Source organism: Schistocerca serialis, chromosome 8 (assembly GCF_023864345.2).
Source record: "Schistocerca serialis cubense isolate TAMUIC-IGC-003099 chromosome 8, iqSchSeri2.2, whole genome shotgun sequence".
In the NCBI taxonomy this organism is placed as follows: domain Eukaryota; kingdom Metazoa; phylum Arthropoda; class Insecta; order Orthoptera; family Acrididae; genus Schistocerca; species Schistocerca serialis.
In genome coordinates this window covers 334,425,984-334,570,162 of record NC_064645.1, presented here as the reverse complement: position 1 = coordinate 334,570,162, position 144,179 = coordinate 334,425,984, and positions in this window count along the sequence as shown.

Sequence of the window (144,179 nt, the reverse complement as noted above, 5' to 3'; positions counted from 1 at the left end):
TTAATGCATGTTTCCGTTCAGCATGTAGGAGGTTATGGGGGCAGTCCTTGGCTGTATGCTTGCAAACTACACTGCTGTTAAACTTCTCGCGGTCGGACACCAATAACTCATCGATAGAACACATTCTGCAGGATGGGCTTCAATGGTATATACGTTGTATACGAATATGCTTACGCCGAAGCGAATTGGCGTCAACTGAACATCTCTTGCGTTTTGGAAGAGTGAATGTTTGATGGTAAATAAGCCTGCAGTTTGCGCATGCACATGAGCATATGCTGGTTACGGGATGCATCCTGGCTCCATCCCTCTGCATTGCCAAAATCTGCTGAACAGAATTCTTGTACTTATTGCTCCAACACTCCTCCATTATCATACACTTTCACACCTCATGTAGTGAACTGTGGCTACATTCCTCCTTCGAATGTCTACATGAAATGCAGTTATTGAAGGCTGCTCCATCACCCACATCCATCTCTGTGATCGAACACATGGCGACGACAGCTCAGCAAAGACTGAATGTGCAGGAGAACGGTAATGGTAGTTCAGTGGAGGTAGCACAACTGGCTTTCTTCCAGCAAAATCAACCATTTTTAATGACGTCATGGTGGCGCTCTCTGGTGGCAAGGATATGAACTAACACAGTTGGATTGCATACACACGTGCATGATATAAATAATAATAAATGATAATGAATGTTAATAAATGATAATCAATAATAATAAAGACAAGTACGGTTTTTGCATGCATTATCCTGTTGGAATTCAAACTTCGTGCCATTTTTTTCTTCTGGTGGCTTAGGTTAGTGGACATAGCACAATTGGGCTATTTTCCCGCCAAAATTCAAAATTCCTGCCATTTTTTCTTGAGGTTAGGTTAGTGGACGTAGCACAATTGGGCTATTTTCCCGCCAAAAGCCGCCATGTTGGATGACGTCATGCGCTGTTGCCAAGTCTACATGCCGCCATCTGGGATGACGTCATCGCAGCCATCTTGAATAAATTTTGCAACAGTGGAGAGTGGGGTGACACGAAGGTTGCCCTACTACTGTCGTGTGGCAAAGGCCTCCCATTGGGTAGACCATAGTGAAAGCCTCGCAGCTAAACTGTAGCGGAAGCAGGACGGTGGACGCAGAGCGTAGCAGGCTGGTGAACAAGCTATGCGCAGACATATTGTGTTACAAGAACCGTACACACAAGTTGGAAGGATTGCAGACCACCCGAGGCAGTACATGCAAATCACAGGTGCGGCCGTAAAACACTAACTTTGCAGTAACACATATGCCGCAACTATGCACAAAACATTCGGTTACTGTCGAAATAACTTAAGGCAGGGAAACACAGATCATCACGTCGATTTACTCATTTGACATAAGGCCTTTTGCTGAAGCAATAAAAGAACTTGCGTGATTTGCAAATGGTGGACAGATACTTATCTTAACAGAAATAAATGCTACGTCAACCTTCTGGTAGTCTGACAGAGCCGACATTAGAGACGAATAATAGTCGACGTTAGAAATAAATGTAGTATTTTCATTTCAAACAAACCAGGTCAACCGCCAACTTAATGTGGAAATAGTGGAGTAGGCAGCCACGTAGACATTCCTTTGGCAAGCGGCGAATTATTGATACAGGTAGGGAAATGGCAGGTGCTCCATAACAGAATAATCAGTGACCATAATGCAATAATTCTTCACACTAAAGCAGACGCAAACACATCACAACACCCAAGGCTGCTGCTACCCAAATCAAACTGGCAAAAACTAAGGCACGTGATTGAAGAGTTTCCTCTATGTGTTACCCAAGTGTTACTCAAGAAATCATAGATTACAGAGCTCACGTCCTTAGAGAGGTCCTGCAGACAGCACAATTGCAGCACGCGACCCACCCAAAGTGCACCATGGTCAGCACTATTAACGAGACTAAGAAAAGACACTAGTGATGAACGACAATATTACCAAAAATCAGTAACAGCACAGGAAAGAGAAACTAGACTTCGACATTAGCGCGCCGCTAAAACACGATACAGACGAACTACATAAAACTATTAAAGACCACTAGGACCGTATGTTAAGACAAACTTACAGATCAATGTTTGGAGGGAGTCATTAAACTGCAGACTGAACATATCAAGACTACGAAATATTATCAACATTAACGCATTCAGCTGGAGATGCACAGCTCAGTATCTCCTCAACAAACTACTTTCTGACGATGGCCTCGCTCAGGACAACCAACTTCATACCCACTTTCTCAGACTGCTTGACGACAAATACGAAAACGAAGGAATCACCATCCCCTTTGCTCACGAGAAACTTGCTGCCAATGCGCGAAATAAAGGACAAGAAGGCTCCGGGTACGGATGACATCCACCCCGAAACTATCAAGCAAGCTGCTTCATTTGTCGTACCATATCTGACACATTTATTGGAGGATGCTCTACTAGAAGGACAAATACCGAGTATATGGAAGACGGCAAATCCAGCTATAATCCCAAAAGCAAAGAAGTCTCGACTGACCCTAAGATATAGATACCGACTCTGGTGTCACCGCCAGACACCACACTTGCTAGGTGGCAGCCTTTAAATCGGCCGCGGTCCGTTAGTATACGTCGGACCCGCGTGTCGCCATTATCAGTGATTGAAGACCGAGCACCGCCACACGGCAGGTCTAGTCTAGAGAGCCTCCCTAGCACTCGGCCCAGTTGTACAGCCGACTTTGCTAGCGATGGTTCACTGACTACATACGCTCTCATTTGCCGAGACGACAGTTTGGCATAGCCTTCAGCTACGTCATTTCCTACGACCTAGCAAGGCGCCATATTCAGTTACTATTCTGAACTGATAATATTGTGACTCATGTACCGTCCAGAGCGACGTTCATCATTAATGGATTAAAGTTAAGTATCAACCTAAATTCGTCCGCTTTCTGAATTCCTTATCATGTTCCAGACCTCAGGTCAGTATACTTCTTCCCTCCTCACGCAGGGCCTGCGTGAGCTAAAACGCGTGCATTTCGGCCTCCTCTCGTAACACGGAGTTGGCTCTTCAGCCAACCCAACACCGACATGCTTCATTAACATTCTGGCGAAGTCACAAATACAAATTGCTGTGCAACGGACTTCAGTCGCACCAGCAGCTCTTCAGCCTTACGCCACACCAGTTTGGCTTTTGACCAAATAAATCCATTGACCATATAGTAAACAGAGCCATAGAAATGACACAGACAACACATCCTACTTGAGATAGCTTGTGCTTTCGAGAACTTTTGATGGCCGGCACTGTTTGGAAGACTTGAGAGATGAGTATACAACTGGTTCTATACAATGGTCGTAGAAATTATTGTAAAAACAGTATTGTGGAACGGAAGACTGGTCGCCAAAAGGTTATAAAGAGGGTAGCCAGGGACTGTCCGCAGGCTTCACATGCGAACCGATTTTCTGGAGCATAGCCATGGAACCACTACTGAATGCACTAGAAGACAACGACATGGAAGACGTTATGTTTGCGTACGTTGATGAGCGTATGGTCATGCTATCCAGAAACTCCAGGTCCCAATTAGGGAGGAAAGCCACTCGGCTCGAAAGCCTTTTATCCACTTCCAAGTATAAAGTTGATATATATATATATATAAAGGGACAGCTATGACGAGATACCTCGGCATTTGTCTTGACGAACATTTTAACTTTAACGAACATGCCAGACTAACAACTGATGATGCGACGAAACTCACGCATAAACTTGCAAGGCTGAACAGTATCCGGTACAGACTACCGCTGCAGACAGTGAGAGCATATTACATAGCACTCTTTGACTCAATAATTTGTTTTGCGGCTAGTGCTTCGAAATTGGATATTAGTGCCAAGGTTTTATGGGACGAAACTGCTGAGATCATCGGTCCCTAAGCTTACACACTACTTAATCTAACTTAAACTAACTTACGCTAAGGAAAACACACACACACCCATGCCCGAGGCAGGACTCGAACCTCCTACGGGGGCAGCCGCGCTAATCGCGACAAGGCGCCCGACCGCTCGGCTACACCGCGCGGCTTTAGTGCTTGGACACATCGATTATGCTTAGGTACGCATAAAATCATGTGAGGTGCTTCAAGAAGAGTGTTCTACTCATAATCTCGTAGGATTTTGGCACAACCTCAACTGTGTGTGGTACTGGGAGTTTTCGCTATACATATTACAATTCGCCGCAGAGCAGCGGCCTACTGGCTGAAGAGGGGAAGACAAGGGAAATAGTTGGACAAGACATAACGGACAAACGGAAATTAAAGAAGTGAAGAACTAATTCATGGCAGACAGAATGGGACACAACTGATAAGGTAAGACAGGTATCCGAAAGAGGGTGAACATGGAGTACATAAACCCAACACTCGGCATGATGCACTTCCCCACGGGCCACGGCCCGTATCTTCTACGCCTACACAGGTCTGACCTAAACCTGACTCACATCTGTGCCTGTGGTGAGAATGCCACACATAAACACATAGTAATAATGAATAATGAGCGTATGGCATTGGTGGCCGGGAGACCCCTCGCGGGACGGTTCGGCCGCCGCTCCACAAGTTCTTTGACGCCACTACGGCGACTTGCGAGTGAATGAGGATGAAATGGTGATGAAAGACACACAACACCCAGTCATCTCGAGGCAGAGAAAATCCCTGACCCCGCCGGGAATCGAACCCGGGACCCCGTGCACGGGAAGCGAGACGCCACCGCAAAATCACGAGGCGCGGATAACACATAGTGCTCATCTGCGGTGCTCTAGGACATACAAGACCCAGGTTATGGAACAAACACATAGGACAGTTAATACGCAGACAAGATGAGTGGAAGACTATAAACAACATCGCGGACAATGCATCGAGAGCACTACATGCGGCACACAAGCAGGACAGAACATACGTTAGAGTAAGACAGGCTTCTTATCTGACCGATCATCAGGACTAAGTAAACGACACAGATACAAACACTGTATTGAATAATCAGTTTGCAGTGTATTTCCGAACTTAAAGTAACAGTGGAGATTGGAAGTTGATTTAATATGCCATAGCTACATCAGGTGCGAGTGCTCGGTAAACATATGTGTTGTTGTTGTTGTGGTCTTCAGTCCTCAGACTTGTTTGATGCAGCTCTCCATGCTACTCTATCCTGTGCAAGCTTCTTCATCTCCCAATACGTACTGCAGCCTACATCCTTCTGAATCTGTTTAATGTATTCATCTCTTGGTCTCCCTCTACGATTTTTACTCTCCACGCTGCCCTCCAATACTAAATTGGTGATCCCTTGATGCCTCAGAACATGTCCTACCAACCGATCCCTTCTTCTTGTCAAGTTGTGCCACAAACTCCTCTTCTCCCCAATCCTATTCAATACTTCCTCATTAGTTGCGTAATCTACCCATCTAATCTTCAGCATTCTTCTGTAGCACCACATTTCCAAGGCTTCTATTCTCTTCTTGTCCAAACTACTTATCGTCCATGTTTCACTTCCATACAAGGCTACACTCCATACAAATACTTTCAGAAACGATTTCCTGGCATTTAAATCTACACACGATGTTAACAAATTTCTCTTCTTCAGAAACGCTTTCCTTGCTATTGCCAGTCTACATTTTATATCCTCTCTACTTCGACCATCATCAGTTACTTTGCTCCCCAAATAGCAAAACTCCTTTACTACTTTAAGTGTCTCATTTCCTAATCTAATTCCCTCAGCATCGCCCGACTTAATTCGACTACATTCCATTATCCTCGTTTTTCTTTTGTTGATGTTCATCTTATATCTTCCTTTCAAGACTATGTCCATTCCGTTCAACTGCTCTTCCAAGTCCTTTACTGTCTCTGACAGAATTACAATGTCATCGGCTAACCTCACCGTTTTTATTTCTTCTCCATGGACTTTAATACCTACTCCGAATTTTTCTTTTGTTTCCTTTACTGCTTGCTGAATATACAGATTGAATAACATCGGGGAGAGGCTACAACCCTGTCTCACTTCCTTCCCAACCACTGCTTCCCTTTCATACCCCTCGACTCTTATAACTGCCGTCTGGTTTCTGTACAAATTGTAAATAGCCTTTCGCTCCCTGTATTTTACCCCTGTCACCTTCAGAATTTGAAAGAGATTATTCCAGTCAACATTGTCAAAAGCTTTCTCCAAGTCTACAAATGCTAGAAACGTAGGTTTGCCTTTTATTAATCTAGCCTCTAAGATAAGTCGTAAGGTCAGTTTTGCCTCATGTGTTCCCATATTTCTACGGAATCCAATCTGATCTTCCCCGAGGTCGGCTTTTACCAGTTTTTCCATTCGTCTGTACAGCATTCGCGTTAGTATTTTGCAGCCGTGACTTATTAAACTGATAGTTCGGTAATTTTCACATCTGTCAACGCCTGCTTTCTTTGGGATTGGAATTATGATATTCTTCTTGAAGTCTGATGGTATTTCGCCGGTCTCATACATTTTGCTCACCAGATGGTAGAGTTTTGTCAGGACTGGCTCTCCCAAGGCTGTCAGTAGTTCTAATGGAATGTTGTCTACTCCCGGGGCTTGTTTCGACTTAGGTCTTTCAGTGCTTAAACATATGTAACAGATGTATACCAAACACACAGAAGTTATAAAGGTAAGAGCTATCACATCATATCTAAGTCAAATTTATTGTTGCCTCTTATTTCTTCTATTAAACACATCCACGGTCTATTATGTATCTTATTTATTATCATAATCTAGATTGGCAACAAATTTAAATAATTTATGAACGTTATATAAGACCGCAACGTTTCGACGAGTGACGTACTCATCATCTTCTGACGAAGTGTCGGGATTTTTCGGATGCCGTCCTAATTGTATCTGCGGTGTGCCACCCTTTACCCGACTCTGGATGTCTGGGTGCAGACAGGCCGGGGGCCGGGAGGGTAGGGAGGGGGGTAAAATCGCGGAGGGGGAGGGGGGGGGGGGTTGCGGGCACGCCGTTCGCATCTCTGTGAGAGCATTCCGGCCGTGTCTCGCGGGGAGGACGGGGGTGGGCGCGCTCTCGACGAATTGCCACTATCGCTGGACTTCATGCCGCATTCAGTTGGTATCCTTCGTCTCTGTTTACAATATTCCCGTGAATTCGAATTTCAATTGACTCTTTTATGACGCTGTCCCAATAACTGGCGGATTGGCAGAGCACTTTGGTGTTCTCGAAGTTAAATGTGTGGTCTTCCTTGATGCATTGTTTTACTACTGCCATAATCTCCGTCTGTCCCAGCCGCCCGTAACTGACATGTTCCTCGCAGCGTTTAGAAATACATCGCTGCGTTTGCCCAGTGTACTGTTGACCGCATTCGCAGGGGATGCTGTAAATTTCTGGTACGGTGTGTTTAAGTGGGTCTTTCGCAGAGCTAAGCTATTATTTCGTCTTCGGCGGTGGTCGGAAGATGGTTTTTACGTTCGGTTTTTCCAGAAGGTGATGTTCTCGTAGATGCTGTTAAGGTGGTCCAGAAATTCATCCATTATCACCTGTCATGCTCCCAAATCACGTAAGTGTCGTCATCATAGGAGCAGAAGTGCTTGAATTTTGGCGACCAGTTTGGAAGACCGTCCTGTCAAAGTGTTCCATGTCTAAATTTGCGATTCCTGGTGCAAGAGGTGTTCCCAAGGTCACTCCATCTATCTGTTCACAGAACTCTCCAATACACTTAAAGTAGGTGGTCGTTAGCGCATGTTCGGAGAATTTCATTAGTTGAGGCTCTAAACGTTGATTCAACAGAGCCAAGGAGTCTTGTAGAGGTACCTTCGTGAAGACTTAAGTAACGTCGAAAGTCACTAGACTGTCATCTCTTCGTAACTGCGTGTCATTAAGTATCCAGCGACAGCGGCAATTCGTCGATAGTGCGCCCTCCACCGTCGTCCTCGCGAGACAGGACCGGACTACTTTGACAGAGATGCAGACGGTGCTCCTGCTACCCTGACACCGCGACTTGACACCCCGGCCCTCCCACTGGCCTCTCTGTACCCAGTCTCCCGGAGCCAGGTGTATACACGTTTGTACTTTAACATTTTTTTTATTTTTTATTTCTTTTACTTTTATCCTTTTGTAAAAGTCTCAAAGATAAGTGTTAGTAATAAAACTGAATTTGTACTATATAACATGTAAAACCAAAAAATTTACGACCTGCTATATAACAACAGGCAGCAGTTCCTTGCTTGAGAAATAAATAAATAAATAAATATTCTAGGATGGGTTTAATAGAATTGTGTAACCAATCTGTTATATTTTCCCAGTACGCTACCAAGAAACCAAAGTCTGTCACCTGCTTTGTCTACGATTGAGCCTGTGTAAACATTCCATTTCACATACCTACAAATTCTTACACACAGGTAATTGTATTATCTGACCGTCCCCAATCGTGACTCACTGACTATGTAACCACTGGATACTGTTTTTCTGGAATTTGTGAAATGGAGAATTTTAGGTAACTGAGCCAACTACAAAAATACGATTGGTATTCTCTGTCAGGTCTTTAATAGATAACACGAACAGTAAGGGCTCCAACGTACGTTCTTGGGGTATGCCTGAAGTTACGTATACTTCTGTCAAAAACTATCCAACCAAGATATCCTTATTCCAGTCGCAAATTTAATTTTATACTCCGATATCGCATATTACCCTCTTTTCTCTGTAGCTTACACCAATTTTTCTGAGAATTTTGTACATCTTGTACCATTTTAAGTTCTTGGACGTTCTTCCGGCAAAATTATAAAAGTGTGTTAATTTCCTTAAGACTGGCTTCCATTATTAAGTGCGAAGTCAAAAATGCTTCACTTCATCTTATTTTTGTCAGTAAATTTTGGTGTACCGAGTGAAATGCTTTTCGGATAGCCTTGATCAATAGCTGTTGCTCCTTACCGTGAGCTCCTCACCGGTTACTCTCAGTGTCACTCACGTCTCTTCTTATTACTTCGAACAGTGCTGCCCTTGCAGCATGGTAAGCCACAGATCTCCATTTTTCTCTGGTGGTCGTTTACTGAAAAAGAGGTATCTATACTGCTAAGTACCGAGAAGAGGAAGAGAAAACGAGTTGAAATTTCACGGTTTGAGAGGGTACGTGGTTTTCTTGAGTGGTTACAAAAAATGGCTCTGAGCACTATGGGACTTAACTTCAGATTTCATCAGTCCCCTAGACCTTAGAACTACTTAAACCTATTTAACGTAAGAACATCACGTACACCCATGCCCGAAGCAGAATTCGAACCTGCGACCGTAGCGGTCGCGCGGTTCCAGACTGTAGCGGCGATAACCGCTCGGCCACCCCGGCCGGCGAGTGGTTACAAATTTGAGTGAAATTTACAGAGACCTTGGTATTATGATGTTCCACTCAGTAGGGCCTAGAAGCCTACACTGATTCTGTTGCAGGCGTGTCATAAGGCCGCTGTATCTTCTCCTGAGGTAAGCCGGCACGCAGCTGTTGGAACAGTCATTGATGTCCTATATACTGGCCCCGGGACAGAAGCCTGAGCTGGTCCCATTCATGTTCTACCGGGGAGAGATCTGAGGTCCTTGCTGACGATCAGTACCTCAATATCACGCACACAGTTCACAGAGACACTTGAGTATGTTGTGCCGGATCTGACCAATATTCAATAAACTAATAACATAAGGGAACTGATGAGACGGGTATCAGTTTATGCACTTGGGCTACTTATATTCAGGGTCACTCTCCCACTCCCCATACCCGAAGGGAACTGTTGAGAACTGATCAACGTCATCCACCAGAACATCCATCCCCTCTCACCCTCTCCTCTCTTCCCCCTGGATCAATGAGATGAAAACACTCCCTCACTATCTTCATCTTTTGTAACAGGGAGACCTGAGTGGGTGCAGTTCACTCTGGAGCTCGGTGGCAAAGACAGAGAATTATGTTGTATCTGTTTGTTAGTAACAAATTACTTGAATAAATAGTCTTAACGGGTTTGCCGCTGGATCACGTTGTGCAAATTCCACACTATTTCCTCGGAGTTAATGTCCGACATCTTCAGGTGGTTCAACCTTGCTCGTGGCTAGGTGCGACTGACGACGCCAAGCAATCCATTCCCCTCCCCCTTTCTCTCTCGACCAACAAGAAAGAAGCTGCCCCTCCTCCCACAGTCAACCCGTTCTTAATACTAGAATCTATGCATGGGTGACTGTTTTCAGCCAGACACCACTGTCAGCTGAAATGAAGACACGTAATTATAATTAAAATATCCAAACAAAATAAACCCTGCAATATTATTAGTATATGCCACATCAATATAAACCTCATATATATTAACTACAGGAAAATCCAATGTCCACTGCTGTTAATGTAATTTTGTCTAATCCATAGGACTCCAAAGACGCAAACTGAACTCCTATCACACTGCCGTATTAAAGTAATTGTTCCTACAAAAACGTATGTGGGCATTAATGATGAGTGACACCACATATGTATGTATGCTTTAATTGTAGAAAACCAACCCATTACCTCTAACCTACCACATTACGATATTTATACAAATAAATACTGCAGTATTATTAGTCTGTGGCGATGCTGTATGACCTGTAAATGCAGTCCAGCAAGCACACTGACTGTGGATGAGATCTGCCACGGCTTCCAGGCAGAATAGAAAGATATGTAACGTTAACAATACTAGTGTGTGTTTGTTTCTTTGTGTGTGTGTGTGTGTGTGTGTGTGTGTGTGTGTGTGAGAGAGAGAGTATGTGTGTGTGTGTGTGTGTGTGTGTGTTTGTGTGTGTGTGTGTGTGTGTAATGACTCTCAAAGACTCATACATACACTGCTGGCCATTAAAACTGCTACACCAAGAAGAAATGCAGATGATAAACGGGTAGTCATTGGACAAATATATTATACTAGAACTGACATGTGATTACATTTTCACGCAATGTGGGTGCATAGATCCTGAGAAATCAGTATTCAGAACAACCACCTCTGGCCGTAATAACGGCTTGATACGCCTGGGCATTGAGTCAAACAGAGCTTGGTTGGCGTGTACAGGTACAGCCGCCCATGCAGCTTCAACACGATCCAATACCACAGTTCATCAAGAGTAGTGACTGGCTTATTGTGACGAGCCAGTTGCTCGGCCACCATTGACCAGACATTTTCAATTGGTGAGAGATATGGAGAATGTGCTGCTCATTGCAGCAGTCGAACATTTTCTGTATCCAGAAAGGCCCGTACAGGACTTGCAATATGCGGTCGTGCATTATACTGCTCAAATGTAGGGTTTCGCAGGGATCGAATGAAGGGTAGAGCCGGCCGGAATGGCCGTGCGGTTCTATGCGCTACAGTCTGGAAGCGAGGGACCGCTACGGTCGCAGGTTCGAATCCTGCCTCGGGCATGGATGTGTGTGATGTCCTTAGGTTAGTTAGGTTTAATTAGTTCTAAGTTCTAGGCGACTGATGACCTCAGATATTAAGTCGCATAGTGCTCAGAGCCATTTGAACCATTTGAAGGGTAGAGCCACGGGTCTTAACACATCTGAAATGTAACGTCCACTGTTCAAAGTGCCGTCAAGAGGTGACCGAGACGTGTAACTAATGCCACCCCATACCATCACGCCGGGTGATACGCCAGTATGGCGATGACGAATACACGCTTCCAATGTGCGTTCACCGCGATGTCGCCAAACGCGGGTGCGACCATCATGATGCTATAAACAGAACCTGAATTCATCCGAAAACATGACGTTCTGCCATTCGTGCACCCAGTTTCGTCGTTGAGTACACCATTGCAGGAGATCCTGTCTGTGATGCAGCATCAAGGGTAACCGCAGCCATGGTCTCCGAACTGATCGTCTATGCTACTCCAAACGTCGTCGAACTGTTCGTGCAGATGGTTGTTGTCTTGCAAACGTCCCCATCTGTTGACTCAGGGATCCAGACGTGGCTTCACGATCCGTTACAGCCATGCGGATAAAATGTCTGTCATCTCGACTGCTAGTGATACGAGGCCGTTGGGATCCAGCACGGCGTTCCGTATTACCCTTCTGAACCCACCGATTCCATATTCTGCTAACAGTCATTGGATCTCGACCAACGCGAGCAGCAATGTCGCGATACGATAAATCGCAGCCGCGATAGACCACAATCCGACCTTTATCAAACTCGGAAACGTGATGGTACGCATTTCTCCTCCTTACACGAGGCATCACAACAACGTTTCACCAGGCAAGGCCGGTCAACTGCTGTTTCTGTATGAGAAATCGGTTGGCAACTTTCCTCATGTCAGCACGTTGTAGGTGTTGCCACCGGCGCCAACCTTGTGTGACTGCTCTGAAAAGCTAATCATTTGCATATCACAGCATCTTCTTCCTGTCGGTTAAATTTCGCGTCTGTAGGACGTCAAGTTCGTGGTGTAGCAATTTTAATGGCCAGTAGTGTATATACGGAAATAATCCGACGTGTGTTCACCCTCACTACACACAAACTGGGCCTTGGCAGCAGTATAGTAAAAATAACCTGTTTCTAGGCGCAGGTATAAACTCACAGAGGCACGATACCTGTCTCACGACATGATAAAATATGACGTTAGAGAGATTTGCAGAATAAGTGCGCTGTCTGTCAATAAACAGATTCTCTCCAGGACGAACAATTAGCCTACTATCAACGGCATTCAAATACGAACAATACGCATGCAATGATTGCTGTAAGAAAAAGACGACCTGTACATACCCGGTAACAGTAGAATCGTCGCCATTTCTTCTCGACTCTGCCGACCATCACAAGGCTCCAGGTAGGGCAGATGTGTCATTGCAACCGCCTCAAACTGCAGACGTTGATGTCAGCTGCGGAAAAACATCGTAGGTGTCAGAGGATTCCCATCCTGGTGCTCGTTACTCCAATGTCTAGAGGCCGCTCTACGACCAGTAAAGACACAGTAGCTGCAGATTGTCCACACTGCTCATGGCGTCTCTGAATTGCAAGAAGCTGGTTGATAAGATGGACACTGTGTGTCACCTGTTAAAGACGCGTATCAGCCAGTGGAAGCCGTATGAATAAAAATGTTCTTAACATCTCTGAGGACAATACTAGTAATGGAAGCAGAGTTTACTTGCACGATGAGAATTTATTAAGTCGATTGTACTAAGATAAAACGTTCTGAGTCAATATTCAGTAGCTTGTGTCACATTTACTATTGTGATGGGACCATTTAATGTGTGTTTTATGTACACAGTAGTAAATTATGATCGATGTATCACAAAGATTTGTCCATATACTGCTCACTACGATGATAAAAAAGAGTTATGAACAACAAATGTGTTTTATAAAGTCGTTGAGCATGCTTCGTAGTAGTGAATCTTTAGTTGCTTGCGGAAATGCAATAACATGACTCTCACTAAGTAGAGGAAGTCTCCCAAAACCAATAACGTAACACTGGGCTTGTAGCCGGTAGATCCAGGCAACATGCTAGTATTACATGAACTCAAGTAGGACACTATACGCTTCATGTAACATAAGAGAAATTAAGACACATATACACAGACATTTCCTCTTTAGATCCCTTTTATGTGAGTGGCACAAGGTACCATATGGGACATGTCTGCGTGTGTTCCAAAACACAATTAGGAAGAGACGTCATATTCATGTGATCCTCTTATGAACAATAATCGACCTAGAGATCGGACAAGTATTATAAAAAATTATGAACTGTTGTACAAACCTACGTCTGATAGTAAAATACGATTCTGTACAACAATTACAAAATAGTTCTTATGATACTTGTAGCCAACATTCATTCATCCAACTGGATAAGTGTCTCAGATTGATGAGTAAACCCAGTATATTTGTTGTAACACACCATGAAAATCCAAAACATGTTATACATGTAATAAATAATTACAGGTCGACAAGTAATCGTAGATATTTATTTACGACACCACACTGATATTAGCACTGCGTGATGGAAACATATCACCTCTCAGAAGGCTATGTTTCTGCCCAGCCGTAATATTTCACAGTCTTTTTCAATAGCAAATAACGTGGTAAACGAACTGCTTTCAGTCATTTGGCAGAATAACTTTGAATTACACCAACAGATAGTCGATTTCCATATTAAAATTATAGACATTCAATGGATAATTTCATAAGCCTTTGTGGGTTGCGAACGTCTTCTTTCAAAGCAGGGTAATCCATTAACAGTACAGTCCTCCACAATATGTACACAACCAGCAAAAAATGTGATACAATTACACAACTGGCCACTAAAATTGCTACATCAAGAAGAAATGCATATAATAAACGGGTATTCATTGACAAATATATTATACTAGAACTGACATGTGATTGTATTTTCACGCAATTTGGTGCATAGATCCTGAGAAATCAGTACCCAGAACAACCACCTCAGGCCGTAATAACGGCCTTGATACGCCTGGCCATTGAGTCAAACAGAGCTCTGATGGCGCGTACAGGTACAGCTACCCATGCAGCTTCAACATGATACCACAGTTCATCAAGAGTAGTGACTGACGTATTGTGACGAGCCAGTTGCTCGGCCACCATTGACCAGACGTTTTCAATTGATGAGAGATCTGGAGAATATGCTAGCCAGGACAGCAGTCGAACATTTTCTGTATCCAGGAAGGCCCGTACAGGACTTGCAACATGCGGTCGTGCATTATCCTGCTGACATGTAGGGTTTCGCACGGATCGAATGAAGGGTAGAGCCACGGGTCGTAACACGTCTGAAATGTAACGTACACTGTTCAAAGAGCCGTCAATGCGAACAAGAGGTGACCGAGACTTGTAACCAATAGCACCCCATACCATCACGCTGGGTGATACGCCAGTATGGCGATGACGAATACACGCTTCCAATGGGTGTTCACCGCGATATCGCCAAACACGGATGCGACGATCATGATGATGTAAACAGAACCTGGATTCATACGAAAACATCACGTTTTGCCATTCGTGCACCCAGGTTCGTCGTTGAGTACATCATTGCAGGCGTTCGTGTCTGTGATGCAGCGTTAAGGGTAACCGCAGCCATGGTCTCCGAGCTGATAGTCCATGCTGCTGCAATCGTCTTCGAACTGTTCGTGCAGATGGTTGTTGTCTTGCAAACGTCCCCATATGTTTACTCAAGGATCGAGACGAAGCTACACGATCCGTTACAACCATGTTGATAAGATGCCTGTAATCTCGACTGCTAGATGTACGAGGCCGTTGGGATCCAGCCGGCGTTCCGTATTAACCTCCTGAACCCACCGATTCCATATTCTGCTAACGCTCATTGGATCTCGACTAACGCGAGCAGCAAAGTAGCGATACGATAATCCGAAATCGCGATAGGCTACAATCCGACCTTTATCAAAGTCGGAACGTGATGGTACGCATTTCTCCTCCTTACACGAGGCATCGCAAGAATGTTTCACCAGACAACGCCGGTCAACTGCTGCTTATGTATGAGAAATCGGTTGGAAACTTTTCTCATGTTAGCACGTTGTAGGTGTCGCCACCGGCGCTAGCCGTGTGTGAATGCTCTGAAAACCTAATCATTTGCATATCACAGAATCTTCTTTCTGTCGATTAAATTTCGCGTCTGTAGTACGTCATCTTCGTGGTGTAGCAATTTTAATGGCCAATAGTGTAGAAGACGTAAGTGTTCCTAACAGTAAAAAGACTTTATGATTACGTGGGCAACAACGTATCGCCTAGTATTACGTTCCAGTGGACAAAGTTGCAGAACGATCTTACGACTACACATACGAAAATTTTAATAGGTAATGGTCTTCTTCTGCTCGCCACACATTGCCTCCTTTACGTATCAAGAAGGTATAACTTGGTCTATTTCTCTGCCAGCAAGATATTCAGGTGCCCCTGAGATGTTGTTGTTCTTCTCAGATTTACCTTCACTAGAATTTTCCATATTGTTAACAATAAGAAGAAACTTCTGGGTAGGTGCTGTGTCCTATACTGAATTGCTTAAGGTGAATAGACATTCATCCACCCATAGATAGCCCACAGTAGAACTTTCAATATAGCTGTTTGGTAGTTATTGTAATCTATTTCAGGTAAATAATTAAAATTATAGACGTACATAGGACCGTTTTGCAACTGGTGGCCTGGAAAATACGTACATCTACAGAAGTTGGAAGTATTTACCTTAATTCTACGGTTTCTCTTTCGGTTTGGATCCCACATCAGTCTGTCACAGTATCCTAAATTTGTGGGACAAACATTGGAAAGGGTGTTAAACCATAGCAATGTGACCACCAACAGCAAATACCTTTTGCCGAGGATGATTATTTATACCAGTAGCAAAAATCTTTCGGTAAAGATCAGGGTGACAACAGTACCAATCACGTGATCCTCTGGTCATACCTCAACTACATTGCATTGTGTGTGTGTGTGTGTGTGTGTGTGTGTGTGTGTGTGTGTGTGTGTGTGTGTGTGTGGGTGGGTGGGTGTGGGTGTGTACTGTGATGTGGATATCTCAAGGCTATGAGGATGTATGTAGATCTAGCAATTACATGCAACATTCAGAGTGACACTCTTGTTGGCTTTACCAGAATAACAGGGAGCATAAAAAGTGTCAGATTGTAGGTTGGGCTGTCCCACCAGATGGTTTCAGCCACCTATTGGGAAGGGTGTCCCTCCCTGCACACTGGCTCCTTTCTGTGTGGATGTGTGAGAGGTGCGTCTTTGGAGTATTTGTAGAGTACAGTTGGGTGTAAAAGGTCCTTGTATTATCTGGTCCCCCTGCACCAAGGGGAATTTCTGTTTTTGAGGTGCCCATTCAGTGCACGGACAAATAGCAATAGTTCAAGTGACACTGTGCAGAGGTTCTGCACAAACACTGGTGGTCAGGAACTTCAAGTCACCAACTCTCCTCCCATAGGCTGCCAAATGCTGCCAGTAAAAATTTCATGCCTTCGATTTGAGCGCCACCGCATTGGCAGGCGTTTGTGACGTCGACCACGGAAGCAAGCACGACTATGAGAGATATGGCACAATAAATTTTTCTTTGGTGTGGTCAACAGCGGCTTAAGGCCACTGTTGTTTTGTCTGCCTTGTTCAATAATATGAAAAAATCAACCACACATGTTTCAGCCACCGACGATGACTTACTTGGGCTGACTTTCATCTTTGACTGGTGTGGTTGGAATGTTTATCTAACAGTCGGCAGGAGATGGTTGAAGTGGTGACTGTAATAAATATCCACTAATATCAGTATTGCTGACTCCCGTTCTGATCACAAGCGAATTAAATTATTCTTACACGTCTCTCAGGATCCTGACGATGACGTAGTAAACCGCTGAAACTGGTTGCACAATAAAATAAGGTTGAAAATTTTTCTTTAACATCCTCTATAGAATAGCCGAATCCCGCAGCCATCATTAAAAAGATGGACATACAGAGACTTACTTACTTTTGTCGATGTCTCAATACAGATCTTGGTGGCTGGCTTGGTTCGCAGAACATCATCCCTTAATTTCGGAATAGCGGCGGCGTGTAACACAGTCTGGTAAGTTATACTTTCTATTGTATCAATTACGGGCGTTTGGGTTTGAGACATACGCCCTGTAATCTGTGGATCCTGCTAGTCAAATGGGATGTCTCTGGGCAGGAGTTGGTTCACTTATGGTCTATGCAGTGTTGACGTGATCGCAAGTAGCACCCACCGTGCAGCCGCAGGGACTAATTAAAAGTGTGCATTACGTCGTCATTCTTGCATACGATCGCGTAGGTGGGCAAATTATTTGTGCTCGTTATGGTGAGTGCTTCCATAATCAAGTTAGCAGAAGCGGTCGTTGTTTCAAGCGGCGCCATATCGAATACACTTACCGCATATAAGGAAAGCGTAAAGACATCGTCTGCTAAGTCACAACACGGCGAAAGTGTGTGTTGAGTGATTGTGGCATGCGGTCACTCAAGAGGACTGTAACGAAATATCAGAGGAGGACAGGTGCAAAAGTTACTACAGAACTGAATGTTGCATTCGTTAACCCCATCTTCACCAAAGCAACATGAAGAGAGCTCCATAAGCAGGAAATTGTAGGCTAATTGTAATTCCATAGTCACTCATTTTGATGGAAATCCTTGTAACAGGAAAACATGGTGCCGAAGTCATGAGACTTGGTCTATATAGCACTGGAAATAGTAATGTGGTTGGATTTCTTTTACCCTGTTTGCAACTTCTGGCAGAGTTTAGGTCTCAAGAGTGAAACACAGCAGGAGTTCGGTGATGATTTGAGTAGCCACATCGTGGTATTCCATGGACCCGATGGCTACTCTGCAAGGTCTAATTACTGCCAAAGATTATGCGACCATTTTGGCTGATAATGTCCATGCCATGATACATTGTTCGTTCGCCAATCATGATGCTGTGTTGCAAGACGGCAGGGCTCTTGTTCACACAACACGCATCCCCCACGACTGTTTTTCTTTATTTTTTATAGTACAAGTATGAATAGCCGCATCTTCCCTGGCCAGGGGAGTCACCACAACTCAATATTGTTGACCATTTGTGCTCTACTCCGGAGAGAAGCGTGCGTTATCGTTATTCACCTCCATTGGCAGTACGTGAACTGGCCATCATTTTTCAGGAAGAGTGATATAAGATTCCCTTGAGACCCATAGAGAATCTTTATTTATCCCTTCTGAGATGGCCGAAAGCTGTAAAATGAAATGTGCGTGTGGCATTGTTGGCTGGAAGTCCCTTCTGGCACGCACGGTTGCCTGGTGCATGTCGATTTATTTAACACCACTTCGGTGGCTTGCGTGTCGACGATGGTGAAGGTGAGGGGAACACACACACTCAGACCCAAGTGAAGAAAAATCGCCGATCCGGACTGGAATCGAACCCGGACCCCGTGATCGAGAGTCAACAACGCTAACCGCAAAGTGTAGCTACTGACACTAAAAGCTACTTTGGTTACCAATGGTTTTCCTACTCTAGTTTAGGCATGGTAATGTGTTGCGTTTTTGGTGTTTGTATATTTTTGTTCACTCCCTGTATGTAGACACTAAATATGCTCGAATGGGAAGTCGATATAATCTTTTTAATACCAATTGGAGCTGACAAGTTCACGCAAAGCGTAAAGAGAGAGGGGGAAAGTTGTTGTGACATACAACTAGGCACTGAAAATGAGCATAAACCACAAATCAGTTACGACACTACACCAGAGTTTAATAAATCTCACCTCATAGGTCCAATTTGTGCATGGACAGCTGTATATGTCGTCTGTTACCTACACTGCCTAGTGACTTGAGAACATTTATCATGTGTGGTGAATACAGTGGTTTACTATTACGTGGTCTCAGCCGCAGGTAACAACGAAGAATCGTAAAAGCGTCGATTTAAATGGAGTGTTGAAATTCACTTACAAAACCACTACAAATTACGTTTATGATACAGCACGCCTACACAAAAGTCCATGATCTCCCCATCCTAACCGATCTCACCTCAATTCATCACCTTATATTACTACATAGCTAGTACTGGATATTGTCTCATTTAGACACAGAACGACATATTCGATCTGTATCACACAAAAATTATTTGAAGTATTACACAGCTATTTCAATCAAAATGTGACTCATATGTTGCAAACTATGTAACGTCAGTTGCAAAATATTTTGCTGGTTACGGAACACCTTCTTAACAAAGTCAACTCTCTGAGTCGTTTATAACAATTTCGCTAAAAAATAGACATAGGAGGTTAAAATGGCTGTGGGAACTAAAAATGGTTAAAAATGTCTTCTGTGAAATCTAAAAATACGAAATGAAATCAGCTAATGTCTTGTCCTGCCCTCGAACGGTCCTCTATAAGAATAACACCCTGTTGTACGCATTACCGTAAGATGGCAGCACTGTAAGCAGTCTTATGCCTGTCAACGTGCGCGGTCGAACCTGTTTTTTTTTTTTTTTTTTTTTCTTTATTGAATTTCAATTCCCCCCAAAGGGGGCGGGCTGGCAGCAGCTTAGGACGCCGCTCTGCAGCCTACAGATTTTCTGACAAAGAGCAGGAGAATAAATAATAATAAAAAACAGGCGATAAAATCGGGGACTTAGTGAGTAACAAGGTGAAAAGAAAATGGGGAAATTAAAACAAGCAACAGAGGGATGATGAAGCAAATAAAAATACATACGGAGCAGACAGAGAAAACAATAGACAGTTAAAAAAAAAAAACACGGCGACAGTCTGGATTCTGTTCGCAAAGTATATAAAATTCACACCCAGCGACAGCATGGTTTCTGTTCGCAACACAACACTGAATAGGCACTAGAACACAGCACGAAAAAGTCGGCAAAGGTGACACCACAGTCGAGAGCAGGTGGGGGGAAACTGGACAGGAGATGGGAAAACAAAAGGGGGGAAAGGAGAGTAAAAGCGAAGGGGGGGGGGAACCGGGAAAGGAGCTGATGGAGGATGAGGACCCATAAGAGGGGTAGGGGGCAGACGCGACAGGGAGGGGGGTAGGTAGAGGAGGGGAGTACAAAAGGACTGGGGGGGAGAAGGGAGGTAGGGAGAGCCGTAGTGGGGAGGAAACAGGACGGAAGGGGGGGGGGAAGAGGGAGCCCAGGGAAAGGACAGAGGAAAGGAGGGGGAGGGAGGATCAGAGTTGATAGGAAGGATAAATGGAGGGAGAGAGGGCATCATCCGGGAGGGGGAGCTGACGGAAGCCACCTTGGGAAAGGAGATGGAGGGTGTAGAGATGGAGGGTAGGGGGGACACAACGGTGAAGACGTGGCAGGGGGCAAGGATGGGAGAGGAGAGGAGCAACCAGGGGGTGAGGGGGTTCAAGACGGCGGGAGGTGTAGAGGATGCGGATATGTTCGAGGAAGAGGAGCAGATGGGGGAAAGGAATGAGATCATAGAGGATCCGCGTGGGGGACGGGAGGCGGATACGGAAGGCGAGGCGGAGTGCATGACGCTCAAGGATCTGGAGGGACTGATAGAATTTGGGGGGGGGGGGGCAGATATCCAGGCAGGACTGGCATAACAGAGGATGCGACGGATTAAGGATTTGTAGGTGTGGAGGATGGTGGAGGGGTGCAACCCCCATGTCCGGCCAGAGAGGAGTTTGAGGAGGCGGAGGCGGTTGTGGGCTTTGGATTGGATGGATCGGAGATGAGGGATCCAGGTGAGGTGACGGTCAATGGTGAGGCCAAGGTAGGTGAGGGTGGGGGTGAGACGGACAGGACGTGCGCAGACAGTAAGGGAGAAATCCAGGAGCCGGAAGGAGCAAGTGATACGACCTACGATGATTGCCTGGGTCTTGGAAGGATTTAGTTTCAGGAGCCATTGGTTACACCATGCAGAAAAAAGGTCAAGGCGATTCTGGAGAAGGCGTTGGGACCGTTGGAGGGTAGGAGCGAGGGCGAGGAATGCGGTGTCATCAGCATATTGCAAGAGGTGCACTGGAGGGGGGGGGTTGGGGCATATCGGCCGTGTACAGGAGGTAGAGGAGAGGGGAGAGGACAGAGCCCTGGGGCACACCGGCAGAGGGGTAGAAGGTGCAGGAATTGGCATGATGGATGGTAACGTAGGAGGGGCGGCGGGAGAGGAAGGAGGCCACCAGACGGATGTAGTTGATAGGAAGGGCGTAGGTTTGGAGTTTAAACAGGAGACCGGGATGCCAGACACGGTCGTAGGCCTTTTCATGGTCAAGGGAGACAAAAATGGCGGAGCGACGGGAGTTAAGCTGGAGGGAGAGGAGATGAGTGAGGCGGAGGAGTTGGTCATCAGCAGAGAAGGAAGGTCGAAAGCCACATTGGGTGTTTGGGAGGAGGTGGTTTTGGTGGAGGTGGAGATGGATGCGCCAGGAAAGGATGGATTCCAAGAGCTTGCTGAACACTGACGTGAGACAGATAGGACGATAGGAAGAGGCATCAGATGGAGGCTTATTGGGTTTGGAGAACATCAGGATATGGGAGGTTTTCCACAGGTCGGGATAGAAGCCAGTGGCAAGGATGACATTGTAGAGGGCGGCAAGGAGGGAAAGGAAGGAGGGAGGGCAGTGTTTGAGGTGGCGGTAGGTAACGCAGTCGTGGCCGGGAGCAGTGTTGCGTTTAGTGCGGAGTGTGAGGCTGATGTCCTGTGTAGTGATGGGAGTGTTAAGTGCAGATGCTGGGGTGTGGCCCAAGTACTGGAAGCTAGGAGCAAGGGGAGGAACAGAGGTATCCGTACGGTCCACGACATCAGGGAAGAGGGAATAATCAAAGTGGGGATCATCTGGGATGGAAAAAACATCAGAGAGGTGGGAGGCAAAGTGGTTGGCCTTACTGAGGTTGTCAGGAAAGGGACGGTCATTAAGGAGGAGAGGGTACTGGGGGGTGGGGCGGTTCCCAGTAAGGCGGTGTAAAGCAGACCAATACTTGGAAGAGTTGATGGGGAGCGTGGTGTTGAGGTGTGTACATGTCTGGCGCCAGGCTCGGCGTTTCTTCGCAACAAGCAGGTTGCGGATGTGTCGCTGTAATTGCCGGTGGCGGGTAAGTGTATCCCGGTCACGAGTGCGGAGAAAAGAGCGGTAGAGGCGGCGGGACTCCCGAAGGAGAAGGACGGCCTGTGGAGGCAGGGCAGGGCGGTGAGGGTGGATGGCTTTGGTGGGGATATGGGTGGCGACGGCGTCAGACAAGGTCTGGTGCAGGAAGGCGGCAGTGCGAGAGATGTCATCAGGAGACTGGAGGGTAAGGTCGTGGCTGTCAACCTGGGTGTGAATGGAATCCCGGTAGGCATCCCAGTTGGCACGGGAGTAATCATGGACAAGTGTAGGAGAGACGTCAGGGCGAGGAGTGTGGCGGGGATGGCGACCGTTAGAGATAGTGAGGAGGACAGGAGCATGGTCACTGCCAAGGAGGTCAAGGACATCCGCGGTGATGCGCCCAAGAAGGTTGGGAGAGGCAAGGACTACATCAGGAGTGGTGTTGGATTCGGGCCGGGTGTGCTGGGGCAGGGGAACCAGGTCTCCCTGGAGAGTGGTGAGAAACTGATGCCACCGCCGGAGGTCGGCAGGATCACGGCTGTGGATATTGAGGTCGGCGGCAATCACGTAGGTGGAGAAGGTGCGGTCAATGTGGGCCAGGAAATCGTACGGGATGGGGGTTCGAGGGCGGACATAAATGGTGGCACAGGTGATGGTAAGGGCGGGGAAGAAGAGGCTGAGGGTGAGATGCTCGGCAGGATTGTTAAGGAGAGGTTGGGGCCGGACTGGGAGGTGCTTGAGGTGGCCTATAGCAACTCCGCCACGTGCCAGAGGGTACGGGTTATCGGTGCGATGTAGGGTGTAAGGGGCAGTGGAGACGGAGATACGGGGCTGAAGGAAGGTTTCATTGAGGACGAAGGCATCCACGCGGTGCTGACGTAGGGTGTGGAGGAAGAGGAGTTTGTGGGTGGGCAGGGAGCGAATGTTGTGGTACAGGATACGGTACGGTTGTTGTACCATGGGAGTGGAGAGTTAGACGAGGGTGGTGAGGGGTCGAACCTGTGTGTGCAGTTCTAATATACAGCGCAACATCCCACCAGTTTGGTTGGGAAGGGTCATAGTCTGTTACGGTCTCAACCCTCAACCCCCTCCACACCAACTCCGCCCATCCCAAAGTAACTTCCTTGTGATCACCCCACTTCTCATGTGTCACAGAGGTCTACGATAATAATAACCATAAAATTTAATGCAATATTCTAATAAAAACTGTTTGTATCTGTGCCCAGTACATCGCTTTAGCATAATTTGCGGTAAATTTCAGTTCAGAGAAATACTACGGCTTGAAATGTTTCATACGAAAATTTGAGAATTATAGTTGTCATGCAACTGATTTAGGAACTATAAAAGCAACAAACTCTCTAAATTTTGTCAATGTCACGATTTAGACAACATAAAATTATAGAATAAGCTCACCACCATCAGTATGTCACTACCAGTGAGGAACCGATGTGCAATGTAACCACTAATCAAATCCAACACAAGCGCAAGAAACACACTACACCAAGAGAGGACATTTAAGGATTCTAAATTGGAGGCAAGTTCAGGTGGTCAACAAAAACATGAAAACACCGAAAACATCACATAACCATGACTAATACGGTGTAAGAAAACTGCATTCAAAACAGCTTCCAGTCGTCCTGGAATGGATCGGTAGAGATCCTGTATGGTTTTCAAGGGGACCTTCTTGCGAAGTAGTACAGGTAACGATTATGGAGGTGGATAGTGATCACGCAACCTTCTCTCTGAGGCAGACAACAAATGCCCAGTAATACTGAGATCTGGTGCTCGTGGTGGCCAGAAGAGACGCGACCATTCATCCTCGTCCCACAAAAACGTTGCGTGTTGTGTAAACGAGGGACCTGACGTCTTCCAACACGGGATCGGCACTGGGCAACAACCAATGTACCATGGCATGAATCTTATCAACCAAAATGGTCACATTATCTTTGATAGTAATGTCAGTTTGCAGAGGAAGCATGGGGCTCGCGGAAAACCACGATGTAGCTACTCAATTCTTCACTGAAACCCTGCCATGTTTCACTCTTGGAACTTTAACTCAGCCAGAAGCTGGAAACACTGTAAAACAAGACTTATCTGATTACATAAATTTTCCTTTGCTCAATAGGGCAAGGTTCATGTCTTCGACACCACGTTTTCCTGTTATGAGCATTTGCATCACTTATGAGTGGAGTCCCTGCTTCTGGAGCTACCCTCGTGTCGTTTTCGTGCTAACAGTGTCCGCGAGTGCGACATTCAGCTCTGCAGTGCCTTTTTCAGCTCTCATTCCCTTATTTTTCGTCACAATCCTCTTCAATCGCCGTCTATTAAGATCACTCAACACCTTCGTTCGCATAGTGACTTAGCGTATTATATTTTTCGGCTTTCCCTGTCACAGTATAAATCTTTGATACGATACCTCAACGTCGGCTACCGTGGTTACGGAAACATCCATCAAGCGTCCACCAACAACTTGTCACGTTCGAACTAACTTAGCCCCGACACAATGCACTCGCAACTACACAGATCACTGTTCTGATCGCGATTGACGCTTGGAATGTATTGAGGATATTTCAAAGGTGTAGGTCGTGGTCACAAGCAACAGAGCTACCGGCGGGCATGGCTGAACCGCATTTACGTTGAACTGTACATTTTTCGCGGTATTTTCCTATTTTTGTCCAACCACCGTACATGTGATGAAAAGTGGTACTCCTAGGGAAATGGTGGGAGTTAAAAAATACGCTAATGCGAAATGAAAATAATTTAGAACCAGGTTATGCCTATAGTTTCATCGTGGTTACTGTGAACAAATTTCGAATGGAAGTATGTAATAGTCTCGTAATTAAAAAAGAAATAATGTCATAAAATGCTAGAAAGCATTGCTGTGACTGAGAGAAGTTGGTCTTGAATTTACACATACTTATCATAGAAGACGATTCCGATCTTCACATTTTCCATAGCAACTGAAAATGTGAGCATGGGGCAATATTCTACATGTGAATGTCGAAATGGCAGATATTGAGATAACCGATGTCGGTATAGAAAAGAAGCTACAATCGCGTAGCAGCGGAAAGACGTCAGGACCAGATGGGGTACCTATAAGATTCTACAAAGATTATGCGAAAGAACTAGCTCTCTAGATCGCTGGAGCAACGATGGGTACCTAGCGACTGGAAGAAAAGCACACATCATTTACATTTTCAAGAAGGAACTTAGGATAGATGTACATAATTAGAGGCCTGTATCGTTGACGTCAATCTGTTGTAGAATTGTGGAACATGTTTCACGCTCAAGAATTACGACGTTCTTGGACAAAGGAAATCTTCTTTGTAAAAATAAACAAAGATTCCGCAAACAGAAACTCATATCGCTCTGTTCCTCCATGAGATCCATAGCGCTGTGGCCAACGATCCTCACGTGGATGCCGTGTTACTTGACTTTAGGGAGGTCTTTGACGCCGTCTCGTACTCAAGTTTAGTAAGAAGACTAGGAGCTTACGAATATAGGACCAGATTTGCGACTGGATTCAAGACTTCTTTGCAGATATAATTCAGCACGTCGCCCTTAACGGAACAAAATCGACAGATGTAAACGTAATTTTCTGAGTACCCAAGGGAAGTGTGATAGGATCGTCGTTGTTTGCATTTTATATAAATGATTTAATAGAAAGCATCGGATCCTAAGACTGTCCGCAGACGATGCAGTTGTCTATAAGAAAGTAGCAACTACAGGAGACGGTACTGATTTGCAGAATGAACTGTAGATGCTTGATGAATTTGTGCGGACTCTGGCAACTGATCCTGAACGTAAATAAATTTGAAATATTGCCCATACATAAGAAGAGAAAGCCACTACTTTATGACTACATTGATCATGAGAAAGTGCTGGACACAGTACCTACCGTAAAATATCTAGGAGGAACTATCCAGTACGACCTTAAGGGGAATGACTACATAAAAGAAATATTAGGAAAAGCTGATTCCAGAATGAAATTCACAGGAAAAATCTAAGGAAACCATGCAAGAATGTTCGACCGATTCTTGAGTATTGTTCACTAATCTGGGACCGTTATCAGGTATGAATGGTAGAAGACATAGAGAAGATCCAGCGGACAACAGCATGTTTCGTCAAGGGCTCTGTTAGTAGTTACAAAGATGCTCAACAAACACAGTGGCAGACGTTACGACACAGGCGTTGTGCATCACGGACAGGTTTACAGTTGAAAGTTCAAATGAGTACTTTCCAGGAATAGTCGGACAACGCATTACTTCCACCCACTTACATCTCACGAATTGATCACGACGAGAAAATTCGAGATATCAAGAGTTATTACACAGGCTTACCGGCAGTCATTCTCAACACGCGCCATTCGCGACTGGAACAGGGAAGCGGGGATTAGTTAGTTGTACTTACTTCCCCCACGCAACGTTAGGTGGCTTGCGGAATATCGTTTTGATATAGGTGTGAAATCCGCACCTGAAAGACGACTCGCAGAAGATGCGATTTTACATAACATAAACGTTATCAGAGATCCCATTCATAGGAAATCAACTGCAAATCTGATGGTTTGCTGCAGAAAATGGGCTACGGAGGCCTTTCGACGAGCTTCATGAGGAAACTTATCACGAATTTCTAGCAGCAACATCTTACTCAATGGACACTTGAGGAAAGATGTTACTATTTGTTAACGCGTGAGGCAAGGGTGTCGGCTGTCGATGTGTGCCGTCGCCGTCCGACTGTTTTTGTTAAGATAGCATCACAAATAAAAGGTCTAACGCTCCAAACCGACAAAATGTCTTGCGTAACGGAAGCAGACAACATGTAAGCATCTCATCGCTTGAAGGCCTCACAAAACCGACAGGTGCCAAGCTCAATACAAAGGAAACGACTCGATTAAACGTCACTCCAGGCGTCAATATTACTGACAGCGTGTACTGGGGCAAAACTAGCACAGCACGTAAGTCATTTGCATCAAAGAATGGTTCAAATTGCTCTGAGCACTATGGGGCTTAACATCTGAGGTCATCAGCCCCTAGAACTTAGAACTACTTAAACCTAAATAACCTAAGGACATCACACACATCCATGCCCGAGGCAGGATTCGAACCTGCGACCATAGCGGTTACGGGGTTCCAGTCTGAAGCCCGTAGAACCGCTCGGCCACATCGGCCGGCAGTCATTTGGTCTCTACCTAAATGCAGTTCGAGCTCTGATGATAAGCTACAACTTCAGAGAAATACTAGACAAAATAACAGCGCTTTTCAAAATTCTCTCTGACAGGGAACTAGACATACTTCAAAAAGTGAAGCCGATATATCAACAGGTAGTAAATCCTGGTATATGCGGGAGATATTGCCTATGCTAGATCTACTGGCCGAAACATCCAACGAACCTTTTGCTGTTTCTCATCGAAAAGCGATACGTTTAAAACACAATTCGACCCGCTGACTCCGGCATTTGCAGAGGGAAGGATTAAGCTTGTGAGCATGAGGCATAAGTGCAGAACGCTTAATCACATAAAGAAAGAAGAGCGAAAGTAAAATCTGAGCCTTATCCGAGACCTAAAAAATATCAACCTGAAAGCACCACGCCAACGATAAACCTAGCTGAAATTAACGTTTTATTTTAGTCAAACTAAAACGAGGTAGTTGGAAAAAGTAAGTAAAGTGTTTATTTTTTCTAAAGTAATGACCATAAATGTGTACACGTTTGTCCCACTATGAGACAACATGGTCAAAGCCTAGATGGAAAAACGTCTACAGTTGCCTAGGGAACCATTATTGTACCCAGGCGTACACTCTCCGTCCGAAGCAAATCGATGACCATGAACATCTTCCTTCAGGGCTCCAAAATTATGGAAATCGCATGGGGAGAGATCGGGACTATGTGGAGGATATGTCAGAGATTCCCAGCGAAATTTGTGCATCGTAGTCGCATTAACCTTGACAGCATCTGGACGGGCGTTTTCTTGACAGGTTGTTTCGACTACGGTGTAGAAATTTGGCTGCGAATGTATTACACATCCTCCACATAGCCCCGATCTCCCTCCCATACGATTTAAATGTTTTGGGAGCCCTGAAGAAAGATATTTCTGCTCGCAGATTTGTTCGGAAGAAGAGGTGCACACCTGGGTACTGTAATGGTTCCGTCCGCAACCGCAGCCATTTTTCCATGTAGGCATTGACAGTCTTCTCTCACGTTGGAATTAACGTATTAACAGTTATGGCGATTACTTATGATATAATAAACAATTTACTTACTTTTTCTTCAATGTGTGTTGTTTTCATTTGTCTGCCCGTTATATATCTGCACATAAGGCAATGCCACCATGAATTACACTCCTGGAAATGGAAAAAAGAACACATTGACACCGGTGTGTCAGACCCACCATACTTGCTCCGGACACTGCGAGAGGACTGTACAAGCAATGATCACACGCACGGCACAGCGGACACACCAGGAACCGCGGTGTTGGCCGTCGAATGGCGCTAGCTGCGCAGCATTTGTGCACCGCCGCCGTCGGTGTCAGCCAGTTTGCCGTGGCATACGGAGCTCCATCGCAGTCTTTAACACTGGTAGCATGCCGCGACAGCGTGGACGTGAACCGTATGTGCAGTTGACGGACTTTGAGCGAGGGCGTATAGTGGGCATGCGGGAGGCCGGGTGGACGTACCGCCGAATTGCTCAACACGTGAGGCGTGAGGTCTCCACAGTACATCGATGTTGTCGCCAGTGGTCGGCGGAAGGTGCACGTGCCCGTCGACCTGGGACCGGACCGCAGCGACGCACGGATGCACGCCAAGACCGTAGGATCCTACGCAGTGCCGTAGGGGACCGCACCGCCACTTCCCAGCAAATTAGGGACACTGTTGCTCCTGGGGTATCGGCGAGGACCATTCGCAACCGTCTCCATGAAGCTGGGCTACGGTCCCGCACACCGTTAGGCCGTCTTCCGCTCACACCCCAACATCGTGCAGCCCGCCTCCAGTGGTGTCGCGACAGGCGTGAATGGAGGGACGAATGGAGACGTGTCGTCTTCAGCGATGAGAGTCGCTTCTGCCTTGGTGCCAATGATGGTCGTATGCGTGTTTGGCGCCGTGCAGGTGAGCGCCACAATCAGGACTGCATACGACCGAGGCACACAGGGCCAACACCCGGCATCATGGTGTGGGGAGCGATCTCCTACACTGGCCGTACACCACTGGTGATCGTCGAGGGGACACTGAATAGTGCACGGTACATCCAAACCGTCATCGAACCCATCGTTCTACCATTCCTAAACCGGCAAGGGAACTTGCTGTTCCAACAGGACAATGCACGTCCGCATGTATCCCGTGCCACCCAACGTGCTCTAGAAGGTGTAAGTCAACTACCCTGGCCAGCAAGATCTCCGGATCTGTCCCCCATTGAGCATGTTTGGGACTGGATGAAGCGTCGTCTCACGCGGTCTGCACGTCCAGGACGAACGCTGGTCCAACTGAGGCGCCAGGTGGAAATGGCATGGCAAGCCGTTCCATAGGACTACATCCAGCATCTCTACGATCGTCTCCATGGGAGAATAGCAGCCTGCATTGCTGCGAAAGGTGGATATACACTGTACTAGTGCCGACATTGTGCATGCTCTGTTGCCTGTGTCTATGTGCCTGTGGTTCTGTCAGTGTGATCATGTGATGTATCTGACCCCAGGAATGTGTCAATAAAGTTTCCCCTTCCTGGGACAATGAATTCACGGTGTTCTTATTTCAATTTCCAGGAGTGTATTTATATAACAGCAAAGTGAACAAATCAAAATTACTTACCCACAGAGATGTTTACAATATCATGATGTCAACAGTCCACTGTGACGGAATCGAAGACGAATAATCCTCGATCGAATTGGAACTTCATCTGCATAAAAGTAGACAACATTCATCTCGCGTCGACCTTGAAATATAAATCGTACATCACCGTCCATGACGAATTTGCTACCAATGAAAAACTCCAGAAAATGCATATCAGACAGACTGACGACTGCATTACATGCAGACAGTGTGATGTATTAATAGGAAGATTTACGAAGATTTACTTGTGGGTACGCAGGTGATGTGTGGGATTTCCTCAGTCAGAAATTGGCAGTGATGGACAGGATAACCTATGCAAAAGTGATTCTCACTGAACTAATACGACTGGAAAGTCTCATATACGCGGTAACAACAACAACAACAACAAAAAATGCTGCAATCAGGATACTTGCACCTTCTGCAAGCAACAGTGTACGATGACTATTTATCACACATCGAAAATGAACGCTGGAAAAATCTGGAAGCATACTAGATACACGGAAATGTTTTGCAGCATGCTAAAAATGATGACCAGTTCCTTTTCTTGTGCTTGTGACCTGCATCGATGCAGGGATGGCATCGTTATGAACGGATGTGTCATGGTTAATTTAAGAGCTGGCCGGATGACCATTCTGTCCCCAACCCATTACCCTATGGAACTGAAACGTGTATCCCAACTGTCTGCATGTAGTGTCAAAATGAGCGAAAGTTTCCTCAATATTTGCGAATCATGTAACTGAGGTGAGGTTTTGGTACCAGCCTGGTATTCGTCAAGATGGAGGGGGAAACCGCGTAAAACCACATCCAGACTGACCGGCACACGGATCCCTATCGTTAATCTGCTGAGGAGATTTGATCGGGAGTCAGCGCACCTCCTCGTCCCGGATGCGGTGCTTTAACACGCATGATTATCCGGGCTGTCGCTAAAAATGATCACCAGGCCATAAATAACGAAGAAGAAGGACAAGAAGGAGAAGGAGGTGAAGGAGAAGATGAATCTGCTGGTAGTGATGGCGCTATAGCTATAGCCTACTAAAGAAAGAAATTTTAATTACTTTGATAAAGAACATATAGCTTTTATAATGTACTAAGTTACTAAAATGATTTTTTTGTGTGCTACTTGATGTGAATATGTCCGTATTATGTTGAAAAATTAAAAAAAAATACTTTTTAAAAGGAAAAGGTCACATAAGATAAATGTCTGAAATACTGCTTGCCGCTGTGTGCTGGAGAGGGCGGAGTACAAGACCTTCAAAGGATGATGGAACCCAAGCGAATTCTGCCGCCTAGCGTTTCCACTGGCCGGATCCGATCGTAGCTTCTTTAGTGCTGGCGGTAAGATTAACCAGTGCTTCCTTATTTCTGGTGAAGGTGAGTCCCTTTAGCGACCGGAGTCAGTTCTTGACTATCTGTGGTCAACAAACGACTGACACTGAGCGTGGCGCAGTTCTGCGATGCATCAAAAGCGCTTGTTCCAAACGCCGCCTTTGAAGTGACACATATTCTTGTCGGATAGTGATGCTTAAGGCACCTCCTACATCCATCGTGTGTCAGTATGTTATGCGTTGCCACATGCCATCCACAGAAGATCAAAACTGGTAATTACACCTACCCCCCCCCCCCCCCCAGAAAAAAAAGAAAAACAAATTGCTGAATCAAAAACAAAAAAAGATATACTGATTGGCGTAAATTCCAAGAAATTTATGTTCTCATTTTGTTTTCTGTACTGTATTATAGTTTTAATGAGATTCATTGATTGGTAACACTTTATTTGAACCATTTATGGCTCTAGAATAAGATAGCAAGCCAAAAGAAATACAGTCTGAAATTCTGAAGCTGGCGTCAGTCAACATTTAGCATATGGTGCATCAATATCTCATCTATGTCCATTGGGATTTGCTACCTAAACAGCCACATATGTTTGCTTGGCACGTACAAGATGGAAAGCAACCTGATTCCATTAGTGGGGACAAGCTTTCTGCGCCATTGAATGCACAGCATGCGAAATACGAGAACCTGGGCGGTGACAGGCAGCTGTCTGTGGTGGTGACGAATTGTGCTCCTCTCTTAAAGCGACGTACTGCGCACTAGAGCATTCCGCGCAGGGGTCAGGTATCTCTCCTGTCACTGGAGTACATGCTCAGCTCGACGTGGAAGGAAGATATGGAAGCAGTTGAAAAGTAATTCAGATGCGAAATCCTTTATGGTCCTTCACAATGTTTCCAACATCTGACAGTTCAGAGATTTTATATAGCTTTTTTCCATAGATTATTGGTCTTTTACAAAAATTTGTTATCTTGTCCATGGAGTTGGTACTTGGAGATGATACAACTTGTTTAGTTAACACTTACAGGTAGCGAGAAACAGATGAAATTGTATTGAAAACATTGTTAAGTTAAATTATGAACAGCAAACAAATTACATTTTGTTCCACTAACATTTGCACCTGGTTATGGCCTAATAACCCGAAAACCGTTACGCAGTCAATAATAGCGGGAGAAAAAGCAATTTATTTTCTTTTCGCTCTTATATGTGAAATTTTTTCCACTCCAAGAAGTGACGAAAGAATTTAATAGGCCTTTTTTAGCCTTACTCTGCAAAGTAACTCTCATTGCCAATGGTATATGCTATTTTGAAAAAAAATGAATGTAAATAAAAATTAATAAGTGAAAAAACAGTCAGTCAGTGAATAGCATAGAGCGAAGACGGTGACAATTCAGAACTGCGATTGCAGCCTTCATCGTACATGTCTACATCACCGCAACAGTGATGGCAGGAGAATTAGGCGAAAGGTACATTCTGTCAAAGAGGTGAAGTGCATCGATCGCTCCAACGTCTCGCCACAGCTGATTCAGCTCAATAAGACAGACGTCGTGAACGACAGAATAGGATGTTGCCGATCTTTACACACAAACACACACATACACACACACACACACACACACACACACACACACATAAACAAACACACGCACACAAACATAGAAAAACACACACACACACGCGCACCTCACACAGGTGACCGGAGGGGGAGGGGGGGGGCATTTAAGGGTTTTGTGAACGGAAAAGGCAATAGTTTGGTGAACAACTGTACCGCCCAAAGTCGCTATTTATTGGCGAATTTCAGTATTTGTAATACCAGCAGGAACAGCGTTTAAATAGAACTGAAATCAGTCAAACTCAAAGATGTTAATGAATGGAAGGAGTTGTACGACTCAAACGAAAGTCGGTAGGTGTGTTTCTACAGCTGCGAGATTACATCTACTCAAATTTCGCGCCAGTTGCGTAAGAATGGCGCCAGTAGCACAACTATGAGGGTGCAAATCAGATTTGATTTAAATACACACTGTAACGGTCGTGACCGTTTCTTACCTTTGAGATTGGACGTGGTGAATTGCTGTCAGTCAAGAATTGTATTGACCGACCGTCCTTGTATTGTGGAACACGTATGGAGCTCCATCCCACAAACTGACATCCGGTATCTACACTACACAACAGATGCACGTTGGCGTACTTGCATTCAACATTTTGGCTATTACACTGATTATTAATGTTCCAGCATTTCACATTTTCAATGGATTGTCTTGCGCTTACGTTAACCTGAAAACCTGCAACATTGATCACCTAGGCAAACGTATTTCCGAAATCTCATTACTCCGAAATAATTATTTTTTGGTGTTGCGATTTTTTTCTGTCAGCGTATTGGGGAGGAAGACAGCAGCCACATCAGATGTACATACACCTGTTCTCATCCGATTCAAGGCCCCAATGTTAAATGTCCCAAGTGAAAAGCGAGCATTGTGCTACGGAATTAGTATTTGTATGGGATCAAAGGAAGGTAATAACTCCTGGATTAAGTATTACTCAGAAAATATCAGCACAAACAGCTGTTCTTTACTCGGATAGAAATGCAGTAGCTGGTTGTCAATGTTCCTCATCACTCCTACCATCACGACCAGTAGCTAATTTCCAGATTTCACGCAGCCGTCTACAGCAGTTTCCGGTAATGCGGTTACCACAGTCTGAATTCTATCGCGCTGTCATCGATCACTGGAGTGCGGTTTTGGGTATCCTATGGGTCTGTGTTACGAATGGACTCCAAGAGAGAAATGCAACACAGCGTGGATAATTCAGTAACAATGCAATAGTACCAGTGTTATTTCAACACTTGCACTGACCTTCGAAATTTGAATTATAATCAATTATCCAAAATCCTGTTCGACATTCCAACAGGAAACGGCCCAATCTGCTGTAGCTCGTCGGCCCAGTTCAGAGGATATTAGGGGAACCAGTAATCCCCCACCCTCCCTACGCGGCCATTCTTTACAGAATGTATTGGGCGTCTGATTCACGTCTGGGCAGTGGCGGCTCCCTGGGTATCGACCCTTGCCCGGTTGTTGGATCTTTGGTCGTCGGTTGCGACTCGAATACGGGTTGGCGCGCTCTGGAGAGAAGTGAAGGGGTCGCCTGGGAAAGGTGAGCGCAGGACAAGCCTAGGAAGTGCCTCACAAAGTGATCGTCGATTTGGCCGGCAGTACTTGCGATGTGCTGCGGACTAGCAGGGGAGCTCAGGCGCTTGGGAGACGCTGACGGCTGTTGCTATATGGACCTGGTGCACTTTTCAGCCAATTGGAGAATTTATGCTGTCAAACGTGAACTCTTGGAAATGTTTTAAGGTGATTTTCCTGTGCTTACGACATTCATCTTGGTTTTATGGAATCTACATCTGTAAGTGTGTATACCCTGGAGTTGTTGTTCGTAAAGTTTGCTGTTTGCTCCTGAACTCTGAATTCATCTTCATGATTTATTGCACTGGTCAGTGTTATGATCCATTAAGTTGTGAGCGGTGCTGAATAGTAATTCAAGTTATTTGCACCAGGATTTGAGTTCCTTCACTGATGTTTTTAGCTTGTCAATCTATGATAATTGTGGATATTTGTTGTTTTTCCTTTCTCAGTACTGTCATTTAAGTCTGTTCCAGGCAGCATTGTATATTGCTGAGCAGAGGTCGTACTCAGTAGCCTTGTTCTTCGCCAGATATTTTAGGATGTTGCCTCTGTATCGGTTAAGCAATTAATTTAAGGCAGATTCACAACTCGATATTTTCTAAACTGTTGTTATGGTAGTTTTGATGTGACTGTGACCCACGCGTCTCAGTATTTAAATATCCTGGCGTTGTTCACTTTATTTGGCAGGAAGGAAGGAAGCATTATTGGGTTTACCGTCCTTTCAGCATCGAGGTCATTAGACACGGAGCACAAGCTCGGATTGTGTCACGGAGGGGGTTTGAAATTGGCCATGTCCTTTCAAAAGAACCATCCCGGCATTTGCCTGGAGCCCTTCAGAGAAGTCACGGAAACCTAAGTCTAGATGGCCGGGCGCGAGTTTGAACCATCGTCCACCACAATGCGAGTCCAGTATGCTAACCACTGCGCCACCTAACTCGATGATTTGGCTATAGCCCCCCCCCCCCCTCCATCATCTATTTGTTCAAAATGGCTTCTCAGGTCATCAGTCCCCTAGAACTTAGAACTTCTTAAACCTAACTAACCTAAGGACATCACACACATCCATGCCCTAGGCAGGATTCGAACCTGCGACCGTAGCGGTCGCGCGGTTCCCGACTGTAGCGCTTAGAACCGCTCGGCCACTCCGGCCAACGATTATATATTGACACCAGTACATATTTTCTGTTGTATTTTTATATTTCTAAAAGAAAAAATGTTCGTATGTTAATGCTTTCACGAAAACGTTGGTGAGAATGAAGAATTTCTCCCGTGGTATTCACTAAGGGTATAGGGGTCTCTTGTCCCCGTTAATAGTGATTATGACGTATCGTTCAAAATTATTTTAGTAAGCAGGGATTGTAATCCCCTTTTCTTCCTGGCTCGAGTTCTTGCCCTTTATTAGCATCATCTTGTTCTTTCTGCGGGCGAATTATTATTGGTATGATCGCAATCCTTGGTTCTAGTTATCTGTTGTTAATACATTTTCGGTATTGTCACTATTCGTTCGACGCTCTGTTAATTGCTAAAACAGTTGTTAATTGATTCATATGAAATGAAGTGTCATTTGTTGATCCCTTGCCGTGTGGGGTTTGTTGTTAAGGACTTTCAAACAAATTTTCGATATCCTTTAAATTAAATTATCGTTATTGTATCTGAAAGCTTTACATTGTTGAAAATCTTTAAAATCCTAAACCTTGTTTAAGTTTAAAGGAGCATTACGCTGTATTGTAAAGTATATTGGTTGTGTTAATTCTGAAACCTTTTATGGTTCAAAAACTGGTTCAAATGGCTCTGAGCAGTATGGGAAACATCTTAGGTCATCAGTCCCCTAGAACTTAGAACTACTTATACGTAACTAACCTAAGGACATCACACACATCCATGCCCGAGGCAGGATTCGAACCTGCGACCGTTGCAGTCCCGCGGTTCCGGACTGCAGCGCCTAGAACCGCACGGCCACCGCGGCCGGCAAACCTTTTATAAATAAATCATTTCATGTGCAGTAAATGCTGAATGATGTTCGAAACCCTGGGGCCCAATCCTTCCACTAAAATCCTTATTGGCGATTTTGGGGCGCGTGGTTGCTATGGTAAGAGAGTGGTGGCGGGGGCGGGAGTTCCTTTTGCTGGTAGGTACCTTCATTCACCGTTTATTGCTTTCTGAATTGTACTCATTATATTCTAGACGAGACTGTTACCTTTTTTACCGTTTCGGGTATATACTTTGCATTATGAAGGTCAGAACGTATCCTGGTATATCTTTACTTCGGCGTGAACAGTTTTAGTCTAGAGTTGAAGACAGACTAGCTGCCGGGTGGAGGAAGTGTGACTGATCCGGCTGTTCGATTACGCCTCGTTTCAGACTAACTCTTGATCCTTACGTAAGGTAAGGGGGGTTAAGCAACTTCAGCCATTGTGGAGCTGTGTCAGAATGGAGGACTTCTTGAGGCTAGTCAACCAACCCGCAAACTAGTGTACCGAGTGCAGGCCCAACTGAGGCACTGGGTAATCGTTTTACAGATTTGAAACAACTGAAATTAAATGCTGAAGAGAACAGTGTAATTGACCAGTAGCTTAATCAAGTTAAGGAATAACAGGTGCCCGTGAGTATTATGGCTTTGATGAGGAGGCGGGAGCGAGCGAACGGCAGGCGGATATGATGGTAAGTAGACCAGCTGTTGAAGAATTAGTGAACTTTCTATGGCGCATCTTGCCCAACTCGAGTTTTTCTTGTAGTTAACTATTCGTTTCGAATATCAGTCTGAGCGAGAGTGAACATGAGCATTTCTGGCGTGCGCAGTCATCCCAGAAAAATTTGGCTGATTGCATTGAAGGGATCCGCGGGGTCATTTGTGGCTTAGAACATTAGGTCACCGAAGTTGGGATAGTTCAGAATATCTTGGAAGATATGAAACTGGAGGACCGTTCGTGGGTAACTTTCTCTAGAAAACCTACTCCATGGTCGAACAGGACGGCCTGGTGGCTACTATTGAAGGACTGCTATTTGCTGATGAAAGCCGTGAGAAACTTGATTGTTTCTCGCCCTTACGGCGTCCCGAGGGAGTCTGGAAACACCTTACCCGTTCAGTGTAAAGCCAGATTTGGATGCCAATGCGGTGATGGTGAGTAGTTAGTGCGTGACTGCCTGGCGAAGTGGGAGCCCCGTCCGTATAGGGGACGCCGCAACACGTGCGGTGCAGGTAGCGGTCCTAGGCCACCCGAGCATATTAGACTGGCTGTAGGTCAGACCCTACCCTATGTTTGTGCCTCTCCAGTTTTTCTTGTTCCTAAGAGGCAACGGGGAGATTATTGATCTGTTGTTGACTATAGGCCATTGAATAGGAGGGTTATTTGGAATCCGTTCCCTTGCCGAATCTCCACAATTGTTTTACGTGAAGTTTCTTTATTGCGTTGGATTTGAATCAAGCATACTATCAGATTCCTTAACCGAAGATTTCAAACATTGCCATGCCTGAACTGACTGGAACCTATATCAATACAATCAGGTTCTCTTCAGGTTCTCAATCGGAGTTGGCGTGTTATCTTGGTTAATGGATAATGTGCTGGGAGGATCTTAAATTCAAATCTGTTTATAAGTAGCTATTTGGGTGGTGTCATTATTTATAGAGCTAAACATCTGGCACATCCTGAGAAATTGTTCTAGCAGTAGTGGACACAAGAAGATCCTGAGGAAGATCCCAGCAGAGGGGTCGAAACGTCGTTCATTTTAGTAGAAATATGACGCGGCCTAATAACCCAGAAGATTTTTAACTGCACCCTGAGACAGACTTGGTTTCGTTTTGGTTAACTTAGCCCGACAGCAATTTTGTATCTTGGGGCACCTGGTGTCAGATGATGGCATTAGAATTGAGCAAGAACGTACGCGCTAGGTGGGTAAATTTTCTACTCCCGGAAAGGGATGGCCAGGTTTATTTGCAAGGCCAATTTTTTTTCGCAAATTTGCGCAATTGATGGCCCCCTTAATAACTTGAGCGGGAAGGAAGAGGCTTTCGAGTGGGGGGAAAGTCAACAAGCCTCGTTTGAAGCCATCAGAGGAGCTCCAAGTAGGAGACCAGTTTTGGTGGTCCCTAATTTTGAGCTGTACTGACCGACTCCTCCAGTTCTGGCGTTGCTGCCGTTCTTTTACAGGAGTATGAGGGCGAACGCCATCCGATAGTCTATGTAGTGTATGCCTCGAAGGGATTATCTCCTACGGACCTTAAATATTCGGTTTATGAATGGAAAGCTCTGAGGATGGGATAATCGCTCGTTGGGTAATCCGTATCTTTACTTTCCGATTTACTGTGAAACACATGAGGTGCATGGAGAATCAAACTGTCGACACTCTCAGCCTTACGTTTGAGGAGTACAGTCATGGTGAAGATGGCGCCGTATGTGGCAGTTGAAGGAACACCGAAGGCAGTGTGCACTTCGATCAGCGAGGTTACGGTGCACCGTGGTGGTGTTCTTCATTGCAACATTGTCCAGAGACAACATACGGATCACTTCACATGGACATGAATCATCGAGAAACAGGAAAGACAGAGTGAGACGAGTGTTGCACACAAGTACAGAAGTATTGCAAAAATGGCTGTGAGCACTACGAGACTTAACATCTGAGATCATCAGTCCCCTAGAACTTAGAACTACTTAAGCCTAACTAACCAAAGGACATCACACACATCCACGCCCGAGGCAGGATTCGAAGCTGCGACCGTAGTGGTCGTGCGGTTCCAGACTGACGCTCCTACAACCGCTCGGTCACAACGGCCGGCCAGAAGTATTGCACAGAGCATTGTTTCACATGTGCGCGGAGACTTCCGAATCACAGATACTGCTGCGCGAAGGAGAGGAGGTGGTTGACCACGGTCAACTGCAGCAGCAGACGACAGCTACAGTCTACAGTAGGTAAAAAAGGATCGACGTCAAGCTGCAACCACATCTAACAGGACTGCAAGCCAAGCAATCTCAGGCTCCACAGGCGAGTGCAAGGTGGTCGTCTCTTTGCACAAGAATCAGTACGCTGTGTTCAGTTCAGGGACTAGAACAACGAGGAGTGAGGTCGCGTGATCTCCTCGGATGAGAGCAGAAACAGCCTGAGCAGTGATCATGGGCGTGCCCTTATAGGGCCCGATGTGGGGAGACGTATGCAAGCAAGAACACTATCGAAAGTGATCATTTTGTTGGTCCAGGGGCTATACCGCGGGGAAGCATAATACTGCATGGTCATACTGACCTCCAAATCCTTGAAGACAGTACACGCTACTGTGACACTGTACTCCCTCCCCATATGTGTCTCTTCAGGAGTGCAATCGGATGACGATGCGCGACCGTATCGGGCAGCCCTAGCGGAGAAGCTCTTGGAAGGAGAGGATATTCAGCCAATGGATTGGCTGACCGATCCCGTGACTTGGGATTTAAGTCGAGCACGTATCGGATGCGTTGGGGGGTCGCACTGCAGCACGTCCATATGCGCCAACGACCATCCAGCAGTTGTCAATGGCACCTGTGCAGGTACCAAACACCCTACTACAAAACTCCTTACCAACCATGTGGGCAACATAGGAGCACGTTGCAGAGCATGCGTTGCTGCCTGTGGAGGTCACACACCTTACTAAGAAACATGTCCAGGGCGCCATTACACAACGGGGTGACTTCAGTGTAGTTATTGTGTTCGAATAAAAGTGTCATTTCTGTTCACCTCATGCCTATTATCGGTTGCATTCTGTACCATAACGCAGCAGGTCTCTCTATGTACAGTCCATGTCATCGAGCTTGGCAGGGACACATCATCCGAAAGATTTTCGTCCTAAAGCTTTGCACACCAGCGCAGTATGAACCATGCGGAACAGGTTGTTTTTGGATGTTAATGATCGGGGTCGTATTTAGAACTTGTTGATCCCTAGGCTGAACCTGTGGTGCAGGACCTACCGGCAATAACTAACTCGGAAATATTGTATTTTAGAACAGTTTTCGAAATAAATCGGGTAATGCCGAATTTAAAGTTTATTATTGAGCTGTATAAAATTTTACTGCACTATTCATTGATGTAATGAATTTGTGAGACTACCATAATGAGAGGAATTCAAATTCTTGAGGTATTAAACACGATACATTTACATCACTAAGACCAAACACATTTTTTGAAAGAGAGCAAAAATTAAAGTTTCACGTTGTTGTGGTTGTTGTTGTTGGTCTCCAGTCCAAAGACTAGTTTGATACAGCTCACCATGCTACTCTATCCTGTGCAAGCCTCTTCATCTTCCAATAACTACTGCAACCTACATCCTTCTGAATCTGCGCATTGTATTCATCTCTTGGTCTCCCTCTATGATTTTAAGCTCCCTCCCCACACTTACGTCCAATACTGACTTCGTGATCCCTTGATGTCTCAGAATGTGTCCTATTAACCGATCTCTTCTTCTAGTGATGTTATACCACAAATTTCTTTTCTCACCAATTCTGTTTAGTGCCTCCTCGTTAGTAACGTGATCTACCCATCTAATCTTCAGCATTCTTCTGTAGCATCACATTTCAAAAGCTTCTGTTTTCTTCTTGGTTTAAATGTTTGTCCTCCACGTTTCATTTCCATCAATGGCTACATTCCGACAAATACCTTCAGGCGGCCGCGGTGGCCGAGCGGTTCTAGGCGCTTCAAGCCAGAGCCGCGCGACTGCTACGGTCGCAGGTTCGAATCCTACCTCGGACATGGATGTCTGTGATGTCCTTAGGTTAGTTATTTTAAGTATTGCTAAGTTCTAGGGGACTGATGACCTCAGATGTTTAACTCCCATAGTGCTCAGAGCCAAAACACCTTCAGAACAGACTTCCTAACAGTTAAGTCTATATTCCATAATCACAAATTTCTCTTCTTCAGAAACGCTTTGCTTGTCATTGGCAGACTCTCTAGTTCGGCCATCACCAGTTATTTTGCTGCCCAAATAGCGAAACTCATCTATCACTTCCTAATCTAATACCCACACCGTCACCTGATTTAATTCGACTACTTTCGATTATCCTTGTTTTGCTTTTGTTGATGTTGATCTTACATCCGCCTTTCAAACACTGCCAGTTATGTTTAACTACTCTTCCAAGTCCTTTGGTGTCTCCGACAAAATTTCCATCTCATCACCAAACCTCGAGTTTTTTGTTTCTTCTTCCTAAACTTTAATTCCTACTGCAAATTTTTCTTTGGTTTTTCTTACCGCTTGTTTAGTGTACAGATTGAATAACATCGGGAATAGCCTACAAACCTGTCCTACTACCCTGTCAACCAGTGCTTCCCCTCCAAGCCCCTCAACTCTTATAAATGCCGTCTGTTTTCCGTACAAGTAGTAAATACCCTTCGCTCTCTTTATTTTCCCCTGCTACCTTCAGTATTTCAAAGAGAATATTCCAGTCAACATTATCAAAAGGTTTTTCTAAGTCTAAAAGAGTAGTAAGATCGGAATTCCCTTGCTTGTTCCTACATTTCTCCGGAATCCAAACTGATCTTCCACGAGGCTAGTTTCTACCACTTTTTTCATTCTTCTGTAAGCAATTTGAGTTATTATTTTGCATGTATGACTTATTAAACTGACAGATTGGTAATTTTAAGTTCATGTCCATACAAAAGTAAGTATTTTAAAATTACACCCGTCATGTTGTAAGTATAAGGAACTGGCAGTTACATATTACGACCAAAAAATAGTTTTGTAAAAATACATAGGTATTTTTTTAAAGAAACACGTGTTTATTTATTCGACGTCGGAAGTTCCCACCAAAACGGTCACGGCGGCTACATGATCTCGCTATGTCATCGTCATGATCATCCTCAGTTTGAAGAACTCAAGAATAAGCGTCTGGCAGTAGGAAGTATACATGAAATGAGCTGTGGAAAGAAACGGGTAATGCCAAATCGAACTCATTTGCACAATTTCAGGTCCCCTTTGTCAATTTCAAAATACGGATAGTGCTAGGAAACGAAGATTGATTTCGAAGTAACATCAGAGCAGACAAAGGAAGCGGACGTCCACATCTCTCGCTGGTATTTCCTCAGCTCTCTTATCTGGGTGACGTCAGTTGCAGCTGTTGGTCCGCACCAGCGACCCGCTCAGACGGTCGCACTCGCGACCTCGCCTGCCGAAGATATCTCCAGTTCTGTGCAGATGTTTTTGCCGCGCTTAACGTTAAATCCATGGCTCACACTTAATACATCTTGATATGTGAGTTTTCTACACTTCTAACGTGTTTCAAACATGAACATAATTCACAGGGACTGAGTATTCATGTTTAATTTATGACATCTTATGGGTTTTAGTGCCAGAGAGAATTGATAACATTAAGGGATGGAAAACCCCTTGGTTTAATAGCTGTCTCAGGAAACTGCGATATACAAAAAGAAATATTCATCACAGATTGAAGAGAAGTCAAAACCTAGCCGACAAACTAAAGCCTAACGAAGTGAAAATGAGAATAAGCAAAGCAATGAGAGAAGTGATCAGTGACTTTTAAAGTAAAATTTTGTCAACCGATCTGAGTAGAGACCCTAAGAGGTTTTCGTCTTACATAAAATCAGTAAGCGAGTTTAAATATTCTTTTCATTCACTCAGTGACCATACTGACACCGAAACAGAAGATAGCAGAGAGAAGTCCGAATTACTGTATTCTTCCGAAACCCTTTCACCACTGAAGATAATAACACGATAGCTCCTTTCAGTCATCATACGAACGTTGAAACGGCAGATATTGAGTAGATGGTTGAAATGGCTCTGAGCTCTATGGGACTTAACATCTGAGGTCATCTGTCCCCTAGGACTTAGAACTACTTAAACCTAACTAACCTAAGGAGATCACATACATCCATGCCCGAGGCAGGATTCGTACCTGAGACCGTATCGGTCGCGCGGTTCCAGACTAAAGCGCCTAGATATTGAGATAACCGATAGCGAAACAGAAAAGCAACTACAACCGCTCAGTAGTGGAAAGTCATGCGACCCAGATGAGATAGCTACAAGACTCTACAACGATTGTACGAGAGAAGTTGCTCCCCGTCTGGCAACACCTTATTGTAGGTTGCTGGAACAGCGAAGGGTACCTGGAGACAGGAAAACAGCGGAGATCACTCCCATTTTCAAGAAGGGTCATAGGACACATGCAAATAATTAATGGCCTCTATCGTTGGCGTCAATTTGTTATAGAATTATGGAGCATGTTTTGTGCTGAAGAAATATGACGTTTTTGGACAACTAAAATCGCCTCTCTAGAAATCAACAAGGATTCCGTACACAGAGATCTTGCGAAACTCAGCTCATCTGTTTCTTCATTAGACCCATAGCGCTGTAGACAATGGCTCCCGGGTTGATGCCGCGATCCGTAACTTCAGGAAGGCATCGGAAGCTGTGTAGGACTGTTCGCAGATGGTGCTATAAGAAAGGAGCAACGACAGAAGACAGTATCGATTTGCAGAATGACGTGCAGTGGACTGATAAATGGTGCAGGCTATGGCAGCTGATCCTGAACGTAAATAAATTGTTGATGACAAATTTCTGGAAACAGTAGAGTAGAGTGGGGTAAGATCGCGCGGCGGGTAAGACTGCGCAAGGCTTGTATCTCAGTTTTAGTAATGCAGCAGTTGGATGCTCTGCAGGGCACGAAATAGCCTCTGTGGCTGACCCTTTATTGCCGTAGTTTGATTGTTGTCCTGGTGTTAACGGTTGCGCGATACGGTAAGAACTGTTTTACGTTATTTTAATATAACATTTCATGTTTCGGAAATAAGCTATAACTCAGGCAATAATGCGATTATCAATTTTAACTTTATTCCATTGTGTACTTCGATGCATTGTCAGTCTTGTTGTAAATTAACACATCTATATTCCTACAAAGCGTTTCCGTGTGCAGTCAAAAGCTGCAGTGTCATAGTGCGGGGGAAGTTTACGCGTTGCAGGTGGGGCAAAAGTGCGCAGTGCGTAATCTTACCCCATGCGTTATAATTATCAGCTTTTTCATAGACTTAGAAATATTTATGAACGTTGAGGTGGATATTATACATCGACAATAGTCCTCTAATAATCCTTTTTTATATTTTAGCGTCTACAAAAGGAAAACCGAACGGAAACCATGCACTCCAGAAATGCTGGAAGCTGCAAAAGAGGGTTCAAAAAATGGCAAGTCTAAACGACAAATACCGAGGGAGGTTGGAATAAGTGAAGCTGCCCTCAGAAATAGCCTTAAAGAGGTACGAGGCCATTGCAAGTATACTCTTATCTCTATATTTTTTTTATTTTGGGAACTTTTGCCTACGTAGGGATAAGTTTAAAATTAATACTCCCACCCCTACATTTTCAGGGTTTTGGGGTAAACAAACTGGGAAGATTCGGAAGACCTATTAATGATGAACAGGAATTGGAACTCGCCGAACACTACAGATCTTTGGACAAATGCTGTTATGGTATGACTCAGAAAGATTTCAAAAGATTAGTTCTTGACTACTCTGAGAGGAATAACATAAAAACAAAATTTGACAAAAACACTAAGACGTCCGGAAATGACTGGGCTTATGATTTCCCGCAGAGACTAAATCTTAGCCTTCGGATCCCACAGAAAACTAGTCTGGGACGTTGATGGGGTTCAACAAACAGCAAACGAGCAGCTTCTTTGATAATCTTTCGTCGCTGATGGAGAGATATAAATTTGAACCTCATCGCATATATAACATGGATTAGTCAGGAATTACAACCGTTTCTAACAAAGTTCCGAAAGTGACTGCAACATGCGGCAAGAAGCACATAGGCAAAATAGCATCAGCAGAAAGAGGTCAGCTGATAACGGTTGTATGTTGTATGGGAGCTGGGGGGAATAACATCCCTCCAGGAATAATATTTCCTCGGAAAAGGATGAAGGAGAGTTTGAAGAACGGTGCCCCTCCTGGGTCACTAATGACTGGATACATCAACTCAGATTTGTATCTCACATGGCTACAACCTATTGAAAAACGTACACAGCCAACAGAAGATAATCCATTCTTGTTCATTTTGGACAATCACTCGTCACATTTGAGTCTGAACGCCGTTCTTTACAGCAGGGACCATAACATTCACGTGCTTACCATTCCTCCACACAGCAGCCACAAAATGCAGCCACTGGATCGCTGCTTTGTCAAGCCAATGAAGGACTTTTATTCACAGGAATGCGACCAGTGGCTCATTAACCACTCTGGATATGTAATTACGCAAGATTGTATCGCTGAATTGTTTGGAAACGCTTATCAAAGGACGGCCACAATGACGAAGTCAACAAAGGCGTTCAAGATATGTGGCATTTATCCAATCGATCGTCACATATTCACCGAGGAGGATTTCCTGGCTTCCTCTGTTACAGACAAAAGTGACAAATTTAATGATGCATCCACAGTTGAAACTGGATCTCTCCAGAGCCAAAGTTCAGAGACATCTACAAATGAACCACAACCAGGACCAAGTACCTACGTTTCCCCAAAAGAAATAGTTCCTTTGCCAAGAAGAAAAGACTACCAAAAAAGACAGAAGAAATGAAAGGAGTCAGAAATAATATCTGGGACCCCATTCAAGAAGCAACTGTAATCCCAATCAACAGAACAAGAAATAAAGAAACCAAAGGGGAAACTGTTTGATTCTGATCAAGCAAACAAAAGAAAGCAAAGCAAAACTTAAATACGTCTAGGGAATATTTACAAACTTTCCACTGTTCAGGCTGTACTGAAAAATACAATAATCCACCAACAGAAGACTGGACTCAAGGTCTCAAGTGCGAGGAGTTGTGGTATGAATGCTGCTGTTGTTATGAAGGTTCTGGACACTTCATTTGTGATCTCTGTTACAAAGATTTTCGTCCGACAGGAATATTTTTGCATGTTTATGATGACAGGTCCAAATTTGTTCATTAGGTCAAATATTGTATCAACAGTAACTGTTATATGCTGAGAAACAGGGTATATTACGTTTATGTACGCTATAAATTAAATAAAAGACGAAGAAGTGAATGATACATATGTTTCTCTCAATTGATGATAATGCGCAGATTTACCCCACTGGAAGCGCACTCTTACCCCACGGTCGGGTAAAACTGCGCATATGCATTACTTTCTTTACTAAGTTCGAATTACAGTTTAAATTGTTTCTATGACTTTCGGACTCTTTCATATAACAGGCAAAATTCATATGTAATGCCAGTTAAAATATAATGGTAATTTGTGACGTTTCCTTCAGTATACCACTATTTAAACCTTAAGTGCGCAATCTTGCCCCACTTTACTCTATCTATCATAAAATAATTAGGAGTAACTACTGAGAACGACCGTACGTGGAAAAACCAAATAAAAGAAATAGCAGTAAAAGCAGATGCCAGACAGATTGATAGGAATAATCTTAAGGAAATGTAACTTATCCACGAAGTGGCTTGTAGGCCATTGTTCGTTCGATTCTTGAGTGTTGTTCATCAATCTGGACCCTTACGAGGTAAGGTTGATAGAAGTGACAGAAAAGATCCAACGAAGAGCCGCACTTTTCGTCACTGGTTCAGTTAAAGAGAACGTGAGCGTTACAAAGATGCTCAACAAACTCCAGTGGCGGATGATACAAGAGAGGCGCTGTGCATCACTGAGAGGTTTACTATTGAAATTTCTAATGTTATCATCACTAATTCGACGAATTAGAGCTATCATTCTTCCCAAGCACCTTTCACAACAGGGCAGGGGGGGGGGGGGGAGGGGAGGGGAATCAATCAGTGGTGCCAGAAATGCCATCCGCCACACACCGTTAGGTGGCTTGCGAAGTATGATGTAGATGAATAGACATGCGTCTATTCAACTGAATACATCTTGTGAGTTTTGCTTGACATGTAAACAACATGTAATAGTTGTGATCTCAGTCCAATGCCACAGAAAACGGTGATGATGCAGTTGCAAAATTGCGATAGCTTTATTACCTGGCATTGTAGGAAAAATCTAATATGAAATCGTTGTGATATAAATATACAAGGCAAAAAATTTGTGATCGTCAAAAGACAACACGATAATTTCATGTAACTCCACCTCCAATGCCGGTAATGACCTCAATTTATCAAAGACAAGTATCCATATCTTCTCTCAGGTATGTCGTATCCAACTGAAACCACAACTACCAAATTGCGAGAATGTTGATTGCTGCGTTTCACCCTCCGTTCCAAGTAGCCTCGTAAGTTTTCTATGGAAATAATATATGGTGATTCAGCGGACCAGTCGATTTACGACAGGGTTACTGAGTGTTTAAGGAACGACAAACGTATTAAACGCATTTGTGAAGCCTTGTAAACACGGCTTGTGTCATACTGAAAGACTGGAGTGCCCACAGCATAGAGTTACTAATAATAACTAGAGCGCTAACTAACGCTAGTCAGCGTTCCCATACTGAAGCCACCGTTTGCGGGAAAGCGATGTCAACCACTTGGTAAAACGTTCCATACACAATGACCTAACAACGCGAATAACGTCCATGAGAAGTCTGCAACTCTGTTAGAAACATGTGTGAAAATGACATGGCTAGTTCAAGTTATATTGGAGATTACAGTCATTGAAGTCCAAGCTAGCTGAAGGAAGAATACGATAAAATTATATAAGGGAAGGTAGATAAAATTGTACCATATCAAAATAACTTAAAGCGCGAAAGACAGGCGCAGGGGATTTGTCGAGAAGTATTAAACAAGAATCTAAACTGAAAAACATAGTGAATGATAAAATAATCTTACTATATCCTACTTCGTAACTTTCACGCAGATATACTGTATCGATAACTTGCCGTATTTTCACTCCTGCTGTTAAGGGATGAACATTATATTGTTGAATAGGTATCTATAACTTCCCGTCTTTTTGTGTAGACCTAATAAAGGAAACTAGGTCCTACCTTAATTTAAGATGGAATTGATTACTCAGTACGAGTTGTGAAATAAAAGTCGTTTTATTTTCCTCTTCGATTTCCTTTCGTTGTCTCTCACACACATTAAATCACTAGCCCAGAATTTATAATCACGTTCAGAAAAAAAAGGAAACACCTTGATAGTTCATATTCACGGGATATGTACAAATGGCTCTGAGCACTATGGGACTTAACATCTGTGGTCATCAGTCCCCTAGAACTTAGAACTAATTAAACCTAACTAACCTAAGGACATCACACACATCCATGCCCGAGGCAGGATTCGAACCTGCGACCGCAGCAGTCGCGCGGTTCCTGACTGAGCGCCTAGAACCGCGAGACCACCGCGGCCGGCGGATATGTACATTAATGTGTTCTGCAGAAATGATTAGCATTTGAACTATGTCGGCCTGTGGGTTCAAGGTCAACATCGATATCGTAGGCAACACACCCTAGCGGTAAAATGTGCCTGCGGCTCTCGTTGTCGCTACAAAACGAAGGTAACGGATCAGTGTGACTTGAGCAGACGTGCAGGATGCCTCGCACACGTATGCGCGAATCGTTCCGTTAAATCAGTGAGTTTGAAAGAGGGCGCACTATTGGCAATCAGTAATGTGATGCGTCCATCCGGAAACTGCTGCTCGTTTGGGACGAAGTGTTTCGACAGTGCAACGGGTGCGTGCCGAATGGATCATGGCATGCCGTAGAACACGAGGAGATGGTTCAGGTCGAACCACACAGATCAGCCCTTCAAGAAGATCGACATCTTATCCGAATGGCATTGCAGGGCAGATCTGCATCCTCCTTGGCTCTGGCGCAGCAATGGAAAAATGTAACACATTGTACACAATGAGGGATGGTGGTCCGTCGCCGTTTATTACGGCATGGGTTAAGTGCGCGTCGTACACTTCTCCGTCTACCTCTGACGAGTATGCACGAACATATTAGACAGCAATGGTGTGTGGAACGACGTCACTGGGGGCAGGAATGGCATCAGATAGTGTTTTCGGACAAATCCAGCTTCTGCTAGTTTGAAAATTATGGCCACATTTTGGTTCGTCATAGACACAGTGACTGTGTTCACACAGGACATACAGTACCAGCTCAGACCCTTTTTGAGTGGGGTGTGGGTACAATCACAAATCACAATTGGTGCTGGTCCAGGGCACTGTGTCCAGTGTGACCTGCGTGAATGACATTCTGCCACCTGCAGCCATAACCTTTCTGCACAAAGCTCCAGACGCCATTTTTCAGCAAGGCAACGCACGACATGTTGCTGCAAGAACAAATGTCTTGTTGGCGTCACAGGATGTCAGCCTTTTGATCTGGCCGGCCAGATCACCAAACTTGTCGCCAATGGAGGATGTGTGGGATATGGTGAAACGACAGGTGCAGCGCTGTGACTCAGTGCCAACCAACACAGATGAACTTTGGAACCAGGCGATTGCAGCATGTATGGCTATGCCACAGGACGCCATCTGCGCCTGATACGCGTCGATGCCGTCACGCGTGGAACAGGTTACCACGGCTCCTGGCGGCCCTATACCTACTAGGCAATGCGACACATGCTGGGTCGAGGTGACTGAAACGCTAATCATTTCTGGAGAACATACTAATGTACATGTCCTGTGAATATGAACGTCCTACCCATAGTCGTTCAAGGTGTTCCGTTTTTTCTGAACATGAGTGTATATTCGTCTCTGTAAATGGCGGCTTCAGCTCGGGACACTTGCTGCACTTCTGTGCGGCAGCGTGGTAAGGGGTTTGATCCACAGCACACTTAACACGATGTAGAAAAAATTGCTACAGTTGGTCATCAAGAACGTTTAAATAAACATGATTTATTTCTGGACACTGGTGTATACAAGCACACACGTGTTGTAATATTTCGACGGCGAAATGCCATTTAGACTTGTTGGATACTAAAGACCTCTGTCAGGTTCGCACTTGATATTGCTATGCATACGAAACAAGGATAGTGTGAAATATATGAACAACAAAAAGTGTTTCATTTACATCTGCGTCTATATCATTATCCTGGAATTCACATTTAACTGCCTGGAGGAGGTTTCGTCGAACCACCTTCAAGGTATTTCTGTACCGTTCCTCTTTATAACAGCGCTCGGAAAAGAGGAACACTTATATTTTACTGTGCAAGCTCCAGTTACTCTTATTTTATTTTGATGATCACTCTTTCCTATGTATGTGGCCGCCAAAAATATTTTCACAGTCTGAGGAGAAAATTGGTGATTTAAATTTCGTGAGAAGACCCCGCCGCAACGAAAAACGCGTTTATTTTAATGATTACCGCCCCATTCCGCTTATCATATCCCTGGGATCCTCTCCACTGTTTGGCGATACCACAATACGAACTGCCCTTCTCTGAACGTTTTCGATGACCTCCGTGAATCCCATCTGATGCGGATCCCACATCGCACAGTAATATTGCAGAAGAAGGTGTACAAGCGATTTGTAAGCAGTCTCTTTAGATGACCCGTTGCATTTTTTAAGCGTTCTGTCAATAAAACGCAGTCTTTGGTTCCCTTTCCCTACAAGATTCTCTTTATGATCGTTCCAGTTTAAGTTATTTGCACTTGCAATTCCTAAGTATTTAGTTGAATTCAGAGCCTTTAGATTGTGTGATTTAGCTTGTAAAAGATATTTAACGGATTCCTTTTAGTGCTCATGTGGATGACTTCAAACCTTTAATTATTTAGAATCAATTGTCACTTTTCACACTATCTAGACCTCCTGTCCAAATTATTTGGCAATTCGTTTTGATCATCTGATGACTTTACAAGACGATGAAAAAGATCAACATTTGCAAAAAATGTAAGAGGTCTGCTCAGATTGTCCCTTAAATCATTGATATAGATCAAGGACAGCAGAAGGCCTACAACAATTCCTTGGAGAACACGAGGTATTGCTTCCGTTTTGCTCGATGACTTTCCGTTAGTTACTACAAACTGTGGCCTTTCTGACAGGAAATCACGAATTCACTCAAACAACTTAGACGGTACTCCGTGAGCATGCAGTTTCACTAGAAGTCTCTTGTGAGAAAGACATGTCGTCATCGAAATTTTACAAGACATACGTAGTCATATATACTAGTGGTCAAACTGTAAAATCTCATTGCAATAAAGAAGAGTTATTACAGCTTATATTACGCACAGCAGACACACATAATGCACTGAGCACTGAGCAAATTAAAGGAATGCAAAATCCCTAGATTGGCTAAGTTTTAGATAAGCCTGAAATTTTGCGCAATCTTCAATGCGAGATGCTTTTAATAGTTTCCAAAACGAAGGTCTGTCTTGAAAATTGACATAAAATTCAAAGATATTCTTGTCGTATGTAAACTAGACCAGCAGCAAGCTGCTGTCAATACCTTTGCTATGCGATAGCAATGCTAATGTAACTGAAGACAGTGCCATTAAAGCAGAGTTATGAAATAAGGTTTTTGAAATTCCTATACCGAAGTATTCCATAATTTGAATCGAGAACAACTGACAACATGACTAACTAAGAAGTAAATATCCTCAGTGGAGCCAAGCAGCTTAAATCACTTGATAAAAGCAAGGCCTCCCGTTCAGATTTTATATTAGCTAAGTTCCTCCCATAGTACGTTGAAACAATAGCTCCATACTTAGCATTAATATACAACCGATCGCTCGTTCAAAGATCCCTACCTAGAGACTGGATAGCTGAACATTGTTCAAGAGTTGCACGTCTACACGCCCCCTAGTCATCTCCGCAGCCTTCGTTCACATCTGTCATCTACGGCCCGTGGTGCACCACGGTTACTTCGGCTCAGGTACTGGATAGGGCCATTTTGTCATGAACGGTACATTTTAACCGCGTCGACACGAGAACTGTTTAAAAATTTAGCCTCTTCAGAAATCAATCCCCTACCTGAAAGCCATTCATTGGACATCAGATAAATTGCTCAGTTTCCTTATTAAGATAACGACTGTAATGCTTCCGAGCATACTCCTCCCCCCCCCCCCCCCCCGCCATCACCGCGCTTTTAGAGCTGCCACTGCCACCTGCATTTTAAGTGGTTGTCGCACGTTAACACGGAACGTAGGTGGTCACATTAATGTGACTGAACCGTGTAAAATGTGCGTCCTCGCAGGAAGTCAGTTTCTGTAATAACGTGATTACTATTTTTATTTTCTTTATTGTGACTTCATATCCCCATCCTCCAGCAGCGAGGGTCGGCTACCACCTGATCAACATGGCGCTCTTCAGTCACAAACTACGCAAACTTTTCTTTTTTGAAACAAAAAGCCGTGGTTATTTCTTTCATATGACAATGATGCGCGTTAATTCAAGACGTATGGGACTGATGATATGAAGGTTCCTGCTTACTGAGGGAATTTTGAAAGATATAGAACTCATGCATAGGTTTTTTAGGAGAATTTCGAGGTGTAAGAGGAAAGAATAGATTATTAATCATTGGTCAGAAGCTCACTCCTATGTACACTTGTTATTACACATAAAATTTGTTTTTTGTTGACTTTCCTCTGTGTGTGTGTGTGTGTGTGTGTGTGTGTGTGTGCGTGCGTGTGTGTGTGTGTGTGTGTGTGTCTGTGTGTGTGTCTGAGTATGCAGATCCCATATGTTTCCATACAGTCGTAAATTTCAATGTGAATATCTTTTATACATAAAGTTCTCTGTTGTTGCAGATGACGAACTGCAGGGAAACAACTGCAATACAAAACATAGAAAGCTACAGAAACCACAGTGTGTGGTCACAAGGCACATAAAAACTTTTGTCTGTTATCAGTTTCTTAAAACGTTAAATTTCTATATGTACAAATATTGAAGAGCAGTTTCTCTCGTTATATAATAGGAAAAAAGCTAAAATCCCTCTGATAACGCTGTACTTTCAGTGGAACATGGTTGGCTTAGAAAACAAAGTTGTGTTTTGTCAATACGGATTTCATCCAAAAATAAAATTTAAAGAAGAGAATGTGTGAGGATGGTGGTGGTGTCAGACTGTAGGTGGGATCGTAGTTGGACAAGGTGGGATAGGATGGGTGAGGAAAGAATGTGAGTGATATGACGAGTGTATTACAGAAGTGACAAGCAAAGAGTGGGAGAACTGGTCGCTGCAGGTACGTCATTGCGACTGAGAAAGTAAGATGTGAAAGTGGGTAGGTTAATAGTCTGTTCAAGAAGAAGTGTGACCATTGTTCTAATTGGTAATAACTGCCACGTTGAGGTGTATGACTGACTGGGCAGTTAGAGTGTATCTTGGAGAATGGCAGAGCGTTGAGTGAGATTAATGTTTCATAGGGCAACATTGACGAAGCAAACAGTATCTTCAGCTTTTGAGATGGGGATGGAAGAAACTGTTCGGGAGGACTTGACTGTGATTTCAGGATTCTTAGAGTGAAGACCAGGGCCGGCCAAACGCTGCACAGTGTGCAGACGTGCGGAAGTGCTGCACATGTGCGCACGTGAGCGACAGCGACATCTGTTATTAGACATGTGCCCTAAATGTACGGCCGCGGCTCCACTTCCCTGTTTATGTGGTACAAGCAAGAGCGCAACATACCCAGTCTCGTTTACCCCTGGTGACCGTAACCTTAACAGAGAAGTACTGAGAAATGGCAGGTACTGTGAAAAAGCAAAGGACAGGAGATCTATGTTCTCAGTCGTTTAAAAATGACTGAGAACTGCAATTCTTTTTTGTAGCCGTTGGTGAAAACCCACAGTGTTTGCTATGCCGCCGAATAATAGGCGGCCTGGGTAAGTTTTCAATTGAAAGACTCTACAATACAAAGACGAGTGTAGTGTACTCAAGAGTGAAGAACGACAAGCAAAATTAAATGTCCTTAAGAAAATGGATGAGACACATCAACTCGATTATCATTTCTCATGACCAGTGATAAGCGTGTCGGGATTTATTCCTTTCATAATTAAAAATTATTGTTTACTAACTGTGCATTAGTGCCTCATTCTGCTCCATGTTACATTATTATCAGGAAAGTTGGTCATTAAACCGATTGTTCCAATGTATACTTACATTTACGGTAGGCTCAGCTGAAGTCGATAAAACGTAACTTTCATCTAATTGTCGGTTATAATGCAGATTTCAGGCGGAGCTGATGAAAGATGTAGCAATAATGGTATTGAAATAACAGGTGATCATCGAGAGGTCTGTTCAGAGGTCAGTGAGACAGAAATTATGTGGGTTTAACTGAGGGCACCGAGAATTAGTTATAAGAAACTTTGCATTAGTTTAATGTTGTTTGAAATCATGAATAAGGTTCGTTGGAAGTCGCTATTTTTTTTCCTTTATTGCAATTTTAATCACCTATACAGGCGGGCTGTCAGCAGCATATTACACTGCTCTTCAGCCTTAAGTGGAACAATAACATGACATAGAGGTGATACAGACAATGCAAAAAACGGCGGGCAAAAAATGGAGATACAAAAAACAATAAACATGAAGCCGTTCACGCTGGACGATAAAAACACTAACACTTGTTGACACGGCGCACAAAACACGGAGAAGGGGACGGCACATGTGAACAGTAGAGTTGTAACTGTGAAAGAACACGAAACACAAAACGAAGCACACACACGAGACACTGACGGCGATGATCTCCGGCGCGCGAATGTTGCGAATGTTCACTATGCGTGTGCGAGTCCGGGGACCTGCCAAGAGAGGAGGAGGAGGAGGAAGGGGAGTGGGAGAGCGAGAGGGGAGAGCAGAGATGCCATGGGCAGGGTAGAAAGGGGGGGAGGGAGGTATGGGGAGGGGAAGCCTGGGGGAAGAGGGGTGGAGGGAGGGGACGGGGGAAAAGGAAAGAGAAGGGAAGGGAAGAGAAGGGAGGGAGGGTGCCTAAAGGAAGGGACACCGGAAGTGGGGGTGGGGCAGGGTCAAAGTTGATAGGAGGGGTAGATGGAGGGGAGGAGGACATCATCAGGGAGGGGGAGCTGGTGGAAGCCACCTTGGGAGAGGGTAAGGAGGGTGGTGAGATGGAGACCGGGCGGGACGTGGGAATACAGGCGCGGCAGCGGGCGGGGGTGGGAGAGGATTGGGGAGACGAGCGGGTGAGGAGGATCGAGTTTGCGGGAGGTGTACAGGATCCGTATCCTTTCAAGGAAGAGGAGGAGGTGGGGGAATGGGATGAGATCGTACAGGATCCACGTGGGGGAGGGGAGACGGATGCGATAGGCGAGGCGGAGAGCATGACGTTCAAGGATTTGGAGGGATTTATAAAAGGTAGGGGGGGGGGGGCGGAGATCCAAGCCGGATGGGCATAACAAAGGAGGAAGTTGCTAAGTGCTCTCTTTCTTAAATACTAGATCAAAAACATTACTCGTATTTACGTACCGTCAGTGAAGCTGCCTTAATAAGAACCCACGGTTGTTAAATGGATTACTTGTCTTGCTGGGTTAAACTGTTTACATAAAAGTAGACGTCTCAATGAGTAGACTGTGACAGTATTTTAAATGTTTTATACGCGAAATACCTTGCCACGTTTGGCTTGCAAGCTGTGGAAAGAACACTAGAATGTGCCAGTACAGAGTATCCCAGCAAGTGGATAAAGCGACATCTGTGGGTAGACACATGCACTACATGAACGCTGATGGCTGCGGCGTGCACGCTGTGACCCGTAAGTTGCACATGTGCAGGAGCACTGCACGCGTGCAGAATTTCTGGCTGGCCCTGGTGAAGACAAACTAGATTTTTAAAAGGAAAGATGACTACATAATACACGGAATACATAAATAATTTACAGATGAATGGATGAGAAAATTTAGGATCTATTATGTGACGGTCTGTTTGTGTTCAGAGGAGGTAAAGGAACCAGAAACGCAATACTAACGTGGCACTTGTTAATGCAAGCAATACTTAATAAAAATCGAAACACCTTCATAGGCAGTGTAAAATGATGCAAGATGCTCAACATTCTCAGGTACGTGGGTGTGAGGTACTGCGAAGGATAAATAATATACAACAAACACTGAGGTGACAAAAGTCATGGGATACCTACTAATACAGTGTCGGGCCTCCTTCCCAGCGTAGAGCAGCAACTCGTCGTGTCATAGACTCAACAAGTCGTTGGAAGTCCCCTGCACAAATATTGAGCCATGCTGCCTCTATAGCCCAGAAAAATTGTCAGTTGTGTTTCCAATGCAGGATTTTCTGCACGAATTAAGCTATCGATTACGTCCCATAAACGTTAGAGGGGATTCGTGTCTGACAATCTGGGTGGCTACATTATTCGCTCGAACTGTCCAGAGTGTTCTTCAAACCAGTTGTGGCTTGGTGACATGGCGCATTATCATCCATAAAAATTACATCGTTTTCTAGGAACGTGAAGTCCATGTAAGGCTACAAATGGTGTCCATGTAGGCGAACATAACCTGGACCCAGTCAATTTCATGTAACCACAGCCTATACCATTATGGAGCTACCACCAGCTTGCACAGTGCCTTGCTGATGAGTCTATGTCATCGTGGGGTCTGCGCAATATTCGAATCCTCTCGTCAGTTCGTACCAACTTAAATCAGGATTCATCTGACCAGGCCACGGTTTTCCACTCGTCTAAGGTCTAGCAGATGTCGTCATGATCCCAGGAGAGGCGCTGCAGGCGATGTCGTGCTATTAGCAAAAGGTACTCGAGTCGATCGTCTGCTCCATAGCTCATTAATGGCAAATTTCACTGTGTTGTGCTAATGGATACGTTCGCCGCACACCCCACATTGCTTTCTGCTATTATTTCACGCAGTGTTACTTGTCTGTAAGCACTGACAAATCTGCACAAACGCAGCTGCTCTCGATAGTTGGGTGAAGGTCGTCGGCCACTGCGTTGTCCGTGGTGTGAGATAACGCCTGAAATTTGGTACTCTCGGTACACTCTGGACACTGTGGATCTCGGAATATTGAACTTCCTAACGATTTCCCAGTGGAATGTCCCATGTGTCTACCTCCTACCACCATTCCGCGTTCAAAGTCTGTGAATTCCCGTCTTGCGGCCGTAATAAAGTCGCAAATCATTTCATATGAATCACCTGAGTGACAACGGCAACTCCGCAAATACACTGCCCCTTCATATCTTGTGTACACAATACTATTGGCATCTGTATACGTGCAAGAAGCTATCCCAGGACTTTTGCTACCTCAGTGTATACAAGAACCAAAAGGAAAAAATTAATTTCCAAAACCATTAACGAAGTTCGTTGGTTAAAAAGAGTATTAGACAGGGATGCAGTCTTTCGCCACTACTGTTCAGTCTATATGTCAAAGTAGCAGTGGCAGAATTAAAAGAAACGATCAACAGTGCAATTAAAACTCAGGAGAAGAGGATATCAATGATAAGATTCGCTGATTGGTTTAGTACCGTCAGTGAAAGTGAAAAAGAATTGCTGGACCTGTTGAATGATATGTCAACCTAATGATCACACAGTGTGGATTAAGAGTAAATACAGGCAAGATAAAAATAATTAGGGGTAACAGAAATATGACCCATAGCGACAAAATGAACATAAAAAGTGGGTTCCACGAAGTAGACAAAGTTAGGGAATTCCGCTTCTTTGAAAGCAAAATACTCGTACGTAACGGACGAAGAAACATGTAGGCCGTAAAAAGCGGACTAGCAGCGGCAAGGAGGGCATTCGTGGCCAAGAGAAGTCTACTAGTATCAAATGACGGTCATAATTTAAGGAAGAGATTTCTGAAAATGTATGTTTGGAGCACAGCGTTGTATGGAAGTGAGTCATGGGCGGTGGGAAAACCAGCGAAGAAGCGAATCGAAGCGTTTGAGTTGTGTTGTGGTGTTTCAGTGAGGAAGATATGCCGGCCTTGGTGGCCGAGTGGTCCTAGGCGCTCAGTCCAGAACCGCGCGACTGCTACGGTCGCAGGTTCGAATACTGCCTCGGGCATGGATGTGTGTGATGTCCTTAGGTTAGTTAGGTTTAAGTAGTTCTAAGTTCTAGGGTACTGATGACCACAGATGTTCAGTCCCATAGTGCTCAGAGCCATTTGAACCATTTTGAGGAAGTTATCCATCCAATCTACGAGGACACGAACATCTGAAAAATATTGACTAGAAGAAGGGACAAGCTGATATCAAGAAATAACTTTCGTGGTACTAGAGGGAGCTGTAGAGGGATAAAAACAGCAGCGGATGACAGAAAACAGAAAGTATCTAACAAACAGTTGAGGATTTTGGGTGAAATTGCTTCTTGGAATCTGGAATCCGGCTGACCGCATCAAACAAGTCAGAAAAACGCTGACCCCCCCCCCCCCCCCTTCCTCAAGGTAGGTAACTCGGTTGAGGGTGGGTGACTGTTTGTGAGAATTTGTGGTTCTTATAATAAGGTGGAAGACTTACTGAGCAGTTAGGTAAACATCTTAAGACAGTGTAAGGACGATGGAAAAGGTGTATCTTTTACAGTACTAGAGTGGTGAAGAGAGAAATGTCTTCAATTGTGGAATAGGGACGCTGTAAGTTGTTGGTAATGACTGGTGGAGTGAGTTCAAGTTTCGTAGAGGGACGTCAATTATTAGTTTACACAGACGATTTCTGTTGGGATAAACAGTACAAACTGAGTGACCTCGGTAGTTTAGTTTGTAAGCCAACTCGCGACGTGGTTGCTAGGGGATGATCTTCGATAAAGAGACAGCTTATGGTGCAACCACGGTCCAAAATGGGGTAAATTTTATCTTTAATCGTTGCGAAAGGTATGTTGCAGAAAGCAGACGTGGTTTCTAGGGGATGATCTTCGATAAAGAGACAGCTTATGGTGAAACCACGGTCCAAAATGGAGTAGATTTTATGTTTAATCGTCGCGAAAGATATGTTGGAGAAAGCACGATATGCATTACTGTGCACCATTGTGTTTTGGAACTGGCAACTGGCCACCAACAGTCGATAGTCAGTGGCGGAGAATGTAGTGGGTAACATTCACTTTACAAGAGATCATGCTCACGTGACGTCATTTTGAAGTCACACACACAGTATCGATACTGCAGAAACTGTTATCGATTTTCCCTTGCTTTCGATATGACGGTCTTGTGATTCGCCGTATTGGGTATCGTACCGTAACTTGCTTTGAAATGCCAACTTTCATAACAGGAAACACCACACAGAAGATTTATAAAACAACGTCGTTCTTGGTACGATTTGTGTAGATAAATGGTGGTCTTTAAAGATTTCATGAGACCTACATTAAAGAACAAAGTCTAATACTACGACAGGTCATTGTGGTGTAGTGGTTATGAGTGTTGAGTTGTGAAACTAATGAAGTTTAAAGTGATTTTTCCTTCCGTCTTCGCATTTTTGGGAGGTCCTGTGACTTCAGTATTAATTTAGTAGAGGTATGTTCTGTAATGTATGAAGTAATAAGCGTATAAGTGTGCTCTCTCTGGAGTGAGATATAATGTAATCATAATTTACAAATTAAACACGAAACGCGTAAATAAGAATAAATATAAAAACACATTGCCCTTCTGGTGAAACAAACTAGCACTCAGAATTAAAAGTACAGGAAAGACAGACACATCTGTAAAAGTGTTAAAAAGTTACTTAGTCTCAATCAGCTGTAAAGTATAAAACAAAATTTAGGAGCAGCTTCTTTTATAACATTTCTTTGCCAACAAGAATACGTTCAATGAAAGTACACCTCTGACAGCAAATATGACACATTTTTTATAATCTTATTTCAATACATTGTACCAATAACGACGCGTTTTCAGAGATCCTCAATGCTCTGGTATTTATTATCAGCATTAATTCATAGGGCATAAGTTAAATGAGCCGACGCATTAATCGCATGCCAACTCCTGCAAGCAATTTCCAGAGTTTCTAAATTGTTGAGACACCTCAGTGAACAATGTTCAGTATATATCGTACGTTATATTGATTCATTTCTGTGTCCTCGGAATTTTTCAGGGCGGCATGTGTGAATAAAATCTTTTAGGGTTTCAAGTCGCGTCATTTCTAATAAAATTCTCGAGCTTTAGGTGGCTATCTCCGCCATCGTCTTCAGGAGTAAAAACACTGTGGTTTTAGTCATGACGACGATGGCAGAGATGTCCATCGAAAGCCTGAGAATTTTATTCGAACTCACGAGGTTTGAAAATCGAGAAGATATTATTTGGATTCAGTTGTGGCTGGCTTCAGCTTGTTTTTTGTTTGAAAGTCGGCAAGTTGTCTCACATTCGTTGTTGATGATGATTTAGGAGGAAAAATAGTTAGTTAAGCATTTTCAGTAATTTTCGGAATCAATTCTTCCAAACACTTACATCTCTCCCTTATCCACAGCGTAGCCCATATAACGGCAGAACTTTACGTTTTTCTAACAACATAACTTAGAGATAAATGTATGTTGCAGTAAATAAAAAAAAGGATCCTCCAGTTCTCTCTAACTGAAGCTAATGTCATTGCTTTGAAAGTGATATTCGCCCCGCGCGTTTTGAAGCGTACGACCTCAAAAGTCGATAGATAGATCTTTCCGTCTTCGAGACAGCGTGTGACGTCAAATTGATTTCACATGTGCATGAAGTCTTGTGTAATGAGTTTCATCCGGATGCGGCGGGCACCAAAGAACACATAATTGTGACGCCCAATGACTGAACTTATATAAAATGTAAAAGAATATAAAGTAAAAAAGCCCTGATCAATCGTATATACTCATATACTACTCCATACAGGACAGGATTATCGCTTTTTCTTGTGCACTGTGTTGAATTGCTCAATAGTCTGAGATTTTAAGCGGCACATTAATGCAGGTCATCGTTACAAACAAATATAACGAGGTTGAATTTGAATTTGGGTGGAAGTGTTTAGTAGTTGTGGTGACTTTGGATTTGAGCTTAATTAGAAACATTCTTAAAATAAGACTGAGAGCGATTTATGGGAGTAACTCGTTATATACTCGGTGGATGTGAGATTATTCATTGATTTAGATTAATTTTTCGCGTACTGTTATAGTTACGAATTTTTTCCCGTCTTCTTGTGATTAGCCAGATTTCAGTGAGACAAGTCACAGCTTATTAACGACTAGTAGAATGGTTTTATTTATGGGGATTTCTGTAAAGTTTCGTAATGTGTGGCTTCTCCCAGAATAAGTGACTACATCGCGAAGCACTCAGGTTTCTTCGGGACAGTCGCTTGATCGAACATTTGCTCCCGAAGAACGTATAAGCCTGTAGGATTCGAGAACCGCCACGTTTTCGCGACCTCAGTAGTAGTGTCTCTGTCCGCCCTTTGTACCGTGAACTCGCACTTGCGGTACGCACAGCTTGCTAACATGACACCGCAGCATCTGTTTGTTAGTCAGCAGCACGCCTAGATGATTCAAAGCACGAGGCGACACAGCCACAGAGACGTCACTTTGTTGCGAAATAAGCAAGCAGACACGGATGTGAAGGCCACACTATAATATCCTGTACATTGTAAAAGGTGTTAAAAATCTGCACAGCCTTATGGAAGCATATTTCCGTTCTCTTTCAGGTACGATCTTTGTTTACCTCGGAAAGATACAGATTACACATTACAGCAGGGAGTATTCACAGTCATCGGGGCCATTAAGTCGAAACTCATAATGCCTTCACGGATTAGTAAGGATATATTAAAGAAGTCCAACATCAAAAACCTGTGCGACAAGTTCCTAAAGACAGGAAATGTGTTCGACTTAATATGCTAACTCGACGATAGTTCCCTGACGTGCAAGATCGACATTCCTCTGAGGTGACATAAATTATGGGATATCTCCCAACATTGTGTAGGACCTCCGTTTTCCCCGCATACTACAGCATCTCGACGTGACATGGACTCAACAAGTCGTTGGAAATCCCCTGCAAAAATTCTGAGCCATGCTTTTCCTATAGCCGTCCAAAATTACAAAAGTGTTGCCGGTGAAGGATTTTGTGCACGAATCGATCTCTCGATTGTGTTCCATAAATTTTCTGTGTAATTCATGTCGGACGATCTGGGAGGTCAAATCATTCGCTCTAATTATCTAGCACACTCTTCAAAGGAATCGCGAACAATATCGGCCCGATGACAAGGCTCATTTTCGTCCAGAGAAATTCCATTGTTATTTGGTAATATTAAGTCCATGAGTGACTGCAAATAATCTTCAAAAAGCCGAAATAACCGTTTCCAGTCAGTTATCGGTTTAGTTGGGCCAGTGGACCCAACCCATTTTATGTAAACACTGCCCACACCACTGTGGACGCAGCACCAGCTTGCACAGTGTCTTGTTGACAACATGCGATCATGGCTTCGTGTGATCTGCGCCACATTCAAACCCTATCATCAGTTCATACCAACTGAAATCGGCACTCATCTGTCCAGGTCATGGTTTTTTAGAAGTCTCTGAGTCCAACCGATATGGTCACGAGCCCAGAAGAGGCTCTGCAGGCGCTTTCGTACTGTTAGCAAAAGCACTCGCGCTGGTCGTCTGCTGCCATAGCCCATTAAGGCAAATTTCGCGGCACTGTCCTAACGGATAACTTCGTCGTTGCTGTTGGTCGTTAAGTGAAGACTATCGGCCACTGCGTTGTCTGAGGTGAGAGGAAATGCCTAAAATTTGGTATTCTCGGCACACTCTTGGCACTGTGGATATCGAAATACTACATTTCCGAACGATTTTCGAAATGGAATATCCCAAGCGTCTAGCTCCACCTACCATTCAAACTTGTTATTTATTTAATCAATCTGCCAAGATTAAGACACTCTCTTACATGTCAACATGCAGTTACGTATTTTGCATTACAATCACTATGATTGGTTGGTTGATTCTGCTGAGAGGACCAAACAGCGAAGTCATCGGTCCCATCGGGTTAGCAAAGGATGGGGAAGGAAGTCTCCATGCCCTTTTTTAAAAGAACCACCCCGCATTTGCCTGAAGTGATTTAGGAAAATCACTGTAAGACTAAATCAGGATGGCCGGACAGGGGTTTGAACCGTCGTCCTCCCTAATGCGAGTCCAGTGTGCTAACCATAGCACCACCTCATTCGGTCGTCACTGTGATCAGTATGGTATAATTTACATATTACATATCACAGTGTAAAACATTTAGCAGTCCCTATAGTACACAAAGAAGAAAACCTAGTTTACATTCGGGAATGTAGGCTTTCTCGGCGAGTATCAGCGCTGTACTGTTTTCGGGTTATCTGCCGAGTAGTGGCGTCGTGCTGTCGCAATGTTTCGACGACTTTCCTACATGTCATCTTCAAGTCAAATCTTCATTTTCGCCTGAAAATGACGAGTAGAAAACTCATTGAAACGTTGCAACAAGACGACGCCACTACACGGGTGATACCCGAAAAGATTTCCTCAACAATATACCTTGACACATGATAAGTGCAGTACTAGGGACAAGTTACAGGAACGTAGATTTAAACTAAGACTTCCAGCAGCACTGGTCGTATGAGATGAGCTGGAGGAGATTAAGAGGAATATAATAAACATAATTAATGCAGTTTTGGATGTGAGGTCCGCCAGTTATGCAAAACACAGTTTTCTCAGTACCCAAACATGTTTCGGCACCATTGTGCCATCATCAGTGGGTTTTGGTTTTTATTTATTCTGCAATGTGAACATTTTTGTTAAATGATTATAAAATTATGTGCATTTTTAGTTCAAACAACAGATCTTTTCTTTTTGTACATGTTTGAACAAGAATGCACACAACAGATCTTTTCTTTTTGTAAATGTTTGAACTAAAAATGCACATAATTTTATAATCATTTAACAAAAAGTTCACATTTCAGAATAAATGAAAACGAAAACCCACTGATGATGGCATAGTGGTGCCGAAACATGTTTGGATACTGAGAAAAACGGTGTTTTGCACAAATGGTGGACCTCACATCCAGAATTTTAACTGCAGACACGTCCAATACAAGGAGCTGCAAATCAAAAAGATGGATAATTAATGAAGAGAGGGGACAGAAAGTGGCGTGACCGATTGAGGAATGAACAGAGAAAGAAATGTAAATGGGAGAAGATAGGAGAATTTGTCAGAGCAAAATTAGCTATATACAAGGGGCGATCAAGAAAAGGTTCCGTTCGAAGGCCGTACAGCCAAGAATCGGTACACCAATCAGGTTTTAATCGCCGTGAGCGTTGAGACAATTATACCATAGACGCACCCAGTTAGGTGCTACCCGCGTATTAAAATACTGTGTCCTGCTGTATGGAGGAGTGCGTAACTCCCTGCCACACACCATCATCCCATAGGACTCAAGCATCGTCAAGCGCCCGCTTGTTTTGTCCTTATCGACCGGCGTCTTGTGTCGAATCGCGCCCAGCATGGAACTTGGTGCACCATTCCACAATCGCAAGTTTCGACAGACATGCTGCCTCACACACATTCGTCATTTACCACATACACGTAGGAAAGACAGGAATGTCACACTTATCTCTTGCCTCCTTGTCGGTGCTTATACGTTCGCATCAGAGCCATGCCACTTCAGATATAAGCTGCAGCAATGCTCTCAAATGGAATCTTTTTTTTTTAGAAAACGTGAGGAGGGAGACAGAACGAAGGGCTTCAGTTTTTGCATAAAAGCGACAGGGAATTGAATGGTATATAAAGAGAAGCGTAGCTTAATCTAGAGGTGGATGGCAGAAGCACATAGTTCATATATGGTTTTCTTTTTTTTAAGGGAGGCGAATCTAGATACTAGATTAGTGAGGCCTTATGCTCCGATTATGCTGAGATGACAGATACCTCTAATATGAGCAACTAGGATGCATGTTAATTAGTAAGTAAACACGCTTACAGAATTCGCATTGTTCTTGATTCATTAACTGAAGACAACGGAAAATACATAGATTTAAGTCAGTGGTTGCTGCCTGCTCTAAAGCCAGGCAATGAAGAACTTTATGGTTCTATTATAACTTACAGAGTACAGCAATCAGTCGTCCTTTTTTAGATTTTATTACGCAAATCCAGATTTCGGCTAGTGGCTAGCCATTCTCAATGCACTATTTTCTATTCTTGTTCGGACGTCAATCACATTTCCTTGAATATTCCAAGAAATGTGACTGACTTATTAATAAAGTCAAAATTAGGCCTGTCTCGCTTGCTTGAAGTTTTCTGCCCACATTCCATTCTTGTTCGGTTACATAGCGAAACATTTCTTTATGTCTTTCTTGTACCCACAGTGCAAGATTTGCACATGGTGGGAAAAATTGGAACTAACGTTTTTCCATCGTAAATCAGTTCTGCATTAGGACATTTACTAAATTTCGCCGACATACTATAATTACAGACCGCACTGGAGCTCCGTAAATAGCTACACTTTAATTAAATCACACAGTACAAGGTACCCTGCGCCAGGCACCGTATGGTGGCTCTCAGAACATGTATGTAACTGTAGAAGGCATAAATTTATTCCGCTAATTGGAGGTGGGTAAAACCCTGAAACTCATCTTGGCATAATTATAGATACGCAATAGTTGGCATGACGCTGTATATTTCAGGTAATTCGTTCCACAGCAGTAGAGCTCAACGATTATTCAAAGTGGTCTCATACTTAGGAAGTGAATGGAGGAAAGTGTGTGCAGGAATAGCCATTTTAGAAATATAAGGAGACTGTTTATATAATGGTAAGACAGAGATTTAGGAACCAGGTTTTTAATTGTAAGACATTTCTAGGGGCAGATGTAGACTCTGACAACAATTTATTGGTTACGAACTGTTGATTAAAACTGAAAAAATTGCAAAAAGGTAGGAAATTAAGGAGATGGAACCAGGATAAACTGAAAGAACCAGAGGTTGTAGAGAGTTTCAGAGTGAGCATTCGGGATCGATTGACAAGAACAGGGGAAAAGAGTACAGTAGAAAAAGAATGGTAAGCTTTGAGATATGAAATAGTGAAGGCATCAGAAGGTCAGGTACGTAGAAAGACGAGGGCTAGTAGAAATCCATGGGTAACACAAGAGACATTGAATTTAATTGATGAAATGAGAAAATATAAAAATTCAGTAAATGACGCAAGCAAAAAGGAATACAGACGTCTAAAAAATGAGATCGACAGCAAGTGCAAAACGGTTAAGTCTGAATGGCTAGAGGACAAATGTAAGGATGTAGAAGCACATATCACTAGGGGTAAGATAGATGGCGCCTACAGGAAAATTAAAGAGATCTGCGGAGAAAAGAGAACCATCTGTAAGAATATCAACAACTCAGGTGGAAGACCATTCCTAACCGAAGAAGGGGAAGCACAAACGTGGAAGGAGCATATACAGGGTCTCTAAGAGGGAGATGCACTTGCGGGCCATGTTATGGAAACGGTAGAGGACTTAGAGGAAGATGAAACGTGAGGTATGTTATTGTGGGAAGAAGTTGACTCAGCACTGAAAGTTCTAAGTTGAAACAAGACCCTGGTAGTAGACAACACTTCATTAGTGTTACTGATAGCCTTGGGAGAGCCAACCATGACAAAACTTTTCCATCTGGCGACAAAGGTGTACGAGACAGGCGAAATATCCTCAAACTTAAAGAAGCATATAATACCCCAATTTCAAAGAAAGATGTGCTGACAGGTGTCTAAATTGCTGAACTATCAGTTTAAGAAGACGCGATTGCAAAACATTAACACGAATTCTTTACAGACGAGCGTAAGAACTGGTAGATTCCGTAGAAATGAAGGAACACGCGAGGCAATACGGACCCTAAGACCTCTCTAACAGATACATTAAGGACAGGATAACCTACGTTTATAGCATTTGTAGACTTAGAGAAAGCTTTGGCAGTGTTGACTGGAACACTCTCTTTCAAATTCTACGGGCAGCAGGGACAAAACACAGGGAGAAAGGCTTTTTAGAATCTGTACATAAATCAGACGGCAAGTGTAAGAGCCGAGGGGCGCGAACGGGAAGCAGTGGTTGAGAAAGGAGTGAGACAGTGTTGTAGCCTATCCTCGATGTTATTCAACTGATATATTGAGCAAGCAGTAAAGGAAGCAAAATAATAATTTGGAGTAGGGATTAAAATCGACGGAGAAGAAATAGAAAGTTTGAGGTTTGCCGATGACATTGTGATTCTGCCAGAGCAGCAAAGGACTTGGAAGAGCAGTTGAACGAAATGGAGAGTGTTTTGAAAGTACGATATAAGATGAACGTCAACAAAAGCAAAACGAGGATAATGGAATGCAGTCCAATTAAATCAGATGACGCTGAAGGAATTAGATTAGGAAATGGAACACTTAAATTAGTAGATGAATTTTGGTATTTGTGCAGCAAAGTAACTGATAGTGGTCGAAGTAGAGAGGATATAAAATGTAGGCGGGCAATGAGAAGGAAAGGGTTTCCGAAGAAGAGAAATTTGTTAACATTGAGTATAGATTTAAGTGCCAAGAAGTTTTTTCTGAAAGTATTTGCATGGAATGTAGCCTTGTATGAAAGTAAAACATGGACTATAAACAGTTTAGACAAGAAGAGAATGGAAGCTGTTGAAATGTGGTGATACAGAAGAATGCTGAAGATTATTTGGGTAGATGACGAATCTAATGAGGAGGTACTGGACAGAATTGGGAAGAACATGAATTTGTGGCACAACTTGACCAGAAGAAGGGATCGGTTGGTACAACACACTCTGAGGCATCAATGGCCCACCAGTTTAGTACTGGAGGGAAGCGCGGAGGATAATAATCCTAAGGAAGACTAAGAGATGAATACAGTAACCAGATTCAGAAGGATGTAGGTTTCAGTAGTAATTCGGAGATGAAGGGGCTTGCACGGGATAGAGTAGCACTGAGAGCTGCATCAAACCAGTCTTTGGACTGAAGACCAAAACAACAAGGAGACGCACGATGCAACATAAGGCCAGTGTAAAGTGGAACGGGTTATAACAGCGAAAAAAAAGAAACAGAGGCGATAATCGTGCAGTCACGCAGTCATGGTCATTGCCGAGCAATAACGTGCCTGTGTCCAGCAGCAGTAACGGCATCCAGATGACCGAGGCAAATGCGGAAATGGTAGCAAGGTCGCCCGCGTTTGAGATTAATTTCAGCAGAGTTCGGGCGTTTGGAGAAAATAAGAAAGCAGTCAGGTGTAAACAACGCAACAAGAAAATCTCCCCCAGAGCTCTGAAAAATCACTGTATAAGCAGTCCGTGCAGCGAGCCAAGGCAGTTTAAGAGTGAACAGTACCACAGCCAAGTCGTCAGGGAAAGTACCACACCCGAGTCGTGAAGTCACTGTGGAGTGATACTTTGATGTCACCACAGCAAGACGCGAAGCAACTGAGTTTCCGACAGGTATCGATCAACAGTTATCATCCTGAGTTGTCTGCCTGTTTTAGAAGATCGAGCACTATTGAGTTTGTCTTTAGTAACAGAGAGTGGTACTATTTTGCTATTTTCTGTCTGCGAGAATATAAAGTGTGAGAAACAAGTCTTGCCCTTGTCTCCTACTGTAAATAAGGTATCCGAGCGTGTATAGTTGCAACGAGTAATAGCTACCCTCTTCTGTCTGTCAGAATACTGGGTGTAATGGGCATAAGTGCAGATATTTCTGTTGGTGACTGAGGATGGAGTACTGAACAGCATTACGTCAGTATTTACGTCATATCCAAACTAATAATTATGGTCATTAAAAATTGTATATTTTTAGGTTGGGTAGGACCTCCAAGTACATGTGGCAAGAGCAAACAATTACTGTTTATTTTCCCTTGTGCAGCAGATCTGGTGTTGAAGAGTGAACACAAAACGGTTAGTCTATACTCATACGCATAGTCCAATTAGTGGTGCAGTACGACTATGCAGAAAACATCAGGTCATAGTGTTTGTGACGTTTTTGTGTTCGGTGTACCACATAAGAATATCGGCACTTATACCCATTACAGCCTGTATAAAAAGGAGAGCATGGTGTCTCACACTTGTCTCCAATTTTGGTTAAGTCATGGAGCTCTCGTCTCTGATACAACAAGGTAGAAATCAGAAAGTGGGAGTAGCTAGAAAAGCCCAACACGCGGAGCAGAAGAAAGGTTTACTCTCGTTGTTTTGCAGAGATATAGAGTCGTTGTAAGACACCTCTCAAAATAATATTACACTATTGGAAAAATAAGTTGGTGTTGAATTGAATACTTAACAGTTTGCACCTTTATTCGCTTCCTAAAAATCGCAAAGTATCCCCCATTATCTAATCGCCTGTGCCAAACATGTTAGGAGACTTTCACCCTTCCACTCTGTTAAAGGTGACTTACTAAATTTCATCATGCAATAAATATATTTTCGTCAGTGTTGTGATTGCGCTAGACAGGCCACATCTGCAACTGAGCTGGTGATAGGACCTGTGCTGTGATGTGACACAATCCAGCATCGCCACTTTTGGAAATAGGTTGCCATCCTCCAGCATGTCATGGGATGTTAAGAGCGCGTTTGTGTGATGTGAATTATTGTGATGACTGCTGGGTATGAGTTGTTATGGATGTAGGGAAGGGAACAGCACCTAGGGGGCCATCGAACTTAAAGCCCCCATGCAACAGACGCATCTGTTTCAAGTGTCACACACCTTCACTTCATGAGAAATTGCGAAGCGATGTGGACTTTAATCCAGGATGTTCGCGCAAAGATTGGTGACTAGGAACTTTGCCCCGCACACTTTTCCCGACACGTATGCCAAATACTGACAGTGAAGATTTTCCACCAACAGGATTACGACCGGTGTACACCCGAAGCGGGCGACATGATTCGGGCTTGCTTTAGCGATTTCAGCTACGGAGGCAGGTCCATACACGGTTAACATGCATTAATTTGTGACGATATAGAGATTCGGGGAAACTGACAAACAACTCCATCTGCAGCGCGAATCTATTTGCGCCACGCTATCGGCTTTCGTCAGTCCAGTTCTGCGGGCGTTTCGTGTCAGTGGGTTATCTTCTCGCACTGCAGCCGCACAACCACTAGCCAGCTGCCGACCGCTCCGCCGCGCCGCGGCCCGCGGTGGAATCAATACCAGGGGGACGACGCCACACAACTAGCTGGGCGCGCGGCCGGTACAGGCGACCTCGCGGCTTCCCAGTGCGTGTGCACCCGCCGGTACAGCCGCACTGGCGGCCGGCCAGCTGGCCGCGGTGTGACGTCACAGCGGAGCCGTAGTACTAGCGAGGCGCTGCCAGAGCCACGCCAGGCCGGCACGCCGCCGCTCTGCGCGTGCGCCGCGCGCCGACTTCGAATAGCCCCGCTCCGGAGGACTCTCCGACTCTCTCCGCACAATGGGCTGGCTTCGTCAGTGGTTCATCAATGGCGCGGGCCGTGGAAGCGCCGGGAATCCAGACATGTCACAAAGATGGATGTACATATGTATGCATTAAGTTTCTTACGTCTATAGCCACAAACTTTTTGTTAGGACTTTGATGAAACAGATCTGATGATTGTCATTAAAGACCGAAACCGGTAATCCGTTAACAAAAAGTTTGTGAACATAGGTCCTTTGACTGTTCAGAGTTATCAGTAAACACGCTCAAAGATCTAAACAACTACGCATGCGCAGCGTCTATTAGACGGAGGGGGTCCGACAGCCAATGTTATAGTCATTCCAACAGGAAGGAGCTACACGTCTTGTGTTGTCTGTAGTTCAGCCATTCCTAGACGGTGAATGCCGCAGTTCGAATGCGTCCGCATTGTTACTATGTGCCAAGAAGGGCTCTCAACAAGAGAAGCGTCAAGGCGTCACGGAGTGAAACCAAAGCGATGTTGTTCGGACATGGAGGAGACAGACAGGAACTGTCGATTATGGCTCGGAGGAGCCCTCACAGCAACGCCACAGTGTTGATTAGTGCTTATCGTGCAGCCACAGGACGTCGTGTTAAGACTCAAACTGAGCGCAATAGGTTGCACAAAAATGGTTCAAATGGCACTGAGCACTACGAGACTTAACTGCTGTGGTCATCAGTCCCGTAGAACTTAGAACTACTTAAACCTAACTAACATAAGGACATCACACACGTCTATGCCTGAGGCAGGATTCGACCCTGCGACCGTAGCGGTCGCGCGGTTCCAGACTGTAGCGCCTAGAACCACTCGGCCGCTCCGGCCGGCCTAGATGGCACAACTTCACTCCCGACATCCATGGCGAGGCCCATCGTTATAACCACGACACTATGCAGCGCGGTACAGATGGGACCAACAACATGCCGAATGGACCGCTCAGGACTGGCATCACGCTCTTTTCACCAATGAGTGTTGCATATGCCTTCAAAAATGGTTCAAATGGCTCTGAGCACTATGGGACTTAACATCTGGGGTCATCAGTCCCCTAGAACTTACAACTACTTAAACCATACTAACCTACGGACATCACATACATCCATGCCCGAGGCAGGATTCGAACTTGCGACCGTAGCGGTCGCGCGGTTCCAGACTGAAGCGCCTAGAACCGCTCGGCCACACTGGCCGGCGCATATGCCTTCAAGACAGACAATCGTCAGAGACGTGTTTGCAGGCAACACGGTCAGGCTGAACGCCTTAGACAGACTGTCCAGCGAGTGCAGCAAGGTGGAGGTTCCCTGCTGTTTTGGGGTACACCGCTGGTGGTCATGGAAGGAGTCGTAACGGCTGTACAATACGTGAATACCATCCTCTGACCGATAGTGCAACCATATCGGCAGCATACTGGCGAGGCATTCGACTTCATGGACGACAATTCGCGTCTCCATTGTGCACATCTTGTGAATGACTTCTTTCAGTATAACGACATCGCTCAGCTATAGTGGCCAGAATGTTCTCCAGACATGAAACCTATCGAACGTGCCTGGGCTAGATTGAAAAAGGCTCTTTATGGACGATGTGACCCACGAACCACACTCTGAGGCAGCTACGCCGAATCGCCGTTGAGGACAATCTGGATCAACACTGCCTTGATGAACTTTTGAAGTGATTCACAAGATGTGCACGCTGGGGACGCTAATTGTCGTCCATGAAGAATGCCTCGCCAATATGCCACAGCGGTATCCACATATGCCACTGAATTTACCTGGAGAATTATACAGGGTGATTCAAAAAGAATACCACAACTTTAGGAATTTAAAACTCTGCAACGACAAAAGGCAGAGCTAAGCACTATCTGTCGGCGAATTAAGGGAGTTATAAAGTTTCATTTAGTTGTACATTTGTTGGCTTGAGGCGCTGTTGACTAGGCGTCAGCGTCAGTTGATGCTAAGATGGCGACCGCTCAACAGAAAGCTTTTTGTGTTATTGAGTACGGCAGAAGTGAATCGACGACAGTTGTTCAGCGTGCATTTCGAACGAAGTATGGTGTTAAACCTCCTGATAGGTGGTGTATTAAACGTTGGTATAAACAGTTTACAGAGAATGGGTGTTTGTGCAAAGGGAAAAGTTCTGGACGGCCGAGAACGAGTGATGAAAATGTAGCACGCATCCAGCAAGCATTTGTTCGCAGCCCAGGAAAATCGACTCGCAGAGCTAGCAGAGAGCTGCAAATTCCACAATCAACTGTATGGAGAGTCCTACGAAAAAGGTTAGTTATGAAACCTTATCGTCTGAAATTGGTTCAAGCACTGTCTGCAGCTGATAAGATTAAAAGACTCGATTTCTGTGATTTTATCCTTGCTCAAATGGAAACAGATGAATCTTTCGTTTCAAAGATTGTGTTTAGTGATGAAGCAACTTTCCACACTAACGGGAAAGTCAACCGTCACAATGTCTGTATATGGGGCACTGAGAATCCGCGGGAAACAACTCAGTATGAACGTGACTCGCCTAAGGTGAACGTTTTCTGTGCCATTTCAGCCAATAAAGTTTTTGGTCCCTTTTTCTTCGAAGGTGCTACTGTAACTGGACTACAGTATCTGGAGATGTTAGAGAATTGGCTGTTCCCTCAGATCGAACAAGAAGCACAACAATTCATATTTCAGCAGGATGGAGCGCCACCACATTGGCACTTATCTGTCCGTAACTACCTGAACGTCAACTACCCGAGGCGATGGATCGGCCGCCAGGCAGCCCGTGACAGAGCACTTCATCAGTGGCCTCCAAGAAGCCCTGATATTACCCCCTGCGATTTTTTCTTATGGGGGTATGTTAAGGATATGGCGTTTCGGCCACCTCTCCCAGCCACCACTGATGATTTGAAACGAGAAATAACAGCAGCTATCCAAACTGTTACGCCTGATATGCTACAGAGAGTGTGGAACGAGTTGGAGTATCGGGTTGATATTGCTTGAGTGTCTGGAGGGGGCCATATTGAACATCTCTGAACTTGTTTTTGAGTGAAAAGAAAACCTTTTTAAATACTCTTTGTAATGATGTATAACAGAAGGTTATATTATGTTTCTTTCATTAAATACACATTTTTAAAGTTGTGGTATTCTTTTTGAATCACCCTGTATATTCGGTACATATAATGTCATGAACACTCAGATGCGTGGAAAACTGTTGCATCAAGCTTGATGTTTAAATTTATTACTTCTATGAAACTAACTCTATTAGTTTCATGTTGCAGACGGTATCCTCATTTTCCACTGAATGTACGTAAAAATTTTTATCATTGTACAACAAATACTTCTGGAGATGTGATCTCATAAACAAGGAGATGTGCGTGAAACGAAATTACAGGGTGAAATTAACTAGATATACAGGAGAACTATACCATCCGTTTCCAGTCATCCACTGTCCAATGACGATGCTCTTTTCCTTAGCGCTGACTACAGAAATGTCTGACTTACGCACAGCTACTCATTTATTGAATCCCGTTATGTTTTAATGCCCCAAGCACAGTCACTGTGCTATCTGGACTGCTGGTAATACTTTGTAACTGAAGAGTGATGCTTTCCACTTACTTTATGTGTTTTTTTGTATATTCATCTTCCGCAATGCTCGACGTCCCTGTCCATCAATAAATGAGGTCTGCGTGGTATTGGCTTAGCTGTGGTTGTTCCTTCGGGTGTCTACTTCACAATACATCATGGAAAGTCGACTTGAACAGTTTTAGAAGGATTCAAAGGTTCATGATAGATTTGTCCCTGTGGTGAAATCCGGAGAATAGTTCATTTTCGAAGCCACTGGAAATTCCTGACTCATCCATTCTGATGTTTCTGCTTATGAACTCACAAATACTATCGGCCTTCTTTTATACTGTCACGTCCACCTCCTGTGACCTCTAATCAATTCTGCTTAGCATAGGTGTGCTAGGATACTTCTGAGGAGATGGTGTATACCTGTTGCTCAAAAATGATTTCAGTTAATTAAGGAAAGGTAAAGAAATATCTGTTTTATGTTCTGTGATTATTACTTTGTATGGCACGAAGATCGATGCCAGTGTAGAGTAATATGCAAATGGAAACAAATAGTTATAAATTACTTATATCTTCAGTTTGTAACATGTATAAGTGCAGATAGATTTTGCAATGTGGTGCATTAAGATGTACACATATCATTGTTTTTTTATTTTTTTTTTATTTTTTTTTGCATCGACATTCTTCTCACAAACATGTCACAAATTGATGTTTTCATCATGGTCGGCAATGCACTGTTAAGTGGAATATGTCTATCAATATACAATAACCGTTTGGCATCCATATGTCCACACTTAAATGCCTTACCTGCTGGCCAGGAGAAAATATCTATTAATAACTTGCCCTTGGCACATGTAACCTAAAACCATAATACACCTGATAAGTGTAATTGGTAGTTAACAGATGACGCAAATACTTCTGTAATTCTGTTCATTAAATTGGTCTAAGTTGCCATTAGAAATATCTGCACTTATACCAATTGTAGAGTCTTGCACCAAAAGGAAGGAAGGGAGAGGATGTTGTTATGGGTGGCCAGTATCGTCTTTCTACAAAACAAATGCACCTGTGGGTTAATACACTCCTGGAAATGGAAAAAAGAACACATTGACACCGGTGTGTCAGACCCACCATACTTGCTCCGGACACTGCGAGAGGGCTGTACAAGCAATGATCACACGCACGGCACAGCGGACACACCAGGAACCGCGGTGTTGGCCGTCGAATGGCGCTAGCTGCGCAGCATTTGTGCACCGCCGCCATCAGTGTCAGCCAGTTTGCCGTGGCATACGGAGCTCCATCGCAGTCTTTAACACTGGTAGCATGCCGCGACAGCGTGGACGTGAACCGTATGTGCAGTTGACGGACTTTGAGCGAGGGCGTATAGTGGGCATGCGGGAGGCCGGGTGGACGTACCGCCGAATTGCTCAACACGTGGGGCGTGAGGTCTCCACAGTACATCGATGTTGTCGCCAGTGGTCGGCGGAAGGTGCACGTGCCCGTCGACCTGGGACCGGACCGCAGCGACGCACGGATGCACGCCAAGACCGTAGGATCCTACGCAGTGCCGTAGGGGACCGCACCGCCACTTCCCAGCAAATTAGGGACACTGTTGCTCCTGGGGTATCGGCGAGGACCATTCGCAACCGTCTCCATGAAGCTGGGCTACGGTCCCGCACACCGTTAGGCCGTCTTCCGCTCACGCCCCAACATCGTGCAGCCCGCCTCCAGTGGTGTCGCGACAGCCGTGAATGGAGGGACGAATGGAGACGTGTCGTCTTCAGCGATGAGATTCGCTTCTGCCTTGGTGCCAATGATGGTCGTATGCGTGTTTGGCGCCGTGCAGGTGAGCGCCACAATCAGGACTGCATACGACCGAGGCAAACAGGGCCAACACCCGGCATCATGGTGTGGGGAGCGATCTCCTACACTGGCCGTACACCACTGGTGATCGTCGAGGGGAGACTGAATAGTGCACGGTACATCCAAACCGTCATCGAACCCATCGTTCTACCATTCCTAGACCGGCAAGGGAACCTGCTGTTCCAACAGGACAATGCACGTCCGCATGTATCCCGTGCCACCCAAAGTGCTCTAGAAGGTGTAAGTCAACTACCCTGGCCAGCAAGATCTCCAGATCTGTCCCCCATTGAGGATGTTTGGGACTGGATGAAGCGTCGTCTCACGCGGTCTGCACATCCAGCACGAACGCTGGTCCAACTGAGGCGCCAGGTGGAAATGGCATGGCAAGCCGTTCCACAGGACTACATCCAGCATCTCTACGATCGTCTCCATGGGAGAATAGCAGCCTGCATTGCTGCGAAAGGTGGATATACACTGTAGTAGTGCCGACATTGTGCATGCTCTGTTGCCTGTGGTTCAGTCAGTGTGATCATGTGATGTATCTGACCCCAGGAATGTGTCAATAAAGTTTCCCCTTCCTGGGACAATGAATTCACGGTGTTCTTATTTCAATTTCCAGGAGTGTATGTTTCTTTATTTACATGAACTGGAAACATGTACTTAAGTTGAATAGTGTCCATGTTTTGTGCTACAAGCTCATCAGTAATAGTCCTCTTGCAGACTGATGTAATGTCAATATTGGTAACCTTCCTATTAAAAACTTTAGTTTCTCACTGCTAGGAAAGCACAATTCTGGTTGAGGTAACCTAGTCGCACTATGGTCACTAACCTGATGGTCTGTGACGAACTTCAGCCGCTCTGTGAGTAACATGACAGACTCCACACTGGATGACCAAGTGAGACCCTCCAGTCAATGGTGGCCGCCTAAATAGATGCTGTTGGGAGGGCGTTGGTGGCATGTTTGTAGATGTGTCTGAGGACTCTCTCAAGTTATGTGCATTTGATCCAGTGCCTACTAACCCATCTTCGCACTTAATATTTGCCGTCCAGTGTGCTGGTGACAGCTTATGCCAGTACACCCATTGCACCCACTACACAGATTTTGAATTTGATCAGCATGTAACTTAACCATATGGGATAATTTTGTGAGACTGACGTGAATTTTACGGACTAGGAGTTATTGTATAGATACAGTGTGCTGTCTGAAGTGGAAGCAGATTTGCAGTTGAAATGAGTAATAACACTGTGATTGAAATTGGCGAGCTAAAATTGTTTTAATATTTACATTGAAAGTGGTGCCCCAGAGAATCATTTGCTGATCATATTCTTAAGCATTAAATCTTGCTGTTATTGGACAGTCTTATTCAAGAAATTCAGTCTGAGGAACTAGGATTATATTTTGTTTTCAGCACAAAGGTTATCAGCTATCCATATACTGCTACATCAGGCAATCCTGAGACCAAATTCTAATTGTTTACAGACTAGATAGCATGGACTGTAATTTGAAAAGTTTGCCTTTTTCATGTTAAACACCACTATGCATTTTTGATAGCAATTTCATGGCAAGAGTGATTCTCTTGACTTGTATGACACAGATCTCTGGTGTCCACAAGTCTTCATGTCTGCATATCTCCAGACACCTTCCTGATAAATGATTATCAGGCGAGGTGTATGAAAAATACACGGGAGTATATAACCTGATGTAACTTTTACTTTTTGAGAGATAGTTGGACCAACCTTCGTACATGTTGTCATTTTCTTATTGGCTATAATCTAGAATTCTTTTTCAATTCTCTTTTTTCATTTTTTGTCAAATAATTTGATCAGATCATTGATGGATACTTTTGGAACACATAATACTATCACACGAGGAAGATTTTCTCAAAGGTTACTTTATGTACCAATTTCAAATCGTGTTAGATTAGTTGTAGTAATTACATAAACATATCTGTATATCAGTTTTTAAATATCAGTCTGAGAATTACTGCAAACTTTTTTTTATAACTATATGTGTATGATCCATAGCGAGTTCTATTTCACAAAAGTTCAATTAATTTGCCACTTTGAATACCTTTGTATCACTGACAATCTGTGAAAAATCTGCAGTAAAGCTCCTTTTTATGTGCAATGGTTCAGCAGAAAATGTTTTTTATATATTATAAAATGAAAGTTGTGGGAGTTGGAGGAAAAAGATTTGATCAGGATTTATGCCAGAACAAAGTAACTTAATACTAGCCCTAACCATACATTTGGTCTTTTTGGGCTTCATGTAGTTCTCTGCTTCTATTCTGATCTTTCGGTGTGAGGGAATACCCTTCGCTGGCATTTCAGAACTAGCAGTACACACATCATCAATTTTCTTCAGTACGAGTTTAGTCCTCCAGCCTGTGTCAAATCCCAGTCTCATAAAAATGCTGATTCTACTCTGTTACCATCACTGAACACAGACAAGCATCATATGAGCGAATTTTAAAGCCAGTAGATGAACAAAACGTTGCCTTTGGGCGTCGCTTTTAAGTGAGGTTATCAAAGCTCTTGTTTAGGTTTTATGTTGTTCCGCCACGTGAGCATTTCCTTAATAAATTGTAATTAGTCGGAACGTAAATGAGCGCACAGCCTTCTGTGCTCTACAGCTGTCGTCTCTGATGGCAGGAATCAATAAAGTAAAGCAAACAAGGACAGAGTCATATAGAAAAGTGGTCATGGCACTGCCCACTGATTGAAAAAAGCTGGCATTTACATCATTTGTAGCATGAATTAAACTCTGAAAACTGGAGACAATATTTCTAACATGCTACAGAACTATTTGGTAGCAAATAAAGAAAAGTTAACAGTTTTCATCAATTTTACATACATCACGCCTTAAGAAATTCTGGAGACAAGGTGAAAGAACAACTGTACAAATGTATGTGTGTCTACTGTGAAGATGGAACACTACCAAAGAAATTAAAAAAGTAAGATAATCATCATACCTAAGAAAGGAAATGTGAATCATTTTCAAATTATAGAACGATGGAATTACTAAGCCATGCCTCCTAAAATCTACTCAATATCGTTCAAAATCAAATAAAAGCAATGATTAACCTACACGTGAGAAAAGAACAATTTGGATTTAGTAAAGAAAAAGGTACCATGGAAGCTGCAATGGCATTCCTACTTATTTTACAAAGAAAAAATTAAGACGAACAGGAAGATGTTCGCCACGTTCATTGACCTAAAGAAAGTTCTGGATAGTATGTTGGACTGAATTTGGAGTAAACTGGCGGGATATAAGATTGATTCTCACTGTACACAAAAATCAGAGGAAAGATCTGAATCTGAATGGCGCTAAGAAAGGGCTCATAATAAGAAGACTGCCAACCAATCTGAAAGTCAGCACCAAACAGATCAAATTTAATTGTAATCAAACTTTTTGTATTGGATTTGCTGAGAATATACACACATCAAAAGAAGTTTCGCATCATCTCGTTTACGAGAGTTTCGGAACCTGTACAGACAATTGGAATAGAGCTCAAAATAAACATCATTTCCGGCCTTTTTATTGCTCATGAAAAACACACATTGAATGTTGCACCACCGCACAGCGAGATCTTCAGAGATGGTGGTCCAGACTGCTGTACACACTGGTATCTCTAAAACCCAGTAGCACGTCCTCTTGCATTGATGCATGCCTGTATTCGTCGTGGCATACTATTCACAAATTCATCAAGGCACTGTTAGTACAAATCGTCCCACTCTTCAGTGGCGAATCGCCATAGATCCCTCAGAGTGGATGATGGGTCACGTCGTCCATAAACAGCACTTTTCAATCTAGGCCAACCATGTTCAATAGTGTTCATATCTGGAAAACATGCTGGCCACTCTAGTCGAGTGATGTCGTTATCCCGAATGAAGTCATATTCACAAGATATGCATGATGGGGGCGCGAATTGTCGTCCATGAAGACGAACGCTTCGCCAATATGCTGCCGACACGGTTGCACTATCGGTTGGAGGATGGCATTCACGTATTGTGCAGCCGCTACGAAGTCCTGTGACTGGACGATAAGCACTAATCAACACTGTGGCGTTGCTGTAACGGTTCCTCCGAGCTGTAATCCATAGGCGCGGTCTTCCACTGCAGCAGTAGCCCTTGAGCGGCCTGGGTGAGGCATGTCACCGACAGTTCCTCTCTGTATCTCCTCCATGTCCGAACAACATCGCTTTGGTTCACTCCAAGACGCCTGGCCATTTCCCTTGTTGAGAGCCCTTCCCCCTTCCTGACACAAAGTAACAATGTGGACGCGATCGACCCACGGTATTGACCGTCTATGGCGGATATTGTATCACAGATACAGTCCCTTTGGCTGTACAGAGATGTCACTAACCCCCTCCCCCCCCCCCCCCCCCCCCAGCTCCTATTAGACGGAGGAGGTCCGACAGTCGATCAGTTCCAGCCATTCCACCAGAAAGGTGGTACACGGCTCGTCTTGTCTGTAGTTCAACCATGCCTAGACGGTCACTACCGCGGTTCGATCGCGTTCGCATTGTTACTTTGTGCCAGGAAGGGCTCTCAACAAGGGAAGTGTCCAGGCGTCTCGGAGTGAGCCAAAGCGGTGTTGTTCGGACATGGAGGAGATACAGAGAGACGGGAACTGTCGATGATACGCCTCGCACAGGTCGCCAAAAGGCTACTACTGCGGCGGATGACTGCTACGTACGGATTATGGCTCGGAGGAACCCTGACAGCAACGCTACCATGTTGAATAACTCTTTCTGTGCAGCCACAGGACGTCGTGTTACGACTCAGACTGTGCGCAGTAGGCTGCATGATGCGCAACTATACTCGCGACGTCCATGGCGACGTCCAGCTTTGCAATTACGAAACTATGCAGCTCGGTACAGGTGGGCCCAACACTATGGCGAATGGAGCGCTCAGGCGTCAGGCATGGATGTGTGTGTTGTCCTTAGGTTAGTTAGGTTTAAGTAGTTCTAAGTTCTATTGGACTGATGACCTCATAAATTAAGTCCCATAGTGCTCAGAGCCATTTTGTTGGACCGCTCAAGATTGGCATCACGTTCTCTTCACCGATGAGTGTCGCATATGCCTTCAACCACAGGATTATCGGAGACGTGTTTGGAGGCAACCCGGTCAGGCTGAACGCCTTAGACACACTGTCCAGCCAGTGCAGCAAGGTGGAGGTTCCCTGCTGTATAGGAGGGGCATTATGTGTGGCCCACGTACGCCACTGGTGGTCACGGAAGGCGCCGTAACGGCTGTACGATACGAGAATGCCATCCTCCAAACGATAGTGCAACCATTTGGGCAGCATTTGGCAAGGCATTCGTCTTCATGGACGATTATTGGCGCCCCCATTGTGCGCAACTTGTGAATGACCTCCTTCAGAATCATTACATCGCTCGACTAGAGTTGCCAGCGTGTTCTCCAGACATGAAGCCTATGGAACAAGCCTGGGATAGATTGAGAAGGGCCTTTATGGACGACGTAACCCACCATTCACTCAAAGGGATCTACGGCGAATCACCGTTGAGTAATGGGACAAACTGGACCAACAGTACCTTGATGAACTTGTGGATAGTATGTCACGACGAATACAGGCATGCATCTATGCAAGAGGACGTGCTGCTGGGTATTAGAGGTACTGGTGTATACAGCAGTCTGGACCACCACCTCTGAAGGTCTCGCTGTATGGTGTTACAACATTCAGTGTGTGGTTTTCATGAGCAATAAGAAGATTGGAAATGATGTTTATGTTGTTCTCTATTCCAATTGTCTGTACAAGTTCCGGAACTCTCGGAACGGAGGTGATGCACAACTTTTTTGATGTGTGTATATAGATGCATTAATAATGATGCAGATTCTCGAGATTCAGTTCGTATTGATCTGTACAATCACATCATTCATGTAAAAATAGGTACAATATCGACTATTATTTGAACATCGAAAGGTATAAAATAAGTCGAGGTAACCGTGCGTGAAAGTAGACACTTCAGTACGTGCGTAAGTTACGATGTCGTAACTAAGTCCATGCTGATTCTGTGTCTTGTATTTTTTGATGAGAGGATAGTAGGAAATCGTAGACTGAAAATTCACACTCTCTTGCGTAAACTGTTGTTTTTCATGATGCAGCTAACATGAAAATAATGCGTAAATTACATCACACTTCTTTAGCGTGAACAAATTGTGGAGAGTCTGACGCCCATCCTGTAAATGTGACTTCGAAATGTCTCGAACTGTATGCGCATCCTTGCGCCACCTGGGTGTGCCCAGCTGGTAAACCACAATTTGCTTCTTGCGGAGTAATGAGGTTTCAAATTCAGTGTAACATTTACACGCGTAGTTTCTAGGCCTCAGCCTAGGAGCCTGTACCACGAAAACAAAATTAAAATCTGACTTTATTTCATGTGAGAATATTTGGCGTAATTATTCTGTAGATATATTTCAACGCCTGTGCTCCCTTATGTAGAATTCTCATTGGCACCTGGCTAAACGCACCATATTTTTGTTGGCAAAATCACCTAGAGATCTAAAATAACTTTTAATGAAATTTTGGTAGCTCGAATTGAGTTCGATATCGCGGCCTCTCGTTTCTCCCATAACCTGATTCACACAAACCAGGTACTACCTCTTGAATCTGGACAAGATCATTATCAAATAATGGAATTCCTTAACGAGATAATGCTGGAAAGCATTGTTACACCGCAGAATAAATTTATTGTACATGCTTAAATATTTTAAAGTTCTACCTTGTAAGACGGCAGAACCCATTCCTTTGTTTAGCTGTAGGCCTCTGAGCGTGACAATGTGCTAACTTCACTGGCCAGACTGGTCTGATAGAGTAGCTCTGGAAAGTAATAAAGAAGTGGGACGATGCTCCAGGAGAACTGACACTTGTCACTGGATGACTGCTCGTGAGAGGGTGGGATTGGCTCTTGAAGAAGGGGTGAATGTTACGAGGGGAGACAGGATGAACTGCGATGACACTTCGTCCGCTGCTCGTGAGAGAATCACTTCGAATTCTGCTCTCAGAATTTGGTGTGAGAAGTAGTCATTTGACTTTGCAGCTCCAAATAAAGCACGATGTGAGTTTGCGTTAGGTAGCTTTTCGGGATTCACAGTCATCGTGTCCGACACAGTGGGCGCCAACAACAGCACTACCAGACAACACAACGAGGCTGCTAAAAGAAATGGCAAGCTCTGCAATCAGTTTCGGCATGTATCTATCACAATGTGTTCAGTAAATGTAAACAACTTGACCCCCCAGCCACCCCCCCTCGCCACCCCCCCCCCCCCCACACACAAAATACTGAATGGAAAAAACGTTTATCGGTTACTACATTACTGCTGTTCCTGCTGTAAGCATAAGGGATGCCCTTTTACTTTCTGACTTCTTTATTACAAATCCAATTTCCAACACATTTGGGAAACAGTCTCTACATAAGTCACTGAATGTAACAGCAGAGTTGTATTATTGTACGACGCGTTCGGGAAATACGATTTATCCATGAGAGATTGATTCTGTAAGAAATGGAAACGAGTGTACGGCATCGTTGGCCGGAGGTCCCATCCGGGGAAGTTCGGCCGCCAAGTGCAAGTCTTATTTCAGTCGACGCCACATTGGGCGACTTGCGCGCCGATGATGAGGATAAAATGATGACGAGGACAATACAAGACTCAGTCCCCGAGCGCAGAAAATCAACTCCGTCGCGAATCGAACCCGGGCCTGCTTGCATTGAAGGCGAGCACGTTACCGCCTAGCTAAGCCGGCGGACGATTCTGTAAGAAATCTGAGGTGAAGGGGAATTACGGCTCTTCATCTAGAAGGGCAAGTTGTATTTCCGTATCTAAGATTTTGAAATTTTGTTTATCAATAATTTGATTTGAGCTTTGTTTTCAATATTTTAGGAGCCTTTTTGTTTCATAATATTATTTGGACATAATGGTGATAGTTAATTCCAATACGATACAGTTGCGAGCCAGAGAGCTGTGGTCACACTGTGTGCAGGCGGTCGGCCGCCAATGTGGGTGAAAGGTCCAGTTTACATCGCCTATGGGTACTTCATGTACTGGCAGTCACTATCGGATAATTTTTATTAAAAATAAACGAATATGCTACGTGTACATAAAGTGAAAGTTCTTTGTTTTCTGACGCGATAAAAGAAGAAACAGGAATCGATGTAGAGGAAATAGGGAATCCAGTAGCAGAATCAGAATTTAAAAGAGCTTTGGAAGACTTTCGATCAAATAAAGTATAGAGGATAGATAATATTCCCTTAGAATTTCTCAAATGATTGGGGAAAGTGGCAACAAAACGACTATTCACGTTGGTGTGTAGAATGCATCCTTCCTGCGAAATACCATCTAACGTTAGGAAGAATGTCATTCATACAATTCCGAAGATAACAACAGCTACAAGCGCGAAAACTATTTCACCATCAACTTAACGGGATATGCATCCAAGTAGATGACAAGAATAATATATGGGAAGAATAGAAAAGAAGATTCAGGATGGGTTGGATGACTATCAGTTCGGCTTTAGGAAAGGTAAAGGCACCAGAGGCAGTTCTGACGTTGCGGTTGATAATCGAAGCAGAACTAAAGAAACATCAAAACTCGTTCATAGGATTAGTAGACCTGGGAAAAGCGTTCGACCGCGTCAACTGGCGCAAGATGTCAGAAATTCAGAGGAAAATTGGAGAAAGATGTAGGGAGAGGCGGATTAATAGACAACATGTACAAGATCCAAGAGGGAACAATAAGAGTGGAAGACCAAGAACGAAGTGCTCTGATTAAAAAGGATGTAGGACAGGGAATTAGTCGTTCTCCCCTACAGTTCAATTTATACATCTAAGAGGCAATGATGAAATGAAAACAACGGTTCAAGAGTGGAATTAAAATTCGAAGTGGAAGCATATAAACGATAAGATTTACTGATGACATCGCTATCCTCAGTGAAAGTGAAGAAGAATTGCAGGATTCGTTGAATGGAACGAACAGTCTAATGAATACAGAATATGGACTGAGAGTGAACTGAAGAAAGACGAAAGTAATGGGAAGTAGAAGAAATGCTAATAGCGAGAAAGTTAACATGTGCAATGATGGTTACGAAGTAGATGAAGTTAAAGCATTCTGCTACCTAGGAAGCAAAATAATCAGTGAAGGGCGGAGGAAGGAGGACATCAAAAGAAGACTAGCACCGGCAGAAAGGGCATTCCTGGTCAATAGAAATCTGCTACTATCATATATAGGCCTTAATATGAGGGAAAAATTTCTGGGTGTGTACGTTTGGAGCACAGAATTGTGTGGTAATAAAACATGGACTGTCGGAAAACCATAACAGAGGAGAATAGAAGAATTTGAGATGCAGGGCTACAGAACGAACGTTGAAAATTAGGTGGAGTGATGAGATAATGAATGAGGAGGTTCCGCGAAGGATCGGAGAGGAAAGCAATACATGGAAAACATTGACAAGAAGAATGGACAGGATGACAGGACATCTGTTAAGACATCAAGAAGTGACTTCCATGGTACTAGAGGGAGCTCTGGAGAAAGACAGAGATGCCAATATATCCAGCAAACAATTGAGGACACAGGATGAAAGTGTTACTGTAAGATGAAGAGGTCGGCACAGGAATTCATGGCGGGCCGTATCAAACCAGTCATAAGACCCATCGAAACCGGTCCTATTTAACTCATAACTTAACATCTGTTTGAAGTTTTATTCAAGTTTACTTTACAATGAATTCAAACGGCTGTGGCTGCCCATATTACAAAGCTGCATGCGACAATTTCAATGTTTTTAAATTCTGTCAGTAATTTTTTTCTTTTGGCCCCGGATCCTGGAAATGGGACCTTGCACCGTGCGCTGCTGGAGGCGTTTGTTAACATAGACATCGTGTAAGTTCTACGATAGACGTAAGCGAAGAATTTGCGTATTTTTCTAGTTTTTTGAGTTGTCCATCAATTGTTAATACGAAAATGATAGCAAGAAAACTATATAAATATCAAATAATATGCAACGTTGTCACAAAACATTGAAAACAGGACAAGAGAGACAGAAATAAAGTTCTCCAAACTAGTGGTTTTCAGATATGACATACGAATGTGAATCCGAGACATTGAAGAATATGACAGAAAGCAGAGAGCAGAGGCGAATTTTTTAATAAGATAGTAAGACGAAATTTGATATGTTATCAGAGGCAGAAACTAAAAAAAAATCCAATGAAGACGCAGAAAGGTTTAAGATAATACCTAAAATGGATAGCAATAAAAAGAACAAAGAATTAAACTGAATGGAAAGAGTGCTTCCGTAGTTTAATAGTCATGTGTCTCTTCAGGTGTCTTTGAGTCTTCCCTCGAACAACAGAGACAAATGCACGATATACAACCTTGTAGAACACGTATTGCAGAAATTATTTCTACCGATTATGCTGTTGCGTGACTCCAGATTACAAATTATCCTATGACCCAGAAGCCGCGCTGCGTCAATTATTAATTGGATTGACGTCAACTAGTCTAGATATGGATTTTCTTTGCCACTAGTCCGCAAAAGGTGCGTTCGATACCTCTATCGAGATATTTCAACCTCCAGAAGCTGTCGCACTTTTGAGTTCGTAAACCTTTCGTAACAGAGGCTTATATTGATACGAAAGCATCTTATGTGAACGAACTCAGTTCATACAACACGTCGTTAAGAAAGTGTTGCAGATGTACCCGAAAAGTTCATTTTAAGTAGCTTGCTGAGCGGATGTGAGGCGTGGAGGTTTGGAAAATCGGACAAGGTGAAATTTGGAGTATAGGGTGTCCGGGCTAGAAATACACAAAAACATTCGTTTATATTTCAGTACCTATTAAGGTTTATAACGTTATTTGTCCAACATTGCACGTGGGAGCTCAAACAATTTTATGCGTGTTGGTTCAGTGTAGGCACTGATTGCAGGTCGACGGATACTGAAACGGTTTTCCACTTCTCGCCACATATTCATAAGCATGACAGGTGTTATGGCCTCTACTGCGGGCGAAGATCCGTTGCCTCAAACCTACCAGATCTCGAACCCTTGTTCTATGTAAACAGTGTAAGTGATAAATCCCCATGCATTGAATGGTTCAAATGGCTCTGAGCACTATGGGACTTAACTTCTAAGGTCATCAGTCCCCTAGAACTTAGAACTACTTAAACGTAACTAACCTTAAAACATCACACACATCCATGCCCGAGGCAGGATTCGAACCTGCGACCGTAACGGTCGCGCGCTTCCAGACTGTAGCGCCTAGAACCGCTCTGCCACCTAGGCCGGCCCCATGCATTGAAATCCAGCGCAGTGAGATCGGAAGACCGACGTGTCCAAGCATATGTCGTAACATGCAGAAATATCATAACATCCGCCTAATAGTGGGGTGGCGTTTCATCCTACTGGAAAATTACGTCGGGAGGCATCTGTGGAACTGCATAGTTCGCCAAAAATCGAGACAGATGTGCCTTATCACAGGTGCGCATTCGTCATGCGACTCAGCGCTGTACAGGGAATGGTTGATCACACCTTGGAGACTGTCTCTGTCGACTGCGTGTTTACTCAACAACATAAAATGTCAAGCTCTTTCGTTATAACGATTTGTTTGGGTGTTCCTCTAGCGAGTACACTTTATATTTGATACGAGGTGGCTTAGAAAGATGTTACATGTTTAGTGGACGAATAAAGTAAAAACTGAAGACGTGCTCGAAAAACAGGAGTGGAAAGAACCCAACGTAAAATTCTTTTGAGATAAATGGGTACGTGAGTGACAAAAGCAGCAAGCAGTATAGGAATACTTAGCACGTGAAGGATTAACAAAAGAGAAAGGTTTTGGTGGTACATAAAGATTACAAAATGAAAAATGCCTTACGGAAGAGACTGGATGCGGCGGGTAAGGATACGTGATCAGCACACTGTTCTTTTGGAAAACTAATAACTAGTCTTTCGAGAGTGGGCCGCTTAGGACTACGCGAAAACTACATCTACATTATTACTATGCGATTTTCCGTCAGGTGACTGGCGGAGGGTTCATCTAACCACCTGGAAGCTATTTCTCTACCGTTTCACTCTCGAACAGCGCGCGGGAAGAAATGAACGCTTACATCTTTCCGTGAGAGCTCTGATTTCTCTTTTTTCGCATTAGTAGGAGAAATTTGGTGATTACGGTTTCATGAGAAGGTCCTGTCGCAAAAAAAACGCCTTTGTTTCATTGATTGCCCCCTCTCAATTCGCATATCATTTCCCCAATTTCGGGATTATACGAGTTGCCCTTCTTTCAACTTCCCCCATCCTGTAATTAAAAATTGTTGATCTTCCTTTGAGCCCGGGATTATTTCATGTGCAGTAAGTCATGTTTCTACTGCTCCGTCCATTTATGCTATAGAGTGTGTCTCTCTTCTACATCGAACCCCATGTTTATATGACTTTACTGATTGGATCTCGAACTTGTGGATTTCTCTAATTCCTTACAATCTTTCTCCGTTTATTTGTACCGGCTTGGTATAGTGATCTTGTGTTTCAAGTACATGAATATCATTGGTAGTCTGCTTTAATTTACTAATTCTGTATGTTCCAGTAGCTGAATTCTTCGCTCACTTATTATAACCGTGATTTAGTTGTAGATTTTTGCATTGGGTGTATTCTATCTGTCATTCTTGGTTGTGAGACATATTTGCACATGTGCTTCGTTTGTGGCCCATCTCGTATTCTGCTGTAAGACTTTGCACATCAGAAACTGGTCAACTGAACTCTTTTGGTCAACTTAACTCTTTATCCTTAACGAAGCCCCGCAAAGATCGAAGAAGAGTCAAGTCTGGTGGACTTGTGGTCAAGATTTTCGATCATCTTACTGATCCATCGGTCTGTGAAAGTTTCATCCAAGAACTAGCAAACAAATAAGCCCCTAGCATGACGGTGCCCAATCTTATTCAAACACTATCCATGGTTGAAATTCTTGTAACTGATGTGCAACGTTATGTTCCAAAACGTCCAAGCCAACATATTAAAGGCCATCTTCTATACACCATTAGTTGCAATAGAAATGTTTTATTTGCCCAAACTGGCTTTCAGGTCTATAACTCATCATCAGCGGCATCGGAAAAAGAACTGTTTGTACATCGATTACTGCAAAATGATAACTGTGCGTATGGCATTAACAAAACATCACCATTTTTCACAAAGTAGAAAAGAAAAATTATTAAATATTCTACAATAAATTGAATTATACACCTGGATAACAAAACAACCCGACAACATTTTTAATGAAGATGTAGAGTTATGGTGTAAGATGTACACACAAAATTTCGAGTGTTTCAAAAGAATAATTTCAGTTTGGAGTCTATTTCCTGCATGTAAAGTCGTTTAATTTGGAGTGATATGTTGGATTATTTGGAAATTTTATACCTTTTGTACGTTCTCCCTTCATAAACCAATTGCCAAAAAAATTGTAATTTACTTATATGAATGCATAACATATATATATAATGTTAGAAAAACAAACGACAGGTAAATCAGGTAAATAGACTCTTCGAGTTGTCAGTTCCATTTTTACACTGTATCACAGTTATGTCAAACATTATCAAGAATTGTCAATGCCTAAGATCTGTCAGCAGTAACATATATTCTGTGTAATAGAACAGATTTCATAATCTGTCGTATTAACTGACATGAATGGCACTACTATAGAAGTACGAAATGTAGGTAGCCTTATAGTACTGCTTCTATACAGTATCTACAGATATTTTGTGGAAATCAATGTGCTTACTGTTGTTTGTTCCTCTGTATCAGATGCCACTGAAGATGGGTTACAAACCCGAAAACCGGTTTTGGCAAATAAACATCTCTACATCTCATAGCGCTGCTCATGTTGTACAGGCTGATGTCCTTTCGTCAATATTTGAAAGCTGCAGAGGACCAAGCATTCATTATTTCTGTAGCCTTAGTGGTAGGCTCAGTGAAAATGAGCTGTCCAATAATTGTGTGGTGAATAAAACCCCAACACACAATCGCTTTCAAGCTGTCCCTTATCTACTGCATCACAATATGTGGGTTCTCCTATCCACAGACTGGACATTATGCCTGTTCCCCGGAGATGTGAAAAGTTGCTTCATCGGAAAAATAAAATTTATTAAGGTAGTCGTTGGGTGGATCGATTCGTTCCAGCACATTTCTAGAAAACTGTCATCAGGGTCTATAATTTGGCTACACATATTGAAGGCGCTATGATGTGTGCCTGTTTCTCTGTAAGCACGAGGCGTCCATATCAGCGGGCTGCGTTGAAATGCCATAGATACGCTGTCAACAGTGTCGTCACTCACTCTAGGTGTACCAAATGGCTCTGAGCACTATCCGACTTAACTTCTGAGGTTATCAGTCCCCTAGAACTTAGAACTACTTAAACCTAACTAACCTAAGGGCATCACACACATCCATGCCCGAGGCAGGGTTCGAACCTGCGACCGTAGCGGACTCTCGGCTCGAGACTGTAGCGCCTAGAACCTTACGGCCATTCCGGCCGGCCCAGGTGTACCGTTCCTTGCCTTGTTACCAGTACTGCCGGTCTCTTGAAACGTATTGCAGCGCCCTCTGGTACTCTTTACATTGGCGTATTTCGACCACACGCACTTCGGAACTGTCGCTGGACTGTAATAGGGGATTGTGTTACATGAAACCACACACCGCTCGGTAGACGGCGTTGTAATAGCAGCACTCCTAAATTACTCTACCTGTAACAACAGAGAGAGAAAAGAAATAAAATGCTGTTAGTGTTATATCCTAGCCAGTAATGCCACCCGAGCCCGCTGCCAAAAAGGTTGGCAGCATCAAAGTCCGGACGCCGTCTGCATAAGCAGCGTCAGCGAGACAGCAAATCGCCGTAAGTCTGCGCGCGCCACCGCTGGCTTCTGGTTTCTTAAGCGCTGGAGTCGCGAGCGCTAGGACAGTTCTGTATTCGCCGCTCAGTTGTGTACTCGCCACCGAATTGTGTACTTGCTAGTCAGTTGTGTGTTCATCGCAGCAGAGTTGTTGTTTGTCGTCAGCCGACGCTGACCTAGCCGCTCCGACTCGAACTAGACAGATTTCTGTAGACACGGAGTTCACTACTGTGTTCTGTATCTTCGTTAATAAAGATAAGTACCGACTTTTATTTAATCAGAGTGTTTGGGTTTTCATCTTTCTGTTCACTGTTCCAGCGGACCGGACGGCCCGCTATTAAAAGTGTGGCGGTGACTTCGTAAGCCGTTTCTACAGCGAATTGCTTGTCGCTACGAACGCCGCCACAAAAGTTAGAGCACAGGAAAAATTGTATCCATAAAAACTACTGTAACAATTAAATGAGAGTTACAAAAGCACTTGTTCAAATAACACTCTGCCACTTTAGTCATACACAGATGCACAGGAATACCGCGAGTAACAACTAAGTGAGGGTAGTTGCATCTCTTTAAAATAGCCATTGTTTAATACCAATTTTCCCAAACAAGGTATCACAAGTGTAATATTTCTGAAGGTAATGGGGAAGATGCTAAATGCAATAGTTAATACCTTCAGTGTTCGTACTGTTAGTAGTCTCGCATCTATTTTAACCCTCACATGCTGCACTGTGGGTTCATGAACGTAAGCCTTCTCCCCTCCCCCCTCCCGCCCCCAAAAGATGTGCCAGGAACAACAAACACGATGGAGTCCAGTCAAGAGTGTCCGCCCTCACTTGCTTATCTCTTCTCTTGCAAAAATGTCCCGTAGCCGTCTTCCAGATTAGTTTCTTCTCAAAAAATGGTTCAAGTTGCTCTGAGCACTGTGGGACTTAACTGCTGAGGTCATCAGTCCCCTAGAACTTAGAGCTACTTAAATCTAAGTAACCTAAGGACATCAAACACATCCATGCACGAGGCAGGATTCGAACCTGCTACCGTAGCGGTCGCGCGGTTCCAGACCGTAGCGCCTAGAACCGCTCGGCCACCCCGGCCGGCAATTTCTTCTCCGCTGCTCGCAGCTTCTGACGTGAGTGCAGTGAACGGTCTGTAACGAAGTGGCAAATAAGGAAGTTCAAAATGGTTCAAATGGCTCTGAGCACTATGGGACTCAACTGCTAAGGTCATTAGTCCCCTAGAACTTAGAACTAGTTAAACCTAACTAACCGAAGGACATCACAAACATCCATGCCCGAGGCAGGATTCGAACCTACGACCGTAGCGGTCCTGCGGTTCCAGACTGCAGCGTCTTTAACCGCACGGCCACTTCGGCCGGCCAAATAAGGAAGAATTCGATGATATTGAAAAGGAAATTTTTAATATTGGTGTGGCACTTGATTTTATTTCTATATGTAGAACTAAAAAATGAAGAAAAATATTCTGATAACCAGTGTACTGTCATTACTCATGACAAAGATTCCGGTGCTAGTTATTTGTAGATCAGTGCAAAAGCCACAAAAAAGCTCCTCCCGATATAGGAATTCACAAGAGATTCACATAACCTCGCAGATGAACTTCATTCGAGGCACTTTTAATAAATTACTCCGTCTAAAAGCGAGATCAAATTTTACGCAAGGATTTATGTATTGCCTCCTCCGAAAACGACCACAGAGTCGTCATGACACGTGAGCTATCTTAAGAGTTTGGCCCCTGCCCGCTCAGAGCTCCCTGTGACCAGTCCGTAGTTTTCACCAATGATTGTCAACAGTAACTGAATTTGGTATTTACATTCTTTAGTTGAATCAAAAGTTATTCACATTTTGGTGAATAAGCTGTATGTGCGTCAGAAGCACGATTGCAGGTTTATACTACTATTTAAACAGGAAATATATATGGTGAAAGTTATGCCCGTTCGCACCAAGACTCGCAGATGGACCCCTTGTTGTCTGTGTTCGAGAACGTGCTGAATAGGAATGCCTCCGAATTTTTTTGAAAGCTCTTGAAGTTTTTTTAAATAAAACAAACTTTATTAAAATCCTGCATCTTTATTTTAATGTCTTCATGTTTGTTTCTAAACATAGTCACCCTGGCGACGAACACATTTCTCCCATGGAGAGATCAATTTGTTGATAGCGTCACTGAAGAATCATAGTCTATGTTGACGGAGCCACAACCTCACCTCTGCTTACACCGCTTCATCACATCAAAGTGAAGTCCTCGATGACGTTCTTTAAGTTTTGGAAATTGACGAAAATCGGGTAGAGCCAAGTCGGGACTGTATAGAGGATGATCGGTGACAGTGAACTCCAGGCGTCCGATATACTGGAGATGTCGCAGCGCAAGTGTGTGGTCTGGCATTGTCGTGCTGAAGGAAAGAGTGTTCCATGTTTGGAAAACTCTTCGAGTTCGTGCTTTCAGTTTTCTGAGGGTCTTGCAATACTTTTCAGCGTGTATGGTGGAGCCTTTAGACATGAATTCAAAATGCACCACACCTGGAAGAACTCAGAACCTGGTGATAGTATGCTCTTGAACTTTTTTTGTGTCGGAGATCGATTGATTCTCTTTTGTTTTCTGGGTCAAAATGATGCACCCAGCTTTCACTACCTGTCACAATATTGTTAAGAAATCTGTCAGCCTCACGCTCGGAACGAGAAAGAATGGGTTGAGGAACGTCCAGTCTCCTCTGTTTCATGTCAGGATTCAGCATTCGAGGTACAGACTGTGCACGCACTTTTCTGTACTGCGGTTCTGCAAAGAGCTGACGTGATATACCACACTTACCTGAGAGCTGTGTCTGTGTTTTCCGACGATTTCCTTTGACGAGTTCATCGATTCTGTTCCGGTCTATCTCTCAATCTGAGCTCTGTCTCACACGTTGCAGTTAGCGCTACCGTTTCCTTCATTACGAGCACGAACAACCCAATCTCGAACGTTACTGATGTCGATACAATCATCAGCGTACACAGCTTTCATTGTTCTATGGATTTTAATTTAAGGTACTTTCCTGAGGCTATAAATGCGATTACAGCACACTGTTTCACACTCACCGACATAGTTACGATACACACAGCTATTTTACAAGCTACAATTCGGAGCCGTGGCAGAGGGGTGCAGCTTGCGTCAGAAAATCGGTCGACCGACTAATATACATGACATGTAATACTTCAAATTAAGAACAGAATAAAAATTCGCAGGCACTGCTTTTCAACGCCCCCGTAGGGTTGCAGAACAACATGGATCAAAGGCTGAGGTCGCAGTAGCACGGATATCGGCGTATTTCAATGACGACAATGACCTATCTTTCCAAATCTGCACGCCGGTACGTGCCCCATCACACTGTAGTCGATCGCATCGTCGAAACGTACAGACTTCGATCGACCATCCGTGAAATTCAGGTCAGCTTGTTTTGTTCGGGCAAATCGACCGACGTTCTCGCACTAAATATTGCATGTGAGAAACTGGTAAGCTAGTGTAAGACAAGCTAGTTTGTGGTGCAGTGAGAATGAAAAATGTCATAATCCGGATATGGTTTGAAATCTATAGACTGAAATCTCAGCTTTATTGGCTATCTAAAAGTTATCATTATTTACTGACGTTTCTGTGCCAGTAGGATTGCTATTCTGTTACATGAAGTGTTCCATATGTTTCCACTTTTCAGTGCTTTAGGTGTTCAGAGTATCTTATTCTAAACTTAATGCTAGTCTTTCACACGTATGCTGAATTACAGTCATTGATGGTTAATTGACGTCTGCTTGCACAACTCCAAATAAATACAGCACAACAGTGTGTTTGTAATCTTTCTTTTCAAGGTCACCACGAATAGTCTCGAGTACGTAACAGAATGTTTCTTCTTTCATCTCGTGTGTTCGCAAAACTTGTCTGGTTATTCTGATAACCGAGAATAGGCTATACACTACTCGACACTTCCTTTTTCAGACAGATATAGCTCATTCAGATGCATTCGGCTTCGACTCCAAGCACAGAGACTTCGTGATATAATCCCATGCAAGGTGCTTAAAATCTAACCTGTTTCATACATACAGCTGATTCTAACTCTGGCAAAAACTGGGGAAGGTCTCGGACGCAATGTAGCCAACCTAACGGCCGATGTTATCAAGTGACCTCTGGAGATGACGTCTGGCGACTGTTGTTGGTACCACTGTGAACGCAGCCTTACTCATCCCACCGTTCTAACACTCTGAGATCACCTGTCACGTGATGTGATGCGTACGCTTCTCATTGCCTTGCAGCGACACGAATCTTCCTATACTGAACGTTAAAACACAGCAATAAACTGTATTGAAATATTGGCAGAGATGTAATGTAACCCCACTCTACCATTACAAAGAAGACATGTGGAAGTGTATGCATAAGAAACTTTATCAGTTAAGCCACCATTTGCAACAAGTCACATAGCTGTATCTAGTGTAGTACCCTAGATATGAACATTTGTACTTACGCGCTACTTTTTGTCAACCACAAGGGGACCATCAGACCTGTTAATCAATGATTATGATAACTGGATATACCGCAGAGGGACTCGTCCTCAGTACCGAGGTTGTGCTATGTGACGGTCTCCATCTAACAAGAACATCGATGTTGAAGTTTCATGCCTCTCCGTTACATGTGTAACGTTAGCCCAGTTTCAAGATAGGGGGCGCAGCGCAGGAGCTCAGGTTCACGGCTACCATGCTGGTGGTATGCGTTCATAACCGGCTCGAGCTATTATTTTCCTTTCAGATTCATTTTACAGAGTATCATTAAACAGTATATGTCACGCAAAACTGTTAAAAAGTAGTAATTTTTGCCATAGTAATGTCATTAATAAATTACATTACTGTAAACTTCCTTCAAATGTGTATTCCGTTCCTTAGAGAACAGAACACAGACTCGTCTTACTCGCTATCGCTTAGTGTACTAATACAGAATTTCAGTTGCTGTTTATCGTGGAAGCAACAGAAATACAAATTCGTAGAGCATCACAAACATTTGATAATAGCTGCTATGTAAGCAAGTACGCTGCACTGATGCAGAAGTTAAGAATGTACACTCCTGGAAATTGAAATAAGAACACCGTGAATTCATTGTCCCAGGAAGGGGAAACTTTATTGACACATTCCTGGGGTCAGATACATCACATGATCACACTGACAGAACCACAGGCACATAGACACAGGCAACAGAGCATGCACAATGTCGGCACTAGTACAGTGTATATCCACCTTTCGCAGCAATGCAGGCTACTATTCTCCCATGGAGACGATCGTAGAGATGCTGGATGTAGTCCTGTGGAACGGCTTGCCATGCCATTTCCACCTGGCGCCTCAGTTGGACCAGCGTTCGTGCTGGACGTGCAGACCGCGTGAGACAACGCTTCATCCAGTCCCAAACATGCTCAATGGGGGACAGATCCGGAGATCTTGCTGGCCAGGGTAGTTGACTTACACCTTCTAGAGCACGTTGGGTGGCACGGGATACATGCGGACGTGGATTGTCCTGTTGGAACAGCAAGTTCCCTTGCCGGTCTAGGAATCGTAGAACGATGGGTTCGATGACGGTTTGGATGTACCGTGCACTATTCAGTGTCCCCTCGACGATCACCAGTGGTGTACGGCCAGTGTAGGAGATCGCTCCCCACACCATGATGCCGGGTGTTGGCCCTGTGTGCCTCGGTCGTATGCAGTCCTGATTGTGGCGCTCACCTGCACGGCGCCAAACACGCATACGACCATCATTGGCACCAAGGCAGAAGCGACTCTCATCGCTGAAGACGACACGTCTCCATTCGTCCCTCCATTCACACCTGTCGCGACGCCACTGGAGGCGGGCTGCATGATGCTGGGGCGTGAGCGGAAGACGGCCTAACGGTGTGCGGGACCGTAGCCCAGCTTCATGGAGACGGTTGCGAATGGTCCTCGCCGATACCCCAGGAGCAACAGTGTCCCTAATTTGCTGGGAAGTGGCGGTGCGGTCCCCTACGGCACTGCGTAGGATCCTACGGTCTTGGCGTGCATCCGTGCGTCGCTGCGGTCCGGTCCCAGGTCGACGGGCACGTGCACCTTCCGCTGACCACTGGCGACAACATCGATGTACTGTGGAGACCTCACGCCCCACGTGTTGAGCAATTCGGCGGTACGTCCACCCGGCCTCCCGCATGCCCATTATACGCCCTCGCTCAAAGTCCGTCAACTGCACATACGGTTCACCTCCACGCTGTCGCGGCATGCTACCAGTGTTAAAGACTGCGATGGAGCTCCGTATGCCACGGCAAACTGGCTGACACTGACGGCGGCGGTGCACAAATGCTGCGCAGCTAGCGCCATTCGACGGCCAACACCGCGGTTCCTGGTGTGTCCGCTGTGCCGTGCGTGTGATCATTGGTTGTACAGCCCTATCGCAGTGTCCGGAGCAAGTATGGTGGGTCTGACACACCGGTGTCAATGTGTTCTTTTTTCCATTTCCAGGAGTGTATTTTTATGAAGTCTTCTCTCGAAACGCTATACCACCAAGATTGAAGCCTCGAACCTTAGCCACTGTGGTACGCTCGCTAGAGCTACGTCAGAAGAGGATTAACGTTACACGTATAGGTGATGCGCATAGAACTTCAACACTGATTTTCTCAGAAATCGGGGATAAACGACCAATGCCCATCAAACAAGAAAAAGCAAAAATACGTTTTGAGACAGAAAATTGTGTTGGATAAGAGGGTATAGTTAAATGATCTATGTGCAGAGCACTGTTACTTCCGATTTTGGATGGGTCTTAAGGGACCTGTTCCTAGTGACTCGCTAGCGGCTTTTCATGCAATAGCCCCTATTTGCGAGAAATATCGCTAACTGGCAATGGGTCGTGGACAATGGTAATACTGGATCAACGATTGAAACTTTTTTTTCTGTGCGTGATTTCGCTGACAGAGCATTGTCGGTAGCAAGAGTTTTGAAAGTTCAGAAATAAGGCAAATAATTTGTGTGAGAAAGATAACGAATGTTGTAGTACTCTGCGAGAAGATTGACGGTAAAGTACTGGAGTCTGTACATCATTGGAACATATAGATAGAATACTATGAGTCAATGTGAAATAGAAGGAAGTACAGCGAATGAAATACTTTAGATTACTGAAAGGATTCTGGAATAATGTGATGCCTCTATTACGGAAAGCGCAAGCATAAAATCACATCTGTATGATATCAGTAAAGTTTCTGACACTGTGTCATTCCATTGCAATTCTATGTTGTACTTGTTCTACAATGTAATAATCAAGTACGCAGAACAGACGACATCGAAAATATTGGGAGATGTTTTTCCAGAATTGTAAAATACTGGTACACCCCTTCGAAAATGTAACGGGGATGCTCTGGTTGCACCGCGTAATACTGTTGGATAAATTTAGACAAAGCTGTTGTAAAATGACTATGCAGAGTCTTGTTGCAAGGATAGCTCCTGGCGAAAGGGGAATGAGAATAAGATAAGAATTCTAGGTACTTAATGATGCATGCAGACAGTCATTTTTTTCATTGTCCATACACGAATAAGACAGAGCAAAATATCGGCAATATGGGTACGAAATATCGTCTGTACCCCCCTGAAATGTGGCTTCCTGATTATGTCCGTCGAAATGTAGTAGCTCCATGTGATCTGCTCACACACTGGCGATTAAATTATGAGATGAGCCACAATACTCCTAGTCGATGAATTTTATAGTGATAAATTTGTTTACCTCAAGTTGGAAGTTACGTAATTAACTTTGCTGGGTGCACTCTGGGAAGCTATTCTGTTCAATGATGAATCTATTTACATTAAATAGAGTTTAGAAGGTATATAGAGTTATGCATACAGCAAAGTCAGTACTCATTTAAATAGCCCACTTACACAAACATTCCGCAGCTAGAACATCCCGAGCTCAGCCAGTTATGTACAACGTGTTGCATCCCCTCCGACAACTTGGAACATTTCCAGATGCCTACATAAAATGGGTAGAAATTTGATTTAAACTGAATTATAAACAGTTAGTTCAAATACATAGGCTACATAAAAAATTATAAGTAAAAGTAAAGAACTAGATAAACTGTGTTCATAACTGAGAAGAAACAGTAAGGTTTCTTACATTTACTTGCCTAAATTGAAGTGGCTGTCAAAAAGTTTTCGTTTTAAGGCCACACTAACCCTTTGCCTACACGTCGGTGCTTATAAACGGACATCGGGTGGCGCTGTGTTCAGTATAAGCTACAGTAAGACCCTCACATGGATTTTTTTTTTCGGTGCGTGCCCATTTAGCCTATCGCAATATTAATGTTAGTTATGCCTATGCGAAAGTAACGACAACACAACGCCCAGTTCCCGAGCGGAAAAAATCTGCGAGCTGGCCGAGAATCTCATCCGTGCCCTTCGGCTTAGCAATCCGCCGCGATAATCGCGCAGCTACCGATGCGGCCAATGGAAAGCGTTTTGATTGCCCTTCATAAAACTTAGTAACTTGCAGAGTAAAACTCCTTATCTCTAACATTCTATTCATCTATTGTTACATAAGTGTCATCTATGCAGCCACACAAATTTGAATCTTTATTTTTATCTATTGTTGTCCGAAGTTCATTGATCAATAACGTAACATTTTCTCTGAATTTTGTCTTACATTCAGTCATATACGTCTTTAGGTTCTCTACTGGAGGAAAAAGTGGAAATGAGGGTATGGGATCGTTGGCCGGAAGGCTCTGTCCGGAGAAGTTCGGCCGACGAGTGCAAGTCTCATTTCGGTCGACGTCACATTGGGTGACTTACGCGCCGGTGATGAGGATGAAATGATGATGAGGACAACACAACACCCAGTCCCCGAGCGGATAAAATCTACAACCTGGTCGGGAATCGAACCTGGGGCTTCTTCCACGGCAAGCGAGCACGTTACCACACAGCTAAGCTGCTTCTTCTGGATACGGTCAACTGAGTGTCATAACGACTTAGTGCACAATATAGAGCGTGTTCCACACGGTGAATTTACTTTCTCATTGAGTGGTACAGCAGTGGACGGAAGCCCAACACGAGTAGTCAAGCCAGCAATGCTCGTCCAGTCTTCGTGGCCTCCGGGATCTTCACCAGTGTCGAACACAGCGTTTTTGTGGGAGGTTTTCTTTATTCACAGCGCCATTCCTATCGTCGTTAATTCTGTATAGTACTGTATTCACCCACACAGCCAAAGCCTGCACTAATTTTAAATTCTATCCACAATGTTTATTGCCTTCTGATTCCTGGTACTGCATTTTAACTAACCAACAAGCCGAAACTACACTGTCCACTCACATCAATGTGACCACTTGTCAAACGACTGAATATAGTCCCCAAGGATAGATGCCTACTTGTGCTGAAACATTATGTTTTGTTTTCCAGAATATCGAGATCACCTACTGAATGCCACGAAAACATTCCTCAGACCATAACGCTTAACCGCAAAAGTCTCTTAGTACAGATAATTGCACTGAGCAGTTAATGCTTGCGAGCGATTTCAAGGCAACGATGTATGCGCTATTCCAGCCAAGTAGCGAGTACTATGAAAATTAGTTAGGGAATAACCAGGAGTCTCGGCTTCACCGAAGATGTAGGAAATGTATCAGATTGGTGTTTAACAGTCGAGAGAGATTTAGAACAGATTCTCAGGTTCAAAGCTCACGCCGACAGCAGTCACTGCAGCCGCAAACGAAAGGTCAACATGTGCGTCCACGTTATGCCAGCAAGTGATATTCAATTGACACTCATAACTGCAGTCCTCTCCGCCTCTCCTATTCTTTCGTACATTCAACTATGACCTGTAGCTTAACATATTCATGATTGTCAGACTTAATTAAAGCAGAAACGCGAGATATCCTTTCTAACGAAAAGGACTGATCAGCCACTGCGGAGTGCTTTATTCTCTGAAGTTATTGATCGGTTTTAATTGTGCAATTATATCTGCAGTGATATTTACAGACCCCATTCACTCTTGAGTATTTTCAGAGTGCATTTTTAGCTTAATTGATATCTCTGGCCCCAGTTGTATTTAATTTGTTTGTATTTTATCGAACCCTAGAGATGATCGTGAATCATCTTACTATTAAAGAACCTTAGAATAGTTAGGAATTTCGCTTTACAGTTGTGAACACCCAAAATCAATATTTTACCATCCTGCACGAATTACCATTATGATTAATATCTCATAAAGTCATGCTTAGAGTAAAAAAATAAATCATAATAACGAAATTCTAAGATTTTCATTTTTTGATAACATATAGTTACGACTGAACCTGTATACTAATTTCTGTTAGGGATAACTTTTCTTTTACAGGGAATGTAGTGCAACCGACATCTAGATGATTGTCTGATTACGTCACTGTCTGTACAGCTGCACTCTTCTGAACTCTGCATGGTGAGCTGGTATCTTCTTACCTTGCTTGCCGTAGGTTCAGCACAAATTCCTGAAACACTCTCAGAAGGACCTTGCACGACTGTGGTAGGCAGATAGATCAGACCCAGTCACACGCATGTTACATGATGGCGACCCTAACAGGGTGGTAAAGTACCATGGTAAGGTGGTCGACCATATGTAACAAGTAGGCCAGGAAAACATGCTCTTAAATACTTTCGTAATAAAATTTGTGTTGTATGAACCAATGGTAAAAATCAGTGGCTGCTGATAAGTCATTAGGGAGACAGAGATATGCAACGCACTGAGAGACGTATGCTGTATCCCCACAGCACAGTTGTAACACCACTGTTACCTTTACGTTTTTCTTGCAAGTGCACAGGTAGCTGACACAGCGTTGTTAAGTTGGTTCTGTCGTTACTGGTAAGTGACGGTCGTACAGTCCTGTTATTGTGTCGAGGGAACTAGGAACAATAGAGAAAGGGTGAAGGTAATAAGTTTATGAAGTGTGTAAGGTCATATGAACGCAGGATTATGTGAAGTAGGGCAAGTCAGTTAAATCTGCAAACATGGGAATCAGAGAGATTAACAATGGCAGATCGAGACCTTGACTGAATAGAGGTAGACACCCAGCCCGATGATGTACGGGAACCACAGGACAAAACAACAGACAATGGGGGAGAAATAGATCAGGGGGCGCATCAGGACGATAACGTACAACAAGGCGCCGAAAGTGGCGATCAACATATTACAGAGGTTCAGGAAGATGGGGAACGGCTTGAATATGAAGAACCCATAGTACATGCAATAAGACCTTCCTAACAAGCGATTACAGTCAGCACAGGTCGAAATATTTCACCGCATGGTTCACTGTAGTCCAGTCAGTTGTGGACAGACACGAGAATGTAAATGCAGAATGAAGCAGGTTGGAAGAAGAGGTAGTAGGACCCGTTAATTTGTCGTAAATTCTTCAGCAATTAACGTGTACCATAACGATAGAAAACAGAGAGATAAAACATGAGCAGAGGGCGGGAACAGTGAAACAACTGCAACAACAGGTATGTGAGCAGGGTATGGGAACACCGAAACAACTGCGTGAGACCAAACAACAGTTAGGTCACGTAGAGGAAGAGGCAAAAGAGTCCCGAAATTTGATCAAAAACTTAATAATAGGTCACACGCAATTAAGAACAAATTTTGACTATGTCCAACTAGACGTGCAAACATTGCGTGACGACAAGCACACAAAATCGAAACATTACGTGATGATACTCACGGTGACACTTCAAAGATAACCAAACAGGTTAATGCAATTACACGGTAAGGAGTGGGCACAGCACGACAAATAGTTGAAGACAGTGTACTGGAAAAATGCATCATGAAAGCAGTTCTCAAGGGGTAAATACTTGCATCGTGAGAATAGAAGCGAAAACGAAGAATGAATTCGGAAATCTTAGGGAAGAACTTTTACGAACTATACAAGAGCGAAGTGATCAGGAACATACAAGAGCTGGATCCTTAACAACTTCTGAGTCAACAACGCTACCAGAAAGGAGAGACGTTTCACAAGGAACGAAAAAGGATTTCATGCAAATACAATTCCAGTCGCTGGCGGAGAAGAAGGTGCGCGGCAGTCGACCACCTGCGATGCCACAGGCACGTTTCGAAACTTACGAAGAGAAGGCGGCACCACGAAGACGTCGGGTACCTCAGGCATACTTTTAGAAAGAATTCGGACCACATGATGAAGCGGCAAGATTAGCCTGGCAAGACACCGAGCCAAGAAGTGACAAAGAAATTCAAGGGCGCGAAGGTTATAACATAATGCATACCGCCACTCGTGCAGAGTTTATGGAAGAAAGTCATTGGTTTCCATTGCAACGACTGAAAGGTAGGTCTGGTGGGACTATTTAAATTATTGAGAATGTAGCAAAAGTTAGTGTACTAACAACATTTATTTTCCAAAAACAAATCATAAATTATACTAAAGAAATTATCGATTGAATACTTTAAACAATTAACAGGTTATTTACTAATCCACTTGGTGGATCCTGGGTGGCAGAGACAGTTTAACTAGGTGAATAGTCACTCAAGTACTCTGGCCCTAAAAATGTGGATAACGCAAGCGGAATGGATCTGACGCTGAGCAGCCTCTGATTGATCAAATTTACTGAATTTTCTCAACATAGGTACAGCTGAGAGCAAGTAGCTGCTGAGATCTGTACGCCCTGACAATGCCGGAGCGGCAGTATGTTACCCTGTTTACTTCATGCTTCGATGTAACTCGCAGCTGGCGAGATGTGTGCGGCTTAGGTGAGAGTCTCGTTCTAGAGTCTCTTTCAAGGTTCCTCAGGTTGTAACAAAATCTTTAACAATCTTCTGTACGCGAGAAAATAAGTGTAAGAGAGTAACTTGTCTTCTCTCACGATATCATGCAAGACTAGGTGAAAGTTACAGTGGGCAATATCCAGTGGATTTACCATAACCTGAAAGAATGACACGAGGAATGATCGGAATCAGATGCAGTGAAGATTCTCGATTTTCATACGGTACCATGACGAGGTACGGCAATGATCATTTTCTCACTGTAAGGAAGTTTCAGCATTTCCATGAAGGAAACTCAGTGTATCCACGAACCTTCAGTGATCAATTAAAAGTAGGACTACCAGAACATTGGACATTAGCACACAAACTAGACTATATGAACCAATATGTCTGGAACAGTAGCAGAAGCGACGCAAAACGTAGCTACATGATCATATGAAGAGTTCAGGGATAAGTTTGTCTCACGCTATTGCTCGAATGAAGCGCAAAGCAGAGTGAACTATTACAAAATCCATACTTCGAGAAGTCAGGAGAGAAGAGCTCAGTGAAGCTTTTCGAAGCAATGGCAAAAAAACCAATGTGTGGATATGGCATACAACGATGGAGAACTATGTACCATGAAGCCGCCACTAAAATACCAACAGCCATTGGCAGGGCGCGGAGGCAATAACATGGAAGCCTTCAAAGGAATTTTGAGAGAACTAGAATTCATATTCTCGGGTGATAAGGCAAGAAAAAAGCGAAATTCGCTTGAAAACGTGAATGAAAGGCCGCGAAATGCACCGGCACATCACGCAGAAATGTCAGCTTTTACGAACCGCATGAGAAGAGATAATAGATTCCATCAAAGAAACCGTTATGGGTAGGGAAGTGGCAACGGTTGGCTATCCACCCAGAAACGGCAATAACTATTACAGGGGGAATAACGATAATCGCAGTGGGTACTGGAGGGCAAACAGGCCGACAAATTACCTGTAACGAAATCCGTGTCACCAAGTCTAACAAAGACAGTAAGGACCGAAGAGGAAGTGGAGCTAAGGTCACCAAACCCCCATAAATGTTCGAATTGCGAGCACCCAAGCCAAGGAGAACAGAGCACCTGCACAATCAAGAAGCAGCAATGTAAAGAGATAAATTTATGTCTTAGCTCGAGAGGTGAAAGATGAAGGAACAGAACCGCAGGAACCGAAAGAAATTGAGATACCGCAAACATCAGGTTGGACAATAATTAGTTGGGGGGGATTTTGCAAAAAACGGACTACCGGAACAAAATGAAGCAGGAATAACGGAAGTTGAGTCAAAAGGCAAACTAGTTAGCATTGTAGAGTTAGTTAACACTGGAACCAGGGAGATCCGATTCTGAGAGGACAAAACACTACCGAGAAAAATAATTATTTTATCACGGCAGGTAGTAAATAAGGAAACAGGACATCAGGGCTCAGGTAAAGGCAGTGAAACAACATCTTGCTGGGAAGAAATTAATTGGGAGGATACTGACAAAGAGAATGAACTACCAGGGGCAGGCACAACAGACGTTAAGAATGGGGACGAAAGAATGGTAGAGTTATCTGAGGCTGAGACCAGGGAAGGCGAACTTCAGGGGGATAATGCGCAGTCAACGGAAGCTGAAAATAAAATTACAATTTGGCACAGGTCACAATGTGTACAATGATGGGAGTTACAGAGATATAACAAGGAGAATCTAGATATGACTATCTGAGAGTTTCTATGAAGAAGGAATAGGCAGATGTAGCTGAGCTGAGGGAAGACGAAGTTATATGTGGAGAAGAGGTTGTAGAAGAGAGAGAAAGAGATAGTGGTCTAGGCATATCTGACAAAAGGTTCGAATTCACAGGTAAAGATCTTGAAATGACTCACATATGATTCAGTAGAGGATGCGTTAAACAGGGAGACGTGGATGAACACAACAAACTACTAGAACTTCAACCAGTTGTGAAGGCCATGGTAGTAATGTAGCCATAGACAGCAGAAGCGAGCTAACCGCGATTTCAGAGAACTTATTTAACCAATGCAATACTAATGATGCAATACCCATGTTAAAAATGGAGAAGATTAAAGTGGAGGGACCCATCAAAAATTATACTGCAGATGTGAAGTAGTTAATAAGGTTAACTCTTTCGTGCCAAGCTCAAAAGATCGAAGCCAATTTTGTTATCAACCGAAATTAACGGTAGACATGACAATAGGTGTGGATTTTATGAAGCAAAGACAAGCTTTCACAAATATGCGAAAGGGTAGCGTCACTTTCCATAGCACTACACTACTCTTTGAGCCAGGACTGTGCCAGTGTCAAACATAGGTAGAAGAGCAAGAGTCTTCCAGACCTTAGGAACGATGCTCCACCACTCAAACAAAATGGTATAGACGCAAAGAACCGAGCATAGACTAAGATAGGTAAAATTTTAGGACTTCATCACGTAAACCATATTAAAAGGTATGATGAATAATCACTTATAGGCATCAGTAAATAATATCAAAGAAACCCCTCAAGTACGTTACAGACAGGACGTGGCCAGGAGTCTGAAGAAAAGAAGAGACAGAGAAATGAGGAGTACCGTAAATTTTTATATGCAATAATTAATTTGAAATGTAGAGTTTGCAAAGCTAAACCGGATAAATCACGACCTAACATGCCACACCACACATAACGAACGTATGGAGCCTCATTAGCTTAAGATATCAGGAGCAAATTAGAACCTGATAGAGAAACTAGAACTCTAATGGAGACATAGGACTGTCAACCACGTAAATAAATTCTTAAGAGGTATAAATTAGGCGTTAGGCGTAAAGTAGATTATAAGAAAACATATTTGTACTCAAGCGTCCTGCAAGGAACAATCGTCAACTGCCCACGACGATGAGACGGACGACAACTGAAAATGTATATGGGACGTGAATGGACATGATCAACGATCTTCTATGATGCGGAGGCACCGACAAAGGCACAAGAAGGATGGCGATTTGTAACCAAGGCAACCCTTGTATCTAAGTGGGGTAGCAACCTTGCCGTGAAAAGAAAAAAAAAGAAAAGAAAAGTACAAGGAGAGTAGATGAACAGCAGAAGATCGATGTTGGGTTCAAGCCTCGCAAACCCCGGCTTAGCTGAGCCACAATTTAGCAAAAAAAGTGTAAAATCGCACTGTCGCCACCAGACAGTGATACTATATTGAAGGAAAATCAGTCAGTGCTGAACTACATGTCCTAATCAACAATTGAAACACTAACCAATGTAAAACTTCAAAGCAACTAGTAGGCAATAATTTCCACATTATTATGAGGGTAAGGCAACATTCTGTTGCAAAATTTCGATGAAGAACGACACTGCCCACCCAAATGTTTGCTGACAAACATTTTGCACAAGTACTTCAGTTTCGTGCAAAGACATTCGTCGCCAATCTCATACAAGAAAATTCGTAGACATCGTGTGAAAATAGTGGTCCGAAATTAGGCAAAGATCAGTGTCAGACAGTCAAAAACTGCAAAAAGCACAACAATTAACATATGACTTCGATGTATTAATACCGATTTGATGTAATTTACATCTCTCTGTACAATATGTGAAGCTGTCTGAATAAGAACTGTATAACAATCTTTCCATAATGTGTGTTTAATGAGTCATGCAGGGGAAAACTTTTTATAAAAGAATGTTTTATGTACTTATAGTGTAAGAATAATATGTTAAAAAGATAACCTGTATATGTATGTTGTTAAAGCAACATTTTTGTAATTTCAATTTACTGTCCGTGAGTGAAATAATTTTAAAATCTTTTTGATGCATACTTATTAATGCAACATTTCTTAAAACCAATATGGTCTACTAGGACAATACTTTTAAGAATAATATATGTGAATAACATTGTATGTTACTAAAATATCTTTAAAATTTGTATTGTTTATTAACATAAAATTTTAAAGATTTAATATCAGTAAGATTTACTAAAAGAATATTTTAATGCTTCTACTATTTGTAGTAACTGAATGTAGACATTGCACTGTTTGTATTATGTGTAAAGTCATTTAACTTTTTGAGCTGATTTAAATTGTAAGTGGTTGAGAAAATAGCATTAGAAGATCAATGTGAGAGGTTCTTCGTCTTAGACATAAAATCTAAAATACACACAACATATTTAAATAAATTAAAAAAAGAAATTGATGTCACTATCAATAAAAAATTATAGTCTTCACTTAAGGGACAAAATTAAATTATTAGTAAAGTTAACCATGTTAAAAAGTTAAAGTACACACAAATCAACAGAATTGTGTAGAATAAGGACTAGACCAAGTGGCTGATCAATACTCAATGCTTGAGAAAAAGTATGATTTTTGACTGACTTAGACAACACCTCAACCATTGTCTAAATCAGTTTAAAAAATTGTCATGGAAGGGTGGTGATATGTGAGGTGGGAGACAAATAACACGCCTTACATTGAATTCCTGAAACAATTCCAGTTAAATCAATGGTCACATGATGTAGGTAACTGAAAATGTATAAAAGTTGTTGATTTGCAAATCAAATAAACAAGCCAACATTTCGTGAATATAAACCACCAACACTCATACTAGTAATTGCACAAGAGTAATTTCCCAAAACCGAGCTCCGAGATGCAGTTCTGAGGGATTGAGATTTTTACAATGGCGACGCCTGTCATATGCTCGGCTGAAACCTTCACAACGGGATATCCAGGAGACACTATGTGGCACTGGAGCCACCGTCAAGGGCAGTGCAAAAACCATCCTTGTTCCTGCTTTTAATGATGGACCTTTAGAAAGCCTTTCTGCAGGAACACGGCTGGAGATGGCAGATAAACGTTTGGAAAATGGTTCAAATGGCTCTGAGCACTATGGGACTTAACTTCTGAGGTCATCAGTCCCCTAGAACTTAGAACTACTTTAACCTAACTAACCTAAGGACATCACGCACATCCATGCCCGAGGCAGGATTCGAACCTGCGACAGTAGCGGTCGCGCGGTTCCAAACTGTAGCGCCTAGGACCGCTTGGCCGCACCGGCCGGCTAAACGTTTGGAGAAACCCAACTCAAAACAATGGTTACTCACTGTAACCATGTGTATTAAAACCCATGTGGAAAAAAGCTGTTTTCCTCAGTATTACACAGCAAAAATAAACTCTGCCTTACAAAGAAACAACGCCTGTGATAGGTTACAGAAAGTTTAGTGGGTGGAGTTACAACAATTACGAACTCTCTGATCGCCCAGAAAGAAAATGCGTGGCCACCAGCTTTGATATAGGTACAGACAGAAAAATTAGATCTATGCAGCCCACTAACCAACACATGGTTCAAAATGGTTCAAATGGCTCTGAGCACTATGGGACTTAGCATCTGAGGTCATCAGTCCCCTAGAACTTAGAACTACTTAAACCTAACTAACCCAAGGACATCACACACATCCATGCCCGAGGCAGGATTCGAATCTGCGACCGTAGCAGTCACACGGTTCAGGACTGAAGCGCCTAGAACCGCTCGGCCACAACGGCCGGAAAACACATGGTCTCAGAGCGTGAGAACGATGATGGGGTGAGTAGAAGCGGTATCGCATGGGAACCTGTAGAAACAGCTGCGATTCTCCTACGAGACCTGACGCCACCATTTGAATACTGATATAAGTTCCACCTGTGCTGCTGACTCTACATTCACATTCAGAAAACAACTGAAAATTTCACTTAATGTTAGTGTCATATGTGGATAGAATCAACCAATCACCACCAGTAAAGTTAGCTCATGAGGAGTCTATAGTCAGTTTCCGAAGAGGCGACACTTCAATATGTGTGTGAAATGTGACTTCATGTGAAAAGGGCACAGTCTGTTAGAAACTGAAATGTACATTTGTAATATTGTGTTAATCTTACGATGGTGTGAAGTAGTTTCTTTGACTTTTTACGGTTCTCGAGAAATGACGATTAGTATCCGGGAACCTTGCGTGGAACATTAATGTTAAACAGACTCTTGGAAATCGTTTTCCTGATTTGTGATATCATGGATAAAAGAAAATGAGGTAGAGTTCTGTTATTTCGGGATTCTCTTTTTAGTAACGTTGAGACTTCACCATTTGCCATTCCATTATGCACGGTTTATTGCGTGCATATTAGTGTTTGCGGCTGGCAGAGAACAAACCAGTCGCAAAAAAGAAAACCGATCATCTTTACGACAGAAGAGGTAAGCAAACTGCCTCCAGTTGTGGTGGCAGAAGTGGGCGCGGATGCTATATCCATAATCCACTGTGTATCTTGTACCTAATATCTGCTTTTGGTGGAAATTGCTACAGGCAGAAACCTTCCACGTGGTATCCTTTAGGTATAAATATTGCGCAAGCAGGTAAATGCTTTAAATGAAATATGACAGAAATTCAAAGTGCTCCTAGCCACGAACTTGTCACGGCTTGTGAAGTGTATGCCTAAAAGTGCGCTGTTGGCCATTGAAACCCAAACAAGAGACAAATTGGCACGATTGTACATCATGCCTGGATTCGGAAATTGTTAGCATTTCAGGGTATCTACACAGCATAGCGGCGATAGGTTATGCGGACGGTCTTCCATTCAGTAATATGTTTTTTTTTTTTTTTTGGGGGGGGGGGGGAATGAAGGTAATGTTATAGATATGGAAGAGGATGAAGACGAAGATGAGATGGGAGATATGATACTGAGAGTAATATTGGACAAAGCACTTAAGACCTGTGTCGAAACAAGACCCCGAGAGTAGACGACATACCGCCAGAACTACTGACAGCCTGTTCATTATGTGCGCAAGATTTATGAGAATAATATAATAATTCCAGTTCCAAGGAAAGCAGTTGCTGAAAACTACCGAACTATCAGTTAAAAAAGTAGTGGTTGCAAAGTATTAAATGAAATCTTTACAAAAGAATGGAAAAACTATTAGATGCCGACCTCGGGGAAGAGCAATCCGTATTTCGCAGCAATGTAGGAACTCCCTTGGCAATAGTGCCCCTCTGATTTATCTTACAAGATAAGGAAAGGCAAACCTACGTTTATAGCATTTGTAGACTCAGAAAAAGCTTTTGACTATGTTGAGTGGAATACATTCTTTCAAAATTTTGAAGGTAGCAGGGGTAAAATACATGGAGTGAAAGGCTATTTAAAACTTGCGTGGAAACCAGGCGGCAGTTATAAGAGCCGACGGTCAAGAAAGGGAAACAGTGGTAGAGAAGGCGGTGAGACAGGATTCTGGTCTATCCCCGCTGCTGTTGATGCTATTCAATCTGTACATTGAGTAAGCAGGCAAGAAAACCAACGAATAATTTTGGAACAGGACTTGAAGTTTAGGGAGAAGAAATAAAACCTTTGAAGTTTATCAGTGGCATTATAATTCTGTCAAAAACAGCAAAGGATTTGTAAAAGCAGTTAACGAAGTGGATGCTTCCTTAAAACTTGGATATAAGATGAACACCAACAAAAGTAAAACAAGAAAAATGGAATGTAGTCGAATAAAATTGGATGATGGTAAAAGAATTAGATTAGGATTGCTATATGGGCAGGAAAAAACTGATGATGACCGAAGTGGAGAAAATATAAGATATAGATTAGCAATGGCAAGGAAAGCGTTTGTGAAGAAATTGTTAATGTCGAATACAGGTTTAAGTGTTAGGAAGTCTTTCCTAAAGGTATTTGTCTGGAGTGTAGCTACGTATGGAAGTGAAACATTGACAATAAACAGTTTGGACAAGAAGAGAACAGAAGCTTTTGAAATGTGGTTCTACAGAAGAATGTTGAAGATTAGATGGACAGATCATGTAACTAATTAGGAGATACCGAATAGAACTGGGGAGACAAGAAATTTGTGGCAGAACTTGACTAAAAGTAGCTATCGATTGATAGAGCATACTATTAGCCATCAAAACGAAAAGCTATTTACTAAGATGGTATCTGTTCTTTCGGACGTGTCCGAAAGAACAGATACCATCGGTGACCAAGCAGCTCGTTAGAATGAAATTGCAATGAAATGAACACCCTTAGCTGCTTACAGGCGTTGACATACGTCAACGGGGACAGATGAAAATGTGTGCCCCGACCGGGACTCGAACCCGGGATCTCCTGCTTACATGGCAGAGATTAAGGGACAAAAGTTAAAGTTCTTATACATTGGAAAGCTTATGGGACTTTAACTCTCAAAACTTGAATTGTTAATAAGTTCGTTATTTGTAAATATAACTGGCTGATACTCAGACAGTTGTTTATTAGGAACTATATGTTTCATTTAAATGATAGATATTTGAAATATCATGACTTTCAGAAAATGACGTTATCCCGTACGCGTGCTCTAGTCCCACTAGGATGATTTAGCAACAGCATGATGACTTGTGCAAATGCACGGTGGGCGGTTTAGGGGGTGGGATGGTGGGTCCTACCCGTACGCGCGTGCTCCTGGTGGGACTAAAGCACGCGTACGAGATAACGTCATTTTCTGAAAGTCGTGATATTTCAAATATCTATCATTTAAATGAGACATAGCATTTCTGAAGAAATTGTTGATATCGAATACAGATTTAGCATTGGAGAGAAGTATGAGGTGTAAAGGTTGTAGAGGGAGACCAAGAGATGAATAGAGTAAGCGGATTCAGAAGGATGTAGGTTGCAGCGATTACCCAAAAGACGGTTGCACAGCAAACAGTAGCATGGAGAGCTGCATAAAACCAGTCTTCAGACCGAAGACCGTGACACACATACTCCTGAGACCTGATGTCCATCTTAATGAACATATAATTATCTGTCCTGCTATCAAAGGTTCTGCATTTTCACTCGCGGTACCCGTCGTCCTTTTGAATGGATAGTATGATGCAGTCAGATGGACGAAGAGACAATCACTATGATCACTTGGCACCAGTAAAATCTTTGCTTACAACTTATTGGTAGGTGAGTACTTTTAAATTGCTGTGTTCTTTTTGAAATTTATTTCATCAAAATATGTACGAATATCTACGAATGTTGTTCATATCGTCTTGTTGCGTAATAAGTTTTTGTAGCACTGCGTGTTTTTTTAATTAAGGTTACAAAATAGTAATGTCCACTGCAACGGATGCTGAGGTTCTGTGCCACATTTTCGAGCACTAGCTCCTGGGCATCGGTGGTGATTATCTTCGTTAATTTACAATACATTCTTTTGCTGTGGTTGTTCCTCAATATCATTATCTGACACATTATTATTATTATCATCATTATTATTATTATTATTATTGCAAGAAACGTAGGTACTACGTTAATACAATCGTTTTCTTGAAGGACCTAGATGAAAGATGAGTTTGTAAGATATTTTAGATCTTCTTTTAAATGGACGCATACCAGATATTGAGGGAGGAGGAATGGTCGATGTGCAGGAACACGATGGTCCTTCCTGAAGTGAACACAGTAGCAGCGCACTGAGGATTTCGATGATGAGACTTCTTACAATAGCTCTATGTTTTGACAGGAAAACGAACGGTAAACGTCATACCCTTTTTCGTAAGCAAGTGGGTCTGTTCAATATACTATGAGCAAAATATAGTTGAAACTACATCGATCAAGAGTAAGAAGTAACCTATGGATCAATGTAAAAGTTGGTGGTCGGAGAAAAATGGGAGATACATTCAGGTTCCTCGTCCAGCAGTGATCGGGTGCTGCATTAAAAATTTGTGTGGCATAGACGTGAATGAGAGGTTAATAAGTTTTTACACAACCAGAAGGTGAACTGAAGAAACCACACACATCAAAAAAGTCTGGCATCACCCCGGTGAAGATAGACGTTGACTCTGGATATTGTATCACAGACGCGGTCCCTTTGACTGTTCAGAGATGTCACTAAACCCGCCCAAAGAAGTAAACAACCATGCACGAGCAGCGCCTATTACACGCCTATTAGTCGATCAGTTCCAGTCATTCCACCAGGAAGGGGGTTCACGGCTCGTGCTGTCTGTAGTTCAAACATGCCTCGACGGTCAGTACGGCCGTTCGGCCACGTCCGCATTGTTACTTTGTGCCGGGAAAGTCTCTCAACAAGGGAAGTATCCAGGCGTCTCAGAGTGAACAAAAGCGATGTTGTTCGTACATGGAGGAGATACAGCGAGACAGGAACTGTCGATGACATGCCTCGCTCAAACCGCCCAAGGACTACTACTGAAGTGGATGACCGCTACCTACGGATTATGGCTCGGAGGAACCCTGACAGCAACGCCACCATGTTGAATAGTGGCTTTCGTGCAGCCACAGGACGTCGTGTTACGACTCAAACTGTGCACAATAGGCCGCATGATGCTCTACTTCACTCCCGACGTCCATGACGACGTCCATCTCTGCAACCACGACACCATACAGAGTGGTATAGATGGGCCCAACAACGTGCCGAATGGACCGCTCTGGCATCACATTCTCTTCACCGATGTGTGTCGCATATACCTTCAACGAGACAAAGGTCGGAGACATGTTTGGAGGCAACACGGTCAGCCTGAACGCCTTAGACACACTGTCCAGCGAGTGCAACAAGGTGGAGGTTCCCCGCTGTTTTAAGGTGACATTATGTGGGGTCGACGTACGCCACTGGTGGTCATGGAAGGGCGTAACTGCTGTACGATACGTGAATGCCATCCTCCGACCTTTAGTGCAACCATATCGGCAGCATACTGGCGAGGCATTCGTCTTCATGGACGACATTTCACGCCTCCATCGTGCACATCTTGTGAATGACTTCCTTCAGGCCGCGCGGGGTAGCCGTGCGGTCTAGGGGGCCTTGCCAAGTTTCGCGCGGCTCCACCCGTCGGAGGTCGGAGGTTCGATTTCTCCCTTGGGCAAGAGTGTGACTGTTGTCCTTAGTGTAAGTTTGTTTAAGTTAGATTAAGTAGTGTGTAAGCCTAGGGACCGATGACCTCAGCAGTTTGGTCCCATAGAACTTACCACAAATTTCCAATTTTCCAATTTTACTTCCTTCAGGAAAACGACATCGCTCGACTAGAGTGGCCAGTTCTCCAGACATGAACCCTATCGAACATGCCTCGGATAGATTGAAAACGGCTGTTTAAGGATGAAGTGCCCCACCAACCACTGTGAGGGATAGAATCTGGACCAAAAGTGCCTTGATGAACTTGTGTATAGTATTCCACGACGAATACAGGCATGCATGAATGCAAGAGGACGTGCTGCTGGGTATTATAGGTACCGGTGTGTACAGCAATCTGGAGCACCGCCTCTGAAGATCTGGCTGTATGGTGGCACAACATACAATGTGTGTTTTTGATGAGCGATAAAAAGGGGGGAAATGATGTTTATGTTGAAACTTCCTGGCAGATTAAAACTGTGTGCCGGACCGAGACTCGAACGTGGGACCTTTGCCTTTGCTGGCAAGTGCTCTACCACTGAGCTACCCAAGCACAACCCACGCCCCGTCCTCACAGCTTTACTTCTGCCAGTACCTCGTCTCCTACCTTCCAAACTTAACAGAAGCTCTCCTGCGAACCATGCAGAACTAGCACTCCCGAAAGAAAGGATATTGCGGAGACATGGCTTAGTCACAGCCCGGGGGATGTTCCCAGAATGAGATTTTCACTCTACAGCGGAGTGTGCGCTGATATGAAACTTCCTGGCAGATTAAAACTGGAGACGAGGTACTGGCAGAAGTAAAGCTGTGAGGACGGGGCATGAGTTGTGCTCGGGTAGCTCAGTGGTAGAGCACTTCCCCGCGAAAGGCAAAGGTCCCGAGTTGGAGTCTCGGTCCAGCACACAGTTTTAATCCGCCAGGAAGTTTCATATCAGCGCACACTCCACTGCAGAGTGAAAATCTCATTCTGGATGTTTATGTTGTTCCCCATTCCAATTTTCTGTATAGGTTCCGGAACTCTCGGATGCAAAACGTTTTTGGATTGTGTATTTTTCACTTCATATATCCGAGAATTGCCAGCAACTGAATTCAGTACAGGATTGATCCAATTAAGAATGATGAGCCCAAGAAGAGTATCACACAGTATGTTGCATTCAAACTAAGAACTGCGGAGCATTTTTATGTGCTCAAGAGGAATAATATTCTGAAGAAGAAGAAAGGTGAACGCTATTGCCCTCAAAATCACGCTCACCTACTGCAGCCCATTTGTCAGAAATGACTGAGTTGAAATAGCATGAGGTGTACGAACGCTGGTAGCTGATAGCATGAAGGAAAACCAAAATAAAATGCCACGGCACTCTAGCTGTCCTGTGTCTAAACACTCAGAACAACTGTTTCCCTGAGCATTAACATTGTCACAGTTTATGTATTTTAATTTTAATCTGTAATCAGTTTATGATACAAACGGTACATGTCTAAAAATTGTATTTTGTTTAGCAGACTAACAAGTAAGTTTTTTTTTTTTTTATATTTTCACTTTCTTTCTAATCCTTACTTATAGATTAGGTGGACCCATTGCCCCTTGTTACGGACACACTTTGAAATCGTGTGTCTTCTTAAGAAATTCCAAAATTTTTATATATTCTCTTTTACTATATTCCATTTAAAGAGGTATATAAAAGTTGTTTCAGAAAAATTCATGACAACTACCGCCAGGTCTGAGGAGCATTTTCTTCCTGATTTACAGTACACAATGGGTACAATTTCGTTATTTTCTGTCCTTATGTTGTTGAAATTTCAACGCGCTGCAGGGTTACCTGTTACTGTGGCATCACTAGATGTCACACGTGTGCGGCAGTTTGAAGTGCTGCAGCCGTGCGCCACTGTAGCGCGAGGGCATTGCTGGAGGGAGCGACGCTACAGCAGCTCCATCAGGAGCCAAAGTGAGAGGCCTCTGTGTACTAGAGGCAGAGCGCTGATCACCACGGAGAGAGACAGAGCGTCAAGTATCCGAGACGGAAGATTTGACCATCAGAAGGCAGAGTGGAAAGGTCACGCAGGAACCACTGATAGATGCACTTGGGTAGCCGTTGATTGGTGGAGAGTTGCGAAGAAGGATGTGTTGTTTGATGGAAGGAAGTTTGGTGCGTCCGGCTCGGTTTCACTAAAGCAGTATGTGCTGTGCCCCTACCGGTCCACTTGACAGTCCACTTGAGCTGTGTGTAGCTTCATATGGTGCACTCTCCATCTTGTCAGTCTGCCTGTGGAATGGGAGGCATTGTATTTACAGGAGAGAAGGGTATAGTGGATATATGCAGTCGCTCTTGTGCGTTTGAGTGCCGTTAAACGATTATGGGATTGATTTTGACAGAAGCTTTACTTTTAGAGTTCTAAAACTACTGTAGGCTTCTGAGGACTACCATAAGTAAGCGTAGACTATGGTAATAGCTTTGGTCAGTTAAGGTAATACCCGTATTACCTGTGCGTTACGTGTGTTGCATAAAATCGGGTGTTATTTCATCTTTACATATGCGATCAGTGTCCTACTAGATTCAACTAAACATCGGAAGTGGTGTTATTTCATCTTTACATATGCGATCAGTGTCCTACTAGATTCACCTAAACATCGGAAGTGGTGAGCTGTCTAGAAACTGATGATGTATAAATAGCTAGGTAACCAACGAAATATTTTTGTTCAACATACTTATCCCATTGTTTGTTGCTTAAGAATAAACAATATTTATAGTAATACTGAACTTGTCAATGTTTTATTCAGGTTTCATTCGAAAATTGTTGATTTGTAACATGAAACAGAGGGATGTTGTACTGACAATAAACAAAACAACACAGACTTACATACAGTGCTAGAAAACGCAATTTCATCAACAAGAAGGAAATATAAAAGACCTGAAGACAAAAATACGTCAAACATTGCTTCAATACTTCGTCGAGCTTATATAAAACAAATTTCTGTTATTTATAAACTACTTACGCATTTATGAAAAGTAATACAAAACTCTTGCCTTTGATCATGATGATGAACGTTCTATTGAGTACAAAATTACAACAATAATGACGTATATTTTTTATGTTTGTGTATATAAACCATACCTGCGTCAAAAGCGATTGCTTTCGTTACGTGAAAGCGCAGAAGTTACGCCATCAACTAATTTTTATCACTTATAAAACGAAAATTGTATTCTGTAAGGATATAAAACAGACACTGGACTGCGTTTCTAGTTGTAAGCAATACAAACAACCAAACACACAAATAAACAAAGAGAAGCCATTTCTCCCATTCTCTCTCTTACTGATTCATTTATGTTTCTTTCCCTACCAATCTACCAATAGTACTTGTAATCTTACCATTTATTTTCTCATTTATGTAGTGTATCAAAACTACCGAACCTCAGCTTTGGTTGAATGCAACTCTCCTGACGTACGATTGTATATTTACGTGACTCTCATTAGTGAGTTAAACTGATATTCTCTTACCAAAGAACATGTATCCGAGTAGTAAACTAATCGAAATATGTCAGACATAGTGGTAATTCTGACTAATTCGTGTCTTTTTTAGTAAGATTGCAGGGTCTGCTTACTGTTGCTGAACTTACTGGGTTTTCTACGCGTTAATTTTAATGGGTTCTCCTCTTTCATTAGCATTTCCTGTAACGGTGTAAATCTGTTATCCACTTTTAATATTTTAATTATTACTGAATACTGTGTATTTTATGCAATGGATTTCCGCTGCTAACAACCAGTTCACAACAGTTCATGTTGATATGTCTGTGCTGTGCTAACTGAACGAGCCTGGCAGGTGCCTGTGTTGTGTGGACATCCAGAACCTTGTCTACAGATGTGAGAATGTCCAAGAGACAAATAATACCAGCATCGTTGTATAGCACGCCCAACTATTGCGGCAATTCTCCGAAAGGGCCATCCCGCCGGAACATTACAATTTGACCACTTTTAAACTCGCTCAGCTGTAGAAAGCACGAGCCCGTCTCCGTGGCATGGGTACCTCCACGTTTCGCACTTCTGCACCACACTGAGCCATTTTGCTGTGAGCATTTGTTAGAGGGTGGAGACATATGTCGCTTTGGTAGCTATGTCACTACGCTCTCTGTTGGATGACAACGTCGAAACCATTATTAGTACATTTACTATCTATCACCTAGGTGGCATATGCTGTCATCAGATCAAACTCGACATTGTCTATCCAAGTGTACTAACTGTTTACAGCAATCTGTTTGTTGTGCTAGTTTAGGGTTATTCCCCTTATATGCTCACTCACTGCTCAACCAGTCCCACCACTCTCACTACCAGCATTACAATTAAAACTTTTTAACCCGTGCCTGTATTTCGTAACGTTTCACTTTTTGTTACGAACAAGGCTAATGAGCTCTAATACTTCGGAGAGGTGAACAAAGCGCTCTACAGGCTGGTTGCAGCATAACAAGCCGTGATCGTGGGTCAAAAGCAGGATGCTGGCCGCTCGCCTTTTGGGAGGCGACGCGCAGTTGCCCCGCTGCTCAAGCCGTGGAGGAACAAAAGGCTGCCGGATGGCCCTCGGCGCGGTGGCTTTGTCTCGCACCCTGTAAATGCCCGCCGATACAAAAGCGATAGCCAGAGTCGGCTCCATCGGAAAATTTCCGCCCAGGCACTGCGTAGCTACTTCTCGCTGTGCTCCTGGGCTCTATCTTTCCCTTCTGAAACGCATCTTCCGTCCGCTTTGGGTGTAATATCATTCTGATGTGCTTACTACACTGAAGCGCCAAAGAAACTGGTATACACATACGTATTCAAATACAGAGATATGTAAACAAGCGTAATACGGCGCTGCGGTCGACAACGCCTACGTGAGACATCGAGTGTCTGGCGTAGTTGTTAGATCGGTTACTGCTGCTACAGTGGTAGGTTGTCAAGATTAAGGTGAGTTTGAACGTGGTGTTATAGTCGGCGCACGAGAGATGGGATACGGCATCTTCGAGGCTGAGATGAAGTGGGGATTTTCCCGTACGACCATTTCACGAGAATATCGTGATTATCAGGAATCCGGGGAAATATCGAATCTCCGACATCGCTGCGGCGGGAGAAAGATCCTGCAAGAACAGGATCAACGATGACGGAAGAGAATCGTTCAGCGTAACAGAAGTGCAACCCTTCGGCAGATGACTGTAGATTTCAGTGCTTGGCCATCAGCAAGTGTCAGCGTTCGAGCCATTCAACGAAACATCATCGATATGGGCTTTCGGCGTCATAGGCTAACTCGTGTACCCTTTCCGACTGCGCGACACAAAGCTTCACGCCTCGCCTGGGCTGTCAACACCGACATTGGGTTGTTGATGTCTAGAAACATGTTGCCTAGTCGGACGAGTCTCGGATGGACGTGTACGGGTTTGGAGACAACCTCATGAATCCATGAATACTGCTTGCCAGCAGAGAACTGTTCAAACAAATAGAGGCTCTGTAATTGTGTGGGACCCCTGGTACACTTAGAAACGACTCTGATAGGTGATACGTACGTAAGAATCCTGTCCGATCACCTGCATCCATTCATGTCCATTGTGCTCTCCGACGGGCTTGGGCAATTCCAGCAGGACAATGCGACACCCCTCATGTCCAGAATCGCTACAAAGTGGCTCCAGGAACACTCTTCTGAGTTTAAACCTTCCACTGGTCACCAAACTCCCCAGAAGTGAACATTATTGAGCATATTTGGGACGCCTTTGCAATGTGCTGTTCAGAAGAGAATTCCACCCCCTCGTACTCTTACCTATTTATGGACAGCCCTGCACGATTCCTGGTGTCAGTTCCCTCCAGCACTAGTTCAGACGTTAGTAGAGTCGATGCCGCACCGTGTTGCGGCACTCGCGGAGGCCTATACGATGTTAGGGAGGTGTACCATGTTTATGGCTCTTCAGCGTATTTGGTTGGCGCGTAAACTGTGAGCGTTTCTGTTTTGCATGTTAGTATTTCAGTTGCTTTGGAATATTTATCGATTGTCAGTTTTCATTTGTAGTTCACTGTTTCTATTTGAGTTTACATATCGTCATTTTGAGATAGCGAGTGAAGCTGTGGATGATTCTAATGGGGTGCCAAATGGGAAAATCTAAAATTTTCAACATATTCTTCTGTTTAATCTTATCGATATTTTGCAGCTTCAAACGTAACTGTACACAGTACTCTCGAGTTATGAATTTAAAAACGCCTTCAGTCACAACTTGTGTTTTATTCAGCACACGATGCATTTTGGCCCCTGTGAGTCCATCTTCAGGTGTTACTCCTCTTAATAAAGGCTTCAGTTTTTCTCTTGAATGAAATGAAATGCATATTGCTGTCACGAAAATGTTTGATGTTTAGGTTACGAATTTCGTATTCAAACGCGGAATGTATGTGCCAAATGGAGGAAGAGATGAACAGTGTAAACTTACCAAATAATAGAAGAAATCGTTTTTAACGTTTTAGCAACAGCTTATGTTTTTTTTCTCCATCGTTATCAAACATATCACTTCATTCAAGAGGCATGTTCGCAAACACATGTCTGTAAATACTTCACAGATGTTTTTGTACATTGTGTGGGCAAAGATGAATTTTTCATAATGCTAAACATATAATTATTAAACAATTGACGTATGCAGGAAATAACATTAGAATAGGTCTTTAAAATTACTGAAATACCTGTGGCTAGCGAAATATGTTTGATCGTTTAACATCAATTCTGGTTTCTTTTGTGTGTACGTGTGTGTGTGTGTGTGTGTGTGTGTGTGTGTGAGTGTGAGTGTGTGTGTGTGGAGGTATATCTCCAGTTGTTGTATCAGATTTAGGGTCTTACCATTGGCTTCATTATGTAATACTACCAAACTGTTTTCTAGATTGTTGATGACATGTTTCGTTTCCAACCTATGTTGTGCAATGACTGATTTTTCAAAGTGGTTGCGCCTGAAAGAATTTACATGTTCTTGAAAACGGGTTTTGAAGTTTCTGCTTGTTTTCCCTACATAGGAGGCGGGACAGCTGGGGCACGATTCTTTGTACAATCCACTGTTGTTGTATGTTTGCGTATTTGATTTTATGGATGAGTAAGTTTCCTAACTTGTTATTAGTTGAGAATGGAACTGTTAGATTTGTTCTTTTGGAAAATTTAGCCATTTTTTGTGATATGGGGCCAAGGTATGGGATACTGGCGAATATTTTCTCTTCTTTCATAGTGTTGCCATTGGTTGTCTTGCGTTTGTGTATTTGTCTGTCTAAATTGTTAGTTGTTTTGGTTGTGCAGCCATTGCTTATGGCAACGCTCTTTACTGTATCTACCTCATTCTTGAGGGTGTTTTCTTCTAGATCAAGAGAGTGTACTGTGTGTAGCATAGACCTAAATGCAGCATGTTTCTGTGTGGTGGGCTGGCATGATGTTATGTCTGTGTATGTGTGTTTTCTGTGTATGCTGATATTTTTGTTGATGGTTGGTGATTTTAAGATCCAAGAAATTTGTGCTTTTGTTGTCCTCATGTCCTATTGTAAATTTTATGTTGGTGTGTTCACTAGTGGGGTGACAGCAGCGGGGGCAGCCAGAAATATTTGCGTCGTATGTGAGGATAATTCCATTGGACAGAGTACGGAAAGAAAATGGTTTTCTCGTTTTAAGGAGGATCATTTTGACATTAGTGACTCTCCACGTTCAGGAAGGTATTTGAGGTTTGGCAAAGATTGTTTAAACGCATTAATCCAAAACAAAACGTATCAGCGTACTCGAGAACTGACAGCTGTGATAAACTGTGATCATTCCACCATTCCACCATCGTTCACTTTGATGCCATAGGGGAGGTTCTGAAACCGGACGTATGGGTACCGCAAAAAATCAGACAGTGGCCATACATACATTTCTGCTTGCTTGTCATCAATTGGTTCGTGAATAACAACGATCATTTCTGTCCGGTATCGTTACTGTTGACGAGAAATGGTGTTTTTATGCCAACACAAGGAAGATAAAGGAATGGTTGAGACCAAACAAAGCAATAGCTCCCCGTGTAAAGACCTGTTCGCGTCCATAAAAGATAATACGTATCTGTGGGAACAGTGACGGTGTTCCGTATTACGAATTGCTTCCCCATGGTGTAACCATCACTGCTCACATTTATTCTCGACAACTGAGACGTCTTGCAGCCGCAGTCCAAGAACAACGGCAAGCAACACTGCCTGCAGTGGTGGTACTGATGATTGATCACAGTCTCTCTCTTATGCATATCTGTTGTGTTCATTGAACTCCTATAAACACTGTACGAACTTAAACACCAACCTAATACATTTATCCTCTGCAGATCCACTAGTAAAAAGATATATTTATCCATGTATTATTTGTATTACTTTCAATCAGGTGACCAACAAGTTAAGGAAATGTAATTCTTTTCAAAAATTGTTGGCTAGATGTTTTAATAAACGATGTTTCATATGTGACATATCGGCATTCAAGGCAAAAAAATTATAAAAGTGGAGTTAGGTAATATACTGATTTTATAATTTATGAACTTGCAATGGAAAGAGAACCAGTACATACAAATAGTTCAGTTACGTCAAGGTACATGGAGAAATAGTTATACTTTCATGCAGAGGGTGTTGTGTGCACTATAGGCTAGCCATCATAGTAAAGATTCCAAAAAAATATCTTTATTTCTTCACTTCTGTGTTTAGTTACTTGCCAGCACATATGAATGACATCTGGTTTGTGCATGTGGTGATCAACTCTACTAGAATCTTAGCTGAGGTGCATTTACGAGCTACTGTTGTGGCTGATCGTTTTTTCCTTCCCATACTACTTTTTTAGTACGTGTCAAGGACTCTAACAAATCTGTATGGTTCTAAGAAGCATTACTTCGTCGTTATGGCAGTCACGTTTGAGTCGTCATCAGACTACAAAACTACAGACCCTCTGTCAGTAGATGGGACAAAGTTCTCATCATCCTCATCATCGCTTGGCATTTCATCAAGTTCAAATGGAATCAAAGTGGAGCGGTTTCTCCAGCTCATGATGTATCTCATCTTTAACACCGAGGACAAATGTTTACTTATTTTACCTGCAATCAAGCCATTATTCTTTTACTATTTCTGTCATTATTATTTTCATTCTTTATTGTTTTTATTGTAGCTACTTGATTTATTATCACTCAGCAATAGCGGAAAGTGGCAATTACTGCTGAATATTTACAAATTAACAAACGCATTTACGAGACACAAATCAGCTGTGTCTGATATAATGCACTACTATAACTCATGCAAAAAATGTAGGAAAGTGCTGTCTTAGTGCTGAAATGTTCTAGTATTCTATTAACAGTCTGCTGACTATAGCATCGGTTCAGTGTAATTAGGAGTGAATGAATGAATAAAAATACACTTTTACGGAATCTCGACATTTTTTTGCTGTTCTTCCACTGAGGACGGTAGCTAAACATTAGCTAGTTTAGAGAACCACTCAGATCGTTGAAAGTTTCTGTAGTAGATCGTGATATCTCGTGGAGGTGATCAGCCAAGTGGCACTTGTATATTTCATGTTACATCGGTTCTGTACGCAGACAAAAGTTACTAGTTTCAGAGTCGCATACAGCACGCGGGACGTATAGAGTTATGCCTGGATCTTCCCCTATAATTTTTACCCTCCTTTTCTACTACCCTTCATATTACCAAAATGATGATTCCTTGGCGCCTCAGGATGCGTCGTAAAAACCGAAGCCTTCTTTTGTCTAGCTGTACCACAAATTATTTTCCCCAATCGGTATCAGTACAACCTCATCAGTTATTGGGTGTAGCAATAGAGTCTTCAGCATTCTTCTGTAGCATCATGTTTCCAAAGCTTCTAATTTCTTCTTGTATGAACTGCTTATCGTCGACGCTTCACTTGCGTATAACAGTACGCTCCAGATAAATACTTTCGGAAAAGACTTCCTAACACTTAAGTTTATGTTACGAGTGTCGTCCACGAAGTGACGCTTGACATTTTTTCCCAACGGACAGCAGTGTTGTGAATTCTAAACACTGGGTATGAATTTTTTCAAGTTTTCTAAGAGCGCGTGTTTAACTTTCTGTTGCTCCGACAAATGCAGTGCAGTCATCAATGAATTTCACCCTACAACGAAAGAAAAAATGGTTCAAATGGCTCTGAGCACTATGGGACTTAACTTCTGAGGTCATCAGTCCCCTAGAACTTAGAACTACTTAAACGTAAGTAACCTAAGGACACCACACACATCCATGCCCGAGGCAGGATTCGAACCTGCGACCGCAGCGGTCGCGCGGTTCCAGACTGTAGCGCCTAGAACCGCTCGGCCACACCGGGCGGCACGACGAAAGAAGCTGTGGGGAATATGCACAAACGTTTGTGTGAAGTCTACGGAGAATCTGCAGTCCACAGGAGCTGGCCGTTAAGTCATCGGCACAGGGACCGAGCATTCTAAAGTTGAGCTTTGTGCGTGTTGAGTTTCTGACGTCACAGCGTCGAAAAAGCACGGATATTCTGAACGTGCGTGTGAACGTTGACCAGTGAGATGGAAGAACGCCAGCTAAGCTACCTCCGTCACACGAGGCAACATCTCTTCATAACAGAGTCGTGAGACGTCACATTAGCTTTTAGTTGAACCACATATGTACACTGGCGTCCAAAATCAAAGCAACAAACAGAAATTTAGAAAGGCTGCTTTCATTTTGGCACAAAACAGTATAAACAGGTAAAAGTGAACTAGAAAAAATGCAAAGAATTCAAACTGTAATCAACTGCAACATGCATAACGATAGACAAAGACGTCCCTCGCTTTTCCCAAATTAACGGATTTGCATACATATTCCGTGAAACGTCCCCTTTGAACAATTATACACGACTGTGCTTAAACTGACACACAATGTTTTTAGCGCAACGCAATCTGACTTTCAAAATTCCCTACTAAAGAATGGCCCTGACTAACATTAAACTATACCTTTCACAAATCACTTGCCTCACAAAAATCTTCGCTGCTCAAGCTACTGCAATACAGCGAGCGCCACTACTGCCAGCTAAATAAAAGATTCAAACTATGGAAGGCACTAACTACTGATAGGGATAGTTAGCAAATAAAAGATATTAATAGAGAACAAACAATGTATTTACCTTGATATCATCATATATAAATATAGCAGTTCATGACAAATTTCAAAACTCCGCCATCTCTCTCCCCACATCCACCACTGCTGGCGGCTCACCTCCAACTGTGCAACGCTACGCGCTGTTCACAGCCAGCTGCCGCTGCCCAACACTACAATGGCGAGTATTACAACAATGCAAAGCAGACACAGACTGCCCACAGCACAGCCAGTGATTTTCATACAGAGGTGGCGTTACCAATAAAAAAACCTAAACAGCCTACTTACATCCGACAACTGGTTAATATGCTCAGTATGTGATGTGACCCTCTCCGAAAACAATACAGGCCTGACAACGATGGGGCATGATGTGAATGATGTCATCAATCTGATGTTGAGGCAATAAAACCCATTCTTCCTGTAGAGCTGTTAGCAGTGTTGGAGAATGTTTGGTGGATGCTGACGTAATGCAAGCCATCTCCCTAGTGCATCCCAGGCATGCTGTCTGTGATTAAAATCGGGAGAGCGGGCAGGCCTTGCCACGAGTGCAATATCTTCAGTTTGCAAGAAAACATCAACCACGTGTACTCTATAAGGTCTAGCAACATCATCTATCAGCATGAAGTCCGGTCCCATAGCACCTCGCAACGATGGGGTCCCAAGACATCGTCACGATACCTGACAGCAGTTTAGCCTTGCAGTTTCACACGTAAAATTTCATGAATAGGGGTCGAGTGGTAAACATAAACCCTGTCCGCACCATTAGCGATTCTCATTGATATCGATCTGTTTCCACAATATTTGGATCCCGAAATCCTGTTCCACGATTCCTCCAGAGGCGAATCCATCGAGAATCACCTTCCAGACTAAGTCGGAACTCATCTGTGAAAACAACATTGGCTCACTGTTCGACCGCCCAGACAGCAGTTGATGACTCCACTTTAGACGTTCCCATCGGCGGAGACGCGTCAGAGGTAGACATACATCTGGTCTCCGACAGTAAACGCCAGTCTGCCGAAGCTTTCTGCACACCGTTTGCCTTGATACAACACGTCCAGTGGATGCTGCAAGCTCACATGCCGGTTGCCGTGCAGTAATAAGGCGGTACTGTCGTGCCCTTACAGCCACATCGCGATCCTCTCTTCTGAAGTCACACGTGATTGGCTCTGCCCCCGTCTGCGGCATAGAGTTTTGGTCTCTATAGACTGTCCGAGAAACAACAAAACGATTTACACTAAGCCATCGGGCCACATCAGTTTGCGACTGTCCTGCTTCCGTTCTTTCTATGGCCCTCCAGCGCAGAGAGTCTGGTAGATATCTTCTGTGTTCCATACTGCATCGTCTCTGAGTGTGTACACAGCGATTTTGGATGTGGGACTACCCGACAAACAGGGCATAGGTGCCCAGACGTCATCGTTGGCATGGTTGTCCATTGACTGGAATGACATCTTCGGTGCAGAACAAGATCGTACAGACATCTGGTTGACAGTTTGTATGCCTATGTTGTGAATTTGATACAGGACGGGGAAATAACAGTTTGTGCCTTAATTTTGGACACTGGTGTATATACAGGGTGAGTCATCTAACATTACCGCTGGATATATTTCGTAAACCACATCAAATACTGACGAATCGATTCCACAGATCGAAAGTGAGGAGAGGGACTAGTGTAATTGTTTAATACAAACCACCCAAAAATGCACGGAAGTATGTTTTTTAACACAAACCTACGTTTTTTTAAATGGAACCACGTTAGTTTTGTTAGAATATCTGAACATATAAACAAATACGTAATCAGTGCCGTTTGCTGCATTGTAAAATGTTAATTACATCCGGAGATATTGTAACCTAAAGTTGACGCTTGAAACCTCCGACGTTCAGTTGCGTGTTGTAACAAACACGGCCCACGGTCGGCGAGCAGCATCTGCAGGAACATGTTTACGATGACGACCGTGTTTACGAGTGTGGCTGTTGTGCACTGTTGTGGTTTTGTCTAGCTGTCGCAGTGTCCGCTTGCTGCTATTGTTATTCTGCATTCGTCTGCGCACGCAGACCAACTATAGTACACCGTGTTACCAGACGTCTGTGATAGTGTAGTGTTGTAGGAACTGTGGCCATGGTGTATTCGAACTCTGAAAAGGCGGAGATGATACTCATCTATGGCGAGTGTCGACCAAATGTAGCTGAAGCCTGCAGGGTGTATGCAGAACGGTACCCGGACAGAGAGCATCCAACGTGCCGAACATTGCAAAACATCTACCGCCAACTGTATGCCCCTCTCCTCACGTTCGGTCTGTGGAATCGGTTCGTCAGTGTTTGATGTGGTTTACGAAATATATCCAGCGGTAACGTTAGGTGACTCACCCTGTATATCGTTTCTAAGCATCAGCATATTGAGGCTATCTCGAAAACCCTTCACTAGTTGTATGATTTGTTATAATAAAATGTCGGTTAACTTTATATTAATGGTTAAAGATTTATTGCAACTTGCATTTTATGAAAGTATGTCGTTTCAAGGCAGCAGCAAAATTTCTTGTAATTAAATGTCATATAACATATCTCCGATTAAAGCTTTCAGGAGACGGTAAGATGCAAAGTAGGATCAGTGAACACTAGTTTTCTGTTTAGTCCGTTGACTAGCTCCGCAGAATGGTACTGCAACGCTGGATGTGCTTCTGCTTCGTCCCTCACTAGACCCAAAAAAAATTTATTGCTAGCCCTAGCGCTTTCTGAAAAGTTCTGATACTTCCTTACCAGTTTAAGTAAATTGTATACTATAATATTTGATAAACTTAAAAACCAGTACGCTCTTTCTGAAAAGTGGGTTTGTTACATTGCCTTAATCTACAAGATCGCTTCCGCTACTTGCAATAGGATATTTTGCACTTTCTCGTCTTAAAGTTTCTTATTTGATATATTTCAAGATTCTGCTGCTGAATAAGAACAGCGATCGAGTGAGAATTTGTATCTCGCTATTATGAAATGGAACTTTTATAAGCTGGTGTCCTTATTAACTGGACAAGGTACATTCCTTTTTGTCTTATAGCATGTCCATAGATTGCAGTTTTTATTTACGTATGCCACAGACAGAACAACATGACTAACATATAGAAAAGAGAGCAAATGTGCGTTTTAATATAGCAAACGAAGGAATTTACGCCTGTTCATCTCGTAAACAGTGTAATTTGCGATCCAGATAGAGCCGACAACTGCCGCTGGAATGCGCTGCGATCGCGTATACAACGTTGAGAACACTTACCGTAAGCACAAGTCGCAGCTTTCCCAGGTTTCAGCAGCACGTTGAATGCGGCACACTCAACGTTGACGTTCGACAGCACGGTCCGTTGGAGCTCCACGATTTGCAGCGACTGAGGAGACCATTAACAGCTGTCACATCTTACATGTTGAGGTCTGCTGAACTCATTCGCAACGACCGAACCCTTACGACTCGGTAATTGACGCTGCGGTTGTCAGTCAGCAAAGGAAGTGTAAGTGCCATTATCCGCGCTTTTAGATACTCAAAAGTGTGTGCTTGTCGCGTTCCACGCTGTCTTACTTTTGAACACAAATCTCACGAAAAAAAAACATTTTTTTCTGAGTTGAGCCTGAGGAGCGAGCTTCTTGTCCCGGATTGTGACAGGCGATGACATGGGGAGGTGATCCACACAGCAATGAAATGGCTTCGTGACCAGTGAGGTACACACGCCCCTTGGTCTTGCTGGTGGAGGATTATATAACTGGAAGAAAATTACGTGGAAAAATATAGTGTGTAGATAAAACATCACTTTTTATTGCTATTGCCAGTATGCATTTTGCACACTCTTCACTTTGGATATCATAAATTATATATACGAGAAAAATTGAGCCTCGTTTCCTAACATATGAAATGGCTCTGAGCACAATGGGACCTACCGCTACGGTCGCAGGTTCGGATCCTGCCTCGGGCATGGATGTGTGTGATGTCATTAGGTTAGTTAGTTTTAAGTAGTTCTAAGTCTAGGGGACTGATGACCTCAGATGTTAAGTCTCATAGTGCTCAGAGCCATTTGAACCAATATTCCTTTGTTTTCCTTATATTAGCATAAAGACACCATCTGTCGTCAGCAGTAACGATGCAGGATATGAATGCTCAGTGTTATTCACGAGCGAATTGATGACAAGCAAGAAGAGATGCACATATGACCGCGGTTTGGGGCGCCATGTCAGGAATTGCGCGGCCCCTCCCGCCGAAGGTTCAAGTCCTCCCTCGGGCTATGTATGTTGTTCTTAGCGTAAGGTAGTTTATGTAGTGTGTAAGTCTAGGGTCCGATGACCTCAGCAGTTTGGTCCTCGTTAGGAGTTCACACACACACACACACACACACACACACACACACACACACATGACCAAACGCTGATTTTGGCTTAGAGCATGCAGCACCCATGCACCCAATTTTTGAACCTTCCCCATTGTATATAATCTTCATACGATGGTAGAGTGATCACTGTTCACCATATTTAGCAGTTATTAAGCGCACTGATGTGAATCATTGTCCGAATGTCTTCCTGAACGTGAAAACAGTAACTAATTTCAAAATTATCCTCCTTAAAACAAGAAAACCATTTCCTTGCCCTACTCTGTCCAAGGGCGTTATCCCCATGTACGACGCAAATGTTTCTGGCTGCCTCCGCTGCTGTCACCCATCTATTGAACTCATATAGGATATTTCTGAAATATCCGATTTCTCCATTTGACACGCCATTTTCAAGCATCCACAGATCCACTCACTATCTCCAAATGACAAGATGATAACATGTAAACTGAAATTGTAAACAGTGAACTAAAAATGAAAAATGACAATCGAAAAATAAGCTAAACGCAACCGGAACACCAACATGTAAAACTAAAACGCTAAAAACTTATGCGTAAGAACTTATGCCCCAGCGTAACTGGTGGCGTAAATTATCTACTTCAGAATATTATTGATTTTTCGGTTGTCATAGTATTGACCAGAGATTTTCAACAAAGACACCTGGACACTAGCGTTATTCTTAGAGTATTACTAATGCTACGTGAATTTCTCCACTATGGGGATTTTCAGTATCTGCAAGTATTGCACTTTTCCAGACAACGTCACTCACGGTGTCATTCTTTTTATAAATATTTACTATTTTTGTTCTGACTTACTTTATCGCAGTATGCAACGAACAGAGATCTTATTATCTTTATCTTTTCCGTAAAAGTCAAAACTTTTTTTTTCACTTTATTTTCTTTAAATCCCTAATATGACGTTTGTTATCCAGGATAGTTTATTGAAAATTCGTATGAGCAGGATGATACTTATTTTCATAAAGTTGAACGCATAAAATATTTTTCATCACATAAGCTCAAATTGGATTGATATAACTCACCATATGTAATACGAGAGCTTTTTTCCCCAAGTTCCAATCGATCCTGAAATAAAATTATCTGACGGAGCTTTGGGCACGTGTCTCTAGCATACCCACCGATCGTGTCATGTCACACTTCTCAGTTCTGTGCGCTTTTTTTCCCTTTTTTTCTTTATTGTAATTTCATGCTGCTGCCCTATATGGGCAGGGGAGGGCTGGCAGCGGTGCAGTCCACCACTCTTCAGCCAAATGGTTTTATAAAAGTACATGAAAGGGGAACTCTTACATAAAATGGGGGGATAATAGGGGGACATAAAAACAACAGTAAATGGGGATGACAGGAGTTAAAATATACACTAATATGGAGAAAAGCCCTGAGGGACAGTTAAAAAGTCTACACAAAGTTAAAAGAATACAGATGGCAATTCGTTGCGCACTTAATGTCACTGGAGTCAAACACAAGTTAAAAGTCGGCCACATTATAAAAATCACACAGAGCAAGACACTTAAAAAACCACAGGAAACAATGGAGCACGGAGCATGCACGAGAAATAAAAACCTCTGGGAGGGACCTGCCGAGGGACTGGAGGAAGAGGGAAAAAGATGGGTGGAAGATGCGGTGGGGGCTGGAGGAGGGAGGGAGGAAAAAGTGGGTCAAGAAGCGCACCTAGAGTCAGGAGATGGATAGGGCAGGAGGGAGTGCAGAGACACAGGAGCATGGGAGAGGGAGGTGGTATAGGAGGGGGAAAGCCACTCAGGGGAAGGGAGGGAGAGGAGAGGGAGCCATGGGGAGGAAGGAGGAGGAAGGTGGGATCAGAGTTGGAAGGAGCTCATCATGTGGGAGGGGTAGATGCAGGGAAAGGAGGTGAAAGGTGTGGAGATGGAGAGGGCAGGAAAGAACAGTAAAGTGCATCAACGAGCTGGGGGTGGAGAGGAAGGGGGACATCAGGAGGTGATCAAGTCAGCGGACGATATACGGGGTTCAGGTATGTTCAAGGAAAAGAAGAAGTTGGGGGAAGGGGATGAGGTCGTAGAGGATGCACATGGGGGACAAAAGGTGGATACGGAATGTGAGGCAGAGGCATGGCGTTCTAGGATTTAGAGGGCTTTGTAGAATCTGAGAGGTGCAGAAATCCAGGTGATGGTAGCATAACAAAAGATGGGTCGGATCAAGGATTTGTAGGTGTGAAGGATTTTGGTAGGATGCAATCCGCATGTCTGGCTTACAGGAGTTTCAGGAGGCAGAGTCTGTTGTGGGCTTTGTGTTGGATCGTAAGGATGTGTGGAGTCCAGGTGTGGTGGTGATCAAGGGTAAGGCCAAGGTGTTTTAGGTAGGAATGAGGTGGATAGGACGACCATATATGTGTGTGCTCAGTGAGAACTTACATATACCACAGGCAATAGTCTTCCACTGAGTGCGAAGTGTCTGTTGTCATCAGATTTGTATTAATTCATTTAACTATGTGATGTCTGTTCTTTTGGACACGTCTGTCAGAAACAACAAACAGTACACATTCATATAATTTGATAGGCCTAGTTGGGCAATGAATTCACCTTCTTCAGTGAAAATGCACAAATACGTCCTGTGGGAATCTCGGGAGAGCAAATATGGAGGAAATGAACAGGGGCCGAGGAGAGGTGGCGCTCGATGGGAGTGTGATTCGGCTGTGAGGCGAGCCGAAATAGTCCATGCAGTTGGAATAACACTGTGTCCGCGATGGCGCAGTGGGTACCACACACTTGCCTAGTAATCAAGAGACCCCAGGATCGAATCCCGATCCGGTACACATTTTCAATCATCGCCACTGGCTCCGCATAATGTCCCAGTGCAGTTGACACCAATGATCCCTTCGCTTTCCTTTCCTTTCTTCCCCTCTCCACAGTCATTTTACATATAATGTCATAAGATCTCTTCATGCGGAGGGGTTCCCCTGATTTCATGCAGTCCACATGACGTAATTGTCTTGAGTGACAGCGATGGTGCAGAAACTTTGACGTTCGTTATACGTACTGTCCATCAGGGAAGCAAGCCAGCATCACGTTCAGTGAGCGGATCAGGCGATTCGAGAAAATCGTCTACGAATGGGACTTCGGAACAGGCGAAAAGGAATGTCGTCGTGAGGCATTGTCCTTCTACATCTACATCTACATTTATACTCCGCAAGCCACCCAACGGTGTGTGGCGGAGTGCACTTTACGTGCCACTGTCATTACTTCCCTTTCCTGTTCCAGTCGCGTATGGTTCACGGGAAGAACGACTGCCGGAAAGCCTCCGTGCGAGCTCGAATCTCTCTAATTTAACATTCGTGATCTCCTCGGGTGGTATAAGTAGGGGGAAGCAATATATTCGATACCTCATCCACAAACGCACCCTCTCGAAACCTAGACAGCAACCTACACCGCGATGCAGAGCTTCTTTCTTGCAGAGTCTGACACTTGAGTTTCCTAAACATCTCCGTAACGCTATCACTCTTACCAAATAACCCTGTGACGAAACTCGCCGCTCTTCTTTGGATCTTCTCTATCTCCTCTCTCAACCCGACCTGGTACGGATCCCACACTAATGAGCAATACTCAAGTCTAGGTCGAACGAGTGTTTTGTAAGCCACCTCCTTTGTTGATGGACTACATTTTCTAAGGACTATAAATGTAAGGAGTATAAATGTAGATGTAGATGGACTCTCCCATCGTTCCGCACGCATACTCCCAGATATTTTACAGAAGTTACTGCTACCAGTGTTTGTTCCGCTATCATATAATCATACAATAAAGGATCCTTCTTTCTATGTATTCGCAATACACTACATTTGTCTTCGTTAAGTGTCAGTTGCCACTCCCTGTACCAAGTGCCTATCCGCTGCAGATCTTCCTGCATTTCGCTGCAATTTTCTAATGCTGCAACTTCTCTGTATACTACAGCATCATCCGCGAAAAGCCGCATGGAACTTCCGGCACTATCTACTAGGTCATTTATATATATTGTGAAAAGCAATGGTCCCATAACACTCCCCTGTGGCACGTCAGAGGTTACTTTAACGTCTGTAGACATCTCTCCATTGAGAACAACATGCTGTGTTCTGTTTGCTAAAAACTCTTCAATCCAACCATACAGCTGGTCTGATATTCCGTAGGCTCTTACTTTGTTTATCAGGCGACAGTGCGGAACTGTATCGAACGCCTTCCGGAAATCAAGGAAAATGGCATCTACCTGGGAGCCTGTATCTAATATTTTCTGGGTCTCATAAACAAATAAAGCGAGTTGGGTCTCACACGATCGGTGTTTCCGGAATCCTTGTTGATTCCTACAGATTCAGTGAGCGGATCAGGCGATTCGAGAAAATCGTCTAGATTCTGGGTTTCCAGAAACGACATGATACGTGAGCAAAAAACATGTTCTAAAATCCTACAACAGATCGACGTCAGAGATATAGGTCTATAGTTTTGCGCATCTGTTCGACGACCCTTCTTGAAGTTGGGACTACCTGTGCTCTTTTCCAATCATTTGGAACCTTCCGTCCCTCTAGAGACTTGCTTTACACGGCTGTTAGAAGGGGGCCAAGTTCTTTCGCGTACTCTATGTAGAATCAAATTGGTATCCCGTCAGGTCCAGTGGACTTTCCTCTGTTGAGTGATTCCAGTTGCTTTTCTATTCCTTGGACACTTATTTCGATGTCAGCCATTTTTTCGTTTGTGCGAGGATTTAGAGAAGAAACTGCAGTACGGTCTTCCTCTGTGAAACATCTTTGGAAAAAGGTGTTTAGTATTTCAGCTTTACGCGTGTCATCCTCTGTTTCAATGCCATCATCATCCCGGAGTGTCTGGACATGCTGTTTCGAGCCACTTACTGATTTAATGTAAGACCAGAGCTTCCTAGGATTTTCTGTCAAGTCGGTACATAGAATTTTACTTCCGAATTCACTGAACGCTTTACGCATAGCCCTCCTTACGCTAACTTTGACATCGTTTAGCTTTTGTTTGTCTGAGAGGCTTTGGCTGCGTTTTAACTTGGAGTGAAGCTCTCTTTGCTTTCGCAGTAGTTTCCTAACTTTGTTGTTGAACCACGGTGACAATGCTCGGGCACACACTGCAACTGCACTAAAAACGTCCCTGCAGCGTTTCCAGTGTTTGGTCACCCATCATACAGCTAGGATTGATTCCCTCTAAGTCTTATCTCTTTGCTAACATGAACCGCTGGGCTGCATTTTGGATAAGAAAACGAGCTGTACACCGGCGTAGAGAATTGACAGAGAGCACAGTTACGAAGAGGGTACTGGAAAGCTGGTACCACACTACGACAAATGTGTAAGTCGGAGTGGCCGCTATGTACGCCTGGACGGTGTAGCTAAATGTCGCAAAAGAAATAATTTTGATTTTCATTGTTGTCTCCATTTCGCAACCAGCTGGACCTCGGAAAAAGTATAAACATCCGTCGTAGCATACGACATTCGCCACGATAAAACTTTAATCTTAATTAGATATCAATAAGCAAATGTGAACTGTTCAGAACAGAATGATACATGTTGTCTTTACATAATTATCTCTCTTTTTACAACTTTAAAATATTATTGTCTCGAGGACTGCGTGTTCTTCGGCTGGTCGCTGGCCGTAGTGAAACGTTATAGCACTGACTAGCTCGGCTGTTTGTTCCCATCGAAGTATACACACACGGCCGTGTTCTTCCGATCCTCGTGCGTGAACATGTGAAATAAACAAGAGACCTTTTTGTAGTTACGTTTTTAAACATCAGAATAGATAAAACTTTTGTTAATAAATGTTCATACTCTTACGTCACTCAACAGGCAAAGACAGCACTGTGCTCCAAATTTCCGTCACACTGCAGCTCTACTGGCCTGACTCGACGCTCAAACTGAATGGGGAAGAATGAGATGCCGGGCAGACCATTTACGGCTTAGTTGGGGCCACGCTTCTGTATGTTGCCGACTTCAAAAAATAAAGCCGTTACCAACTACATCGGAGGGCAAGAGCCAAAGCCTTCCTACTGAGACATGGGAGCTCTGCAAGTCTTTTTGCTGACAGAAGTTTCCTGTATTGGCTCAGTTCCAACTATCGGAAAGCCGTTTCTCACTGCATCCCTGCTCCTCCTCAAGGAAGTACAGCGATCGTTTAAAACTTGTGTAATTTCAGGGTTCCGTATCTCAGCCGATAAAACAGGAAGCCTTTGAAGTCTATCTGTCTGTCTGTTAAGGAGTAAACTACTGTAGAATTTTCAAAATATCATTTTAATTGACTGAAAAGATGCTTTAAACATTCTAAAATACAAGGGAAAAGTCTAATCCCTGAAAATAAATTATTATATGGAATTCTGCTTTATTCTTCTACAGTTCTTTGATGACCCGAAACGGTCCACCTGCGCCAACTCGATACCCACCGTGGGTATCGTTAGAAGCATTTCACAACAATAGTACGTTATTATTTCGTAGGCTTCCTCGCGCAGCGTCATTTTGGAAAAAATAATTTTTAATATTGGGCCACGTAGTTTCGACTGACTTGCTGCAGTTCTTTCTGCCCTGAAGAAGACCGCAGCAAGTCGGTCGAAACTTCGGCAGTTTGCCTATTTTAATAGTTATAATGACTTGGCCCAATACCCAGACTTATTTTATCCAAAATAATACCTTACCCTGAGGTCACCAAGCGTAAGTACGAGTAGGATAGAGACAATTCTTTCACTTTGAATCTTGATTGTCATGTGCCGTATTCGCTTTAGACAGTGTATTTGTGATCTTATAGTATACAGTTTTGTCTTTCAAGTAAGAATGAGCGGTAAGAAAATGTACTCGGCTAGAAAAAGGGACGAAAACATCCTATCCAACGCGGCGTCGAAGCAGTATGAAATCAAAGCGTCCAAAGAATAAATACGAGGCTGAGAGTAGTTCGGAAAGAGCCTGCAATATTTCTGCTAAGAAAGTGAAAGACAATGACCAGGATTATCATATGAATTACGGATTGAGCTGTAGGATTATAAATTTTCTTGTCGCTTTCTCCGCTGTTTCTCAAAACTTGAAACGAAAAACGTGCAGTCCAGACACCACGTTGCAAGAACGAAATCCTCGAGACTTAGGCTTCACAATGGTTATTTCATGTCAAAACTGCCTATGAGTTGTTGTTACCATGTAGTAAGTTTACACAGGACGCATATAAAAACAAGCGTCGGATCGTTCTAGCATTGCGCCTGATTGAAGTCGGCTAAACGGAATTCAAAACATTTTTGCATTAATGGAAATACTATGACCGATGTTTCAATTGTTCTATGGTAAATTAATGGACATAATTTCGATGGCAACGGCAACAGTACGACAGGCCAGTCCTGAGATTGCAAATCAGTAGTAAGCGTTTTCTAAAAGTAGAATTTTTTTCATTTTTTCGTGTCTACAAGACAAACTTCCTGGCAGATTATAACCGTGTGCCGGACCGAGACTCGAACTCGGGACCTTTGCTTTTCACGAGCAAGCGCTCTACCATCTGAGCTACTTTTTTTTATTTAAGGAGGGCGGGGAGGGCAGAGTGATCAGGGGTCATAACCCGAGGTCTGGTCACAGTGGCCGGCAAGGAATCAAGGAATCAGGGATGGTAAGGGGAAATCTTTTGTGGGAATTTTTATTTATTGATTTATTTTTATTTAGCTTTTAATACATTCTTAATTTGGTTTTACTTTATACCACAAAAAAAATAAATGTACCTAGCTCCGCATCGTGCTCTGAGTAAAGAAAACAATATCTCGGCACGTCCCTATACCGAGGTAATGTATATGGAGGAAAGAAAAGTGCTGCGTACATGATGCAGAAGGGTGTGTCGCTACTCTCCTTACGCTTCATCATCCATGTATGTCTTCACGTATGTCGTATGATATTCCACCGAGAATCGAACTTAGTCTTGTCAGCTCACTCAATGGGTGTCTTCTCCTACCCTTTGATGATCCAGCTGCGTGGAGGGTCGCGTAGAGCACTCCCTAAGTAACTAGAAAAATACCTTCCGTATTTTGGGTTCCGTACGATCTTGCAATGACGTTCTTGTAGGTAGTTCCAAAAGTCGAATACATCTTTAGGTCCATCGTGAAATAAGTAGTGTACCGCATGCGCACGGATCCACGTGACAGCGTTGGTCTTGGCGCGAGGGAAATACTGTTGATCCGGAAATAGTAGAAACCGAGTTGTAATGTGTTCCGGAGACACTCGTAGAAAATACGACAAAATTTGTCGCACCAAGCGCCATACGTCTTCTGCCGCGACACATGTGAGACGGTGTTCGTCCGTGTCTGGCATCCCGCAGTCTACACATAGAGGCGATTCCGCCATGTTTATCTTCTGGAGGCGTGATCGGGTGATCTGTTTACCATCGACTGTGATGTACCATGTGGCTCGGACGTCTGAATCGTCTTCCGCACGACCTTCCAATTAACCTGAGGGCTTTTGGTCTCCACGGTGTTCGGTGGGCGCCTCTGCTGTAGGACATGATATATATCCCGCGCTGACGCCTGTTTCGTCGGTGGTACTGCGATACGGACATAGCTGTGTTCAACGTAAAAGTTCCCGAAGTAGTAGAAGGGCGGGGGTATGTCTTGCGTCGTCAGTGGGGGCATAATGGAGGACGGAGCTAAAGATTCCAACAGCAAACCTGTCAACTTTTCCGGGTTGTGGCGCCACAGCTTGATGTGTGAGCTGACATACAGGGTCACAGCTCTGTCGTGGACATGGACTAGCCCAAGACCTCCCCTCTCTGGGGTAAGGGTCAGCGACTCATAACTGACTTTGAAGAGCATGCCTGTATTGACATAGGCTCCGAATGCCGCTAATAGACGTCGAGCCATCAGTAACGGTACTGGAAGAACACGCACTATGTGTGGAATGCGCGATGCGAGGTAAACATTGACTGTGTGTAGAAGGCGCGATGCGAGGTAAACATTGACAAAGTGTGTCTTTTGTAGAATGTCGAGGGTCCGCAGACGAAGGTTGAAGATCTGGACCCCAATTTGTTGTAATAAGCGGCGGTAGTTAAGAGCCGCAGTGCGCCGTATGTCGTCGTGAAACTCTATTCCGAGACATTTGATAGTGCCACCAAGCTGTAGGGATTCGACACACGCTGGGGTCAACCCGTCTCCTATGGCCATGGCGACCGATGTGGCGACGTTGAGACAGCTGCCGGAAGCCACACCGTATGTGATAATCCATTCTAGTGCTCTGATGACATCGTCGCGATTGCGGAACACGAGAGCCAGGTCGTCTGCATATGCTGTACAGCGAAATGTGACGTCACGTAGGGTAAGACCGGTGAGGCGTTGACGGAGGCCACAGAGGAGCGGTTCCAGTGCCAGAGCATATAATAGCGTCGACAAGGGGCCGCCTTGACGCACGTAGCGGAAAATCAGGAGGGACTGCGAGAGACGCCCGTTAACGAGCACTTTGGAAGTCGTCCCTCGCAGGAGGCGCATCACAACGTCTATGAATTGCTGTGGATACTACATGTACTGGACAACAGACGTTAGGTACGGGTGATCCACTCGATCAAAAGCTTGGCTAAAATCTAGTGATGCCCGGGATGCGGCGTGCCCTGGCTAGGGCTATTAAGTCACGGTATCGACACAGTGCTGTATGGATGTTTTTGATACCCCTAGGGAAGTCTGATCTGGTGAGATGACGTAAGGTAGGGTCGTTCGTAGACGGTTTGCTAATAGTCTGGTGAATATCTTCATCTCGCAGTTGACGAGTGTTAGCGGGCGGTAATCTTGTATTGGAGCACCACCTTTAGGTTTGTGAACCGGTATAATTATTCCTTCTACGAAGGTCGCAGGAACGGCACCGCGGGGGACATAATCTCCCGACAGATGTCTGTCAACTTGGGAGCCAGCAAATACTGGAAAGTTCTATAAAAATCCACAGGGAGCCCGTCGGGGCCAGGAGTCTTATTCGCTTCCTTTACCTATGGCGTCGATAACTTCGTCTTCCGTAATGGTGTTCAATAATTCAGTTTGTATATCCTGTGGGACAATGCCGTTAACCAGTTGTGAGACTGCTGTCACCATCGTCGGGTCGGAACATTGAGCAGAATAAAGTCGTGCGTAATGGTCGAAGAAGGCTGCAGCAGTATAGCGTTGTGTGGTGTGATGACGGCTGTCCTCAGTGGTAATGGCATGTATCAGCACCCATCTTCGCAGTGTACGTTCTCGGATGACGTGGTACATGGTGGGTCGTTCCGTTGCGAGTCTGTCTTGTGTCCGCGCTCGGACGATCGTCCCTTCGAGGTGTCGGCGCACATGGGCTACGATCTGTGCCTTCGCACGCCGAACTGTCAATTGTCGTTTCAGTGTGGGTGGCAAGAAGGCGCATTCGCGAAGGACGGTGAAATAAAAATCGAGGGTCTGCCGCCTCCAAGCAGCAGTCTCACGATCATACGTAATAAAGGTTCTCCGTAGGGCCGGCCGGCTTGGCGCTGTTTAACCACCAACTAATCGACGTAGGATACGTCGGAGGGCGGCGGACGCACAAACTCCACGTGTCTTCGATGGCGCGTCGACAATCCGGAGAAGCGAGATGAGCAAAGTTTAATTTTCAGGGATGTCGGCTGCGCCACACCCGTTGGCGACGAAGGGTGACGGCACATATATAGGCCTCGTGATCAGAAAAGGCTACTGGCCACACCTCCGCGTCACTCACCGTTGCCGCGAGAGAACGGGAGACGCAAATCCTATCGATGCGACTAGACGAGTGACTCGTGAAAAGGGTGTATCCCGGTCTATTTCCTCGGACATGTTCCCATGTATCAACCAGCTGGAGATAGCCGATGAATGTCTCAAGTTCGGGACACGGTGAATGGCGTGGCAGCTGGTCTTTAGGTGCTTGGGTGCAATTGAAATCGCCCCCTAATATCAAGTCATCGTGCCTGCCCTGAAACAGCGGTGCTATTCCTTCTGCGAAGAAGAGCGATCGGTCACGACGGCGATTCGTTCCGGAAGGGGCGTACACATTGACAAACCGGGCGCCTTGCACCGTTACGGCCATTCCTCTAGCGTCGGGGAGATATCGGACTTCGTCCGCCTCGAGGCCCTCTCTGAGGCGAACTGCGACTCCACCGTTAGATGACGAGGCGTGGGGCAAATGAGCCGTATAACCATACATACACGGGAAATCAGCGACGAAGACTTCTTGGAGAAAGACAGTGTCAACGTCTGCTGCATTGAGCATGTCTTGGATCAGCGACAACTTCGTACGTGTCCGATTGGTGTTAATGTTGATGGTCGTTAAGCGATAGGTCTGTAGATCGTCTCCTGCAGTGTGGACCACCGTCAGTGTCGCCGTAAAAGGTGGGGCCTGTAATCTGCAGGCCGCATCCGCGCCGTCATCTGTTGCTACTCGGGAGGGGCCGAGGTGTGGGAGGAGAGACCCCTCTCCTCATCCACCACAGCGGGCGTAGAATCGTCTTCAATGTCATCCGCCCAAGGTCTGTAAGTTAACGGTGGCTGCTTTAGAACACTAGTGGCCTGAGTGACTAAGGGTGGATCCGCAGTTGTTTCTGGTAGTGTACCAACGGCGGGCGCTGTGCTTGCCATCTGTTTGGCCGAGAGAGCGGAATCGGGTTTGTCAAAATCAGACAAAGTGACAGGTGAGGGCGATCCTGTGTCATCCATTTCCCTCGTCGTTTCGTCGGCCGTCCGGTCGTCAACTGGAGAAGACGTCCGCTGGAGGCAATCGTCTGAGGGTGTGCGACGTCGCTTTTTATGTTTTCTCGGTGACCTTCGTTTGCGGACGTGGGTTTCTGTGTCCGAAAGAGGTTGTTGTTCCCGTATCGTAACCCCCTCAGGGAGGAAGGCAGAGGTCGGTACAACCCTAGCTTGAGTTCCATTCTCTCTTCCGAATCTTCATGTGGAGTCGATGGGCGGCGTTCTTCAATCGCTGCCGTAATGTTGTCGGTCAATCCAGGACTGGCGACAGGTGTGAATTCTAACGCTTCCTGTCTTCCAAGTGGTGTGTCGTCTGTCATGACGGTCGATCGTGTCACCCCTGCGTAATTGTGGGGGAGGGCAGTGAGCGTAGGAGGTGGTGCTATGTCATGTAATGGAATTTGTGCAACCCTACTTTGAATACACTTCGAACGCACATGACCCTCCTGGCCGCAACAAGAACGAGGTTGTCCGTCGTACATTACTATTGCTCGACAGCCACCTATGACTAAGTAGGATGGCACATGTTTCTTTAATTCAATTTTCACTTGTCGGACGCCGTTGAGGACCTGGTACGTCTCGAAGGTGTTCCATTTTTCGGCTACGTGGCTAATTACCGTCCCATAATGGCGGAAAGCTGAGGTAGCTACGTCCGGTGGCACTTCGAAAGGGAGTTCGAAGACTCTTAGTGTGCGTAATCCTAGTCCAGCATGGTCAACAGTAACCTCTCCAATGTGACCATCGGTGTGTTTGAACTTGAGAGTGTTCGCGCATCTGTTCACAACTGCGCGACATAACTCGTCATCGACCATCTTGACGTAAACGACGCTGCTTGTGATGGATAGGTGGATACCGATGATGTACTGTGTTGATATTTGAACTTCGTCACGGATGAATCGTTCGACTTCAAAGGCTCGTGGTCCTGCGTAGTCGGGCTGGAAGCTGATCTTGATGGTAGCTTTTCTGTACGAATGAGCCATGGCGACTCAATGTCAACGGACGCGAGTATTAGCTGCGGCGAGGAAGTAAACAAACTACGCGCGCTCGCGACTCTGCGGACGGGAAGTAAACATGACGTCCTCGCCGCTCACTGGCCGAACGCAGACTGAGCTACTAAAGCACGACTCACGCTCCGTTCTCACAGCTATAATGTAAAGACTGTTCCAGAAATACGACTGGCAGTAGACCCCTCCATTCGGATCACCAACAGAACAGGCTCTGCTAACGGTATCCTGCGCCTTCCACATCGCTGGCAACGGGTTCTACACAACGCTGGTGACTACTTTGAAGGACAGTAACAGGTGAATACATGTAACTCTTTTGTATCGGTTGTTAATAAATAGTTATCACTATTTAAGTTCCGAAAAGTACGTGAATCACTTACTGAATTTTCGATTATTTAAAATTGTAGTTATTAAGAAATGACTGTCCTTTTTTGGTAAAAACTGAACTACTTTATTCAAACACTAGCCAGTTACACAAAAATCAATATTTCTAAAATCACCTACGTGGTTCACTACCTACACTCATGTAGATTACACAGATTTTGTTTCTTTTTCCCCGATTCGCCTGAAATTTAACATACCTCTGCAGAATTGCTGCAGTGTTCTCATTTTTAACATTTTCCGTAAAAATGTTTTGTAATAAGGAAACCCATTTTTATGCCACTTTAGTGATGTTGCGCTTAAGAAACGAGTAGAATGGAGAAACTGACCTTTAGGTCAAACGCTAAGAACTACGACCTTTTGTCGATGAAAAAAATTAAGCTTCTAAGTCACTGAAATCAAAAGATACGGTCATTTATTGCAGACATTTTGAAACTCGCAAACTCACTCAGCAAAACCAATAGATGAACTGTTCATCTACACGTCAGGCCTGGGGGTCTAGCGGTGATGTCGAGCTGTGTGTACCACATCCTGCAGCAACACCGTCCGAGGAATGTCATGGAAAGGAAATAAGAATTGGAGCAAATATGGCGTGTATTACAAAATACACTCCTGGAAATTGAAATAAGAACACCGTGAATTCATTGTCCCAGGAAGGGGAAACTTTATTGACACATTCCTGGGGTCAGATACATCACATGATCACATTGACAGAACCACAGGCACATAGACACAGGCAACAGAGCACGCACATTGTCGGCACTAGTACAGTGTATATCCACCTTTCGCAGCAATGCAGGCTGCTATTCTCCCATGGAGACGATCGTAGAGATGCTGGATGCAGTCCTGTGGAACGGCTTGCCATGCCATT